Here is a 140,541-nt window from a genome sequence, read left to right as displayed (position 1 = left end):
CAAAGGTCACACACTCGTAGAAATGATCTGCAGCTGGCAAAAGCATGCCCCTGCTAGAGCACGAGGCAAATCATAGTCACCTGCTTTAAGGCAGCCCCATAGCTCCATGCCTTGGATTAGAAATAAAACATATTCCCATAATGTTTCTGTGTTCATTTAGAGAAACTAAAATTCTCACTGCAGAAGCCACTTGAGCACCAGCATTCACCCCTCTCAGCTTCCTGACTGTGGATGTAACCGGCTGCCTCATGCTCCTGACGTCATGCCTTCCCACCATGATAGACTGAACCCTGGTCCTCTGACTCAAACCACCACCATCCCCCCTTAAGTAGCTTTTGTCAGTTACCGTCTCCCAGCAACGGGAAAAGTAAGTAAGCTTGAGCCTTTCTGTTGCTGGAGATGATCATCCTGCTGTTATTCTTTGTTCAAATACCATAATAAACCACAGAGACAGCTCAAGTTCCATTTTATTAGAATCCTTGTTGAAAAGGCAAGTATTTACCAGCCAATTCTAGTATATTTAAGACAGCCCTTTCTTTTCTTAGAAAGACCTTGAGGAACGGGAAAAATACATTGGTTGGTGAGATAACCTGAGTTCAGACACTTGCCCCCCCCCCCCAGCTATCCACATAAAAACTGGACATGGCCTTATGTGTCTAGATCCCAGGCTCTCAGGAGGCAGAGGTAGGAAGGTCTCTGGGGCTTGATGGCCAGAGAACCTAACTAAATCGGCATACTCAGCAAACAGTGAGGGACCCTGTCTTGGAAAATAAGGTGGAGCATGATGAAGGGAAAGACCCAATGTCCACTTCCAGTCTACACACATATATGCACATGTCCTCAAGTGCACACACGTATAGGCAAATGCACTTTAAAAAGACTTTGAATGTGAATCAAGAATTGTATTAACCATGTTATTATTGTTCTTGGAATAAGCACCTATGAACATGAAAAAAAGGTGGGAGATCATCCCAGCTCCTTCCTCCATCCACTCCATCCTTTCTAATGGACCAAATTGCGGGTGTGGCCTTTTGACTTTCTCTGTAAGTCATGTGGCCAGAAGGGCATGGTGCCCTGTGGTCATTCCATGCAACGAGTAGCAAAATATAAAAAAAAAAAAAAAAAAAAAAACCACCTTGAAAGTCTGTTGAGAGCTTGTTTGATTTTCTTTCTTTCTTTCTTTCTTTTTTTCTTCGAGACAGGGTTTCTCTGTGTAGCTCTGGCTGTCTTGGAACTCACTTTGCAGACTAGGCTGGCCTTGAACTCAGAAATCCACCTGCCTCTGCCTCCCAAGTACTGGGATTATAAGGCATGCGCCACCACCGCCCAGCTGCTTGTTTGATTTTTATGTGGCTGCCTCTTCCAGTTCTTTGGAGCCTATGAAGTGGGGCTGCAGAACTTCACCCTTCCTGGCCTGTAAGAAGTCCTATTGTATGATCAGTGACTGCAGGTTTATAATGGAACCCTTCTCTGCAGGAGGGGGGTCACTGAACTGGCACTGACCAGATAAGCCATGGCAGAAGGGCCAGAGTTCAGGGTGGAAAACCAAAGCCAGGCTGGTCTGAAAAACCAGCGAGAGCCACATCAGCCCCCAGAAGGGAAAGGGGGTGTCCTGAGCTATTTGCACTTCAAGGTGGACTGGTATTGAAAGATCCTGACAGAATGTAAAAGGACACAGAAGCCCTGAAATTGGCAAGATAGATGTCAGTGTTAGCAGAACTAGCTTCACTGATTTAGAAAAATAGAGGTGCACAATGCTCTGGCCACTCCTGGAACCTGTGTGTCTGCCAATATTTTGACCGTTCCTTGACCCATGTGTGTGCCCACTGATGAAGCCCTTTGCCAGGTGTTTGTGATATTGGTTGCTAAGAAAGAGTCAGAAAAATCTCCCCAGCAACCACAGCCCGGCCAATCCTGAGTTGCTACACCTGCACCAGACTCTTTCCTTGTACCCCTCCCATACCCATTTCTTGAGAATAGACATTGTTTAGATCTGGAAATCCCCTACTCCCCCCCTTCTCCTTTCTCCCCTGAGGGCCTATAAAAACTGGGACCTCTTTCCTCTCGAGGTCGACTCCTCTACCCCTGCGTGGGATATGAGTCGTCCCCAGAGCTCTGGCTTTCCCCGAATAAAGCCTCATGTGGTTTGCAACAAGCTCGGTCTATCGTGAGTTCTTGGGTGTCCGCTATTGTCCTGAGGCCTGAGCGAGGGGCTCCTCTCGGAGTCTTTCAGTATGTGGAGCAGAGCAGAAGGAGCGCCCCAAGCAAGACAATGACTGGGATGGAGGAGCTCAGAAACCAGCCAAGTGGCTTCCCACTTGATTGCTGGGAGCCCCATGGTCATTGGAGCTTCACTGTTCGAGTCTAGTGGGTACCCAAAGCACAGGTTAAGTTCATACATGCGTATGTGTGTGCACGAGTGTGTGAGTAGTTCTGGTATTTCCACTAGGATAAAATTGGTACCATCCTTTGTTCACCGCCATAGTCAAATACTGCATGGTCCATCAGCACAAGGATCCTCACGAGACTGCCCCTCCAACCTCTTGTCCCTACACCCTGGCAACCACCACCTATAGAATTTTGTCATCTCAGAAATGTCATCTAAAAACTGGTATCATGGCTCACACCTGTAATCCTAGTATTTGGGAAGCTGAGGCAGGAGAATTGCCATGAGTTTGAGGCCATCCTAGGCTAAAGAGTAAGACCTTATTTGAGAGAGTGACAGGTGGAAGAAGAGGAAGAAGAGGAGGAAGAGGAAGAGAAGGAGGAGGACAAGAAAAAGGAGGAGGAGGAGGAAAAGGAGGAGGAGGAGGAGGAGGAGGAGGGGGAGGGGGAGGAGGAGGAGGAGGAGGAGGAGGAGGAGGAGGAGGAAAGGTCCTGTAAGTGAATCATGCTGTGTTAAATCTTTTGAAGTTGGCCCTGTGGAGACCCCTCAGGCTGCTAAGTACTGCTAAATTCACTGCTCTGTTCCTAACACCTTAATACCACCTGGTGCGATGCAGATACTCAGTAAGTATTTGTTAAATGAATGGCTGAGTGGCTGAGTTAGTAGTTCCCCTAGCAAACATTCAACTCCACCGCACCCCAAGAGACAGACATTTCCCTAAAGAGCGGCTGGGAGCTGGGGAAGATAGACCACACACAGTTATCCACTGACATTCCTCTCCCGTTAAGTCCTGATCTATCCTGCCGCTCATGGCTCACCGCATCCTGGTCTCATCAGCCCTGTCTGTTTTCCTCACCCTGCCCATCTCGCCCTGAGTTTACAGTCAGCATGGATGGGGTAGATGGTGGCATGAAGACCACTGGAGTCCTTCTCCACCATCTCTGTCCCTTGGGAATCTCAGCCCTTCAGGCCTGGAAGGTTGGAAATGTCAGCTACAGTGGCCTGAAGGAGATGAGATGAGATCAGAACCTGGGTTTGGGTGGCAGGAGCGGAAGGGAGGTGACAGATGTGACAGTCACTCACCCACTCCTACTTTAAATGTTTGAGGGTAGAGAGGAATGTGAAGCTGTTGCGTCCCCACCCCCATGTTCTCAGTTGCCAAACAGTGGCCAGACCTAATCTCAGGAAAGGGCCCAGTTCTGCAGGGAGGAAACAACATGGGTTTGTTGACCTTATTTAAGATGACAGCTAGAATACCATACTGGTGAGGGAGGCCAGCACATCAGATCCTGTTCTCTCAGTTTCAAAAAAAACCCCTGAAGATGGACGACAGGATATCTGATTTGCCTGGGTCCAGGGTTCTATAATCCTGTTGCATTTCGTACATGCACAGGTCAGGACACTTAGCTAAAAGCTCTCCCTATGCATTCTTCTTTCTCCGAAGGACCACAAAACAATCTCCCTTCTCCTCCGGGACTTCCTGGTTAAGAAGTGTGTGGGTGGGCAAGACGAACAACCAGGAAGTTTGGGGAGAGCAGTATCTCTGGGTTTGTTTACGGCTTTCATCAAGAGCGACTTCCTGGAGCATTCGAAGTCCCGAGTGTCAGGTGCGGGAAAGGCAACAGGTGTCTGTTATGTCTACCACACATTTCCCTAGTATGAGCCCCGTGCTGAGACAAGCTGGATGTGTCACCCGGGTGAATCAACACGGGAGAAACCTTCATGCCTTTGAGCCACGTGTGCAGTGTTGATCTATACTTGGTTCCTCGGGACCAAAGTTACTGGTGCTGGGCTCACAGCTTTGAACAGACGGCTGGTTCAGGTTAAGTCAAAACCGCTTTGACCTCTTCTTACACCGTCTAAAGATCTCTTGGGTGGTTTTTAAGTGTCCAGAATCTTTCCTGTGGCAGATTAGGACACACATGGAAAAGCTTTCAACATCAATACCATCTGAGTGCATCTGATGCCACGTGACAGCAATGAGATACCTTGGGACCTCAATACCTCATTCCCCCCCTCCCCCGGAAGTTGAAACGTATAGCCACTGTCACACAGGGTCATTCCTCTAGGTTGAGTCCCAGACAAGAAGCAGAACATTCTCTTGGCCACAGGATCTAAGTGAGGTGTGCTGCACCGGGCAGGCTAGCCCTGAGGGAGGATCCCTCTTCCTGGTGATTGGAAGAAACATCCAGGATGGGCGGGACTTCCAGAGGCCCTTTGCGGGATCTGCAAAGGGGTCGCTCCTGCAGGTGGAGGCTGCAGCTTGGGACTAGGTAGAGGTTGATGTGAATGCCTGAACAAATCGTGTATAGAGCAAAAGTTCTATAAAGTTCCAAGAAAGAGCCATAGAAAGGGGGAGGAGGTAGATAAAGGAGTGCGTGCGTTCTCTGATTATAAATTCCTATGTGTTCGTTGTAGAAATCCTAGCTAGATTAAAATAAAATGAGAGAGACAACGAGAATCCTAAGACCCAAAGAAAACTAGTGAGAAAGCGTTCTGGTGTGTTTTCTATATAGCTTTTGCTTGGGTGCGGCATCTACAGGCTAGCGATCTATTTATAAACAACATGCCAGCTTAAAAAAAAAAACTTCCATTTTTTGCACATAACAGGTTACTATGCTCTTTTCATGGGTGCATGTTACCCCTCTTTGGGACTTGGCAGCTTGGGTAGTATGTACCATCCTATGCTTTAAGGCATTTCGAATTTCTCCCTGTTGTTACTGATGGATCGGTTTGCATGAATTCTAGAGTCCTCGCCTGATATGCAGATGGCCAGTATTGTTTCCCTTTAAAAACAATGTCCACACAAGATGAATCTGGTCAGCTTTACAGCTTGGATCATGAAGGGAATCATGAGTCTCCAGCCCTAGCTGAAGAGCTATTGACAGGTGACCGCTGCTATGGGAAGGGGACTGGGTTTCCTTTAGGGTGTGGCCCTTGGTACTTGACTATGCTCCTCCAGTGGATAGCCTTATACCCAGAAGCATATGAGCAACACAATCCGGATTCCATGGCCTATAAAAGAGGAGAGGTGAGTGTGGATGGGAGAGAGGGTGGGTCTGGGAGGAGTTAAAGGAAAAGTTTCATATACATAGAATGGTATGTTGATTTGTTTTTTTTTTAAGATTTATTTATTATATCTAAGTACACTGTAGCTGTCTTCAGACACACCAGAAGAGGGTGTCAGATCTCATAGATGGTTGTGAGCCACCATGTGGTTGCTGGGATTTGAACTCAGGACCTCTGGAAGAGCAGCCAGTGCTCTCAACTGCTGAGCCATCTCTCCAGCCCCAATTTTTTTTTTCCCCACAGAGTTTCATTTAGCTCATGCTGGTCTTGAACTCATTGCCGAGGATGACTGTGAACTCCTGATCCTCCTGCTTCCGCCCTCCAAGCACTGAAGTTACAGGCACATGACATCACACTGTACGTGGTGCTGTTGATAGAATCCATGAATGCTAACGGTCACCCTCCCAACTGAGCTACATCTCCTTCTGCCATGTGTGGGCCTTGGGGATTCGAACTCAGGTTGTCAGGCTTGCTGTCGAGTGCCTTTGCCTGCCGAGACATCTCTCCAGACCTCTTTTTATTTTTGTGACTGGCTTTTCAGCATAATGTTTTCAAGGTTTGCGTATTGTTTTTGCGTGAGTCACTATGTCAGTGCTATTGTGGCAGAATATTACTTACTGTATGACCTTATCACACTTCTCTGTGTATCCGTCGGCAAACATTTGGGTGGTTTCCTCATTAAGTTAGCATGAACAAATCTACCCTGTGGACATTCATGCAGAAGTGTGGTTGATTGATAGTGAAGGATAGAGTACCATGACCTCATCTATTCTAAGTATGACCACATACATTCTAGGTATGACCTCATACATTCTAGGTATGACCTCATATGTTCTAGGTGAGTGCTCCACCACCAAGTTGTACCCCAGCACCATGCGCCCGTTTTATGTGGACACATGTCTTCATTTCTCTTGAGTGTATACCAACTATAAACTTAATGGATCACATGAAAATTCTACATTTTAACATTTTTTTGAAGTTCTGCTAGACTTTTTCTTTCTTCTCTCCTTTCTGTCTTTTCTCTTTACTATGAGTCTTAGTCGACATTCTATTGCTGTGAAGAGACACCAGGATTACTAGACAACGCTTAACAGGGGCTGGCTTACAGTTTCCGAGATTTAACCCATTGTTGTCCTGGTGGGAAGCGGCACACGGACAGATGTGGTGCTGGGAAGGTAGCTGAGAGTTCTACATCTGGATCAGCAGGCAGCAAGAACGGAGAGACACTGGGCCTGGCCTGGCTTGAGCATTTGAAACCCCCAAACCCACCCTCTGTGACACACTTCCTCCAACGAGACCACACATTCCAATCCCTGTCAAGTAGAACCACTCCCAGTGACCAGCCACTCAAATCTATGAGCTTATAGGGGCCATTCCTGTTCAAACCACCGTACTATCTAATGGTTTTATTTTAATGTCTAGGGTTTGTGACACAGGGGCTGGAGCTTCTGATTTAGGCTATGATCAATCAATGCTTTATAGAGCAAGTTTATGCCCAATCATCATGGGGTTCTTCGCTAATCCCCAGCAAAGCTACTAGACTATTTCCAAAGTGACTGAGCCACAGTTGTGGCATCAGAGTTCCAACATGCCCACATCCTCCTTGGCTGCTGTTTTAATTTCAGCCTCCTTCATATGTATGAAGCAGCAGCTTGCTGTGGTGGTGAGCCTGAAGTCTCTTGTGGAGAAATGCCTAACTCAAACCTTTTGCCTCTATTTTCTGTGGTATTTATCTTTTGTTATTGAGTCTAAGAAACTTTTGAGGGGGGTTGTGGAGAGGTGGTCTAGTGGTTAAGGTCTTGCTGCCCTTGTAGTATGCAGCATCCACATGGGGTGGGCTGCAACTTCATATAACTCCAATTCCAGGAGATCTGACACCATCTATTAGACTCTGCAGGCACCTGCACACACACACACACACACACACACACACACTTTAAAACGGTAAAAATGGAGCTGGAGAGATGGCTTAGCAGTTGAAAGCACTGGCTGCTCTTCCAGAGGTCCTGAGTTCAATTCCCAGCAACCACATGGTGGCTCACAACCATCTGTAATGGGATCCGATGCCCTCTTCTGGTGTGTCTAAAGACAGCGACAGTGTACTCACATAGATAAAATAAATAAATAAATCTTTTCAAAAAACAGTAAAAATGAATCGTTTTTAAAAAGAGATCTTTACATATTATGACTTAAGGCCCTCATCAGAGGTATGGCTGTCCAATATTTTGCCCTGTTCTATAAGCAGGCTTTTCCTTTCCTTGATAGTGTCCTTCAAAGTACAAAACAAAACAAAGCAAAAACATCAACTTTTTTAGTTTGGCTGAAATGCCTTTATCTATTTCCTTTTTAATCCCATGATATTGGCAGTGAATCTGAGAAGCCGCTGTTTAATCTGTGGGTGTGAGAACTTTCCTTGGTTTTATATTTATAGCCAATTTGCATGGTCAGTGTGAGGCAGAGGGTTTGTGCTCCTCATTAGCATATGGCTCAGTTTGCCACCTTTGGACTTGATAAATCCTGCAGATAGCCCGAGTTACTCTTCTGTTGCTGTGACCATGGCCAAGGCAACCCATAGAGGAAGGGTTTACTTTGGATTTATGGTCCCAGGGGGGTAGAGTCTATCACTGTCACCTGGGGAAGTGTGGCAGCAGGCAGCAGGCAGAGCAGCAGGAACAGCTAAGAGCAACGTCTTGGATGGCAAGCACAGAGCAGAGAGAGCAACTGGGAATGGTGTGAGTGTATAAGCTGTCAGAGCCCAATGGCATACTGCCTCTAGCAACACCTGCTACACCTCCCCATGCAGTGCCACCAACAGGGGACCAAATGCTTCAATGTACAAGCCAGTGGGGGACACTCTTATTCAAATCATCCCTTGGTGGGAAATCTCTCTGTGTGTCCCTCTCTGTCTCTCTCTCTCTTTCTGTCTGTCTGTCTCTCTTTCTATATGTCTCTCTCCTTTCTCTCTGTCTCTCTCCATCTCTCTCTTTTCTGTCTCTCTCTGTTTCTCTGTCTTTCTCCTTTCTGTCTCTCCTTTCTCTTAGTTTATTTCCATCTGTCTCTGTCTTTCTCCTTTCTCTCTCTTTCCTCTGTCTGTCTCTGTCTGTTTCTCTCCCCTCTCTTTCTTCCTATCTCTCTTCCTCTGTGTGTGTGTTTCTCTCTCTGTCTCCCTCTCCCACCCCTCCATTATTTCCTAAAAGTCTTTTTTTTCCCCCTAGCCCAAGTAGGGCCTCAGCTCAAGCCAGAAGACAAGACAAGAGCCATAGTCCCGGGTGGAGATTTAATCACTTCTCTTCCTCACAGGAGCCTGCAGACAGCAGTGTTTATGAGACACCTGCTCAGTGCACACATCTGAGTACATCCAGTGTTTCCCCTATGGAGTCCGTCCACCACATTGTACCATGAGTGCTTGCAGCTGATATCCTGCCCTTTCCAGGAGGCAGGAGAGCCTTAGTGGCTTTGGGAAGGGTGAGGGTCACTTGACATTCTGATTTTGTTCTCACCTGTCATTTGATTAGGACAGATGTGAGGCCCCAAGCCTGGCTCAGGGTTCTTACCCTGACCCTAGGAACTGGTGTGGGAGAGCCAGCATTGTCCACATTGCCAGCACATCCTCTCAGCTAGGGGCAGAGACTACAATTTCTTACGACAATAACAAGGAGAGTGTATGTAGACTGACAAACCAGCTTGTGGCCCACAAGATGCTTTACAGGAAGGAGTGAGGGTCTCTATTGTGGATGGAACAAATCCCACACGCCTGGGTATGGCCTAAAGCAACGAACACTGATTTTCTTGCTGTTCTGGATGTCAGAAGTCCAAAAAATGAGTCCTGTGGTAAAAAAGCAAGGAGGCTTTGGGACACCTTCCTTCTGGAGGCTCTGGAAGAAACTCTCCATAACTCGCCCTCATGCCCTGACTAGTATCCCAACATCACAGTTCAGTCCCTGCTCCCAGGGGCACATTGTTTTCTTCTTCCAGGTCAGATTCTCCTCTGCCTCCCCGTTATGAGTCCACTGGCCTGCTGGGATAATGCAAGATGTATCTCCATCTCTAGATCTTTACTTTGGACACATCTGCAACCTCCCTGTCTGTAGCAGGTCCTGTAGTCACAGGCTGCAGCAGTTAGGACCTAGGTGTCTTTGGGGGAAGGTATCACGTGACCACAAGCACTGACCTCTGGCCTTCTCGGTCTTGATCCACTTTATTCTCTTGAGGCAGGGTCTCTCACGGAACCGACAGCTCTCCATTTTTCAACTAAGCTGCCAGCCAACAAGCCCCAGAGATCCTCCTGTCCCTACCTCCCACCCCGGTGTTGGGGATTACAGGCACACATGTGTGTCCACTCCCGGCTTTTTATGTGGCTGTGAAAAAAGCAAATCTGGGTCCTCAGGCCTGAATTGTCAACACTCTTACCCACTGAGCCAGCTCCCCAGACCCAGCAAATTGTAAAACCAAACATCCGCACACAGTCTGATCCAAAAGATAGACTGACTTGATACAAGCTGATGGAGGAGAGAAGTCTTAAGTCTTTGTTTTCTCCAACTAAATCGTTTTTTCTATAAGAGCAAGAAATGTATATGTATACACACACACATACATACACACAGACACACACACACACATATATATGTATATATATACACACACACACATAAACACTGCAGTACATAGCATACAATGATTTTGAATCTGAGCCAAGGTGTTTGAGGCAGGATTCACAGGTGGCATGTGACAGACACGTGCTGAGAAAAATTTGCCTGGTGTGTGTTCAGAACTGAGGCTGCCGAGGAAATTCTGCCGTGCAACACCAGTGAGACACCAGAAATGCCTCGGGCTTATGACTCTCCAGATTTCGAACTAGTTTTTGGTGACTGAATTTTCTGAAATCATGTATTGTTGGCCAAATTTTTTTCAAGGCTCCTGCGTCCAATTTTATGATCCTACACGGGATCACAACCTGCAGTTTAAGAAGCTGGAGTCTAGACCAGGGCCTGACATACAGGAAGTTCTCAACACAGGAGTGTTGGGTGGACCTATAAAGTCAACGACATTAATCTTCTACCTGCTGTGGCCATCCCTGGCATTCAAGACCCTGAAGATACTGCCTGCTCAGAGCCAGGCACTTCTGAGTAATCTGTGGAGTTTTCCGTTCACTGGTCTCCACCTTGCCTAGGTTAACACACTAGTGTCCTGCCCTGGATCTCTGAAGCAGCCGACCTCAGGTGTTTTCTCCACCAAGAAGTGAGAAGCATCTTAAGGAAGGAGGGGATGTTCCAGCTTGAAATGGACATGTGAGTTTTCAGAAGCGGGATGACCAAGGAGTTGCAGTGGCCACAGATGGAGGTTTTTGAATGTGCTACATTCCCTGAGGTATACCCCCACCCCTGACCCCTGACCTCCCCCAGCCCCCACTCCACTGATCTTCCTGGAAGTTCTGCGCTTGTGTTTCTGTATTCGGTAAGACTCAGGATGTCCCCTGAGAGGACACCTCAGGACACCTAGGAGGGCTGCAGGATTCTCACAGACTTCCTGAAATAGTGTGTGACTTGCCAGATGCACAAGTGTCCCCAAGAAGAGCAGGACCCACAGCAGAGTCTCCACGGAAGCACGTCTGCCCTTGCGCAGCACTGACTTGTGACATATGGCTCAGGAAGGAAAGGCAGAGTCTTCAACGGTGACCTTCTCCCTGTAGCTTCCCTGAGCTCCTGGTGTTGAAGATGCTGAGCCAATGCCAGCTCACCGCCAAAGCTGATCAGGTCCCATGTGTATAAGGTACTATTGCTTGAGGCTGCACTTTTCTTCACCAGTAAAATGGATCATTCCAGTGTCCTTGATTCTGCTGTGATGTGAAAGGACTTTTGTTGTACAAATATTATAGAACTACACAGTGTAGTTAATGATAAGAAAATATAAATTGTTATGTAGGGACACACTGTCTTGTCCTCTTCTCCATCTCTTATCCAACTGTGCATCATTCATCACATTCACCACCTACCCATTCATCATCTATCCATCTGTCCATCATCTATCCATCTGTTCATTATCCATCCATCTGTCCATCATCTATCCATCTGTCCATTATCCATCTATCTGTCCATCATCCATCCATCTGTCCATCATCTATTCATCTGTCCACCATCTATCTATCTATCATCTATCCTCCATCCATCATCTATCTATCCATCCATCATCCATCCATCTATTATGTATCCATCCATCTATTATCCATCCACCACCCATCCCTACATCATCTATCCATCTGTCTATCATCTATATATTCACCTATCATCCATCCATCTGTCCATCATCTATCCATCCATTCACCCTCCAGCCATCATACATCCATACATACAGTTGCCAGAATCATTCACTTTCCCACTGTGAGTATAAAAACTACCATAAGTGTCCCCCCACATGCACACATTGCATATACATATGAAAACCATGCGTAAGCTGGGGTCCAGAATACTCAGCTGCCTGATCCAACACGTATGGGTCATGGTGAAGAGTGCTTGAATTGGGAACTCAATGCTATCACATGCAGGTGACTATCTTTGCCTGTATCTGTCAGAAAACATCCATTACCAGAAAGAGGGGGAGAAAAAAGGTACAGTATACGGGTCTACCATGACAGGCATGAAAACGCCACAGTGTCTGCCATGGTGTTCAGTGCTTGTGTTAGTATCAAAGGACCCCTCCATCTTTAAGTACAAGTGATGCTCTGGGAAGGGGGTGCATCTCAGTGAAGCTCCCTGCCACACTCCCTCCCACGCATCCCATTTAGCCAAGTCAGTTGCTCATCACTTGTGTTTGTGTCTTATCCCAGGACGGGGGTGGGGGGGGGGGGGCGGTTCTGAAGTTCCTAGAGACCAGATCTGAATCTGATCCGTGCTTTATCCTTCCCAAAGCCTAGCTCAGCATGGAGGATCAACAATATGAACTAACCAGTACCCCCCAGAACTGTGTCTCTAGTTGCATATGTAGCAGAGGATGGCCTAGTCGGCCATCAATGGGAGAAGAGGCCCTTGGTCTTGTGAAGATCATATGCCCCAGTACAGGGGAATGCCAGGGCCAGGAAGTGGGAGTGGGTGGGTTGGGGAGCAGGGTGAGGGGAGGTATAGGGGACTTTCAGGATAGCATTTGAAATGTAAATGAAGAAAATATCTAATAAAAATGAGAAAAAGGAAAGGAAAGGAAAGGAAAGGAAAGGAAAGGAAAGGAAAGGAAAGGAAAGGAAAGGAAAGGAAAGGAAAGGAAAGGAAAGGAAAGGAAAGGAAAGGAAAGGAAAGGAAAGGAAAGGAAGAAAGAAAGAAAGAAAGAAAGAAAGAAAGAAAGAAACCACTACAGCAGGTAATGACTTCTTGAAATCCTGCCTGCCCATGCCAGGTGCCACAGGAGATTCAGACCGTTGCCTGTGATCCCTGCTCTTCAGACACTTAGAATGGAGCTGGAGAGACCAAGCTTCCAGTGTCTCCCCATAGAGGAACTCCCCAAGACTCTCCACAGGTCATTTTAAAAGCTTACAACTGTAACAAAGAAAGCAATTCATCAGGCACCCAACAAAAAAAGTTAGCTAAATAGGACAAATTTCATGAAAAGTGGCAACTTGTTCCTCTGGAAGGACGGCATCGTCTTGATTAAAGAGCGCACCTGGGAGCCACAAAGTGCAAATTATCGATGTTGAAACCACCTTTCCCAAGAGGGAGACATTGAAAACAGTCACCTGCCCAGATGCTATCTGCTGAGTTGATTGACTGGACCTGGAAGGGATGTGTTCAGAGCCACGGTGCCCCAGTTAAACCCATGCCCCTGCATGTTTGTCTTTTAGGTTCTGAGTCTCTTGGTTTCCATTTCGTTGCTTGAGTGTGTTTACCAGGCTCTTTACCGAGATCCTGGGAGTGCATGGATGGGCAGAGACAAATGATGGAGCATGGGAGTTTACAAGGGTTTCTGAAACAATAGGATTCAATACCCTGGCTACTCTATGAGTTAGCTGAGGGTCAGTGGTCCTCTGGGACAGTCTTTTAGACTGTGACATGGAATGCCTGATTAGGTGGCAGAAAGGACAGACTGGTCAGTGTGATGGATACTGAGCTCCTTGCATAGGGAGGCACCAGAGGAAGTGGTCATTATAGAGAAACTGAGTTGATGCCCCCTTTATTTAATAAACCCCCAGGGGAAAGGAAAAGAGAGATGTGTGTCCAAACTGCTGCTGCTAATACCATAGGTGTGACTGAGGGTTTTTTTTTTTTTTTTTTTTTTAAGATTTATTTAGCCGGGCGTGGTGGCACATGCCTTTAATCCCAGCACTCGGGAGGCAGAGGCAGGTGGATTTCTTTCTTTTTTTTTTTAATTTATTTATTTATTATATGTAAGTAGACTGTAGCTGTCTTCATCTTCAGACACTCCAGAAGAGGGCATCAGATTTCATTACGGATGGTTGTGAGCCACCATGTGGTTGCTGGGATTTGAACTCGGGACCTTCAGAAGAGCAGTCGGCACTCCTAACCACTGAGCCATCTCGCCAGCCCAGCAGGTGGATTTCTGAGTTCAAGGCCAGCCTGGTCTACAGAGTGAGTTCCAGGACAGCCAGGGCTGCACAGAGAAACCCTGTCTTGAAAAACCAAAAAAAAAAAAAAAAAAAAAAAAAAAAGATTTATTTGTTTTATGTATATGAGTACACTGTGGCTGTACAGATGGTTGTGAGCCTTCATGTAATTGTTGGGAAATGAATTTTAGGACCTCTGCTCACTCTGGTCAGCCCTGCTCGCTCAGGCCCAAAGATTTATTTATTGTTATATGTAAGTACACTGTAGCTGTCTTCAGACACACCAGAAGAGGGCATCGGATCCCATTACAGATGGTTGTGAGGCACCATGTGGTTGCTGGGAATTGAACTCAGGACCTTCGGAAGAGCAGTCAAGGGGAGGCTCTTACCTGCTGAGCCATCTCAACAGCCCATGAGTGCGGGTTTTTGTTTTGTTTTGCTTTGTACGTGTATATGGTGTGCACACTTGCACGTGTGTGGCTGCCGGTGTGCATGCGTCTGAGTATATGTAGAGACCAGAGGTTGATGTTGGAGTTATCCGATATCACTCTTTACCTGGTCCACGAAGGTAGGGTCTTAATATCAAACCCAGAGCTTGCTCACCCGTCTAGTCTTGCTAGCCAGCTTGCTCTGGGCTGCTTAGCCTCTCCCTTTCCAGGCTTGAATTTCAGGCATGCCACCCTGCCCACTTGGCACTCAAGTATGTTCTTGGAATCTAAACTCTTTTCCCCATGCTTGCTTAGCAAGCACGCCTAACCAGTGAGCCCTCTCTTCATCTGTGCCTCGGTGCTTGCAGTTTTCGTTTAGTTTAAATTATTTTAAATTACATATGTGTGTGCCCGGGCACGTGCATGAGTGTGTGCGTGTACTTGCGTGCATGAGCGTGTCTGTGTGGGAGTGAGTGTGTACATGTGTGTGCATGTCTGTGTGGGAGTGAATGTGTACATGTGTGTGCATGTCCGTGTCCGTGTACATGTGTGTGTCTGTACATGCATGCCTGCATGTGTATGTGTAGTACCTGAGAAGGCCAGTAGAGGGTGTCTGATCCTCTGAAACTGGAGTTAAAGGTGGTTATGAGCAATCTGACATGAGGCTGGGAACTAAACTGAGATCTTCTGCAAGAGCAGTATGAGCTCCTAACCACAGAGCGCCTCTTTCCAGCCCTGTGACTGTGCTTTTTAAAGTCACTGTTTACTGGTCACTCACCACAGTGACACATAGTGGCATCCGGATAACTGCAGCTATCCTGCAGGGTGCTGTCACAACTGTACAACAGAGTCTGAGACTGTGAGCCAGGTAAATCATTTTTCATTGTTTGTGTCAAGCATTTCGTCACAGCCACAAGAAAACTAGGTACACAATGTGTGATCAGGGCCAGGTATGTTTGTCAGAGATGCAGGTCCTGGCTATGTGTCAGGCAAGTTCCACAGCAGAACACAGATATGTTCCAGGTATGAACTATGTACATGACAGGCAGTGAGTCTGGTGGGGTCCAACTGAGACAGCTGTTCCCAGCTAGGAGCTTGATGCAGGAGCATGCCCACGGTGGAAAGCTGTAATGTGACAGAGGTAAGACTCCAGAGGAAGAGTTCACAGTACAGCGAGACCAAAAGGAGCTGAGTGGAAGGACTCTGTGAGATGATGCTGGAGACTGTCTGGTCCCGGGGACGGGTACCAGGAAGGGGGACAAATCAGATACATGAGGCCAGCCAGGAGACTCCACTGGTTCCACTCAAAGGTTCAGGAGGCAAGGACCATGAATGATGGTAGAGATGATGTAAAAGAAGGGGCTAGCAAGATGGCTCAGCGGCTAAAGATGCTTGCAGCCAAGCCTGACAGCCTAGTTCACTCTCCAGGAGGAGGAGAGAACCAACTCCCGAATGTTGTCCTGGACTTGTACCCGGGGACTGACAGACTTGTGTTAGAGACAGGATGACTGATGGTGGGGTGGCCCCTGTCTGCTGTGATCCCAGAGGCACACACAAGTCTGAATAAGCAGGCCACATCATTGCCAACTAAATTACTGCTCTCTTGGCATTCCTTCCCCTAGTAGCCAATTAGTTCCTTAGATTTAGCACCGACCCTAATTGCCTACGGTCTCCCACAAGGGTTAGCACTTAGAACTTCGGCTGAATGAACGGGCTGTTCAAGGTGTGAATGGACTTCATATTTAGGTGTATTTGTCTCAGCAGGACTGAGGGAGAGAATAGAAAAGGCACACGTCTGAGGTCGATCACACACCTAAGATGGGGAACCAAAACCCTCTAAAAGAAAGCACAAGAAGATATCATGAGAACACGGCTTCCTCAAGCAGGACATGGAGGAAGCACCTGAGATATGGTGCTTTTCTGAAAACAGTTGAAATTATGTAAATGTCTAAAAGGAAATCAGAGCCGGGCAGTGGTGGCACACACCTTTAATTTCAGCACTTGGAAGGCAGAGGCAGGAGGATCCCTGTGAGTTTGAGGCCAGCCTGGTCTACAGAGTGAGTTCCAGGACAGCCAGGGCTGCACAGAGAGAAAGAGAAACCCTGTATCAAAAAACTACAACAGAAAGAAACAAAGGAAGAAGAAAAGAAGAAGAGAAGAAAAGAGAAGAGAAAACCAGAAGATGGGAGGAAGGAAAGATGGCTCAGTGGTTAAGAACACCGGCTACTCTGGCTGAGGACCCAAGTTTGGTTCCCAGCGTCCATATTGGATGGTTCACAACTACCCATAGCTCCAGGTTCAGGATATCCAGTGCCTCTGGTCTCCATGGGTATCTGTGCTCATGTGCAGAGAGCCACACAGAAACACACATAATTGTAATTTTAAAAAGTGGGGTGTGTGGGCTGGTGAGATGGCTCAGCAGGTAAGAGCACTGACTGCTCTTCCGAAGGTCCTGAGTTCAAATCCCAGAAACCACATAGTGGCTCGCAACCACCCGTAATGAGATCTGATGCCCTCTTCTAGTGAGTCTGAAATCAGCTACAGTGTACTTATGTATAATAATAAATATATCTTTGGGCTGGAGTGAGCAGGGACTGAGCAAGCAGAGTTGACCAGGGCGAGCAGGGCTGACCGGAGCAAGCAGAGGTCTTAATACAATTCTCAACAGCCACATGAAGGCTCACAGCCATCTGTACAGCTACAGTGTGCTCATCTACATAAAAATAAATACATAAATCATTCTTTAAAAAGTGGGGACTGGAGAGATGGCTCAGTGGTTAAGAGCACTGACTGCTCTTCCAGAGGTTCTGAGTTCAATTCCAAACAACCACATAGTGTCTCACAACCATCTGCAATGGGGTCTGATGCCCTCTTCTGCTCTCTGAAGAGAGCAATGGTGAATACATAAAATAATAAAAAAAAAAGTGGGGTATGGTGGCACAGACCTTTAATCTCAATACACAGGAGACAGGGGCAGGTAGATCTTTATAATTTCAAGTCCAGCCTAGGATACATTGAGGGTCTGTCAACCCATAAATAAAGCCATGGGACATGCTAAAGAAGAGACAGAAGGGGTTTTTAAAGGTCTGGTATGGAAAGCAAAAGTATGTGATGGAGATGGGAAACAGAGTTCACCTAGTTCCCGGAATTAGAGTCAAAGAAAGACAAAAGGGAGACTGATGTCAACTTAGCCATGGAGACAGTGCTGGCTTCAGGGGTGGAGAAACTAGAATCCACTAAAAAGTCAAGTAGAGGTTAATAATTCCCAGGCTGGGCGAGATCCTGCCAAAATCAAAGGCAAGGATGGTAGGGGAAATAATAATCATAAGAGGAGTAATACAGCATGCATTGAGGACCTACTGTGTGCCAGACCCTGATGTCAGCCTTCACTAGCACTGTACCTTCACTATTGCCGGGTGAGGAGATGCTCCGATTATCCCAGAGTGATGTGCTATCCACTGTCCTGAGAATTACCAACTTGCCATTTTAATCAGAGCGGCTGTGAGTACCCAGAGGGAAGTTAGAAGGCAGCCCAGTGGCCAGGCATCTGGAGGATTCAAATGAGTTCACAGACTGTTAGACACGTCCAAGCAGCAGGTGAAGTAGGTATACCATGGGAAGGAACACTGATGAATGAACCAGCTCACCACACACCCAGCAACAAGGTAGATGGAAAACTCGCTAAAGAGCAAAATTTTGAGTGCCTTTTATATATCCTTCACATAACTACAAACCAAAGTAAATGTATTGGGTAGAAACTGCCAAGTGAGACGGACGGTGGCGTAAGCCTTTAACCCCAGCACTCAGAAGACAGAGGCAGGTAGATCTCTGAGTTCGAGGCTAGCCTGGTCTACAGAGTGAGTTCCAGGACAGCCAGGAACTACACAGAGAAACTCCATCACAAAAACAGACAGACAAAACTACAAAGAGGTACATGCCTTAACAGGACAAAACCAAGGTTCTAGCAGGGGACCTAGTTTGAAAGACGACACTAAGGTGACCTATGCCTGGAGCTGTAGCAGTCTAAGATTTACAAGGCTCATTTCCAGGTCTTTAAATCACTCTCAATCACCCAGCATCCTCGGAGTGCAGGGGTAGGCGAGGTAGCAGGAGAGGGAGGGGATGTCTGCCAATAACCTAACTTTTTAGGGCACATGCTTTCATGCCAGCGTTTTTTTTTAGGGTCTAGTGACACAAGGATAAATTAACCCTGTGAAGCCTCTCTAACAAATAAGCAGCAAGGACATGATGCACAGGAACATGGGCAGGGGTTAAGTATACAGAAGAAAGATGAGGCAGGGTGAGGGAGCCATCATCTCTGAGCCGTAAGAAGACTGAAGGGGCAAAATGGAACTGTCCTTGGACTTCCTGTCTGAGAGAGAAGATGATACAAACGCCCTGGGGTGGAGGACGACTTAGGGCTGTTTCAGGAAGAGCAAGCCAGCCAGTGTGGCCTAGTGCACACTGAGAGGGAATGTTCAAGGATGTGGTCACACAGGGTATAGGCTATAGATCACTCCAGGCTCTGTATAGCATGAGCTCTGTATAGCATGAGACAGGCTTTCTGGTTTTGTTTGTTTGATTTGGTTGGTTTTCTTCCTAAGTCTGATGGAAAGCCATTGGAGGCTATAGATATCAGAAGTGGTTTTATTTGATGACCTTGTCAGGGAAGAAGGAGTCCCAAGAAGGGCAGAGGGGAGGCAGAAGGGCTAAGTGGTGATGGATGAGATGGTATTTGGTGATGCTGAGAATGGCAGGGGCAGAAAAGTCTGTCTGGGAGTTTGTGGGGTTTACTGGGGAGTTGAGTGAAGGACCCCAGACATAGCTAGGGATACAGGTCAGTGAATAGGGATATAGATCAAATATATTGATGGCCTGTGTGCACAGGATCCTGGGTTCAAGATCCTGGGTTCCATCTCCAGCACAACTACCTTTTAAACTGTGATTTTTTTTTTTTTTTTGCCACCGTGTAAACAAATACTATCAATGAACTACCACATACTAGGGAGGAATTATAATTAGGTGTGAGGGGTCAAAGCAGGGTTTTGTAACTTTAAAAAGCTTTATTTATTTTTATTTTTGAGTTGTTTTTGTCTGTACATCTGTGCACCACGTGCATACAATGCCAAAGGCCTGAAAAGAGCTCTCAGATCCATTAGAGCTGGAGTCACACAGATGATTATGAGCAACCATGTGGGTGCTAAGAATGGAACCCTGGTCCTCTGGAAGAGCAGCCAGTACTCTGACCCATGGAGCCATCTTTTCAATCCTCATGAGTTTATTTTGTGACCTGCATAAGTCGCAGATGGCCATTAGCTATAGCAGTGGAGATGTCAGGCAGGTTACTGAATAAGCCAGTTTGGAGGTCGGTGGGGAATTGTGGGAAACAGCCCCTGAAGTTATCCGGTAGGGTTGGAAAAAATAACTATTATCCCAATTAATATTTATTCATTCAGCAAATCTACAGACAGCATCTAGTGTATGTCAGGGACTGTGCTGGATCCTGGGTGGGAGACAAGGATGGCCTCCACCTCCGTGGAGTTTCAATACAATTTAATTAGCTCCCTGGTTTCTGAGCCACCTCTCTGAGCTCTGTGAAATATATAGAATCAACTCCCGAGCATCATAAACACTGACCTGGTCCCTGACTCAGCAATTTGGGAAGCACTTAGGCTTTTCAGAAAGAGCTATCTATGGATTTGGACAAATGACAGATTTACCCAATAAAATGACTGAAGACAGCCTTAAAATGAATCAGAAGAGACTGTCTCGACCAAACGAGTATTTATAAAGAGACAGCTTTTGAGAGTGGAAAAGCTTACAGGGCTGGAAGGCAGGAACCTGACCTTGGTCCTCTCTACCCTCACTCAGTCTCATGACTGACCTTGATGGAGCCTTTGATGTATCTGAATTTCAATCTTCTCTTCAATAAAGTGAACCCATCCAATCTCAAGAGTTTCCAACTCACGGTTGTTTGTGTTACAGTATTTATTGTCTTGTGCTAACACTTACTTTAAAATAAAAGCCCAAACTCCCAAGGGGATACTTTTCTTGAGAGCTCAGTTTTCAGCACAAGAAAGCCTTCAATATTTTTTTTTTTTTGTAAATGGAAATTGTTCTCTCTTCTCAACTGTAAACATGATACATGGTCAGTGAAGAAATAAAGAAAAGGGAAGTGCGAGACTAAAGACCTACTGAGAAACACATGTCTGTTCTAAGACCCACTGAGAAACCATGTCTGTTCTCAGCATCCCTACACCTGCTGTGATACCAAGTAGCCAAAGATGTAAAAAGTATATCTAGTCACTAACTATTATTAGTACCTTACAAACAACCTTTTTGGTCTGAAAGGGGGAGGGGGGAGGAGAGGGAAAAGGAGAGGAAGAGGGAGAGAGAGGAGGGAGGCTGTGAATTCAGTGTTGTCAACAGAGACTGAAACCGGACAGGCAATATGGGATCTCTCTCAGATGGCCTGTTTCATAATAACTGCTATCTGATACCTATGGAATGCTGGGAAACAATAACATTGAATACACAACTTCAGTGATCAGAACTAATATCAAGGACAGATCGGTTTGAGCAACATCAACAATGGCTGCAAAGCATTCCAAGACACAGCCAGGGCTGCTCTTCTCTGGGGACAGGGAGCTGTTCCTCCAGCCCCCAGGACTCCTCCTACCCCTTAGCACCAAGCTGAATACTGACAACTGAACTCAACTGGATACATTTTACCGTGAGCCTAGCATCAGTGGGATCAACTCCCTCCAAAGGGAGCTGATGGTTTTCTGATGATCTTTGAGATGAGATGAAAGCCAGATCTTGGCTGCAGACCCATGAGATTTTTCTTCCCCGTAAGCGGGATGAGTTGCTACCACTTAACCACATATGGCAATCAGTTGGTGTTGAGGGGATGTGTTTTTCAGCTCAGCATCCTACATCACTCTTCTCTTACCTGATTTGCTAACTAATGCTTGAGGTGGGAGCATCTGCTAGGCATCAGGCAGCCCAGGTACCGCAGATGCATCCAACACCCACCCTTCTTCTGAAGTGCTCACCACCCAGCAGAGGAAGGTGTACCACTAAAGCATGCAATCCAGGAGCTCAGAATGGCCGGGATGGGGAGTTGGCTCAATATTGCAGCAACTTCCCAACACACACAAAGCCTTGAGCTGGATCCCAGCTCCATAATAAATTAATACAACACAGTGTGATGAATATAGCACTTGGCTACCTTGTCCTGGGAGGCAGGACGAGGAGGAGGCTCACAGACAGTCATGTTCGAGCTAAGTTTCAAGGGTGACTCAGAGTTCAGCAAGCACACTGAGTGATGGGGATGACTGGAAACAGTGGAGGTGCTGTTGTGTCCTGTGGCGCAGGTGCACCAGCCAGTAGCCACCTTCCTCCTGACTGATAACGACTGTTAGCCGTCCCTCTCCAAGGGAAACACTGCAAGTTCATCTCTACCAGGAAGAGTCTGCCTGACCTACACTCACTCCCAGGTGCTTCTGTGGAGACAGAGAACCTTCCCATCCTCAGATAACTGGCCAGCACTCTGTTATCAGAGCTGTATATTTCGGAACCTCTGGCATTTGAAGAATAGATCATTATTACAATCAATGAATACGTTTGAATCAAATACCTGTGTTGTGTAAAGCTCTCCTAGTCATATACATCGTGGGGGTGGGGGGAAATTAGGGAGGAGGGGTAAGTGTGCAAGCATCTGAAGACACTGGAGGCTGACATCAGGTGTCTTTCCTCAACCACCTTTCTACATTGTTTTTGAAACAGTGTCCTTAGGACTCTGATTCTCGCTAAACTGGCTGGCCACCAAGTCCCAGGGATGTTCTTGCCCATCTCCCAGGACCTTCTCCGACCCCTGGCAGGATCACAAGTGCATACTGCAGAGCCTGGCTTTTCATGGGTGCCGGATGTAGAGTTCTGGTCCTCATGGTTGCACAGCAAGCACTCTACAGACCACCTCCACACACTCACATCATCCACTTTCGACAACAGCACAACAGAGAGAAAATGCACAAGAACAAAAAAAAAACAACCCAGGAAACATTTATTTAATATTCACACTTAGAATAAAACACCACCCACCAGCCATCCAACCCTAAGTGAGGAGCACTTTGTACCAGGTACTCTGATACCAAGGGCTTGGCACCTGGAAATCGTGCCAGGCCACAATATACATGGAAGTGAGCTAGTCATGTGGATAAAAAAAGCGTCTTACAGAGCAATGTTCAAAACACAGCAACTACTTAAACAAAAGAGTGTTGACTGAGCCCAGAAGCACTATGCGAAAACAGGCCTGCATTATTTTATTATTATATTTTCTCAACAGGCACAAATACAGAGGCTGTATACAACACAGCCCACTACAAGCCTTACTAATTAGTAACTCACAGTTCCTTGTTAGCTCTACTCAGCTCTGCTTTCCCAGACCTTAGTTTTGACACAGCTTACTTTTCTTTTTTTCTTTTTCTTTTTTTTTTGGATGCAGGGGTTGTCTCTTTGGTTTTTCAAGATAGGGTTTCTCTATGTAGCCCCTGGCTGTTCTGGAATTCTCTCGGTGGGCCGGGAACTCACAGAGATCTGCCTGCCTCTGCCTCCCTGGTGCTGGGATTAAAGGCGTGCGTTACCACCTCCTGGTTTAGAGTCTAGATACTTTTATCACTGCAGGTATAGATACTGTGTTTGAAATGGAAACTGGAACTGTCTCGATCTTCTACTAGTAACTTCCTTGCTTTCCCTAGTCTCCTATCCTGAGTACAGTTTATACTCTGATTCCTATCAGTGACGCCAAAGCCTTGCTGCTTCCAGGGTGAAAACCAAGACTTCCCTTGGAACCTTTGGACTACGGGAGGCTGTGCTGACGCACTGAAAAACCCCATCCTGCCTTTACCTTGAATGCTGCCCCAATGTTCTGATCCTTGGTCCTTGTAAGACTTCTCTGTAGCCTCGAGCACCTAATGTTTGCACAAAATGGTAGCTACTTCCTCCACTCCCAAGCACCTTCAGCAACTTCCAGGGACTCAGATGAGGCTCGCCCTGCAGAGTGAGCACACTCAGGGGTGCTTAGTACCATAGCCTTGATCTGCCTCTGTGGGAAGTCCCCACCATCCTTCTGGCCTTCATACCCCCTAGTCTTTCAGACTTTATCTTTCCTAAAAGGTAGGGATGGCAATCATGCAATTAACTGGACCCCCTCTCCTTCCCAATTGTACGCTGGTGCGGGGGCGGAAGGGAGGGCATATACCACGGAGTCCTTTCATCCAGGCCATTATCTAATCTTGGCATCGATCTGCTTTAAAGATCCCGATCTTAGTAGCGTTCGGAACACCTTACCCCTACCGCGGTATTTAAAACCCTTCCATTGCTCCCGGTCCCCAATTGCAAGAGGAAAACACCTTCCTTGCCACAGCCTTGCAAAACTGCTTGTTTCTCTCGCTTCACTCGCGACCTCTTCAGCGAAGGCTTCTGGCGGACTCCGCGCTCTGCCCGGAACTAATGGACGTGAACGTAGCGAGGCGTAACTCCCGCGAAAGGAATAATAAGTCCTCGGTTTCACTCTGCGTCTCATTCCCTTCCACACTGAGAGCACTCGAATCGCCGAGACTCAGAATTGGATACCGCGGAACAGCTAAACCCTTCCGCCCGCACCGAGCACAACCCGTGGGCGCGCCCGGCGCTCGCAGCCCAGCCCTTCGGATTGGCTGCTGAGATGTAGGGCGGGGCGCGGGGGCGTCGCGGAAAGATGACGCAACGGCACAGCTCCTTAAAGGCGCCGTCCGCACGCGCTGCCGATGGCGCAGGCGCGTTGTTGAACTTCCAGCTCTGACTCCAGAGCTTCACTCAGTCCGGACGGGAGGGCGAGCGGACGCGAGGAGTGGCCGACGGGGACGCGCGCGGGATTCGGGCGGGCGGGTCGGGCGGGTGGTGGCGGAGGAGCGGGAGGCGCGATGGCCGAGGGCAGCGCTGTGTCCGACCCTCAGCACGCCGCGCGCCTGCTGCGGGCGCTCAGCTCGTTCCGGGAGGAGGCGCGTTTCTGCGACGCGCATCTGGTCCTCGACGGCGAGGAGATCCCGGTGCAGAAGAACATCCTGGCGGCGGCCAGCCCGTACATCAGGTGAGCGGGCGCCGCCGCCCATCGCCTCCGCATCCCTCCCTCTCTCTCTGGCCTGGCCGCCTGCGGCTCCTGTGGCTCTGCTGCCGCGCCCCTCGGGCGCCCATGGGCCTTTCCCGGAGACTCCTTTCCCCACCGAGATCGCCCCGATCCCGGAGTCCCTGGAGGTCCGCAAAAGCCCCAGACACGGTGTACAGGCCGTCCTGGACCCGCACCCGCGAGCAGGGCGGGGCTGCTCCGGGAAGAGCCGCCCCTTCGCCCCGACAGGCCCCGCCCGGCCCGCGGAGCCCCGCAGAAGTTTTACCTCCCAGACACCGCACAGTGGGCTGGCCAGGTTTTGCGCGGGGAAGCCAAAACAAACACCCGTGGCGTAGGCAGAAGGAGAACCCTGAAAGATGTCGGTGGGAAGCCCCCACCCCCAAGCCCAACTGTCACTTTGCCACTCCCTTGTTACAAACAGGCTAAACTGTTGCGAATTTGAGAAGACCCGCGGTCGTTCTTTGGCTACAGTGACCACCGAGGACCCAGCGATTGTAACCACCAAGAGGGCACTGTAAAACTTAGGCGACGCAAACCTTAGCCTAGTTTACTAGGTTAATGAAAAGGTTGAGACCAAGCTTATAGCATCGGATCAGAATTTGTGAGATGGGCCCTCGTCTTTTCTTTAGCAACTTTCCTTCAGGCAAACTGGGTTGCTCTTTTAATATCGGGGGTGGGTGGTGAGTGGGGGGCACTAAAAGGTTGAGAAAGTGCCCAGTAAGCTGGTTAAATATAGACTAATGATAGACAATGTCACTAGAATTGACAGGTCAGAAAATGGAAAATTATGTGTATGCCGTTTCTTAGAGCTCTGTCCCAGCAGAACTCGACACATACGCTGTTCTTAAATCTTTGCTTTTGGAGACGTTCAAACTCAAGAAGCAATCCAAGTGCCCTTGAAACTTTTGGCTTCTAGCCTAGCCTGGCCTTATAACATTGGGCTCTTTGTGGACTTAGGGGTCAGGTGTCTATAAACAGGAAATTTAGATCACCAATATGACAGCTCAGAGCTGGCAGTTCAGAGGTTAAGGCAATCAATCAAACTGAATTTCCAGGCCAGACCTTTCCCGAAACAGAGTAATCCCAGTTTGGGAAATGCTTAGGAAAACTACAATGGATGCAGTATTGTTACAGATCCTTAAATGGCACCTGGCTCTAAAGTTGCATATCCTGAAACACTGTCTCCATCTCTCTCTGTGATACTTACCACTGCAGTAAACCCTGTATTTTGCTCATCTCCGTGAGTGAGCCACAATGTAAAGTCAGTAGGCCAAGGATTTTTCTTTTGTTTCTTGCTGGGACCTTCCTATAGGGACTGGTGCCTGGTGCCAGAATAAATGTGTTGAATGAGTGATTACCTCGCTTCCCAGTGGACATCAGAGGTTTGGCTCTGTTGTATTGCCGTGTGAACTGGTTAAGAAGAGCGCCGCTCTGGGCGTCTGGAGATCTGCTTCGGTCTCAGCTCTTACCTGCCTCGCTGTGGGTTGTTGGGGATGATTTAGTCTTGACTCCTGCTCATTAAAATGACAAATGAGGGGCACAGTGTGGTTTTGTGCCATTTAATCTCCGAGGCACCTACAAAGAAATGTGTAATGATCTTCAGACCGTCAACAGCTCTCCATGCAAGTCTGTCCAGCAGTTAGGACAGATTTCCTCTGGGCCATGGCTTGTCAGTTTCCAAGTAGAAAAATGGTGTCTCAGAGGATGTTACCAACTTAGATGGCGAGGCTCCTGGTGCTTCGTGGTTGAGCTAGGAGTCCACTCCCAAGTTTACTATGCATAATGTCCTGCTACCACTGTTCCGGATGACAACATCGGTTGTATTTGGATGTACTTGGGATAAAACCAACACTTGATGGCTTATACTATTTTTATCATTTAAATCAGTAGTCTCGTTTTATGGGTTGCGACCCTTGGGGGTCAGATGACCCTTTTCCAGGGGTTACCTAAGACCATAAGAAGATACTGAAATTTACATAGAGATTCATAATGGTAGCACAATTAGAGTTGTGAAGTAGCAACAAAAACTATTTTATGGTTGGGGGAGGGGTCACCACAACGTGAAGGACTGTGTTAAAGAATTGCAGCTTTAGGGAGCTTGCAGACCACTGACTTAAATGCTTGTCAACATGGTCATAGACTGAGCCATTTTGATTTTCATTTTTAACCAGTTTTTGCAACTGGTAGGGAAAGTAATGTTAATATTTTACCAATAAATTGAATTTTCTTTATTAACAGGCTGTGTTAAGTTTGACTACTGAAATGCTAGACCACCCCTGTGATATTTTTAGATTATCAATTTCAATTCCAAAGTAATCTAAATTACTACTTAATAACAAAGCTTAATTTTTTTTGTTCTTATTTATTTTTAGAATATTTTTATTCTTGGATAATTTCATATATGCAATGTATCTTGATAAACTTTTTCAATTATTTCTTTTTATTTTATGTGAATAGGCTTTTTTGCCTGCATGTGTGTCTGTGCACCACATGTGTGAAGTGCCTGCAGATGCCGACGAGGACGTTGACTCCTCTGGAGTTACAGATGATTATAAGCTGCCATATGGGTACTGGGAACTGAACCTGTGTTCCCTGAGCTCATAGCTACCAAGCCATCTCTCCAGTCCCCAGCTTAATAACTTTTGACACCAGTGCTATTGGAATTTTAAAATGTAGCTTTGTTGAAATGGCATTGAAACAGAATGAATTAGGTCTGTGAGGTTTTTTATCTATAAATCTAAAAGTATGGATTTGTTCCATGCCCTTACCCTAGATAGAATAAATGTCACAGGAGGTCTAACGGTGTGTAGTCTAGGACGCCAGCCCAACTTTGTCACTCTAGGAAAGATGGCAACATGGTCGACATATTTTCTACTTACTATTCAAAGGTCTTGTATAACTTACTGGTTTAGTCTTTGTCTTTTCTTTTCTTGTTTGTCCTCTCAATAAATAGCCAATTTCAAGCATGCCATGTTAAAAAAAGATTTTTCAGTAAAAAGGGGAAATGCCAGGAAACTCAGTTTCAGCAATAAATCCCTCATAGCCAGCGGAGGGAGGTCTGAGGTTGAGCCTGTGTGTTCTGAAGTTCGAGTGTCGTGGTGCTCAGGGGAGATGAGCAGATCTTCCCGTGATCTGTGCATCACTTAGCTCTGCAACTGGGAAGCTGCCTTCCCCACAGGCCCGCCCTGCCTGGCATTTGGTTATAGCTTGCTGGGGAAACTAGACCTCACTGCAGCTGTGAGCCTCAGAAATGCAGGACTGTGCTAGCGGCTACAATGCTCGCTGTCTCTCCTTTCTCAGAAACTGTGACACTCCCACCCCCACCCCCACCCCCGAGAATGGCTCCTTGAGTGTGTAAGGAATTGCTTTGGAGTACTGCACAGTTTACCTCACTTTCTGTCTGAGGCTCTTCTGTATCCAGCCCAGTCCTGTTGACCTGATGGGAAGCTCTGCCCTTCCCTCTCAAGCTATTCTTGGGGGTGATGCAGGTGACAGATTTGAAGATCTTTCTGTGCTTGTGAAGTGACATGAAAGTGGCTCTGTTCAGGTTCCTGGTCCTGTGTGCACTTTGCAGAATTTACACATTTCCAGGACCTGTGATGATACTGTGTAGCATTCAGTCCTGGACAGTAAAGAGTTCCCCAAGATTTATTTTTTTCAACCCTTTGATGAGTCAGCTGGCAATGGGAATGGCTTTGTTCGTTTGTTTTCTGGTTGGTCTAGTGAAGGTGCAGTGAGATGCTCATCTTTGCAGTCTGGTTCTGGTCATCTTGAACTTTTTGTAGGACCTGGTTTCCTTATTGGTTGAAGTTGACTGTGCCATATGGTGTTAAAGACCGTGTAATATGTAACCATGAAGGCCTTTCCTTTGCTTTTCATGTGTGTAGTAGAGGGGTTGTCTCTTTCTAGTTCTGTGTATGTCATCATATATGCACTGATGCCAAGAAGCCCCCCCCCCTTGCCTTGCCCTGCAGGACTTTGTTGGGTGTTCTGTATGAATGCAGCCAGGAGCATTGTGTCATAAGGAGCACTTGTTTCACACTGTTAACTTGGGTACATTCCAGGCCTAATTATTGACAATCCTGTTTTGCCATTGAAATCTAAGATTTGACTCATGGGTAGTGTGGAGAAAAATACTGAAGGAGGCTGACATGAGCTCAATTGGAGAGCCAAGTTTCATAGTAGCATAGAAATTGTTAACATCCATTTCAGGGATATCTGAACAATTAGTGTCACTGGGATTTAAGTACTAATCTCTAATGTGGTTCACTATATACAGAGCATGTTGTTAGCTCCCAATGCCCTTTTTCTTGATTCCCTTACACAAGTAACTAAGTAGACTTTAACCTACCTTTTGCATCCTTTATCCTGAAGCTGAGCCACTCCCTCAGGCAGCCACGCCCACTCCGGTCCTTACCATGAACCAAAGGCATTGCCGAGTGATGTTCTGTGAACAGTCTTTTGCTTTCTTTGATATTTTCATCTTTTCCCTGTGCGTTGAGTTTGTAGCAGCTCCTGAGTGGTCTCTGGGAGGGTTCTCAGGAACCAGGATTGCCTCTTGCATTTCTTAGGATTCTTCCAGTACCCTGGGTTCTAAGGCTCTGTCTGAATCTGCACCACTCTTTGAGGCTCTTGGCACCTATCTCTTGTCAGGCCCTTGCAGTGACAGGAAATAAAGTGAGCCTAAATTTTCTAATGGGTCTGGTTCTTGTTTGGTTTTATCTGCCTACTATAAGACTTTCCTAGCAATTGCTTGAAACAGTACAGCTGTCCTGAGGATCTTAGAGTTAAGTCTCTTAAAATGTCCAGCAGGTAAAGGCGCTTGCTGCCAAACCTGGTGACCTGAGTTTCATCTCTGAGACCTACACATGGTAGGACGAGAGACCCCGACTCCTAAAAATTGGAGTCTGATCTTGACACACGTACTCTGCTGTGTGGACAAGAACGTGCACACATTTAAAATGAACACATTTAACTTCTTAAAATGCAATGCTCTTCTTCATCTTATTTGGTTAAACCCCATACATATGTGAGTTTTTCAAAAGGAAAATTCAAATTTCAAAAGGAAAATTCAAAAGGAAAAAGTGGTGCTCGCCTTCGGATCCCTTTCAGATCACCAGCGTGCTGTGGTCTGGTCTTCTGTGGAAACTAAGCCTTCCTGAACTGGTGCCGTCCTTAAGTCTCATTCCTTCAGCTTAAACGTACTTGTTTGTGTACAACAGTGAGTGTCACTGATCAGAGCGCCCTGAGTAGAGAGGAAGGTTTCAAATGCAGAAACAAATCAATACAGTTCTTGTTAGACTGTTGCAGGGACAGAGAGGGATATGTTGTTGTCCTGAGTTCCGATATTGTTGAGAGTCTGGTGATGGAGCTCACTGTAATTGGTGCTGCTCATCTGATTGGCCCATCTCCTTTTCCCTCCCGACTCCTTTGACTTTTATATTTTGGATTTTCCCATCAGTCTCCTTTATCATTTTTACAGTAATTCTCATTTTATAGTTAAGATTCGAGTAAAGTGCTTTTCCACATAGGGACTCTAAGCCTTAGGAGTGAAAACCACATTACCTATTGTGTGGAGTGCTAATCAGTTCATCTCATGCTGCCAAAGAGGGACCTGCAAGCTCTTTATAATCCATAAAGAAAACATAATTAAGACAAATAAGGAGGCATTTGGTTTGAGTAGCAGGCAGCAAGTCTCAGGGAGCTATTTCATCCTTCCCAAGGAGAAAGGCTATCATTTTGTGTACTGAAGCTATAATGTAAATGAATAATTTGCAAGTTAGGATTCTAGGTTAAGGGCGGGGATGTGGGGGTGTGGGTTGTGACAAATGGCAGGCTCCAGTTACAGCCGTGAACTTCAGTGATTCCCATGGCTCTGTGCCTTCTAAGCCCTGGGAAGCCTGAAAGGGAAAAGGATGGAAAACTCAGGTGAACGGGGGCAGGCCTGGCAGTTGATAAAGGCTGCATGTACCCCCCCCCCCCGGGCAGAGCCCTCCACCCTCGTGCTTGCAGAACAGAATTGGGCTGTGACCAGGCCACATGATGATGGGGTGATGTTTGCCTCCCAGCACCCGTGGAAGTCAGTGACAAAAGTCCAACATTGTCACAGAGTGACTGTAGGAAACATACAGGCTAAAAATCTGAAATCTCCAAAGCCTGACCATGGCCTTCTTTCATTTGGATCCGGGTTAAACAGACACAATACAAATATATATGTATATTGTAACTACATGAACTTTAGTTGAAGTCCCATCCCCAAGATATCTCATGTGTATGAAAATGTTGTAAATCTGGAAGGTTAACTTCTGGTCTGAGTGAAGGAAATACACTCTCTCCTCATCTCTCACTCTCCACGCTCCATCTAAGAAAAGAATTCTTGGGTTTCCTCTGGTTAACAACGCTAGAAAAAGAATACATAGGTGAAGTAAGTTTTTTTTTTTTGCCCAGTCAATATAAGACAGTTTAATAAGCCGGGCGTGGTGGTGGCCTTTAATCCCAGCACTTGGGAGGCAGAGGCCGGCAGATTTCTGAGTTCGAGGCCAGCCTGGTCTACAAAGTGAGTTCCAGGACAGCCAGGACTACACAGAGAAACCCTGTCTCAAAAAAACAAAACAAAACAAAGAGACAGTTTAATAAAGCCTTGATGAAAAGATGGAAGGAAAGACAGGCAGACAGACAGACCGTGAGCTAGCAAGCTCCAAGGGCTGGGGAGGTGGTGCAGTGAGTGTGTTTGCTGTGCAAGCCTGGGAACCCAGCTTCAGATTCCCCAGCATCCACATAAAATCTGGGTGTGGCAACACATGTTTGTAACCCCAGTGCTGGAGTTAGTGGAGGCAGGTGGATGCCCAGAGCTGGCTGGCAAGCCACTCTAGCTGAAAAGGTGAACTACAGGTTCAGTGTAAGATGCTCTCTTTCTCTCAGAAACAAAAACCCCAAGGTGAAGACTAATAGAAGCCCTGTAAAGGCAGAGGGAGGCTCGTGCAGTGGGACTCTCCTTCACAGACCCCTACGCACCACAGAGGTGTGCACAGTGTGAACACACACTCAGTTCTACGGAGCCTTGTTGGGCAGTGTGCAGCCTAAGTGGAAGATAGACAGACTGGTGTTTAAATCTCTGCTGAACTAAGAAGCACCGAGGGGAGCCATGTTCTGTTTCTGTTTGGAGCTGCGTGCTGATGGAGGCCAGCTCTCCATCATGCCGTTTATTCTGGTTCTTCTCTACCCAGAAGCATTGCCCTGTCTTTTAGGAACAACTTGAAAGAGGATTCAGTGCTGACAAGCTGATACACCTTGGAATATGTATTTCTAGTCTTGTTAGCATTCATCATAAGTACCTGCTAGTGCCTCTGAAAAACTGAACACTGTCTGTGCTGTGGGGCTCAAGGTATCCCCAAACTTCTGTTGCTTGAATTGTTTGTCAGCCAGTCTCTGTACTGGACCCCAACCTTGAGGACATGAGGTTGGATGTGCCTCTCTTCTGACCCATGAAGAATGACAGATGAGGCCAGAAGTTTTTAACAGTGCAGTTTCAGTGAGAATCCCGAGAGGAGCCGTATCTGATACTCGTATCTGCCCTGTGTTCTGTAGGCTGGGGTCCCGCTTCGTCTTCAGAGACAGAATCTGAGGCTGCAGGAACCCTTGGCTCACTGCATAGGCTTCTTTTTCCTAGTAAAGGGGATGTACGTGCACTCCAGCTTTTCCTTCAGGGGAGCTGGTATAGGACTGTTTGCTGTAGTTTTTAAAGATCCCTCCCTCCATCCTTCCCTCTCTCCCTCCCTCCTTCCCTCCCTCTTTGTGTGTGTGTGTGAGAGAGAGAGAGAATGTGTGTGTGTGTGTGTGTGTGTGTGTGTGTGTGTGTGCGCGCGCGTGCGTGTGCGCCCATGCGCGCGTGCATGCGCACATCTTTTGGAGCCTCTGGAGCTGGATTACAGGTGGTTGTGAGCCACCCAACTTGGTACCGACTTAGAACTGTCCTCTGGAAGAACAGCTAACATTCTCAACAATGAGCCATCTTTCCAGCCCCTGCTTCTCTGCCTTTAGTCAGGACCTCAGCTTTGGAGCCCACAGTAGCCTCAAATTTAGACTCCTTTGGCTGCCATGTCTGGGGTGTCAGGATTACGGTGTGTAGCCACACCCTCCTGGTGTGGCTCTTTGACCTCTGGCAGCACTTTCCAGACTCCTCTTTGGTGTGGCTCATCACCGTGCTCTCCTGCCTCCTCAGCATCTGTGCAGATACCAACGCTGTCCCCTACATAAACCATACAACACACACTATTGGCGTGGAGGTGTAAAGTGCTGTCCCCTCCTGCAGCAGAGCCCAGGAGCGAGGAGACAAATGCTTCCTGCTGTCTCCTTGTGGGAGGAAAGGGTGCCAAGGACAGTGTTCACCACCGTCATGGCCAGAGCATTCTTCTCAAATGTCATCACACGTGTGCCGATGGGCTGTTCCTGCCGGTCACAGTTAGGGAGGGAGGATTGTCTAAAGTGGCCGAAATGCCCTGCGCCCTGGTTATCTGGTACAGTTAATGGGGAGGGGCCTTGGTGGTATCCGTGTCAGTTGTTCAGGACACTGAAGACAGGGCAAGTCGGCCATCAGGAGATCCATCCATCCAGGGGGTAACTCCAAGTCTTAGCAGCTACAGGCTGCTGGTGCCTGGCCTCCCAAGGGCGCCTTCCCGCTATTAGAGTGGATAATCACTGCCTTTCACCAAACAGGGTCAACACTAAGATTGGTTGCTGGAACTCTAGGCTGGCTCTTTATTTCCCTACCTCTGTGGAGCTAGTGAAAAAATAAACACGTATCTAAGATATCAAAACTATTTTGGGTATTCTTTTTTTTTTTTTTTTCATAGTGTGGTCCCAGCATCTAGGAGAGAGGTCAGAGGTCAGGAATGAGGGAGGAAACTTCTGTCTCCTAAGGTAGACACTTCTGAAATCTCACTGTAAGCATTGACCAGTCTCTGTGAGGCCTCCTGCACAGGGAGCACCCGTCCCTAAGTGGCAAGAGAGACTCCGGACTGCTGTGCTGCAATAGGCTTGCTAACCTTTTGTGTTTGTGGGCAGCCCTGCCCTGAGCCAGGCAGGCAGTGTTCTGCCACCTGTGAAGTGTACACTGGGAAGCCGTGGTACACAGTCCCGTAATGGCAGAGAGGAAGGGGGTGGGTGCTTTGAGGACTGCCTCAAGGAACATGTTCTGTTAGAAGAACCTGTGAGGGAGGAGACATCTAAGCCGAAGAGCAGGGGAGAGTGGTGCTGGGTTGGGACCAGCAGTTGGGGCAGGGTGTCTGCAGAGCAGAGCAGAGGCCCACGAGTGTCTGGTCCCAGAGGCGTGCTGGTGCCACAGTGCTCCTAGATTGGGTTGCGCTTTCCCTGTATTAGGAGGTGGAAGAGTAGAGGGAGGGGAGGGGGACAAAAGAGCACATTCCTGATATCACTCAGCTCAGGGTAGAGCCGACAGGTTATGAATGGCACTGGCAGTTTCTTGGAGAGAGAATGTAGAGTCTTGTTTGTGCATTTCTTTTAAGGTCACTTGAGAGCAGGTTGGAGGAGTCTGAGCAGAAGCAGGAGCCCTATGTGAGGCTGTTGTAGTTTTTCTCATGGGAAGTAGGGAGCCTGGTCTAGGGCTGGGCTGTGGATGGAGCAGGGGGCTCAGTTGGTGCTATTGCCATTGTGACCTGGTGGAGAGGAAAAGGAAGCACCAAGATGGTCCCCTACCTCACTGATGATGGCTGCATTTTCACCTATGGAAAGTGCTCACAGCACTGATGCTGGGAATGAGGTTAGGGCCCTATAGGACTTTCCTATAAGGTAGAATCCGCCTGATGTGGAACAAAGGCTGTTTAACCTGCAGGAGGTGTAAGGACTTCCTCCCTGGGGTCACAAGTGAAGAAAGCCATGTGTAAACAAGGTGTGAAGAGAGGGGAGATGGGTCTGTGGAGGTGCTCAGCTAGGACAGGTGTGCGACCATGCAGGACAGGAGACGATGAGCCGACATGTGGCTGGACCCAAGTGCTGTGAGGGTGCATAGGAGGGGAGGGAGGCAGAGTGTTCTAGCAGGCTGGGTCTCATTAGCTTAGGTCCTTATTCAGTCCTAAGCTGCTGTCATTACAGAACATCTCCTGGAATGTGGTAAAGAATTGTCTGCTGTGCGGCCTGGCAAGGGCGAGAATGGAGCCCTCCTCCCATGGCAAGGGTGAGGCCCTGAGCTTAGCTGATGTCAGGGTTGAGGAGAAATCAGCTGGCTCCTGTTTCAGTTCAGGGGTGGGGGGCCTAACCATAAAACTAAGTAAGAGCACAGTTGTTGAGGCCAGGAGATAACCGTCCATCGGAGCCTCGCCCTCCTGTGCATGGGGCTCCCGATCAGCCTTGGGGCTACCCTCTGCCTTTCTGAACTTCTGCTACCTTCAGGCCAGTAAATTCATGTCCATCCTTCAAGACCTGCTTCAGCTGGCTCAGAGAGCAAAGTGCTTCCCACGCAAGCATGAAGACCTGAGTTCAGATCCCAATGCTGGGAAGGCGGAGAGAGATGACTACCAGAGCTCCCTGGCCAGTCGGTCACTGTCACCAAAGGGGTCAGCTCAGGTTCAGTCAGGTACTTCATCCCTCAAAATGAGGCGGAGAGTGACAAAGACCCCATGGGCCTCAGCCCTTCACATGCATGAGCACGTGTATCCATTTGTCCATTTGTCCTTCACTTACGTGCATGTACACACGCACACACATACACACACACACACACACACACACGCCTGCTTCAGATATCCCTCTGTGGACAGTGTTTTCCCAGCACGGCCAAATCATTCCCTCTCACACACAGGCCTCGTTAGCCTGCGGCAGAGTGCTTCAGCCTGCCTTCCATCAGTCCTTTGTCCAGCAGAGGGAACAGACAGTTGGCCTGGCTGTTCTGAAATCCCATCATTCTGTATTTCGAGACCAGAGGTGCTAGAGTCATAAGTGCATCTTGTATGTATGAGAGGGGCTTAGGTGTAACCTGTAAGTACTGATGCTGGCCTTCAAGATGCTGTAGATGAAACCCCGTAAGATGAAACTTTTGGCCAAACATTTTGCTCCGTGGCTGAGTATGTATTAGTGATGGAAGGAGGACAGAGTCGCCATCATACTGCAAAGAGTAACTGATGAGGGGGTCCTGATGTGCTGACTTCAACAACATGGTCAGCTTTGGTACCAAGAGGCCCGGGAGGAGAGGCCAAACTCTGTATTCAGAAACAGTAGCAGCAGTGAGTGAAGCACTGTCCCAGCAGGGCTGGGGACTCAGCAGAGAAGCATTCATTCCCTTGACAACACTGGAAAGCCATGTGCAGCCTCAAGTTGTTTGGAGACGGTTATAGCAGCGGGTTATAAATTAAGGAGCTGCCAGAAGCAAAGAAGTAGCTTGAAGCTGGAGTGTAGCGCTGCTAAATAGAGGCTGATCCTGGAGTCACCTCCAAGTGTGTGAGGTGCTAGTAGCTTCTGTTGATCCTACTCAGGCAGAAAAGCCCGCCCTTAAAGCTCACGGAGCACTCTGAGAGGATGAAATAACCCCTTATGTTTCTTCAGGAGGCTTGCTGTGTTTGAAAAGCCATAAACCCTTCTCCTGTTCCCCTCTTCCTCTTCTTCCTTCTCTTCTTCCTCCTCCTCCCTCTCACTGCTTCATATGGAAAGAGAAAATGGAAAGTGAGAGAAATTTGAACCCGCTGCTGGAATGTGGCGTGTCTGTGGTATTTAGTGCCATTTGTGTACTGTAGCAAAGAAGAAGCTGAGCAGCCCTTTGTTAGTGAGGGAGGGACCCGTTAGCCCACTTCCCTCCCAACCCCCATTCCATTTCTCTGTCTGCTATATAAAGACAAGCATGGAGGATCCAGGAGGAGCCTGGGCAGCCTGGCACCTGTCTTCAGCCTTTTGGCCTTCAAAACTACAAAGTAAATGTCACACACAGTAGCCCGAGCAAAGAGCTACACTTCTGACATAACCTTTTGCATGAGGTCTCAAGGTCGTTGAAGGAGCCACTTTTCAATGACATCTTGAGAAATAATTCCGAAGGAGAAAATCTGGAAGTGTCAGCATGTCTCGTCATGAATGCATCTCTCTTGTGTGTTTTCAGAAGATTGGGGTGTGGCCAGAGCAAGACTCTGGCTTGTTTCATTCTAGAAGAATTTGCTTCAAAAGTTGCTGGGTCACCATTCTGCCTTTGAGCTCATCTTGAAATTTAACTTGCATTTTCCAGCTTTGTCTTTGAAAATGTAAACGTTAGTGACTAGGAAATTACGAAAACCGTACTTAAATTTAGAAAATGTATTTCCCATGCATAAAGAGATGTCATGAGAGTCCATCTCAGCTTATTTCTGATTGTGAGTGGTGAGCCTCTGTGATCCTGGAGTCATGTCTGTGTGCTTACTATTTATGTTCATGCTTGCCCTGGAACTTACTTCACGTCAAATCTTCTGTCAGTAAAAATGCTTTCCAGCAGGGACAGGGACTCAGAAGAGATTAATATGACAAGAAAAGGAGATGTCTTCCTCGAACGTTCTCTTCTGCCTGCCTGCCTCCCTTCCTCCCTCCCTCTCTCCCTCCATCTCTCCTTCCCTCCCCCCTTCTTCCTTTACTTATTTATCTGAGGGGTGTGTGTGTTTGTGAGTGTGTGTGTATGTGTGTGAACATGCAAGTGATGTGCCATGCCAAGGCCAGAGGTTGACTTTGGGTGTCTATTGCTCTCAACCTTATTTTTTTTTTAAGATTTTATTTATTTATTTATTTTATGTATATGGGTGCACTGTAGCTGTACAGATGGTTGTGAGCCTTCATGTGGTTGTTGGGAATTGAATTATTAGGACCTCCGCTCACTCTGATCAGCCCCACTTGCTCTGGTCAATTCTGCTCGCTCAGGTACACTGTAGCTTTCTTCAGACGCGCCAGAAAAGGGCGTCAGTTCTCATTACAGATGGTTGTGAGCCACCACGTGGTTGCTGGGATTTGAACTCAGGACCTTTGGAAGAGCAGTCAGTGCTCTTACCCACTGAGCCATCTCGCCAGCCCTAAAACTTATCTTTTGAAACAGGGTCTCTGACTGAACTGGAGCCCCCCAATTCAGCTAGACTGGCTTCCAGTGAACCCCAGGGATCCTCCTGTCTCTACCTTCCTAGAGCTACGATAGCAGGTACTCATTACCCCAAACTCAAACTCCCATCCTTCGGCTTGTGTGGGAAGTACTCCGCTTCACTGTCACCGGCTGTGGGGGAAACAATAGGTGTCACTGGAGTGAGGAGAGACAGAATGTCAAGAAAGTGATGGGCAGTGATAAACAGGCCAAGGCAGAGAAATGTCTTAGTTTACACTGCATCTGGAGATTATGTGTCACAGCTCTTCAAAAAACAGGTTCAGTGGAGCCATGAAATGCACGTTTAATTGCAGAGTGAAGGCAACAGGGGACTTACACCAGGAGAGCTGTCTCCCCAAGCCTTAGCTAAGAAGTGGAGGTCAGACACTGTCAGAAGGGACTGTTGGACAGCCACTCTGCTTCTCACTGAGCACATGTGAGGGTCAGGCATGGTTTCCAGCAGGACAGGGACTCAGCAGAGATTAAAATGGCAAGAAAAGGAGACAGAACATAGAACGGAAGCTTGAAGAAACAGGTTCCTTGTAAGTGAAGGGGTGGTGGCATCCACCCTGAATGCAGAAGACGGTAAGAATCACCCAAGACAGCCAACAGACAGTGAAGACAAGATCTCTGTCCTCAAACCCTGGGCTTACAGACACACTCCATGTGAGTGGCTCAGGATTTGAACTCAGGTCTTCCTGCCATAAGAACAAATACTCTTACCCACTGAGCCGCCTCCCCAGACCCTTATTTCCCTTCATTTTTTTTTTTAAGATTTATTTATTATTATATCTAAGATGCACCAGAAGAGGGCATCAGATCTCATTATGGATGGTTGTGAGCCATCGTGTGGTTTCTGGGATTTGAACTCAGGACCTTCGGAAGAGCAGTCAGTGCTCTTAACCACTGAGCCATCTCTCCAGCCCCAGTTTTGTTGTTGTTGTTGTTGTTGGTTTGGTTGTTTTCTTTTTTACAAATTTATATATAGAAATAATATTTAGGTGTGTATATGATGGGGTGCTACACATCCCCCAGCAAGGGTGTGGAGGTTGAGACAGTTTTGTGGAGTTGATTCCCTCCTTCTACCTTTATACGGGTTCCAGGGATGGATTCAGGTCATTAGGCTTGCAGGACAAGTACTGTACCCACTGAGCCAGCTTGCTGGCCCCTTCCATTACCTTTAATATACCACAGGCTCCCCAGGAGAGAGCTGAGAGCTGCTGACAAGAGCCCTCCTCCCAGCTTTCCCTCAGCATCTGATCCACGCCAAAGCATCCCTTCTGGCCTCTGCTTTCTGGAGTCTGTCTCCTCCCGGACATACCCTGCCCACTCAACCTCCAGCTCCTATTGGCCCCGAGCTGGGTCGGCCCCTCCACTGGCCCAGCTCCCTCCACCCTGTGGCCGCCAGAGGGAGGTTTCCAGACTAGAATCAGATAACATTTAAAACTCTAAGGTCTTCAGAGACCTAGTTGGCTTGGTGCCAAGGCAGGAAAACTACTCCATAAGCCTCAAGTGCCTTGTGCCAGAAAGTAAGGAGGGACCAAAAAAAAGCCAGCCTCAAAAAATTGTAGTGGCCAGATTACAGCAATTCAAGCAACAAAGGACCCTGCTGAATTATAATCAGAATGAAGTAAACAGCCATTGTGTGTCTTTGAATGAGTGGTTGAGTGAATGAAACGGACAAACATATATCTGCAAATGGGAGAGGAGATGCAGCGTGCCTCTACAGAAGCGTCTCAGTTAACATCTGTAAAGGGAACTGACATAGAAGTCCTTGAAGCTACTCACTCAGGGTGCTGAAACGAGAGTCATGAGTTCAAAGCCAGGCTAGGCAACCTAAAAAGAGACCTCAGTGTGTCTGTTGAGGGGGGAGATGAGAAGGTAGACAGAGACATAGGTGGGGGTAGACATCATCATACCAACGGTGGTGGTCATTGCAGGCAGATCCACTGGTAGGCACTGAGGTCACTAGGCAAGAGTCTGAGAAATCAATGGATCTTTATATTTACCCATATTATCTCCAATGTGTCATTACCTATGAAAGGAAAACTAGTGGTTGCAGTGGAGAGCCCTGTCGGAGCTGTTTGCCCAACTGACCAGTAGGAGATAGGGTCTCCCCATAGATGAAGGTACCTCGGCATTCAGGAGCATCCCTGCCAGACTTCAGCCACAAGGGACCATATAACTTAGCCAACCCTGACTTGAAGGATGCTGTCCATGGTACCTGGCCAGCTCAGCAGAGTCGGAATCAAGAAAGGAAAGGAAAGGGGACTGGAGAGACCCCTCAACTATGAAGAGCACTTATGCAGAAGACCCAGGTTCAGTTCCCAGCACTTAGTGGCCTGCAACTCTGGGTTCAGAGGATCTAACACCCTCTTCTAGCCTCTGTGAAGGGTGCCTGCACTCAGGTGGTGCATGTAAAACCCATGCATGCATGCATGCATGCATGCATGCACACACACATACATTCATGCACGCATACATACATACATACATACAATCACCATGAAAAGATGGAGATCATCACAGATGAGTGTCTGTCTGTAGCGGTTCCTCAGCTTTTCCTATGTGTCATGACTTTGATGCCAGGTGAAAATGCGTCGGTTGCTTCATCCAGTGCCCCTCAGCTTGGGCTGAGGTTAGTCTCCCAACAACAGCCATGGTAGGAGTGTGCCCGCCAGGGTGTTTCAGATCTAAAACCGCATGCCGTCAGTGGGGTCCCGACACTAGCAGACTCCGGTCACAGACATCTCCTGGCCTACGCAGCTTTCTCTTGGTAACCAGGAAGTAGATCTGGGAGTTGATACTTAACCCACTGTCTTGCTGGTTTCAGCATCCACCTACAGGCTGTAACACCTTTCCCCCTGGTATTTATTGGTTTGTCTTTGTACACAATTGGATAGAAAGAGTAGTTTACTAAGAGGAGCATCCGGAAGAGGAGTAGACTCTGAGCAGGCTGGAAAGAAGGCAGTTGTGGACTGTACCATTTGACACAAGGGAGTTACAACACAAACTCCCAGAGTCCACAACACATTTGATCTTGTTGACACTTTGTTTAGAAGTGCTGTTGCCATAGCTGCTGGAGTGGGAAGCACCGGCTGGCTCTCTGAAGTTCTGTCAGTACCTCTCTGGGACAAGGAGGGGCTTAGTTGCATAAGACTAAGCTGAGCAGTGTGTATCGCGGGGGTCACAGGCTCTCTCTCTCTCTCTCTCTCTCTCTCTCTCTCAGTGGGGGTGGCTGTTTCTGCTTGGAGTCATTGTCACTATGAGTCTTCATTCCTATGCTTTCTGTGATGCCAGGGTTGCTGCTGCTTCCTCCCTGTCCCAAACTCCTAGATACACACTAGATGTCCCCCCATTGCATCCTTTTTGTATGTCACACCTGTAGTTTACGTGTGTGTGTGTGTGTGTGTGTGTGCACATGCTTCTAGAGGCTAGGGGGCCTCTTCACACACACCCCCCCCTTTTCAGACAGGCTCTCTCCAGCTGTATTGCCTCCCACAAGGCTCAGGGAACATGGCAGAAGTCCAAAAGCTGGAGGATTTGGAGGAGGACTATGGACAAAACAGACTGGTGCCCTCATGACCTCACAGTGGCTCTGTGAACCTGTATAGGACCAAGCTGTCATCAGTGCCAGAGGAGATGAGAGAGGCTTCACCCAAGCAGAGGAGCTATTGGCAATTGATGTTCATTGGTTGAAGGGGTGCCATGTCTTTCAGGGATGTGACCCCTGGTAGGTTGCCTGGGAGGCAGGCAGCACTGATTGGACTCAGTGGTTAGTGGTTTTTTAGAAAGGTCACGATGGTAGGAGGAGCATGTACTATGGGGTCTAGAGGGATTGGAGGGTGGGTTTGGTCAAGATACATTGTATAGAGGCTCATATAGATATACCTCAGCTGTTGAGACCATGGACCACTCTTCTAAGAGGACGCAGGTTCAGTTTCCAGCACTCACATGGCAGCTCACAACCATCTCTAGTTCCAGGGGATCCTTCACCTTCTTCCGGTCTCTGTGAGAAGTGGGCTGGCAAAACACCAATACACTTCCATACGTTTCCTTTGAGTATTTCATATTTTTAAGACAAAGTCTCTCAGCCCCACCTGTTAGCTGTTTCCACCCTCAGCCCACATCACTGGGGCACAGATGCATGACCACATGTGGCTTCTGCGTAGGTGCTGAGGACCCAGTTCCAGGCCTCATGCTTCCGTGGTAGACGATTTGCCAACAGCCCTTTCCCCAGCCCTCTACTAAGTTGTAATACATGCTGAATTCCCACAGTCTCTTTCCAGAAAAATGTGGCCTCCTTAAGGTAAATTCCTTCTTCCTTCAAGTCACTGGTTCTCAAAGATAACCATGTATCTTCTTGTGTGGCATCAAAGCAAAGCCAGTGCTGTTTCCTTAATCACAGTGGAGACCAGGCTCCTGAGAAAAGGAAAGAGCGCCCTGTGCCTGTGCCAGTATCACAGCCCGGGGAGGATGTGGGGGGTAGGTCACAGCTCTGGCAGGAGCTGCTTCTGAACCTCCGCAGGACCCCGCGGGCCTCACCGTCTTCAGGACAGCGCCTGAACTAAGCCACAGCCCTAGAAACGCTTGGAGTCTGTATTGCATTACAGGTCTCGGCTTCCCGGAAGACCACTGGTGACAGTGACCGTGAGACACTGAAGCACAGAAAGGTGAGGTGTGGCTAGCTAAGCCACAAAGGAGAGAGCTTCCTTCCCAGGCAGCCCTGTCTACAACGCAGCTCCCATGTGAGGGCAGCAGCCCAGTGGCTAGCTGAGTATATTCACCTGCAGTGTGCCTGACCCTCTGTGGGAGGACATCGCCGTCTGAGCACGTGATTGTGAATGTTCTCAGCTGCTCTGCTAGCCACTCTCACCCTGTCCCAACAGCTGTGGTCACTTCATTTCAGTCACTGATTGTGCGGGGTTGGAATCCATGGTTCCCACTCCTGTTGTGTGCTTCAGGTCAGGTGACTCTGTGTGAAATACTGTGAATGGTGGGGTGGGGTGGGGTGGGAAAGTGTGTTAGTTTTCCTGCTGCCGTCATGTAAGTCCCTGGCAAAGCAGCTTAAGGAAAGAAAGGGTTACCCGGGCCCACGGTTTGAAGTCACAGTCAATCATGGCAGGGAAGGCTCAGAGCCTGAGGCAGCTGGTCTTGGGGCATCCTCAGGCAGGAAGCAGAGAGATGCATGCTGGTACTCAGCTAGCCTTCTCCCTTTATTCAGCACGGGACCCCAGGCCATGGGATGGTGCCCCCAGAGGCAGGGTCTTCCACCAAGATGATCCCTCACAGCCACTCTCAGGGGCTAACACAGTCTACTTTTAGATCCTGTGGGGTTGGCTGTATTATCACCACAGGTGAGGTGCGAACAGTCCGTTTTCATGGCAGTTAGCATAAGCAGGTGCAGTTCATTAGGAGAGGAACTGTACCTCACAGTCCTGAGAGGGAAAATAAAAGCAGGGAAGAGCCGGTGAGGGCGGGGCACAGGCCGCCATTGTGGGTGTTGGGCCACAGCTAGCTGGGAAGAAGCAGAGCTGTAGATGTGGGGGAGAGGCCCAAGAAGCATCCTGGGCAGCAGGAACAGGCCAGAGCCAGGGTATGTCTTACACTTATTATGCACTCTAAGGCTGACCTAGTTGGTCTAGGATAAGACCCAGGTATCTGGTTCTCTATAGCTGCTCTCCAGGAGGTTCTGTGAGGTCAGCCCAGGGAACTACTCGTAAAGTCGTTCAAGTTGTGACTCACAGGATGTGTGTGAGAAAAATTTGAAAGTAAATAAACACGATACTCCTTGGGTAAAAAGAATCAGCTGGAGGAGGAGTGGAGGGGGCGGCACACAGACTGTTGGGACACCATCCTTTAAGACACTGCTTGCGAACTGCAGGGCCAGCACAGTGGTTAAGAGCACTCACTGCCCTTACGCAGGACCTGAATTCATGCTCAACACCCATGTCTAGTGACTCACAGCCACCTGCAACTCAGGGCTAGGGGGCCTAACACCCTCTTCTCTACCCCACAGGCACCTACCCATATATACATGCACTTAGCCACACAGATGCGCACATTCGTACGTGTTTTAGAAACGCGACATTCAGAGTCCCACAGCCTGGTGCAGTTTCTTTCCCTCCTTCTCCCCGGACAGGCCCTGTTGTTCATGTTAGGTCTCCTGTTGTGGCTTGGCTACAGCAAACACTCTTAAGATTTCCTGGTTCAGCTAGAAGTGGTGGGGCTGTGCGTGAAGCTGGCCTGGGTCTCTAGTTCCCAGTGCACATCCCTCTTGCTTAAGCTTCCTGCTGAGAGCTCTGTCACTCTCCCATGTCTATGGGAGGAACTGTGAGACTCGCTGCTGTGTTCCTACCAGACACAGTGCCATCAGAGGTCTGTGTTGATGGACATGTTAGCAAAAAAAACTCCACAAAACAGACCTGAGAGCCTGGAAAGATGACTCAGTGGGTAAGAGTGTGTAGTTATATTCCAGAGAACCTGAGGTAAGTTCCCAACTCCCTAGTCAGGCAACCTACAACCTGTAACTCCAGTTCCAAGGAATGTAGGGCCCTCTTCTGGTCTCGGTGGGTACTGCACCAGGTGCACAAAGCACAACTTTAAAAAACTGAGACATAACTTTAGAAAAAAACTTTTTTAGCCAGACCATATGTCTTAGGGCAGTTGTAAGCTCACAACAGGGTTGATAAGGAGGTACAGAGAAGGCCTGAGCCCCAACATGCAGAGCCCCCTCCCCCCATTACCCTCACATTCTCACTAGAGTGGGACATGTGTTACATCTAACAAACATGTGTTGCCACTGCATAGTAACCCAGACAGGGCTCACGGTGGGCTCCCTCTGATGGGTGTGTAATTTTTGCACTTACATAAGTGTTTGAATACACACATTTGCTCATACTGGGTCACACACAGACTCTCACTGCCCTAAACTGTGTGTGTGTGTGTGTGTGTGTGTGTGTGTGTGTGTGTGTGTGTATAGTTTCTGGAAACTCACAAAAACAGAAAAAGGAGTGTGGTGTGTATGTGTGTGTGGGGGGGGTCATCTGTAAAACAAATTCTCCAAAAGAATGAACGACTAGTTTGCCAGTTAGGGTAAAGAGTGCTGGCCCAGGCTGTCTCCGAGCACCTCAGAGGGCCTGCTTCATAGCGCGTAGTCCCAGGTGACGTGGATCATAGACACTGTGGGAGTCAGGCCATGAGTCACCCCAGACTGCAGTGCCTCCACTCTGTAGACATCACCCTCCCCTGTGTTCTGCCTGAGTATGGTTCATTTTTTAGAAATGAGTGTTTACATCAGTGGAGAAGAAAAGCTCTCCATTCTTGCTTGTCACTGCTCCGTGAACCCTCTTCCATAGCTGTTTTATATGTGAGTGCTTTGCTCGCATGTATGTGTGTGCAGCACGTGTGTGCAGAGGTCAGAAGAGGGCATCAGAGGCAGTCATCAGAAAGTCCCCTGTTGGCCTGATGCTCACATAGTTCGGTTGCACGTGAGGTTCACCGGTAGCAGTTTTCTCCTGGCACTCCTTCAGCAGTAACTAACAGCTCAGGATGTTTTCCAAACAGTAGTGGGGCATTGCGTTAGTTACATTTCAATTGCTGAGATGAAATACACCAAAAAATCAGGAGGGAAAGGTGTGCTTGGGCTCGTTCCTTCAGTCCATGGTTGGTTATGTCTGCTGAGGCTGGAGTCAGAGCAAAGCTCAAGAAAGACTCCTTCACCAAACCCATAAAGCTCTGAGTCTACACCCATGAGGTCAGAGCTCTCATGATCCAGTCGTCTCCCAAAGGCCCTGGACACTGGCTGCAATGGGGACTGTCCCTTCAACACCTTGAGTTTTAGGGGGACATTTAAGAGCATCATTTTCTCTTTCCAAACCTGCCATGTTTCCTGGTTGGAAGAATTCTTGCCTTAGGCCTGGGAGCTCAGCAGAGGAGCTAGGATGTGGCTCAGTTAGCAGAGTGTCTGCCTAGCATGCAGGAAGCCCTGGGTGGCAGCACCTCTCAGCCAGGTGTGGTGATGCACACCTGTGATCCCAGCAAGTGGAGGCAGGAGGATCAGAAGACCATGGGTATCTCTGAGTGAGTCTGAGGCCAGCTAGAAATACATAAGACCCTGTCAAGGAAACCAAGACGTAAACCCACTTGTGCAGGCACTTGTCACATAAGTGCTTGAGCGTGTGCACACACGTACACAGACACACGTGCATACACATAGAACACACATGAGTCTGGACCTGACTTGTGTCTGTCATGGGGAAGGGGAAGTTTCGATGTCTTGGTGAGGGTAACAGTGTTACCCATCCCAGGAGGAGTCTCTGCAGATGCTCAGCCATAGGAGGGAGCAATTGAGTGTGCTCAGACAGTGCTGGGTTGGGGGCGCAGGGGTAGGCTAGAAGGACAGGTGAGTTTAAAGCATAATTAATGTTAGTTGTGTTATTTAACCTCCAAATGTGCAGGGTGTATAATTCATTTGCCATGGGTTCTGGATATGACCACATTTAAGACTCCTGACATATTTTAGCTGGTCGGTTTTCTCTCGCCTTAGTCCTCTGTGTCTGAGAAAATGACACAATCGAAAATGGATCCCCTCTTGTTGGGAAAGCATGTAACAGTATAGTCATTTAAAATAAGTTGTATGCTGGGTGGTGGTGGCGCACGCCTTTAATCCCAGCACTTGGGAAGCAGAGGCAGGTGGATTTCTGAGTTCGAGGCCAGCCTGGTCTACAGAGTGAGTTCCAGGCCAGCCAGGGCTACACAGAGAAACCCTGTCTCGAAAAAGAAAAAAAAAAAAAAAACAAATAAGATAAGTTGTAGCTCCCTCACCCTGCTATCTGCAACACACAGCACAACCAGGCCTTCTTGAAACAGTACACTAAGGTGAGAAAATTTCCCCCTAGCTAAGCGAATCTTTATAAGCCTTGTGCTTCTCCATCTAGGTCAGAGAAACCACACAGAAATTTGAACGTGAAAGTTTAGAGTTTTCTTTTTTGTTTTTGTTTTTAAGGTTTATTTAGTTTTATTTTACATATGAATACCTTGCCTTCCTATAGGTGTATGCACTGTATATGTAGCTGTGCCCAAGGAGACCAGAAGGAGGGTATTTACAGAATCCCTAAAGTAGGAGGTAGGAGGGAATTCTGAGCTCGACACAGGCTCAGGAACTGAACCCAGGTACTCTGCCAGAGCAGTAGATGCTTCTAACTGTAGAATCCTCTCTCTCTATATATATATTATGGTGTGGTATTTTGTTTTGAGACAAGGTTCCTCTGTAACCCTGGCTATCCTGGAACGAGCTCTGTAGATCAGGCTAGCCTCAAACTCACAGAGATCTGCTTGCTTCTGCCTCCTGAGGGATTAAAGGTGTGTACTGCAGCTACCACTATTGGGTTTTGACTCTGGTCTTTATTAACTGTTTTCATTTCATTTATTTAGGGATGGGTAGAGGGTGGACGGGTGTTCCCTGGTGGGTGTCCCGCAGCACATGTGGAGATTAGAGGACAGTCTGTGAAGTCATTTCTGTCCGTCCAGCAGCTTTTCAGGCTCCTTTACCTACTGAGCTGTCTCCCGGATCCTGAACAAAGAATTGGTCACTCTAACAGGAGACTGGGGTAGCAGTGGATTGGCTAGTCCAAGAGGAACCTTTAAAATGGAGGAATAATGGATCCGAGCAGCAGCCTTGGCCTCTGCGCTGACCTTGCACAGGGCATGCCTGTATGGCCACACTGGCGAAACTTGCTGGAAATTGATTTTCTGAGGTGCTTGGGAAAGGGGAGGAGGTGACTGAAGGTGGCCTCTGGCTAGCTGGACAGTGCAGGAGCCTGAGCCAGGAGAGACCTTCACTGTGGGAGCCTCCCAGGCAATACCTCAGAACCAGCAAGCTTGGCTGTCTTGTCTTGTAGTTTTCTTTCCTTAGCTGTGTTCCCACTGCCCTCTCCTGATGGGCTTAGCATTCCCTCACTTGAGGGGGAAATGCTTTAAAAGACCTGACCCCATTTGACAGACTGGGCAAAGAGAGTGAATTGGGAGCTGACTGGCCACACCACCAGCACCACGGCTCTGATAGATAGACAGATGTCAGTGGTAAAGGTGGCTGGGAGACAAGCTTGCTCGCACAAGGTGCATTTGGGAAGCTTTGGCATCGCTCATGCTGTCTCCTGACTGAAGCTTGTCTGCCATTTCCTTTTTACTCTCAGGCACATAGATAGACCCCAGGGTGTCACAAGTGGGGGCCCAAGGAGATATTTGCTCAGAAAAAGCTGGAGCTAGTAAGCAGTCAGGAGATTTAAATACCAAGAGGAACAGTGCCATCTGACTGCCCGCTTTACAGATCCTTTGGAGACACCTGCAGGGCCTCCTGTGCTGGCCCCTGGCTGCTGATCCAGGAGTTGCTCTTCACCTTAGCTTCCTCTGCTCTCCCAGGCTGAGGAGCAGTGTCTTCAGCTCACTGGCAGCCATGTCTGCACTGTGTGCTGCCTGTGAGTCTGCACTGTGTCCATCCCTACTTTCTGGGTTTGCCTTGGTCGGCTAGGACACACTTCCCAGCCACATTTGCTGAAAGACTGACAGGTTGTTTGTTGACTATGTAACTGAAAATATTATGTCCTGGATTTTATTTATAAAAAAATTCCTTTTGGGCTATTTGTTTGTTTGTTTGTTGTGTTGTGTTTTGGTGGGTCCTTTTCTTTTGATTGTTTTGAGACAAGGTCTCACTATACTACCCTCCCTGGCCTGGAACTTACAAAGGAATGCTTGCCTCTGCCTACCAAGTACTAGGATTTGAAGTTCGTGCCACCACACCTGGCTTATCCTCACATTTTGAAGCCTTTTCTTTCTCCCAAACACTCTGTCTTTCTATATGTAAAGTAGGCAGCTATCCCGACCTTCATCCCTCCTTTGTGGCCTGGTTTCTTCCTGAGGGCTTGTGAGAATCCATCCCCACACCCAGTATCCTCAAGCAGTATAATGATCTACCTTGGGTTGAGCCTGCCTTCTCCACACACAGGTACTTGTCACGTAGTTTTGTCTGTGACAAAGTGACAGTCCTACTTTAAATCCAACCTCCTAGATTCACCTTCCAATTTTCTTAGGGTATCTCCCCTATTTTCTAACTTTTTTATTTATTTTTCTTTTATGCGTATAAATGTGCCTGTGCACCACATGCATGCAGTGCCCACCTGAGACCAGAAGGGGGTGTCTGATCTCCAGGGAGTGGAGTTACAGGGCTTATGAGCTGCCATGTGGATGGTAGCAATCAAACCTAGGCCCCCAGAAAGAGCAGCCAGTGCCCTTAACAGCAGAGCCATCTCTCCAGCACCTTTTTTTGTTTTTATTTTTGTTTTTTAATTAAAGTCAGTGTCTGTCTCCTTGTGTGGCATCCTTGGCTTACTTCTCTTGCTGAGGACCTCAGTTCCGTTCCTGACACCCACGTCCACTGGCTCGGAACTCCTGTAACAACGGCTCTCGGGGGAAGTGTTATCTCTGGCCTCCGTGAGCACCTGCACACATCAGGACACGCATGCACACAATGAAAAACAAGTCTTTAGAAAAGATGAAGCAGCATCTGTGTCCTGGGACCGATGGCTTTTAGCTAAAGCTGTATATGTTGATCTGAAGCTAAGTCCTCTAAGTGGAAGTATGTTTGCTACACAATATGTGTTGTATGTCTTGAGTGCATATATATTTATCATTGTTCCTGTTGGTTCATAGAAATTTTACATTTTTTTCCCTCTCTTAGGACAAAGTTAAACTATAATCCTCCAAAAGATGACGGATCCACTTACAAGATTGAACTTGAAGGGATATCGGTAATGGTTATGAGAGAGATCCTGGATTACATCTTCAGTGGGCAGGTATGGCGAGACCCAGGGGCAAGACCTGGAAGAGACTTAGAGGTTTCAGAGTGGTACTGCCATGGCATCTGCTGCCATTGGGAGCACCTGTCAGCATCTCCCTGGCGGTGGCCCAGCATACACGCACTTCTGACTCTGTCCCTAAGCAACACAGACCATAGACCAAATCTCAGTTCATGTTCTTCTGAGCCCCACCCTCCAGGCTGAGGTTAGAAGAATGGGTACACCCTTCACCACCAACTCCTTGGCCACCACATCTTGAATCTGGTCTTGCACAACATCCACTCTGTCTGGCCCTTCTCTGTCGTTGTGGAAATAGAAGCATCCCTGTCACTGGGACTTGTTGTATAGAAACAGTTTCTTGTAGGGCATTGCAATGAAAGGCAGCTCCCATTGAAAGCTGCCCTTAGCATAGTGTTCACTGGTGGTCACGGGCTTCACCCCACCCCTGCCGGGTCTTGCTGCTTTTCCTTGATTCTCTGGGCCACCTTTTTTCTGGAGATGTGATAATGCTCAGGCAGGAAATGGTAAGCCACTAGACCGCTTTCTCTTCTTGCCTCCTAGCCCTGGCCTCTTTATGAACTTAGGTTCTAGCATAGGACTCTTAAGACTCTGAACAGGGGTACAGATGGGTCAGTGGCTGAGAGGTCCCCAGCACCCACAGCAGCTGGCTCACAACCACCTGGTACTCCAGTTCCAGGGGATCCTCTGGCCTCCGTGTATGCGCAACACGATCCTTCAAGTGCACACACACACTTATACACAAATAGGAATAAATCTTTAAAAAACAAACAGAAAAGACAAGTCAAGTAAGTATATTGGCCAGAGAGCAGAGTAGTGTGGCCATACGTTTAGGGGTGGGACTGTGTTCTGCCTCATTTTCTCCAAGATTTCACCCTTCGCCCTGCCCACTGGAGCCTTCCTCACTGCTGTTTCCCGCCTCCCCTTTTCAGAAAGGCCTGATTTTCCCACCAGTTGTTAAGTGTTTGGAGTGCATCAACCATCTTTTCTAAATGCATCCATTCTGTCCACACACTCAGGGATTCCAGTCCTGCTGAAGTGTGTAGTGTGATTGCATAGCATTGGGAAAACAGTTTAGGGAAACTCTTCCCCAAATACAAGTCAGAGGGTGTGCACATGTGCGATGGTTAAAATAGATGAAGTTAGAGCCCTTAAAATCCTAGAGACCCTGCGCAGCAGGAGGAACCAGGCCACCTGCCCTCGCAGGCAGGGTGAGGTCAGTGCAGTTGTAAGCACAGCCAGTAGCAGCCAGAGGGCATGCTCTGTGTGGGCTTCGACTGCGGCCCGCCCGCCCGGGACTGTCTGCAGACTGACTGCTGGGATCTCTGTCCCAGCTTAAACTTTAGAACTCAGGTGACAAGGTAGGGATGGCCACCTCCTAAATCAGCTGTCGGGTTTCATCGAGATGTGGTCTAGTGAGTTTTCACAGGTTTTATTTAGATAGTCTGCAGTCGTTCCCTCTCTGATGGCTGAACTTAATATTCCTGGGTCTGGGGGTGTGGCTGAGTGCTAGAGCCCGTCCCAGCATGCTCAAGGCCCCAACCACAAGGTACTGGGACCTCCTGCATCAAACAGTAATTAAGAAAATGCCCTTTAGGGCTGGTGAGATGGCTCAGCGGTTAAGAGTGCTGACTGCTCTTCCTAAGGTCCTGAGTTCAAGTCCCAGCAACCACATGGTGGCTCACAACCATCTGTAATGAGATCTGACTCCCTCTTCTGGAGTGTCTGAAGACAGCTACAGTGTACTTACATATAATAAATAAATAAATAAATATTTTAAAAAAAGAAAGAAAGAAAATGCCCTTTAGGCTTGCCTGCAGCCTGATCTTAGGAAGGCATTTTCTCAATTGATGCTTGCTCCTCGAAGGTGTCTCAAAGATGCCTCTAGCTTTTGTCAATTTGACATAAAACTAGCCAGCACACAGACACACACACACACAATGTAAAAAGAAAAGGTGGGCTGGAGCGCTGGCTCAGTGTTTAAGAGCACTGACTGCTTTCTCAGAGGACCCAAGTTCAGTTCCCAGCACCCACATGGCAGCTCACAACTGTCTGGAACTCCAGTTCCAGGTGATCTGACACCCTCACACAGACATACATATAGGCAAAACACAAATGCACATAAAATAAAACAGAAACTAAAAAAGCAGAAAAAGTTATTTATGTCCTCGGGGCAGGACATTTTTCTTATTGATTTTCCACACTTCTATGCTCAGTTTCTGAGGCAATTAGTGATACCACATTTTGAAGTCTGCAGTATGAAAACGTATAGAGTCTGATAAAATGGTTTTTACTGGACCCTGAACTCCCTTGTTTCTGAAGCAGTGAAGCCTGGGGAGTTGTGTGTGTTGTTGCTTTACAGTTGCATGGAGAAGTGTGAAGCAGGAAGAGAACGAAGCATCAGGCAGGAAACTGGAGAAAATGTATCAGAAGTGAAGAGTCTTAAAGAGAGAAATATGTACATTATGGGTTTGACCCAGAAGGTGGTTTGAGGCCCAAGCATTGAGTGCGGGGCTACTGTGGAGACCCAAGGCTTTCATCCGCCTGGCATTCCACTAGGCAGACAGGAACAGATAACTCCAGTGTCCACTAGTAGCAGAATGTACCTGTCCCTAAATGCTCAGTCAGGTTTTTGTGTGAATTGCAGATGTGAGCACACAGTCCCATCAGCAGTCAATCGTGCTAGCAGGGGAAGGGAAAGCCTGGGCAGCTGGAATGAAAAGCAGACACATCAGCAGGGTGGTGGCAGTGGTGGCAGAGGCAGCGGCACACGCCTTTAATCCCAGCACTCAAGAGATAGGTGGATCTCTGAGTTTGAGGCTAGCTTGCTGTACAGAGAAAGTTCTAGGACAATGCAGGATACCCAGAGAAACCATGTCTCAAAACAAACAAACAAACAAAAAGGTCAGGTATATCTGCTGTAAGATAAGGCCCCTTGCTGGAGAGATGGCTCAGAGGTTAACCAGAGGTCCTGAGTTCAATTCCCAGCAACCATATGGTGGCTCATCTATAATGAGATCTGGTGTCCTCCTCTGGCCTGCAGACATACATGGAGGCAGACTGCTGTATATAAAATAAAAAAAATCTCTTTTTTTTTATGTTTGAAAATAAAGATAAGGCCCCTTGATGCCTCAGACTATTGAAACGTGCAGTGTGTGGTCAGCAGTACTTAGTCATCTTTGACCTACAACCCTGGGGTTGGGGAGCTGCAGAGATGGCTCGGTGGTGAGAAGTGCTTTCTTACTCTTGCAGAGGGCCTGAGTTCAGGTCTTGGCACCTCACAACTGCCTATAACTCTAGCTCAGGGGGGTTCACTGCCTCTGACCTCTGCCGGCGCCTGCATCCATGTGCTCATGCACATAATTAAAACTAAATCTTTCCCTGGCGGTGGGTGACGCATGCCTTTAATCCCAGCACTCGGGAGGCAGAGGCAGAGGCAGAGGCAGGTGGATCTCTGAGTTCGAGGCCAGCTTGGACTACAAAGTGAGTTCCAGGCCAGCCAGGGCTACACAGAGAAACCCTGTCTCGGAAAAACAAAACAAAACAAAGAAACTAAATCTTTAAAAATAAAAGAAATAATTGGGCATTCCTGTGGGCCAGACTACTAGGTTAGTGGTTTGGGGGTTTGGTTTGGTTAGGTTGTTTTGTTTGTCTGGATGCAACTATAAAATGCTTGTGGTAATCTTCACAGATCAGGTTAAATGAAGATACAATCCAGGATGTTGTGCAGGCAGCCGACCTGCTGCTGCTGACGGACCTGAAAACGCTGTGCTGTGAGTTCCTGGAGGGCTGCATAGCAGCAGAGAACTGCATTGGCATCCGGGACTTTGCCCTGCACTACTGCCTGCACCACGTGCATTACCTGGCCACTGAGTACCTGGAGACCCACTTCCGAGACGTCAGCAGCACAGAGGAGTTCCTGGAGCTGAGTCCACAGAAACTCAAAGAAGTGATCTCTCTCGAGAAGCTGAACGTTGGCAATGAGAGATACGTGTTCGAGGCGGTGATTCGGTGGATAGCACACGATGTAGAGATGAGAAAGGTACCGTCCGTCCCCCCAGGACATGGCCCGGGGTATCCTTCTCATGAATGCGTTTATTTACTTCTCGGGATGGGTAGGGATGTGGTCTATTGCTAAAGCTGTCAGTCTCAGACTGTTAGCAGGGGTCCTTCTGGTCTACCCAGATGGCAAGAAGGAACATTCCCAATGCTGGCAATCCCAGGTCCCCAAGTGTCCACGCCTAGGTACAGAACAGACCCAAAGGCTCACACTCCAGCCCTGAGAGCCAGGAGCTTGTAGCTGTAGATGCTCAGGTTGGAGGCCTCTTGCTGGGGCTTTAATTACCAGTGGTCCTGGCATTTGACAGCTGTTAATAATCCTGGACTTCTAGCAGCAGTGGGCAGGCAGCAGGGTTCCTACCTACAGATGTTACAGCTCCTGAGAGCCCTCAGGTGTTGAGACCCTCAGCTCCTACAGGGTTGAATGTTTGTTTCTCAGGCCTAGGATATCTGAGACACTTGGATTTTATATCCTAGCAGCTCTCTGGAACTCCTCCACCTCAGCTCTTCACAGCCTTCCTCACTTCCTACACCCCAGTCAGTCCTGGTCACTCGAGGGACGTCTTCAAGTGTCTTACTGCTGCTGTCACTGCATGGCCACCACCAGTTCATTTTCGTCCATTCTCCTCTGTGTCACAGTTCACATGGGCTAACAGTTAAGATCCAAACTGGGAGTTAGGGCCCCTGAAGGGGAGCCTTATGTGGGGGCCCAGGAGAGCAGCTCCTAGGGGCTGTGAAAAGGTTTCCTCTCTAGCTAGAAAGGAGGGATAGCAATAGTGTTTGGGATAATGACAGCTGTCCTTCAGGACTGTTAGTAAGGTACAGTCCCTCATGTTTGTGTCAGAGAGGAAGGAGATGGCTATAATTGTGCCAGTCACAGCAGACCATCATACCAATGATGTTTGCACTAACCTCAGGCTAGACTCCAGGGACATGCTCCCCCTCTGGCCTGAGGGAAGATGGCTGCTGGAGGTTAGTGAGGCTTGTGATGGACAGAGGTCCAGTGCAGGCTGTCTGAACTGTTTGTGGTGAAGACAGTGCTTGCAGGAGCCAGAGTTTGCTTTTGCAGCAAGCAGCTGTAGTTGCCATGCAGTGCCCTCTCTTTAGCAGAAGTAGCTGTGTTCCCTCCCAAAGGCATCTACAGACTATCTAAAGCAGTGGGCTAGCTAGCTGCTTAGCTGACAGTCCTTTGCTCAAGGAGCCACCTGGTAAGGGTCTAACCATTGTCCAGTGGCCCCAGTCCCTAGCATCTTAGCTGATTTGGAGAAAAAAATTAAAATTTCAAAGGAATGCTTAGCCAGGCACAGGCGGATGCCTTGATCCCAGAAGCAGGTGAATCTCTGAGGTCAAGGACAGCCAGAGTTAGATGAGAGTCTATCTGAAAATTAATAAACAAATAACAAAAACTGGGTGGAGGAGGTCTAGGAGGGACAGCTGGTGGGGGCCTCAGAGAGTGTTAGCCTTTAGTCCCCATTGAAAGCCCACAGGCTGGAGCTTGCCTTCAGTTCTTCTCTCCAGTCACCTGACTGCGCTGCTTTTGGAGAATGGATTTGGGGTGCGTAGTTGCACTGCTCACTGCTCTTGTCGATGCAGACTCGTTTCTTAGGGATTATCTTGTAGTTTGCAAATTCTGTAAGCCTGTGAGGGTGCACGCTCGGAAACCACGCTGTGGTCTGCGCTGCGGTGAGACCACCTAACTGATCACATTAGGTAACTAGGGAAGGTGACACTCACTAGGGCTGCTGGGACCCTGTTCCTCCTCAGCCTGCTGGACCATCCCTTGCCTCAGAGGTTTAGGTGGGCCTGGTCACTAGGGAATGTGACAATTCTTTGTCCTTTGGTTAATCTGACTTCTCAGAGCATGGAAACATGTTTGAAGTTACTCAAGGGTTTCCCCTTACCCACAGAGGCCATACCTGATGGTTAGATGATCTGTGGCCAAGTCACCCAGAGCATGCCCAAGTGTCAGAGATAGCCACCAAGACCAAAGATACCCAAAGCTATGAGATAGATTTGAACCATGATCATTGCAGGAATTACTATAGAGTTCTGGGGATTTTTTTTTTTTAATCTTTGGCTTTGCTGATTTTCTTACAGTATTCATTTCCTCTGTTGCCCAAGTTTACCACATTGGACTTGCTCTCACCATCCTAGGGCACCCGTAAGTGTGGCTCAGTCACACTTTGCCAGGCGTGTGAGACAACAGTGTCGCTCACTTAGCCCACTGAGGCGGGACCTGCAGTGTGAGGAGAGCTCCTGAGACATTCAAACCTTTCTTCCCAGAGTCTGTGGACAATCAAAAAAGTGCAGTGCAGAGTGGCACATGCCTGTCATCCAGGACTCGGAGGCTTGAGGCATGAGGGAGGTGGGCTTTTGAAGGCAGCCTAGATTACAGCCAGACTGTGTCTCAAAGGGGGCTGGAGAGACGCTAAGCAGTTAGGAACATCTGCTGCTTTTGCAGAGGACCCAGCTTGAGTTCCTAGCACCCGCATCGAGCAGCTCACAACAGCCAGTAACTCCGGCTCCAGAAAATCAGACACCCTCTTCTGACCTATAGGTACCCACGCTTGCCCACGCGCACATACAAACACACACACAAATACACACACAGGAGTGTGGAGAGGAGAGGCGGGGGCTGGTATGCATATTCAGACAAGACTGTCAGACACGATGGTATCAGCTAAGAGACTGCTAACAGACGCCATCTGCTGTGAACCAGAGAGTGTGTTTCAGGAGACCTGTGTCATCGCTATCCTGTCCCTCCTCCTCCCGTCTGCAGGTCCACATGAAGGACGTCATGTCAGCACTGTGGGTTTCGGGGCTGGATTCCAGCTACCTGCGGGAGCAGATGCTGAATGAACCCTTGGTGCGAGAAATCGTCAAAGAGTGCAGCAACATCCCGCTCAGCCAGCCGCAGCAGGGGGAGGCCATGCTGGCCAGCTTCAAGCCCAGGGGCTACTCAGAGTGCATAGTGACCATCGGAGGGGAGGAGAGAGTGTGAGTGTGGCTGGGAGAGGGTGGGGGAGGGGGAGCGGGGAGTGACAACAGAAAGTGCGGGATAATTGTCTGTGTTTAAAGTGTGGCAGTAGTTGGCCATTATAAATGTTTAACCATCTGTAGAGTACTGAGATTGACAGTGGTTATCATGAGAGGAACTGTAAAACATCAATTATGTATGTCCTTAGGTCACGGAAACCCACAGCAGCCATGCGATGTATGTGCCCTCTCTACGACCCTAACCGGCAGCTGTGGATTGAACTGGCTCCTCTGAGCATGCCGAGAATTAACCATGGAGTTCTTTCAGCAGGTACTCTCTGCTCGATTTTAGCAGAGCCCTGGCCAAGTCATACATTATTTTAGTGTTGCACAGATAGACTGGTATGATTTTTGCCTGGTGGTGAACAGCTTTAATCTCAGTACTCAGGAGGCACAGGCAGGAGGATCTCTACGAGTTTGAGTCCAGCCTGGTCTGTATAGTGAAGTCAGGCCAGCTAGGGATATGTTTTCCTACTGTCTCAGAAAGAATTGAATGCTAGGGGGTGTAGCTCAGAGGGTTGAGTGGCCTGGGTTTGAGCTCTAGCACCATCCAGTATGGTGGTGACATATGGGTTCTAGGACTCAAACTCAGGCTGTCAGCCCTTACAACAAGCACTCTTACCTGCAGAGCCATATTGCCTGCCTTCCTGTCTTCCTTATCCACTTATTTTCCCATGCTCCTCGGCTCTTGGACATCTCGCCAGGCATGTCAGGCCTTTCTCCACATTCTCTGCTTGTCCTTGTCAGCTCTGTCCTTCTTCCTGGGTGTGGGGGGTTCTCTGTGCAGCCCTGGCTGTTCTGGAGCTCACTCTATGGGCCAGGCTGGCCTTGAACTCACACAGATCCTCCCGCCTCTGCCTCCTGAGAGCTGGGATTAAAGGTGTGTGTCACTCTAGCCCAGCAGCTTCTGTCCCTTTGCCTTCTGTCCTGGGGTTGGTGGTTGCCTTTGACCTGTCCCAGTGACGTTTCTGCTCTTGAGAGCCTGTTAGGCCGCCATGGAATCTAGTCCTGTGTCTCTCTGTCAGTGTCCGGTGTGTGTCACTCAGCACTTGGGTTTCGTAGGGTTGTGGTGACTTTTGCTGCTTTGTCTTTCTGGTCACTCAGTACCTCAGGTCGTTGCAGCTCTGTGTCCGGTGTTTGCTTCTGCTCTTATTCCATAGGAGCAGAGCTCTTGGTGTGCCTAAGAGCTTGGGTGCTCTTACTTGTAGGAATAATTCCTGGACAAGCAGAAGGTTTATATCAGTTGAGCTGGCCATGGTAGGAAAAGGCACTTACCGCCACACCTGACAGCCTGAGTTCAACCCCTGGGATTCAGAGTGTAGAAGGACAGAAACAACTCTGACCTTCATACATGGCCCATGGCATGTGCACATGTGTACACACATGCACACATCTACATTTTTTATTTTAATCTTTTGAGAATGTCATTCATACGTGAGGACATTGCATTTATATTATTCCTATCCCACCCTCTGTTATCTTCACCTCTTCCCATGTGACATGACCCCCCTCTCAATTAGTGACCTAATATGATTTATATATATGTGTGTGTGTGTGTGTGTATGTATACACATATATACCTATATATAAATATAAATATGTAAATGTATTATAAAAGTATACCTATATAGTATATATTGTAAATTATGTTCCTATATATAAATATACAGGTATGTAATAGATAGATATGCATATAAAAGTCTCCTGAGTCGGTTAGTGTTGACTCTATGTACATGTGTCTAGGGTTGACCATTTAGGATTGGGAAACCTGTCAGGGACTCATCCCTGACGAAAACTGATTCTCCTCAGTATCCATTGACCGTCTCTGGTGCTTGGCCTGGAAGCATGTGGAGCCTTGTGTAATTTCCCCCTCCAGGTTGGCATGGGGACTAATTGTGTGGTCAACTGTTGAGAGTCCATGGGTGCAGCTTCCCTGTCACGTTTAAAGGACACTGTCTTGCAGCAGACATCCACCTTCTGACTCATAAAGTCTTCCCCACCCTCTCTTCCATGATGTCCCCTGAGCCTTGGGTGTGGGGCTTGCGTTGTAGATGTTCCAGTGAGGGTCGAACACCCCATGGTCATTTGTTTCCTGCATTTTGGCCAGTTGTGCTCTCTGCGCTCGGCTCCATCTGCAGCAGACAGGAGCTTCTTCGATGAGCCTGAGAGCCACGCTTACCAAGAGAGAGTGCATACAGCGTCAAATGTGATTTTTATTTTTTTTTTTTTATTTATTTTTTTTTTTTTTTGGTTTTTCGAGACAGGGTTTCTCTGTATAGCCCTGGCTGTCCTGGAACTCACTTTGTAGACCAGGCTGGCCTCGAACTCAGAAATCCGCCTGCCTCTGCCTCCCGAGTGCTGGGATTAAAGGCGTGCGCCACCACGCCCGGCTTGTGATTTTTAAAGACGAAGTTGAGCACTGGTTCCAGCTGGCCCCTCACTTACCATTTCCTCATTTGTACAGTGCTGGGGATAGAACTTGGGACCCTGTCTGTGCCCATCGTGTGTCCCTCACTGGCCTCACTTACCCACATCACTACCCCAACGGCAGGCTCAACAGTTAATCTTGCATGCTGTCTACATCTCAAGTGTCCTGTGCCGAGAGAATCCCTGTGACCTTGAGACTAGGTGTGGAGTGTTGGTCTGATGCTGTCGAGACTCAGAACTGGGGGATGAAGTGAGGAGCTGAGGTAGCCCTGAGCTGCCTGGTGACTAAAGTGTGGGATCACCTTTCTCCTCCTCCTGTAGGGTCAGAATCAACTCAAAGACTGTTGAATAAAGCAGAATGGCCAGAGTGACTAACAAGTTTGACTCCAACGTCAAGGAGCAAGAAGACTGCTGGGGTTGGGGAGGGGGGCTCTAAATGCCAGGCCACTGCACCATGACATCTGCTGGAGTGTCCTGTGTGTCCCCTGTGCTTCTTACAGAAGGATTTCTGTTTGTGTTGGGGGGCCAAGATGAAAACAAGCAAACACTGAGCTCGGGAGAGAAGTATGACCCAGACGCTAACATGTGGACTGCGCTCCCACCCATGCATGAGGTATGGTGCAGTTTGTCTCCGAGGTGTGTTTCTTTTCTCTTCTCTCTGGAAGTTTTATTGGATGTGGGTTCCTGTGTCGTCGGGAAAGAAGAGGCAGCCTGGCCTCACCCTACCTGGAGTCCTGTTCTCATGAATCTCCCTGTCCTCTCTGCCTCTTCCTGGCCTCTGCCTAGCACCACCTCTCTGCAGAGACCTGTTCCTCACCTCCCTTACTGCTTGCCCTGGTCTTAGGATGCCTTCCCCCCCACCTTCCACTCTCTCTCTGCTGTGCCCCACCTCTGCACACACTGGCTTTCCATGTTCTATGAGACTCCACAAGCCAGGAGTTTTCTGTTCTGTTTGGGCTGTGGGTAAATGATAAGCACCTCAGGTTCCTAGAATTCCTGACACTCGGGTGTACCCTGTCCTCCCTGCTGCCTCTCCTGGCCACAGGTAGTCCACACGACATGGCTCTTGCCACTTTTCCCAGGCACCTCAGGAATCTGCCTGTCCATAACTGCACAGAAGCAATACCATGGTGCCAGCTGTCCTTGTAGGATCTCTTCTCAACTCTGTAGGTTAAGCACAGCATCTCTGCTGATGAGCCTGCATCTTTTGTCCCTAGTCCTGAGGAGTGACTAGCTGGCTCTGTCTGTTGTGCCGAGGAAGCCACACACAGCGAGGAGACATTCCAAGGAGAAACAGTGTGAATAAGCCTTCTCTTTGCTGGAACACTGGAATAAAATGTGGAATCTCTCCTTTCGCCTACCAAGTTTGCACTGTCTTTCCAGGCAAGACACAACTTTGGGATCGTGGAGATAGATGGAATGCTCTATATCCTCGGAGGGGAGGATGGCGATCGAGAGCTCATTTCCATGGAGTGTTATGATATTTATTCCAAAACCTGGACGAAGCAGCCCGACTTGACCATGGTTAGGAAGGTGAGTGCCTCGGTCTGCTCAGCCGGCTTCTTCACAAGCTGGCATCAGAGTCAGTGTCCCTTTCTGGGCTTGGTTGTTGTGGTGGGAAGGGTCTCTCTCTCTCACACACACACACACACACACACACACACCAGGGCCTCACACAGTACTCTAGTGCTGAGCAGATTCCTCGGCACACAGCCTCATTTCTTAAGTGTGCCTTTGGCACAACAGAAAGTGCTCAGAGGATCCAGGCCTTAGAATTCTGTCTCTGTTGGCAGCTTGCCTTCACGTCAGCAGTCACACATCACAGCAGGAAAGAGCCCCTGTGCTAGGATTTGTCTGGCTCTGAGCAGCGGTGCTGTGTTGTCTGGAGTAGATACTTTTGAATAGCTGGATCTCTCCCCTCTCCTAACTCACTCTACAAGTGAAAGGCTGCAGTGGTTCCCTCCTGTGCGCTGCTCTCATTTGGACTCAGGCAAAGCTGTCTAGCAGTCCTGGCCATGGCTCTGCTTCACCCTTCCTGTCTTCTCTTACTGCGTGCACTTCAGTCTCAGGGTGAAGAGACACCATGAACCCGGCAACTCTTATAAGGGAAACATATCATTGGGGCTGGCTTACAGTTTCAAGGGTTTAGTCCATTATCATCAAGGCAGGAGGCATGGCAGCATCCAGTTAGGTGTGGTGCTGGAGTTCTACATCTGGATCTGAAGGCATCAGGAAGAGACAGTGAGCCACTAGGCCTGGCTTGAGCCTATGAGACCTCAGAGCCCACTCCTCAGTGACACGCTGCCTCCAACAAGGCCATAGCTCCTAGTAGTGCCACTCCCTGTGGGCCTACGGGGCCATGTGATTCAACCCACCACACCATGCAACTAAACAATTGTGGCAGCAGCTGAATAACGTATACTTCCAAAATCCTAACTCCTGGGAATGTAAGCACGGGGGTAAGCAGAGAGATGCTGGACGGCCCTTCCGTCCCCCACGTCACCCAGTGTGGTATGGGTGGAACTCACGGCTTGTGCCGCACCACTGCTGACAGCTTATGGGGACATCAAGATGGCAGTGGGTAAAGGTGCTTACCGCAAGATTTACGATCTCTCTGACCTGATAGGTCAGAGTCCACATGGTGGACGAGGGGAGATAGGTCAAAACGTATATACAGGATTTGGGGCTGAGATCCAGTGTCGTGGAGGAACCCTGGCTGGCCTGGCATGTTTGAGGTTCTGAGTTCTGTGCCCAGCATCACCCCCCAGAAGTAAAGGAAAGTAGAGTTACTGCTTCTGTTGCTGAAGATGGATGAGGACTCCTTTTCTGGAGATTTCCAGTACATGTCACCAGCTCTTTCCATCTCTGGCTCATGTTAGACAGCATCATGGTTTTGCTGTTAGGAGTCAGAGCTTGTTCTACCTATGTGACCCTGCTCTGGGCCAGTTGCTCTCTGTCCATCCAGCTCTAATGACAAATGTTCCCCTTCCCCACCATTGTTCTTTCCTTTTAGATTGGCTGCTATGCAGCTATGAAAAAGAAAATCTATGCCATGGGCGGAGGTTCGTACGGAAAACTGTTTGAGTCTGTGGAGTGTTACGACCCACGGACCCAGCAATGGACTGCCATATGCCCACTGAAAGAGAGGAGGTGAGGCAGAGTGTGTGTGCCCATCAGTATGCTACTGTTGATGTGTGAGTCCCCAGAACCTAGCAGTCCCTAAAACAGAAGGCCCATATGCACATATAGCACAGAGCATTGCAGGTACAACAGATGCTGGGGAAATGGCTCAGGGTTAAAGTGTGTATTGTGCTGCACAAACATGGGGGCCAGCGCTCAGATCCCCAGTATCCAAGTAAATGTCAGGCAGGTGGTCCCAGCACTGGAAAGACAAAGATGAGGGATCCCTAAGAAAGCTGGCTAGCTGGACTGCCCTATCGGCAAACTCTGGGTTCAACTGAGAGACCTTGCATTAATGAATAAGAAATCACTAGTAATATCAACGTTGGGCCTCACATACACAAATGCACACGCGTACAAGTGCACTCAAACACACATATACCTCTATCACAGCCCTTGGAGACTACTGAGGCAAGAGGATTTCTGTGAGTTCAGGGACAGTCCGATGTACATGGTGGGTTCCAGCCTACCCTGAGGTCCTGAGTTCTAAGCCAGCATCTGTGTTCCGTGGTCCTGCAGGTTTGGAGCAGTGGCCTGTGGTGTTGCCATGGAGCTGTATGTGTTTGGAGGCGTCCGAAGTCGAGAGGACATCCAGGGCAGCGAGATGGTCACCTGCAAGTCCGAGTTCTATCATGACGAGTTTAAGAGGTAATCAGTCTAGAGGCTTCCACACCTGCCCTCTCTCCCCATGCAGCAGACAGTCTCCAAGCTTCCCCCTCCTGTCCCTCCCTCCATGCTTCAGGGATGTGTCTCAGCTTTGATTCCCAGTGACATCACTGAGTTCTCTACTTAGGGGGTGTGTCCACTGCATGCTGGGTATTTTCTCAGTGACTTGAGAAGTTGATATCTGAGTTACTCCTCTGTTGCTTTGGTAAGACATGATGACTCAGACAGCTTATAGAAGAGCACGTGACATTGGGCATATGGTGTCAGAGGGTTAGAGTCTGTGAGGCTGGAGCAAAGGCGTAGGAACAGCTGAGGGGTTACATCTTCATTCAAAAGGTGGAGGGAGGGAGGGAGAGAGAGAGGGGGTCAGGGGACTGGTAATGATGAGTCTCTTAAAACCACAAAGCCCACTACCAGTGGCACACCTCCTCCAACAAGTCTACACACACACACACACACACACACACACACACACCCTGCAATCCTTACCAAACAGCTCCACCAACTAGGGACCAAGGATTCAAGTATATGGGTTTATGGGGTTTATTCTCATTCAAACCACCATAGTGACTTAAGGAAACAACACAGAACCTGGAACTTAGCACATATCTGACCTTGTCCTGTTAGTATATATGGCTGCTTTTTGTTGTTGTTGTTGTTTTGTTTTGCATATGGAGTTTCTCTGTGTAATCCAGGCTATCTTGGAACTTGCTACATAGACCAGACTGACACTGAAACTCAGCCATCCACCTACTTCTGCCTCCCAAGTGCTGGGGTTAAAGGCATGTACCACTACACCTGGCCATATGTAAGCCTTTTATGACAGGGCCTGCATCTACTTTTCCTGCCGCTGTCTGCCCAGAGGCTCCACACTGAGCCCTTAGCTACCTCATCTCTAGGCTGCTTCTGCCTGAAATACCCCTCATTGCCCATCTAGTTAACTTGGCTGTTTCCGAAGCTGTCACTCTCCAGAGAAAGCCTTTGCTGTCCTCTTCCATGCTTACACACACTCCTCAGACCCTGATCCCTTAGCTTCTGCACATGTGGCTGGCTTCATAACTGCTGAGTGTATACAAGGCTCGGTCCCACATGGTCCTCCAGTATGAAACCTGACAGGCATCAGATGCTCAATGCATCATGTGTCAATTGAGCTGGTGTCTGAGATATTAAAACACTGACAGGATTCAATTGCCAGGACTGACCCCCAAAAGAGAAAGAAAGCAGAGTCCCACAGCCTGTCCTCTGACCTCCACACAGCTTGTCAGTGCATGCACACAGACACAAACACAACAGAGATACACAGAGACACTGACACACACACACACAGACACACACATATACAGATACACAGAGACACACATATATAGATACACAGGCACAGAGAGAGAGAGAGAGAGACAAGCACACAACACAGACACACACAGTAAATTAATAGATGTAAGAAGAACAACTTTTTTAAAAACGCCTGGCAGGCGGTGGCGTAAGCCTGTGGTAGATACTGCCCCTCCCCTCCTCTCACACAGTGTTCTCACTCCAGTGACCTGTTCAGATCCCCAGGGGAGCCTGCCGCACAGTGTGGCCCTATGCACTTTGTTACCAGATGGGGGTGCCATAAGATAGCGCCTCGTTTCCTGACTTTGAGATCGGGCGAAGACTAAACTGACACAGTGTTAGACATGCCTGTGACTGTTGCCTGGTCTGTCACGTGTTTTCCCTCTCAGACACTTCAGACGAGTCTTTACTTCCCGTCATCAGAGGGAGATTGCCAGGGGAATTCAGTAGACAGAAAATGAGGAGGCAGCTTCGAAGGCATTTGCTGGGGGAGGGAGGGGGATGTCAGGCTTGTTACTTTGAGAAGTCACAGTGGGGGAGTGCTGCCTCCGTAGGAAATAGTGTATTCATCTCCTGCCCAGATGAGCGTGAGACAGTCTGTCCCGCTTGATTAACAAGCAGTAGCAGTGTGTTTGGCTTCTGACAAACTACTTTTTTGTGATGACTGACTCCGTGTGCGTAGCCAGCGTGAGCTGCAACATGTCAGAGTCATTTGCTTACGTTTCTTTTCCCTCTGTCTGCTGCCTTGGGTGGGATCAAGTCTGACTGTAACGCTCCCCAGGCATCCCAGGACGCACTGTATTGTTATTCGTTCCGAGTCCCTTCTGAGTAGGGGACTGCAGCGCTGTGATGGGCAGGAGGGGGATGCTTTGTTTCTTGTTCCTTTTCTTTTTTTAAGATTTATTTATTATTATACATAAGTACACTGTAGCTAACTTCAGACACACCAGAAGAGGGAGTCAGATCTCATTAGGATAGTTGTGAGCCACCATGTGGTTGCTGGGATTTGAACTCAGGACCTTCGGGAGAGCAGTCGGTGCTCTTACCAGCTGAGCCATCTCACCAGCTGTGATTTGTTTCTATGTGTCTACTTTAACTCTTTCTTTTTCTGTTTCTGTTTTGAGGTCTCACTCTGTAGCCCTGACTGGCCTGGAACTCTATATAGTCTGGGCATGTTATGAACTTACAGAGATCTGCCTGCCTGCCTCTGACTCCACCACCATGCCGGACCTTAAATTTATTTTTTTATTACTTATTTATGTATGTGTGCCATATGTGGGGGTGCTCAAGGAGGTCAAAAGAGGGTGTGTGATCCCTAGGAGCTAGAGTTGTGAGCACCAGACATGGGTGCTAGGAACCGAACTTAGGTCCTCTTGAAAAGCAGCCAGCACTTTTTACCACTGCTCAGGTCCCTGGCCCCATCCTTGTATTTAAAGGGGTTGGGGGAGGGGGGCCAGTCAGTAAAGTAAAGTACTTGCTGCTCAAACCTGCGGGTCTTCATTCTGTCCCTAGTACCCACAAGAAAGCCAGGCATGAATGACATCAGCCTAGACCCGTGTGCAAGCACACCATCACACACGAATACATACATAAACACATGTGAATACATACATCATCATACATGAATACATACATAAACACATGTGAATACATACATCATCACACATGAATACATATACAAACACACAAAAAATAAGTAAAGTTCCCAATCTTAAAACCGTTTTTTTCTAGCCGGGCGTGGTGGCGCACGCCTTTAGTCCCAGCACTCGGGAGGCAGAGGCAGGCGGATTTCTGAGTTCGAGGCCAGCCTGGTCTACAAAGTGAGCTCCAGGACAGCCAGAGCTACACAGAGAAACCCTGTCTCGAAAAACCAAAAAACAAACAAACAAAAAAAAAAAAAAAAAAAAAAAAAAAAACCGTTTTTTTCTAATATACTCCATGCATCTCCAGCCTTTGTTTTCCCAGACTCCCCTGTGTAAACAGAGAGCAGCTGCCAGGAGCTCTTGTCAGTGACACACAGGGCACTTGTAAAACACTGAGCATGAGCAAAACCAGATGCTACACAGTCACTGCCTGCCTCATGCGTTCCCCTGCAGCCTACGAGGTTCAGGCACTGCCAGCCTCCAGTCTCACAGTGAGCACGGCACACAGGTGCTGAGTGGTCAGCAGACCTGGAACCCACACTCGGGCTTTGGGGCTGCAGAGTCCCCCTTTGCACCCACCCAGCAGTGGGCAGCGTTCCCTCCTGGGTCTGCACTCTTGCACACTGTGGAAAGTACTGCTGTCAGATGAACAGTCTGGGTTGGATGGGAGGCCACTCAGATTGTATGTAAGCTCTTGTCTTTCCTGTCTTTGTTCCTTATTTTTAGATTAAAATTTTTCTGGAAAAATGCCATATCTTACTATTTTCTATGCTTTCTGAGTTTAAAAAAAAAAAAAAGGAAAAAAAAAGCTGTTAAAAAGAAAAAAGAAGAAAGGCCACAAATTCCTCCCAAGTCATGGTAAAGACACACTGAGAGCAGGGCCTTCCCTCCCTCCTGGAAGTCCCCTGAGCCCCTGTGCTGTTCTCAGCTGTCCCCACAGTCTCTCTGATGACTGCCCGCTCTACCTTTCACACTCAGGCCCCCTCTCTCCTGCCTCTCCCTGCTGTGACTCCAGTCCCAGAGCTGTTGCAGGCACTGCCCCTTCCACTCTTCTGCAAAGTGGAGTAGACACTGAGGTCCTCCCAGCGCCCTGCTCAGGTCCGTGAGCTGTGCTTAGCTCTGCTGAGCGTCTTCCACATCCTGAGTCTGAGGCGGCTCCTGCCACATCTTCCCTTCCTGAGTCCCGTCCTCTTCCTCTGTCTGGTTCCCACTTTGGCACACGATCCCTGTGTTAAGTTGGGCCTTGTGTTGCCCGTGTCACCTTTCCATCTTTGAGTGTACAGTTCCACAGGCACGCCTGACACCTAGATAAAAGCTAGTGACCCAGGAAGGCGAAGTCAGTCCTTGCACACTCCTGTCCTCCAGAGACAAGAAGACCACGGGATCCCAGGGAAGTGACAGCAGACATCAATGTGAGGCGCATCCCTCCACGCAGTTCGCTTAGGAGAAACGTCTGGGCACAGTGGGACGTACCTGTAACCCTAGTACTTAGAAGACTGAAACAGGAGACTTGCTAGTTCAAACCAGCTTCAGTCACACTGAGAACTCAGGAGGCAGCGTCAGCTCAGTCTTGAAAAGCAGTGTGCAGCGCGTCCTCAGCCCTGCGGTGACTAGGCTGCTCGCCATTGCTGTGCAGATGGGGTGTGTCTGTGACAGGCTGTATCTTTGCATCCCAGGCCTGGCTCTGCAGCTGTTGATCTAGCTGACGTCCTCTCTTCATCTTTCCTACTTGCAAGGCTGTGCAGAGGAAGCTTGTCTATCTTAGTCTTACTGGCAGGGCCAGCAGTTAACCTGTGCAGTGTGCTCTCAGGGCTGAGTCGGTCATGTATGAAAGTTGCTCATCCTGACACTCTCAGAGACACCACACTGCCTGGCCTTGCGAATGCCATACCTGTCGGATCTGAGGGTTAGAAGGGAGTTCTTCCGTTGCCTTAGTTAAGACTTGTGAAGCCATGAGTCCCAGGGCGCAAACCCTGCCCTTCACCTCCTCACTTTGGGTCACGGTCCAGCCCGGAGGCAGAAGCCACAGCAGTAACCTAATGAGAAAGTTCAGTGGTTTATGTAAGTACTGAGCAGCCATGATGAGGGATGAAAAGGACCCCGAGGATCGTGGTATCGGACTGAGATATGACTAGCTAGAATACGTGTGTGTATGTGTGTGAGGCCAAGTTCCGTATTTCTAGCCCCAGAAAGCCACCTGATAGGAGGCTGGGCATGTGGCTCAGGAGAGACCATGATGCAGTCCTGGGGCCCATCCTCTGAACCCCAGAACCTGGGCATATTACCCAGCACTCATGGAAGCAGAAGAACAGAGGTTAAAGGTCACCCTTGGCAGCTTAGCCTGGCCCTGTCTTAGAAAGGGAAAGGAAGAGGGAGGGGAAAGACAGGAAGAAGAGAGGGGGAGAAATGTAGTGACTTAGCTTTGTTTTATAATCTTGACCAAGTTATCTTGTTTCCTTGTTTCTTGGAACTTGAAATAAGGAAGCTATGTGTTTCGTGACAGTTGGTGAAGTCTGTTGAAGTGGGTGATGTTCTTTATGAGGTATTTCTGTGTTGGTCGTTGACATCAGAGGCCACTCACCTACCGTGCAGCAGAGTGGAGAGGCCACAGTGTCCACAGAACAGCATGCACCATCCTGGACAGCGGAGCCTCAAGGCTGCTTAGGCAGTGACTGTGATCTGGCATGGCTCTAAGCTGTTAGTGGGAAATGGCTCAGTTTCCTTAGTGAACATTACCACATGGCAAAGCCTAGAATCTATTTATCTCATATGCAGGTCAGAGAACAACCTTTGCAGGAGTTGATTCTATGATGTGGGTCCTAAGGATCAAACTCGGGTCAGCAGGCTACACAGCAAACACCCATACCAACTGAGCTGTATCTGTTTACAGCCATCTTTTTTTATGGGTATTTTGCTTGCATCATATGTGTCCCATGTGTGTGCCTGTGGAGATCGGAAGAGAGCATCAGATCCCTAGAACTGGAGTCTCAGATGCCTGTGAGCTACCGTGTGGGTGCTGGGAACTGAACCTGGATCTTCTGCAAAAGCAACAAGTGCTCTAACCCTCGGCGGAGCCTCCTCTCCAGCCTCTGCAGGAAACTTAGACTTGTAGAAACATTCCCAAAAGCCAAGGTGTCCCCATAAACCATTCAGTAGCTCCTGCTGTTAGCGCCCACCCCCCTTGATCAGAACACACGTGTTAGCTGTGCACATATACTAGCTAAGTACAGCGTGCTTGCAGCATCACCCACTTCCCACCAGCATGGCCCTTGCCTCAGTTCAGCCTGGATTCTAGTTGCCAAGAAATGTTAAGCCTCCTTGCTGCCCATTAGCCTGTGATAGCCCATCTTTCCTGACCTTGATGCTTGAAGATTGGTCAGGTATTTTCTAGAATGCCTTTTTAAGGATTTATCTTATTTTTACTTGTGTGTATGTTTTCTGTTTTTTTTTTTTTAAGATTTATTATGCACAAGCACACTGTAGCTGTCTCCAGACTCACCAGAAGAGAGCATCAGATCGCATTACAGATGGTTGTGAGCCACCATGTGGTTGCTAGGAATCGAACTCAGACCTCTGGAAGAACAGCCAGTGCTCTTAGCCACTGAGGCATCTCTCCAGCCCCCGTGTATGTTTTCTAAAATGAGCAAATTTTGGAATAGATATTTTGCAAAAGAAGGTACATAAAGTGGCCAGTAAGCTCTTGCCAAAATACCCAGCGTAGTTAGACTTTAAGGAAATAAGTCTTCAAAGGACTGATGGTGCCGAGACCTGGTGAGCACAGCAGCTGGAACTCCCAGGCCTTACCAACTAGAAAACAAAGCGGCATTGTGCTTTGGGAAGAGGGCATTTTCTCATCACTTACGTGGCACACGCCTCTTCCCTAAAATCCAGCAGTTCCATCAGTCCACCCCAAACCAGAACCAAACAAGGCTCACCTAAGGTCCCTGAATGTCGTAGTGACAGCAGCCCAAGCCAGGAGGTATCCAGATGAATGCCAGCAAGTGTGGTGGAACTCTAGCAACAAGATGCCTACTCCTGGGCTGTAGAGAGGCTCAGCTAGTGGGAGCAGTTGCTGTACCCACACTAGTGGCTAAGTTACCTGTAACTCCAGCTCCAGGGGTTTTGACCTTGTCTGCTGCCCTCCATGGGCACTGCACTCACACACATATACCTACACACAGACACACACATACATTTACAAATTAAATGAATGAATGAATGAAGCAGTAGACTGTGAGTGACAAAAGCCAAGCATGACTGAGTGCCAGGAGCTGTAGTGTGCAGTGGAGACAGTCGTACTCTGTGAGAAGCACTGTCTGAGCCTCTGCTGTCTGCCCTGACAGTCACTACAGTCAAGGTACCTGTGAGGGAGGGGATCAGGCATCAAGAGAGGCAGGGTGCAGTGTGCTGATGGCTTGCTGAGCTGCGGCATTGTCCGTTTGTCTTCCTAATCGCGTCAGTTGTACTTCTGATTTCCTGAGTTGTGTCTGTTGGCCTTGCTTCCAGGTGGATCTACCTTAACGATCAGAACCTATGCATCCCTGCCAGTTCCTCCTTTGTCTACGGAGCGGTCCCCATAGGAGCCAGTATTTATGTTATCGGAGACCTGGACACAGGTGAGAAAGCTGCAATGCTCTCCCAAGAGCCGCTTGCTGTGGCTTAGGGGCATCCGTCCGCTCAGCTCTGCTCCCTTTGTGGTTTAGGTACCAACTACGACTACGTGCGGGAGTTTAAGAGAAGCACGGGCACCTGGCACCACACAAAGCCACTCCTGCCATCCGACCTTCGGCGCACAGGCTGTGCAGCCCTGCGCATAGCCAACTGCAAGCTCTTCCGCCTGCAGCTGCAACAAGGCTTGTTCCGCATCCGGGTCCATTCCCCTTGAAGAGGAAGAGGATCCAAAAGTGAGATCCTGCCCCAAGTGCATCATGTGGCTGGCCGGCGGCAAGTGCAGTGAAGCAGCCCCATCTCGCTGTGTGCTGGGCTTGAGTATGGTTACTCTCTGGTGGTTTTTTAATGCTTAGGGGCTCAGGCTTCTGCCCTGGTCTGGAGACCGTGTACTGTTGAAAAACTACCTGCGCGGAATCAGTTCCTCCAGCCTGATGCGTCCGTAACCAAGGCTAGTGAATGTCCTAGGAGGAGGGTGTGGGGGTTGGTGTCATGTGAAATATCAAAGTTAAAACCCTAAGGTGCATTTTCCCAGAAGGGAACTCTTACCTGACTGACTGCTGAGTTCCAGTGTGTGTGGCTGTGGTCAACAAACAACAGAATCCATATATGCAAGCCAACATAGCCAGCATACGAGGTTGTCCTTGTACTGCGTGCAGAGGGGTAGAATGCCTGGCCCCCGCCGAGTAATTGAGGTTTGTGCAGTTAGTTCCCACTTATTACTAGTGCTCTGTCTTAAGACTCTTAAAAACTATATTCTGATGAATTGAAACTAAGATAAAACTCCTCTCTGGCAACGGTCTACCTTAGTAAAGATTCAGTCATCCAAGGAGCTCAGGTCCGAAGCCCTTGTGTGAGCTTAAAGGAATTGTTCACCAGAAAAGATCCTGCGCCAGGCCGAACGAGTTCTGGGGTGGTGCTGTGAGATCGGAGGGAGGCATACCATCCCTCTTTCCCACCTGGAGAAGCAGAACTGTTTTCTAAGCTCCAGGCTGCTAGGGCAGAGGAGACTTTAGACAGAGTCGGGCAAAGGAGAGTTCCGCTGCGACTAAAAACAATGAGACATATATTTAAAAACAAAAACAAAAAACAAAAAAACAACAAAAACAAAAACAACTGTCTAGGGATCAAAAGGTCTGCATCTGATCTGTCTGAAAGCACACTTGGTCCTGTTTACTGCTGCTTAGAGCTGCAAGCTTGTCTTTGAATGCAGGTGTGTGTGGAATTGTGTCTTTGGAACAGGCCGCTCCCACAGCATAGGAGTATAGATGAATTCACTCCAGGTAACGTTTGGCTGGTAGAATAAACTACCTCAACTTAATTGTATTCTGTTCCCACTAGTACCCACCCCCCATTCCCCATCTCTCACCACCACCCCCCCTTCACCCTCTGGTCCACTTCCTCTTAGTAAAAAGAATTCCTTAGTTAGTGGGATTTATCTTGTAAGATATTTTTGTTTTCCATTTAGATTATGGCCCCTTGGTGTGAAATGAGGAGCTTGGCACACTCGGTTATTTCATAGTGTGCAATATCAAGTTTCTAGTCAGCTTGATAGAGATTTCCTCATTTCTGTTTTCTTCCGATTTCTTTCTCTTAGAGAATGAGTGTAAGAGGCAACATTGTATCGTAGTGACTGCTAACTGTGTACATGCATCCTCTGCTCATGTTGGAGAACAGGAATCTCTTCTCTAAACTTCCTCCCTGCCTGAGATGTTTATATGCAATTAAAGTGCATGTAAGACAGCAATCCTAGTTTCCTAAAAGGGTGGCCTCTCTGCAGGATTTCCTTATACCTGCTGGGAGTCAACACTAGACATTGCTAAAAGGCAGGGGGCAGGGGGGGTGGGGGTGGTGTAAAAGGGCTGGGACCCGCTTCCTAACTGCTATGGCCAGAAGCAACTTGGCAAGAGAAGGTTTAAGGTTTTATCCCTTGCTGTAGGCCAGGTGTGCCACACGTTCATGCCACCCAGGGAACTCGGTATCAGTCCACACCAGGCTTGGGTTGTGATGGGTTTCAGCCACATTGTTGGCACGTTTCCCATTGGGAAGCTTTCCATCAAAGAAGCTGCTGCAGAGAAGCACGTTCTGCTGCTGCTGAGATGGCTTCAGAGGAGGGAAATTGCCAAAACGGGTGAGTTGACTGTGGTGAGATGTCTGCCCGGGACAGAGCCATGGCCAGCCGGAGCAGAGAGACGCTGATGAGAGCCAGGACAGCCGTGGCAAGGGCTCTGTTTGGGTTGATATTTGTTTGTTTGTTTGTTTGTTTGTTTGTTTGTTTTTAACTCCTGAAATGTAAAAAGCTCTCAGTCTGCTTCAGGCCCCAAGGAGACGACAGTTCCTTGTTTACAGCGACAGGTCATGGCAGTGTCACCAGTGCCTGGTGACTTACTTGGTCAGTTCACTTTAAAAAAACAAACAAACAAACAAACAAAACCCACAAACAAAAAAAAAACAGATTTTCAGTTCAGTTTATTGACACAGTAGCTGCAGAAATTAATATTTTATAAAATAAATCAGCAACTTAATATGGGATGCAATATCAACAAAAGCTGCTAAGTGCCAAACTATTATTTTGTGTGTGTGTGTGTGTGTGTGTGTGTGTGTGTGTAAAACTCTTGTTGAAGAGTAGAGCTGTATTTAATTTTATTTTGATGTTTCAAAGTCAGTCATACCTCTTTATAAGTCCTCTTTCAGCATTGTGAAATAGCTTGGAGCTCCTTTCGTGCAGGCTTGTTTTACCACCCCACTTGTGTCTCAGCGTCTGAGTGGTCCTTCCCTCCTCTGTAAGGCACTTTGACCGGATGCATGCTGTTGCATTTGGCAACTGAGGCTAGATCTTAAAATTTGGAACAAGACATCTTTGGGGGAAGTGCAATTTCTTTTTACTGGAAGGTCATCTCTCAAACTACAGTAGGCAAATCAAGGCGCTCTCCTAAGCTAGGGTCTAAAGTAGGCTTGATACTTGTTTGCTTGCTTGCTTGCTTGCTTGCTTGTTTTTCTATTTTCTGTTTTTTTTGTTTGTTTTGGTTTGGTTTGGTTTTGGTTTTTTGAGACAGGGTTTTTCTGTATAGCCCTGGCTGTCCTGGAACTTACTTTGTAGACCAGGCTGGCCTCAAACTCAGAAATCTGCCTGCTTCTGCCTCTCGGGTGCTGGGATTAAAGGCGTGCGCCACCACGCCTGGCTGCTTGCTTGTTTTTCTAACATATCAAATATAGATGATTTTTCAAAGATTTAAGTGCTTAATTTGAAATGAAGTTTGTTTGTTTGTTTGTTTGTTTGTTTAAATCTCAAGATTGTGCTTGTGTCCTGTGAGAAGAAGAAGTGTGCAGGGCGAGTGAATGTACGTGTGCATGCTGTGCCACGTGACTTGGAAGTCCGTCTGTATGTTTACTTTTGAATTGTAGTCACAAGCTACATGCTCTACTGTTTCCTGGTGCTTCAGATAAGCCCTGAATCCGTCGACTTTCAGTTCCATGGCTGTGTCAAACACACGTGGAGTGTGAATGTGGAACTGTTTTAGACAGTAGCCAGTTTTGCTAGGTTGCATCTGTCTTCCCTAGTAGGATTTTAAAAATGTATTTACCAGCTAGTGGTTGGTTCTGGAAAGGGCTGCTCTAGGGCTGAGCGTGATTGCTCGGAGGAGTCTTGGTTCCACTCCAGTTGGACTTTTTACACGATCGGCAACCAAAAGAACTGAGAGTGGTATCCGAGCCTTGTTTGTGCTGCAGCAAGTGTTCTGTTACGTCGCTCTGAGCACTGCTGCTGAGGTATTCTGATGTCCAGGGCTCGACGGTGTCATTTTATTCTTTGTAAGTGGGCACAGGCCACCCCTAAACAGGAGGGGGTGAAAGCAGAGCTATCCTTGCTGTGGTGCCTCAGGGTCTGAAAGGCTACCAGTCAGATGCCTGGGGAAACAGCTAGCACCTCTTGAGGGGTCCGCTTAGCATCTCCTACCCAGTACACTGCACCAGGGGGCCTGAAGTTCTTCACGGAGTGTGACCAGCCCTGCAGTGCTGTCTTCTACAAGGCTGGATTTCCTGATTGCACAGCTCTCCTGTGGCCAGAAAAGACATTGGATGCTCTGGGAAGGAGGGAGGTGGCTTTCACCGTGTGCACCTAGAGGCCCAGAACTGCCTAGGAAGTACCCACAGAAGGAAGAAGCAGGGCTTCTTTGTGACAATGACTCCCCGTTAGCTGAGGGCACTGAGGAAGCCCGTGACTGAGGAAGCATGACAGTTGCCTGCCCTGTATCACACAGCAAATACTGAGCAACTCCCAAGGGTTGCGCTTGTGTTTCTGGGAACCTCACACAGAAGCAGGTGGGACCCAGCCCTCCCTGCCTGGTTTATGAAGTCACTGGAGTTTGAGTGAGGACCCTGTCTGTGTGAGTTGATTTGGGTTTGCAAGCAGGTACTGAGTCACAGCACCCGAAGCCCAGCCTTCATTGTGGTGCTTTGCACTAGGCAGAGAGTGTTCTCATCCATTTTGCTGGATTTTAAATGAAAAGCTGTGTGTATCAATGGGCCGGCCTATGGAGCAGGAAAACTAGGACAGAGTCAAAAATGCCAAGTGCCTCGTGTACCAAGCACATGCCATGTCTCCAAGTGCTTCCTTCCCTGGGACAGTTGAAGCCCCATGTGCGCACACCTCATAATGCTCATCATTGTTGGCGTTAGGTTGATTTACTGCATCTTATATGAGCTTAGAATCTTTTCCAGGACTTTCTGTTTTGATCGTTTCATGTCTGAGGTGGGTCCGGATGCTCTCCTCCTCCTACGAGGGGCCTTCAGATGTGAGCAGCAGCCAGATGCAGAAGCCAGACCTTTGGCTTCCCAAGGGCAGTCTACCGATTCAGTGGGAACTTGACTTTTTTTCTTGGCACACAGGTGGTTTTATTTTAAAAAAGTATACATCACTGGTAGTATGGGTCCAGCTAGCAGAACCGAGCCTTTCCAGCTGAACAAAACTGGACAGCCTTCGCTTCCCCTGTCAGTTAAGCTGTTGGAAGTCTTAGACTTTCCTGAGTGTCTCTAGAAGCAAGGTGGAGTTTGTGAATAAAGACTAAAACTAACACTTCATTGAATTTGCCCCATGAAGTCAGAGGTGGGGGAAAACTGCCTTGGCAGGCTGAGGGGTCTTTCTGCCTTTTGAATAGTCCTCAAAGACTTCTTACAGCTCCACTAGCTATACACATACGGTTATGGAGTAGACATGAGAGCGAGCCCATTGGCCCGGAGAGGAGAGGAACCTCTACTCAGGAAGATGACTCACCCCTGCCGCCTGTAAAGCCGTGGCCGAGCTGAACTGTAGGCTTGGCTACAGTTTTTGCAGCTATAAGTAGCTCTGCCTTCTGCCTAGCGAATTCTGTCCCTTCTTTGACTTTTAAGCATTTTAGCCCTGACAGTAGATTTAGGGGTTTTTTTCCGTCATTCTTTCTCCCCAGACACGGAGAAGATGCACCTTAGACACTGGTGCTGAACTTGTTTGAATTTCTCCTGGCAGCACCAGGGAAGCCTCTGTTGCCTGCTTTACGGCGTTTCTTGGTTAACTGGATAGGTAGTGCTTACGTCGTTCCCGTTCTTAGTGTCTGCTGTCAGTTACCTCACGACTTATCGATGTAGCTAGCATTGGACTTGGTTCCCTGACAGATGAAAAGAATTCAGTGTTCTGTCCCGTAACAAAAGCCTGGAAACAAGTAGTGAGCAGCCCGAGGCGTTGGGTCCTCAGGGCGTGTTTCCCATCCTCTCCCCCCACCCCCACCCCCTTTTTTTTTTAACTAGGCACTTTAAACCTGGAGGAGCGGTAATTCTTCTGGGGCTACTGCAAGGTGATTACTTGAAACTCAACTTGAACTTGAGACGTTTAAAAGGCTGTGTTTTCCTGTAGCAGAAAAGCGGCATATGCACACAGAATAGAGGGCTTAGTTTCTGTCCTTGTCAGGATCAGAGAGGAGAGCGCGTGTCTGATCTGACACAGTTGGCAACTTAGGCGCCTGAGGCTGCCTGCTGTTGCGGTTCTCCAAAGGTGCTGTTGTTTCTTGGGAGTTTTTCCTTTTACTGGCTCCTCCCTCTGCTCTCTTCCCTCAGCCCTGGTAGACCAGATGTCGGAATGAAGCAGATGTGTTCCAGGTTCAAAACCGAAGTTGACCCAACTACCTTGAATCATGTTCTGCTTAAAATCATGACTGGTGTGATTTGCCTCTCACACACAGGGGTCTCTCCTTCACTTAATCCCTGAATATCAGTTCTCCACACCACCAGTAACAGAGCCTCAGTGGCCCTGCCTCTGGTCTCCCCTGGTCCCCAAGTAAGTTGCTGAGGGAGCTCTGCCATTGGAGACTCTCCCGAGAGTTAGCTCTCGTGGAAGTGGCCACAGCTGGACCTGGCCTACTTAAATGGAAGGCTTGGGTAGTCAATAGTAGTTAGAAGAACCCTGTGATCTCCTCAGAGCCGGACCCTCTCCTCAGCCCTGCGATTCCCTCACAGGCCTCATGCTTAGACTAACTAGAGAACGTCATGCAGTAGACAGTAAATTTGTGTGGTGATGCCTTTCACAGTTGGCCCGGAGACTAGAAAATGGCAAAGCTTTTCCTCGGGTGGCCGTATATGGCAGCATCTGAGCCCAGCTGAGCTCGCAATAGGAGTACCCAAGAGAACATATCTCCCCTTCCTGCTTTGGCCCCTGATCCATGTTGTCAGTTGTTCTAGGAACAGGTCCTGTGGCCAGGAGCGTGGGCTCTGGAGTTGGAGAACCCAGGGTTGCAGACTTGTGTCATCTGTCTTCTAGTCTCAGGGCTCAGTTCAGTTTGTCTTTGGAAGAAGGGCAGTGTGGGCTCTAAAGAAAGGGTGACTGGGTCCTGGGCCGCTGTGTTACCCATCAGTAGCAATGGCACAGTTATTTCTTTGGTCATGTCTACTGTCCATGCAGACAGTGCTGTGAGACGCTGGGCCAGTAGGTACTGGTTGGGAGCTGCGCATTCCTGGCTCTTGTCACCGCCTGACCCAGTGTCTGCCACCTCCTTAGAAAGCAACCAACATCTGTTTGTGCTGAGAAAGTCCTTTCCCTTCTGGACACACACCCCACCTCTCATCTCCAGCATTGGGGTGTCAGAAACACCCCCCAAGACCTGTGCTGGTGTTCAAGAGTGGCAGTGAAAGACGGGTGTGGTGGTGCACTCCTTTAGACCCAGCAAGTGGGTGATAGAGGCAGGTGGAGCTCTGTGAGTTTACAGCCAGTCTGGTCTACATAGCAAGCACCAGGACAACTAGAACTATATAGAGAAACCCTGTCTCCCTCCTTTCAGAGCATGCCTGTCGGAGTCCTCTTAGGATCTTTAAAGTCCATTACCAAGGTGGAACTTATCGTTTTCACCAGAATGTCAAGTTTGTCATCTAGGTTGACCAAGTAAACCTGGTGTTTTCTGTGCTGCTGACCGAGGCTTAGATTTAAGTCTCTTTAACTTGGATGTTGGATGTGAGAACCACTACTCTTTCTGTGTGTCCGAGTGGTGAAGGTCAGGCTTCCAGCCTGGAGGTTCTCGGCAGTGTGCAGCATGAGGCCTGAGCATCCTGGAGACGTCCTGGCAGGTGACCAGACCCTGTAAAGGCCTTTAGGCTCTGGCCTGGTGGTAGGCATAGAAAGGAGCATTTCAGGCCAGTGGGCAGAACTACAGAATTTCATTAGCTTATAAATCTTGTGCATTTTCTTCTTGAATTTTTTTTTTTTTTTTTTTTTTTAGACAAGGTGTTAAGAGCCTTCTGCCTCTGCTCCCATCAGGTGGAATGACATTAGGGTGACAGGGTGCCTCCTGCAGTTCTGACTGATGGTGTCTGCCAGCACTACCAGGGGCCCACTGCGCTCAAGACAGACTGTGTGGTGCTCTGCCCACATCCAGAGCTCTCTCAAGCCAGGAGCTCTGGGAACTGTTTATTTAGTCAAAAGGAGTCATTCCATGGATCCTGTGAGGTAGTCCTGGGTCCTGTCTAGGCTTTGCCTTATGCCCTCCACTGCTCATCATCAAGTTAGTCCCTTGACTGTGACCACTGGCCACCAGCCACCATGGCAGTCCCTTCCCAGGGTGCCTCATGGTCTGGCTTTCCCTAATAGTCCTTAATTCCCAGAGATCTCTTTAGGCCGTGATGCCCACCGGAAGCATCGTGCTCTCTTGGCGCAGGCTTTGTTAGAAGCTCATGGCTGACTACCCTGCTTACAGCTAGGGAACGGCACTCAGCTCTCCCAAGCTGGGCTGGCTGCCCGGGAAGGTGCTTGGCGAGCTCAGCCAACGTCCTCTGGGAGCCGGTGTGGTTCTTGTTACCTCTTGTGGAACATTTCTAGGGAGCCCATTCTTTTGTTCCTATCCCAGTCTCCTCCGGTAAAAGCATGCCAGAGAGCCCCTCAGCCCTCGGGTAAACAGTGAGATGTTCCCTTCACCCCGGTGGTCATGGGAGAACACTTCCCAGATCCCCTCCCCATCCTCAGGGCTCTGGGCTGTCCTCCTGCTGCTGGAACAGGGTCCTTCCCACAGCCCTCTGGAGGGAGGGCTTTGGATCTGGTCATCAGAGCACCCTCGGTAAACTCTGCTGGCTTTCAAGCCCTCGCACCCTTCTCCCCACCTGGCTTCCTAGTTGCTTGAACTGTGTCAAAAAGAAACAAGGAGAGGAGAGCCCGCAAAGAAGCTTAACAGATAAAGCTTGATAACGTGAGTTTGATTCCCAGAACCCATGTGGGAGAAAGAGGAAACTGATTCCCACAAGTTGTCCTCTGGCCTACACACACATTCACACGCACATTAATAAGTAAAAGGAAAATTAACCCAAGTGCTGGTGGCGCATGTCTTTAATCCCAGCATCCTGGGGACAGAACCAGGCAGGTCTCTGAGTTCGAGGCCAGCCTGGTCTACAGAGCCAGGACAGACAGGGCCACACAGAGAAAGTTTGTCCCAAAAAGACAAAAAAAGAAAGAAAACTAGAAAAAGAAGGAGAGAGCTGTAACTCCTGCTCCCTGGACCCAGAGCCCCGGAGCAGCAGCCTATCCAGAATGTGCCTTCTCAGCCCTACCATGCCTCTGTGCTGGCACCTCCCACCAGCCAGCCCTGGCAGTGAGAGGGACACCTGCCTGCCAGTCCCAGCAGCTTCCGGGTCAGCACCCAGCATAGCCAAACACATCTCTAGCCTGGAGCAACTGGAGACTAGAACAGGAGCCTTCCACCTTCCCTGAGGCCACCACAGGCTCTCTCAGAGTCAGGGGCCAGCACCAGGCCACACATACTACCTCAGCATCTAGCATCTGTCAGGGCATTGTGTGGTCGGTCGCAGATTGTCCATCAAGATGTGCTCAGAGCCTGGTCGCCTCACAGAGGCTGGCTGACACCCTGGCCCCGCAAACCGCTATGGGATTCCTTCCTGCATCCCATGGCGTGCTTCAGCGAGCAAGCCAGGCTTCTGTCTCCTCCTGCCTTGTTTAGCTCTGACTTAAATACACCTCGAACCCCCAAACTGTGAGTAGAGTCAGAAATGGGAGTAGCTTGTTTGCAGTGAGAAAGGGACCACTTTTTCATATTTTCATCACAAGGGGTTTTGCTTCAAGCGAAACCCTAGAAACTGTGTATTAGATGCTGATAACCAGGGTGATGAGGGCTGTTGTGATACCTAGAATAATTCACAGAACTTGACTGCAGGCTGTGTGTAAACAACAGTAATAAAGAGTGTAGGGCTGGAAAGATAGCTCAGCCCCCACACGGGGGCTCACAGCTGCCGATAACTCCAGGGGATCTGATCCTCTCCTTCTGACCTCCTCAAGTGCGCACACACAAACACAAGCAGGTAAATAATAATTTGGAGACTGGTACCCAGGGCAAAAAGTACCCTCAAACTTAAAAAAGTTAACTAAGCCTTCACTCTGTCTGTCACATAACAACTTCTTCTAGATGACACGTTAGAGTTCAGCTTCATCATTTAGAGGCCATGGAAATCCTAGGGGCTGAAGAACTGTATGTTGGGAACTATACCAAGTGGGTCTTCATGGAGAAAGAAGTCAGGCACGGTGGTGAACGCCTTTAATCCTAGCACTCGGAAGGGAGAACCAGGCAGATCTCTTAAGTCCGGGCTAGCCTGGTCTACAGAGCAAGTTCTAGGACAGACAGGACCACACAGAGAAACCCTGTCTCGGAAAAAAAAAAAAAAGTAAGAAAGACAAGAAAAGAAAGAAAGAAAAGAAAAGGGAAAAGAGATAACAAATAAATAGAGAAGAAAGCATAAGCCCCTGTTGCTTAGCTGAGTAGCTGGTGACTTCTCCTGCCTGTGGGGTCCTTTGGTTATGAGCCCACTGGAAAGCTAGCTTCTGTCTGTATCCTCCTTCCCGTAAGCTGCCGAGTTCACCATGGCAAGTGGTGAGACTCCCTTTGACCACATTGTCCAACGTCTGTACATTGTGACAGCCATAAACAAAGATGGTGGCTTCATTGGAAGTGCCGATCAAACCTCCCAATGAGTCCCATAGTTCATGCCCAGTCCCACCCCAGCCCAGCCTAGAGATGGCCCCACACTCGCTCCTTGTCAGTATCCAGGCTGCAGACACAGCCCAGGCAGAACTCAGTCTGCAGCAGTCAGAATGAGACCCACCCACAACGCACAATGAACAAGGCGATTTTTGGTTTTCTGTCTCTATAGTGTCTGTCTTCTGCTAGGATAGAAAACTATCAAACCCATTGAAAATAGAATGTAAATTGAGTTAAATAAGACGGTCCATCCCCGGGCTGGGGACCACCCTTGCTGGGGCCCTGCTTCAGTAGAGAGGCCTGAAGTACTCCTGCTGTGTGTATTGTGCTGAGCACATTGAAGGTTTACCCTGGCATGCACCTCCTACCATAAGGAGAACTCCATAAAAACCAGACCAGGTTTCAAAAATACCATACCAAGCCGGGCAATAGTGGCACATGCCTTTAATCCTAGTACCCAGGAGGCAGAGGCAGGAAGATCTCTGAGTAAAAGGCCAACCTAGCCTACAAATCTAGTTCTAGGACAGCCAGGACCTTACAAAGAAACACTTGTCTGGAGGAAAAATAGATAAATAAAATCCATCCTGTCCAAACACAAATATGTCTCACTAACACATCTGTATTTCATGGCATGGTACCTGTGGAATGGCTTTTCATTTCAATCCTGCACTCTCACTCTTTCTACTGAAGTGTCCAGGCAGAAGAGAGCTATGCTCAGGTGAGGCTGAACTGAGTGTGGCAAAGCTAAGCGCCCTTCACACAGCGCTCTCACTGGAAAACTGGTGGTCGCAATGGGCGCACACAAATGGAATGAAAATCATTGTCTAAAAAGTGTAAAATATTTGAGGGGCCAGAGGGTCACAAAGTACAAAACTGTCCAGAGAATTTCCTCCTGCACTGTGCCTGTCTCCTGCCTTGTGGGCCAAATGTATCCGTTGTGGGTGGAGTGACCGATTTTCTATTCCTTTGCTGGTGTCTATAGCAAAGTCAGAAATCTTTTTTTTTTTTTTTAATTTGTAATGTTTCTTACAAAGTTACTTTATGGTTTACAAGCAACACTGATACAGAAGGATATGTCGATTTTCTTAAACTAAGTAGCAGCATTTTGTTTACAGGGCTTGGATATTGTAGATGACGTGGGATCCGGTCCCTCATCCCTAGCACTAGACCTAGGTCCTAGGGAGACACCGCCATTGTGCTGTTCCCTGGTGTACCATGGGTCAGTGAAAGTGTTTTATCTTTTTTACGTCGTTTGTATGGATTGGATTTTATAATGGTAAGAAAACAGAGTGTTGTATTTTGAGCTGAAATTTGTGTATGGTCAAGTAATTCTGTTTTATGTATTGGAAGTCCGTTTACAACTTGAACTATTTTCTAGAAGAGTGTTGGACAAAATGAATTGTCTTCAAGCTGTTTCATTAACTAATAAAGTCATTTGATGGGGAAGACATTTGAATCCCTTTGTGTTTTGTGTGTGTGCATGTGTGTGTGTATGTGTGTGTGTGTGTGTGTATGTGTGTGTATGCAGGTGCGCGCATATATGTATATAGAGGCCAGAAGTAATGGGTCTCTTTTGTTCCTAAACACCTTCTGCCCACCCTGGCCAGTGAACGCCAGAATCTCTGCCATTCTCATGGTGGGATTATAAATTTGTGCCACCACACCTAGCTTTTGTTTGTCTTAATGTGCAACTTGAGGATCAAATGCAGGTCCTCCTTGCAAGGCAAGCACTGTACCAGCTAAGCCAGCACCGCCACAGCGCCTCGCTTTATCTTATATATATGCTTGCATGCATGTACACACATATGCACCATACATGCACTCACTCACACGCACATACACGTGTACACACACATGCACGCACAATAAATGTATGTCACCAAAAAAAAAAAAAATGTAATTGAAGTACAGACCTACAGTGATGTCACAGGACAAAGACCTTAGTCTTTCAGAAAGCCAAGTCAAGTAGATGGGGTTTGTTTACACACAGTCTGCAGACTCACCCTGAGCATGGAAAGTAGAGTCATTTGCCTTTGGTATCACAGAGTTATTTAAGTCTGGACATCTGGCCTAATAGCTCTTTGGTGCTATGGGCACCTCCCTTTATCCTGAGGAAGGTTGCTGTTGAACAGTCTTTGAATGAAATCCTTAAAACCAGTGCTGGAGTCTGGCCATGATGGGGCACACCTTTGAGCCCAACACTCAAGAGGCAGAGGCAGGTGGGTCTCTTGAGTTTGAGACCAGCCTGGCCTACAGAGTGAGTTCCAAGATAGGCAGGACTACCCAGAATGCAGTTGGGGGCTGCTGGAAGCTTCACCTTCAATGCCCAGGTCTCAGACCTTCAGCATCGTGGAGGGATCCCCTCAATGTGTTTGAAACATGAACCGTCCACCGTGTCCTCATCCTGGCTGTGCCCACTGACTGAACAGGAGACTTCCACAGTCATTCAGTCTTCTGTGAGCCTCACAACTCAAGACTCTGTCCTATCCTGGAGGTGTATGCTGTGCTGGAAAAATCTCATCTGAACTTGACATAAGCTAAAGTCACCTGAGAAGAAGGGAATGCCAAAAAATGTTTCTGTGTGATGGGGTGGTAGGCAAGCCTATGAAGTATTGTCTTAATTAGTGATTGACTGAGATGGACCAAGCCCATTGTGGGCTGGCTTGAGTTCTACAAGACAGGAGGCTGTGCAAGCCAGTAAACAGCACCCCACCATGGCCTCTGCATCAGCTCCTGCCTCCAAGTTCCTGCCTTGTGTGAGTTCCTGTCCTGACTTCCTTTGGTGATGAACAGCAATGTGGAAGTGTAAGCCAAATAAACCCTTTCCTCCCCAACTTGCTTTGGTCATGGTGTCTCATCACAGTGATAGAAACCCCTAAGAAGGACACATGTCATCATGTGAACCAGAGCAGTGGCAACCTGTGAGGAACTCCTGGGCCACCTGATAGGCCAGGTTCTGCTATTACACATATGCCAGCTGCCCTATAGAAGAAGCCAGGCCTTGATGGGTATGTTCCGTGTCATGTTTCGTAAGCAAGGAGGGCACACTGCTAGTATGAGCCCAGTAAGCATATGCAGAGTTTGTTGGGCCAGAGGCCACTGTTCTCATTGCTATGATGGCTTCCAACAGGATCTCACACTGTGACAGGGACCTGAGCACCCCACTCTGTCCTCACAGCACCAACAAATCACTTTGTCCAACCCAACACTGAGCTGAGCTCTAAGGTCTCTTCCTGAATCCACAGTCACAACCGTGTCGTGGCACTGCCTATCTCTCTGAAAAGGGACAGACCTTTCTGGGGACTGGGTGGCCAAGGATATGGGACAACAGGCAGGATTGTGGAGCACAAGAGACAAGAAGACTTTCCCAGACAGGAGCCGGGTAAGCTCAGCCACTTTCCACTGAAACAGAACTGAGAATACCAAAATGTTTTTCTCAACTATTGACCAAGTTTCAGTCTCAGTCATTCTGTCTGTCTGTCATCTATGGCATGCCAGTTTCTCTAGAAGCTTCCTCACAGAGGAAACCAGGCCAGAATTACGGGTGGGAACCACAGTGCCCACTGAGTGAGGCTCTTGATTTTGTTTGGAGATAGGATCTCATGTAACCCAAGCTAGCCTCAAACTAGCTGTGTAGCTCAGGATGGCCTTAAACATCTGATCCTCAGGCTTCCACCTCCCGAGTACTGGGCTTGCCCCTGGGCACCACCACACCAGGCTCTAATTATTCCTTCTCTCTTAACTCAACATAGGCCCTTGTCCATGCTGGGCAAAGACTCTACTACTGAGCTACAATCCCAAGCCAAGGTTTTGGTTTTTCTTTTTTTAAGATTTATTTTATTTACATGAGTACACTGTAACTATCTTCAGACGCACCAGAAGAGGGCATCGGATCCCATTACAGATGGCTGTGAGCCACCATGTGGTTGCCGGGAATTGAACTCAGGACCTCTGGGAGAGCAATCAGTGCTCTGCTTTGCTTAGCTCTCTCCTCTCCTCTCCTCTCCTCTCCTCTCCTCTCCTCTCCTCTCCTCTCCTCTCCTCTCCTCTCCTCTCCTCTCCTCTCCTCTCCTCTCCTCTCCTCTCCTCCCCTCTCCTCCCCTCCCCTCTCCTCCCCTCCCCTCTCCTCCCCTCTCCTCTCCTCCCCTCCCCTCCCCTCCCCTCCCCTCCCCTCCCCTCCCCTCCCCTCCCTCCCCTCCCCTCCTCTCCCCCCACCACTTGAGATGGGGGCAAGCAGATCTGTGAATTTGAGGCGTAGTAAATTCCAGGCCAGCCAGAGCTAGAATTCCAGCCAAAGTGAGAGCCTGGCTCAAAAACAAAAATTATAAACCAACAACAATCAAAGAAAAGAAGTCAGCTTCTCTATAAAACATAAAAGCTTAAAAATGTGAACCAGGGGAGGGTGGGCGGGGGGTGGGGTTGGGGGACTGGAGTAATGGCTCAGTGGTTAAGGGCACTGACTGTTCTTCCGGAGATCATGAGTTCAATTCCCAGCAACCACATGGTGGCTCACAACCATCTGTAATGGGATCCGATGCCCTCTTCTGGTGTGTCTGAAGAGAGCTACAGTGTCCTCAAATAAATAAAATAAATAAATCTTTTTTTAAAAAAAGGAAGAAAAGAAAGAAAGAAGGAAGGAAGGAAGGAATGAAGGAAGGAAGGAAGGAAGGAAGGAGAAAGAAAAGGAAGGAAGGGCCAGGCGTGGTGGCACATGCCTTTAGTCCCACCACTCGGGAGGCAGAGGCAGGCGGATTTCTGAGTTCGAGGCCAGCCTGGTCTACAAAGTGAGTTCCAGGACAGCCAGGGTTACACAGAGAAACCTTGTCTCAAAAAAAAAAAAAAAAAAAAAGAAAAGAAAAGAAAAAAGGAAGGAAGAGCAAGCCTAACACTGTTGAAACTAAGCAAAAGTCTAGAGGTCCAATTTCTGACTCCAGCTCTCTCCCATTATGCAGATCATGGGAGTTACTGTTCCTACTTCTGGTTGGTCCTTCCATTCCATAGCAGTGATGTCATGTTAGTCCCTGCCCTAGGCCTGAGTTAGCCTTGTATTTTTTCCTTGGCTTCCTGAAACTCTTAGGCTACCCTTGTGAGGAAACCTGCAGGCTAGACCATGAGAACCTAAGGGTTAGACCGTTTGGGTCACAAGACCCTAGACAGTCCCGAGGTCAGCCACATCAACTATGAACAAGGCCATAGCAACCCCCCAGCCAGGGATGCCAGCCAGTTACGCCTGAGGCCACGGGGGACCTCAAGCCAGAGCAACAACAGCAGAAGCCCTCAGCTGAGCCCAACCCACATGCCACACTGGGAAGAAACAAATGAAGATTCCGGAAACAGAGCTCAGGGGTGCAGGCAGGGGGTGGGGTGGGTGGCCCACACTTAACCCTTGGTATCTCTGTTTACTTGATTGCTATATCTCTTCCCTACCCACCCACCCACTTACACCCACTTGTTCCCTGGAATATCAGCTCCAGCATCCTGTGTCCAGTTGCCAATATTCCAAATGACACCCAGCAGGTACGTGATAAATGGAAAGAATGTCTAAATGGCCAGGTGATAGTGGCTCACACCTTTAATCCCAGCACTTGGGAGGAAGAGGCAGAAGGATCTCTGTGAGTTCTAGGCCAGCTTGGTCTACATAGTGAGTTCTGCCGGGACAGCCAGGGCTATTTAGTGACAGGATATCTCAAAACAAAACAAAACAAACAACAACAATAACAACAAAAGACAAAACAAAAAGCCAACAGTTGTGACGCATGTCTTTAATCCCAGCACTAGGGAGGCAGAGACAAGGGGATATCTAGATTCAACGTTAACTTAATGTACAGAGCCAGTTCCAGGACAGCCAGGGCAACCCAGAGAAACCCTTGTCTTGAAAAAACAAAAAACAAGCAACAGCAAAGAGTCAACCAACGTTCACAGTGCCAGTTCTGTCAAAAGACACCAAGCTATAGGTTAGGGATATGCAAAAAGCTAAAGTTGAGTGCCATACTGGGGTTTCTGGAGCACAACCAGGTCAGAGGTTAGACCCAGTGGCTGCAGTGAGGCCCATGGAATCACCTTCCTGCTTTTACTGTGTGCGTCTGCTTCCATGCCTGCCTATCGATCGAATACAGGGATCCAATTCTGTATTCTTGGGAACTGTGAGTCCTTGTGTAGGCTTGGGCAAAAATGCTTGTTGGTAAGGAGACACTGTTGTCTGCCTTATTCCTATTGGTCCGCACAGCTCTGGGGCTTGAAGAGATGATGTTAGGATCTCAGGCTCTGGGCCTACAAACAGAATCCAAGTGAGTCCCTTCTGAAGGAGGTAGGATTATGTGCCAGACGACCCCTACTACCATCCCCACCATTCCCAACTCTTGCTGCCAGTGATCCAATCATAAATGTTTTAGGAATGAAGTCTGACTCAAGACAGACAGCTGGACCCCTCCAGGGCTGCCCTGGCCACAGCCACTGTTCACACCCAAAGCAACCAGGAAGGTCTCACTCAGCAAACAAGGCAGTGAAGGCCCAAAGCAGCCACTTAGCACGGAGCAGGCCCCAATCCAGGCTTCTGCGTTCCTGGGAGCCTCAACATCCTTCAGTTCTCTGGCCCTTGCTGGAAAACTAGCGACTGAGGTGTGACTAGAAGAATCTGGGTGGGTCTCTTCCTACCCAAGTCGTGAGCAGAGCCCCGGGCAGAGAGAGAGGGAGGACTGTGATGACTTCACATGGATTAGGAACTCTTGGCAAGGACAAAGCATAGCTTTATACCAGCCTGCTGACCTTGCTCTGAGTGGGTGATGCCTATCCTTCCCGCAGAGGAGAGGCCAGAGCCAAACTTACCAAGTGCTTGCTTGCTACTGAGTCAGGCATATAAAAGCACAAAGGATGCTCTAGTAGCCAGCTAAACACTTCCTGACACCTGCTGGGTGCTGTTCCCTCCCCTTAAGAGACCCAGGATGCCAGCCAAGCTGTGATCCAGACTTCCTACCTTCCAATACCAGGATCACCTGGGAAGTCCCCACACTAGGGGACCCCACCTGAGACCAATTAAACCCAACCTCCAGGCTGCCGCCCAAGTTTCCAAAGTGAGAGTCCCGGGCCGGGCATCCTCCACTCACAACTACCAAGCACCATCAATTTTTTTGAGACTTAATCTGTGCCCCAGGTTCTGCAAACGTTGCACATACAAAATATTAGTTTCTTGACTCTTCCCGTGATCCTTCTATGGTTAGCTTTATTATCACAATCTCTGGTTTGTAGTTGAGACGGACCAAGGCACAAGGCTGTGAAGTCAGTCAGCCAGTACTAAGAAGTAGCTACTGAGGACTGAATCCTTGTATTGGAATAGGCTACACAAGCATGGAAAAAGAAAAAGATCTAAAAACCAGAGTAGACTACAAACCAAGGATTATTTTAATAGAAAGGGCATAGGTTTGTTAGAGTTGTCCCAAGGATGCAACTCAGGATGTCAGACTTGTGTGACAAGTGCTTTACCCCTGAGCCATCGTCCCAGCCCAGAGGGACTTGCTTTTAAAAGATGCTACAGAGGAGGCGATGAGTCATCCCAGCCAAGAGCTAGCCCTCTCTGGTGCTGCTCTACCAGTGAGCTACATCCCAAGCCCTAGACTTTTAATTTATGCATAGGAGTGTTTTGCCTGCATGATGTCTGTGTGCCAGGCGTATGCATGGGACCCACAGAGGCCAGAGGAGAGCATTATATGCAGTTATGGGTAGTCGACATGTGGGTGCTGGAAACTGAACCTGGACTCTGTGCAAGAGCAGCCAGTACTCTAACTCCACCTCCCAGGCCCTTGACTCTTTTGTGTTTGAGAGTGTACCAGGGTTTGGGGACACCCTCAGATATTCATTGTTGTTGCTGTTGGTGGTAGTGTTATTCTTGATACAATGTTTCCTCTGGCCCTGAACTTGTTATTCCTTTTTTTTTTTTTTTTTTTTGGTTTTTTTGAGTCAGGGTTTCTCTGTGTAGCCCTGGCTGTCCTGGAACTCACTCTGTAGACCAGGCTGGCCTCGAACTCAGAAATCTGCCTGCCTCTGCCTCCACAGTGCTGGGATTAAAGGCCTGTGCCACCACGCCAGGCTATTGAACTTGTTATTCTTGATACAATGTTTCTCTCTGGCCCTGAACCTGCCAAGCATCTTTGGGTGGCTGCCAACTTGACCAACTTGAGTCCACTGTCTTCGCCTCCACAGCGCTAGGATTCCTAGTGTTGACCATGTGCCTAACTTTTTGTAAAGTGGGTTCTGAAGATGGGACCCAGGCCTTCCTGTTTTCTTTTCTTTTCTTCTTCTTCTTCTTTTTTTTTTTTTAACATTTCATAAATTATTTCTTTTATTTTTAAACGTTTATGTATTTATTTATTTTAAGATTTATTTATTTTATGTATATGGGTGTTGTGGTAAATTTTCAACCCAAATATGCCCTGGCAATGAAAGCATAACTTAATTAATATGAATACACGCTGTGTACCTAGAATGGGCAGATCGACCGCTACACTACCATCTTCCACATCTATGAGACCCCTTAGAACTTGCGGTTTCTCCAGGCCATGTGCTTCTGCTCCACTTTTCCTCTTCCTCCTCTGCATCTTCTCCCTCTTCCATTTTCTCCTTCTTCCCTCTCTCCATCTTCAGCTCCACCTTCTCTTTTATCTGCCCAATCATCAGCTCTCCTTTATTTTACAAATTAAGGTGGGAAGCAGGTTTACAGGAAATCACCTGAGTGCTGACTCATTCTTTGTTCAAAACCACTCACAGGAGAACGGAATTAGCATCAAATATAATTAGCCCCAGAACTATCCACAACATATGGATACACTGTAGCTGTACAGATGGTTGTGAGTCTTCATGTGGTTGTTGGGGATTGAATTTTAGGACCTCTGCTTGCTCTGGTGGCCCCGCTTGCTCTGGCCAACCCCACTCACTCCAGCCCAAAGATTTATTATTATAATTAAGTACACTGTAGCTGTCTTCAGACACACCAGAAGAGGGCATCAGATCTCACTGCGGGTGGTTGTGATCCACCATGTGGTTGCTGGGATTTGAACTCAGGACCTTCAGAAGAGCAATCAGTGCTCTTACCCACTAAGCCATCTCGCCAGCCCCTCCACCTGTTTTCAAGGCAAACATATTAGTAATGGAGCCATCTTCTGAGCTGTGTCTGGCCTTCCTGAGCATACGGCAGACTCCCTTGGTCCCCTTCCATCCCATGTGTCACCTGGTTCATTCCAGGAAACATGGGGGACGTCACCTATGCAAGTGCATCCCATGGAGCTTTTGGGAACTTGGAGTAGGTGTATTAGACCCTCTGCCTTATGCACCAGCCCTTTGTTGGAGCCTGTCACACCAAGCACAACCAGTCTGGGGTGTCTCTGGCAAGTGAAGAAGGCTGCTCTGCACCAGAGCCCACACAGGACTTTTCCTCTGTTTCCAGAAGGCCCCTGAGCACTAGGCAGGGCCTGAGTAGTCAGGGCTCAGTAGAGGACCCACTCAGGAAAATAGACAGACCAACAGCCTCCAAATGTAATGTGGTCAGGCTAAAAGCTCCAAGGACTTGTGGTTACTGCTGTCCTTCAAAATCCCCTGACATCTGAAATGGTAACTGTGGGCTCAGGACACAAGACTTTGTCTCCGGCTGGGAGCTGGCCTCAGTTTTCTTATCTGAATAATGGGCTTGATGATAATCCAGTCCCCGGGATACATTGAAACCCTCACTGAGAGACAGCTGTTGGGTGTTATTCTGTCCATGTAAACAAGATCAAAAGAACCCTTGAGAGCTCTTAGTTTTTATTTGGTTTGAGGCTGAGTCTCCCATAGCCCCGGTTGATTTCAAACTTACTAAGTAGTGGTCTTGACCTTGAACTTATGTTTCTTCTGCACCCACCATCTCAGTGTTGGGCCTCTAGGTGTATGTGCCCACTATAGTCCAGACAGAGCTGCAGATGGAAACTTTCGCATGCAAGGTGAGCCCTCTACCATCTAAGCTACATTCTCAGATCAAGAACAGTACTTTCCCCAAAAAAATACTTTCAATATTATGGGGATTTTGTGGGCTAGGGTGAATCCTTCACATCTTCTCTCCATGACCAGCTTTTCCTTGTCTTTGTTACCATCGGGCTACAAACCCCCAAATACTTTCTCATTCCTGCTTTAGTCCTCTGGCATCCAAGTGCAGTGGTAGAAATGGCCAGCAGAGGGCGTTGAAACCCACGAGGACTCAGGCTCTAGGCTCTCGGGGCGGTAGCCTGGAACCCGGAAGCAGGAAGAGAGCTAGCTGCCTGTCACCTGTGCCCTCCTAGCCAAGTCCAGGACAGAGCCCTAGTACCCTGGGGACTTTGTTGCTGATGCAGAGGCACAACTGGAAGTCCCTGCACCTTTCCCGATCCTGACCCAAAGCGTTTCCCGACTTCTGGAGATCTGATTGGCTCATACCCTGCCTCAGGGTAGCCATGACCACTGTGAAGGAAAATTGCTTGGGAGGGAGCTGCGTCTATAAATATTGATTGATCGATAAGGACTTCTGTGATGGGAGAGGTTGGAATATTGCAGGTCCAGAGCCAGATTATCTTGGACCATCTTTAGCCAGCCTTAGCCATTTATTGCCCTCCTCTGCGTGTGACCTAACATCCTTCTGGTTATCAGTTAAGTTGTTTGGAATGCATAAAGAGACCCCCTCGCTCCTGACAACCCCAAAGCCAAGGATGTGGTCAGATAATATCTGGCGCCTCTTATAGACATGTCTCTGCATTGCTGGGACCCACTTAACCTGGTGTCTCCACCAAAGTATTTGAAACACACTGATCTATGATTCTCCTTGTTCAGTTCCTATTAATAGCTTCATAAAACAGTTACTACACTGGAAAATGGAACTTGGGTACCTTGAATCTGCAGTGCACGGTCACTTAATTTTTTTTTCCCCAGAAACAGTCTTTCATTCCTCTTAAAGTGAAAGCTGAATTTTTTGCATCAACACTACACAGTTAGATGTTCTTTAAAAAAAATTTATTTTATTTTATTTTTATTTTTTATTAGATATTTTCTCTATTTACATTTCAAATGTTCTCCCCTTTCCTGGTTTCTCCTCCTAAAACCCCCTATCCCCTCCCCCTGCTCACCAACCCACGCACTCCTGCTTCCTGGCCCAGGCATTCCCCTATACTGGGGCATAGAACCTTCACAGGACCAAGGGCCTCTCCTCCCATTGATGACCAACTAGGCCATCCTCTGCTACATATGCAGCTGAAGCCATGAGTCCCACCATGTGTGCTCTTTGGTTAGTGGTTTAGTCCCTGGGAGTTCTGGGGGGAACTGGTTAGTTCATATTGTTGTTCCTCCAGATTTATTTATTTATTTTATTTTAAGTATATGAATCTCTGGCTGGAGAGATGGCTCAGCCGTTACGAGCACTGGTTGCTCTTTCCAGATGTCCTTAGTTCGATTCCCAGCAACCACATTCTGGCTTACAACCATCTCTAATGGGTCCCTGAGAGGACTCCACAAAATAAATAAATCTTTAAAAGTGTATATATGGGCACTGCATGGTACTGCACGTGTGAGTTGTACCTGTGGATCCCCTGGAACTGACGTTATCGATGGTTACAAGCTACCATGTAGAGGAATAGACACAGGTCCTCTGTAAGAGCAAGTGCTCTTAATCATGATGTCCCAGCTCCCTCCCCACCTCCGCCTCAGTGAACATTCTTGGCTGGGTCCACTCAGTCAGTATCATCTGGTATCATCCGAGTATGACTTGCAACATCCTCAGGTTTGAATCTGAAGTGGAAACAGAGCAGTAAGACCCGAGAGTCCTGGTGTTATAAGAAGTCCAGACCCAGTGCAGTGGGACCTCTCTGTGGTGGAGCTGGGTGGACAGGTCTGCCATGCTTGCTTCCGCAAGCTCTAGGCAGTGATGATTCTAGAGAGCTTGGTCACTCACGCTCCTGGCAGACGGACTCGGGTAGGTTCAAGCTCAAAGTCTGCTGGCCCATCATCCTTCCTCACCCTCTGGCCCTGGCTTGCAACTCCTCCGCCTGGATTTTTCTTCATTCAGCACTCACATGTCAGCATAGATGGGGTTCTCACGGGACAAAGGTGCCCACTAAGTGTCCGCCTGGAAGGGTGGAATGATTCCAGACCTTCTCTGCTTATCTTATGCCCTGGTTATGTTTCCTACAGCCATGTCCCCATTGTGGCTGGCCTCAGTGGTCTCTCCATTTAACCCTGGCTCAACTCAGTGCAAAACCATTCCCCTGGTCTCCTGACCCAGCAGGTTGCCTTTCTGTTGCAGGCTGAATTCTCCAGTATATAATGTGCCTGCCTAGTCCCATCATTTCAGAAGTGTTGTCACATGATCACGCCGAGAGCTAAATGGAAGATGGGTCACCATAAAATCCCACATAAGACACCAGGTATCCTCCCACACGTGAATCGGAACTCAGACGCTCACCCCCTTTTTGAAGCTCCCCGGGGAGGCAGCCACAGGTGTGCCTTGTGTGTGATTCAGACAGCAAAAGCGGAGAGACCATTGGTGACATCAATTTCCTTAAAAAGGTACATCCAAATTTGCAGAGCCACACTCATTCCCTCCATGTACATGGTGACTGTACTATAAAATGTGATGTCGCTCTTCTGAAGGAGCAGGGAAAGAAAGCCCGTTTGTATAAAAAAAAATGAGGTCGGGTTTTAGGTGAGGCTCCTTTCGAGCCGGACTTGCGCCCACATGAAGGGACAGACGTCATTGTCCTAGAGAACTGTCCTACACAGCCCAGAATGTCTGGCCTTCCTGCCCACTGGTCCCACCAGATGCCAGCAGCTCCCACATCTGTTCAAGGTTGGGATAAATTTTCAGGGCCAATGGGGATGATCTGGCCCCCAGGAAGGGTCGGGCACACTTCCAGCCCACAGCCTTCATGAGGTCTACACACAGTGTTCTCCGTCTCAGTTTCCAGTGGGCAGTTTCCTCTTTCCCTAGGTTTGGTGCATTCTTGTTTCCCACGTCACATAAGTGGACTGCTGGGGACCTGCCAACTGGCCCCGGTTGAGTACCCTGGAGGACAGAGCTGTGCTTGGGCATCTAGCTGGTTCAGTCTCCAGAGGCCACTGTCTGGAAGGCTGGAAGTGAGTCAAGTTTCTGGCCAGGTGCTCATATCCCACCCTGCACCATGGGCTGGCAACATTGTAACTCTTGATGTCCTCCTATCTGGAGAGTTGCTAGGAATTCCCATGTACCAACCCTTGTGTGCAGCACACAAAAGATTAGCATTTGGTTATTGGCCTCAGAACATTTAAGCATGAAGTCTCTAGTTCTTGGGCAAGAACCTGGAAGCAGGAGTTGATACAGAGGTCATGGAGGACCGGTGTTTACTGGCTTACTCAACCTGCTTTCTTATAGAACCCAGGACCACCAACCCAGGGGTAACCCTACCCACAAGGTAGAGACCCTCCCCCATCAATTACAAATTAAGAAAATGCCCTACGACAGGCTGCCTACAGCCCTATTTTATGGAGGCATTCTCTCAGTTGAAGTTCCCTCCTCTCAGATGATTACACCTTGTGTCAAGTTGACATAAAACAAGCCAGCGCAGTTGGAAATTCCTGTCTCAGAATTATTGCTTCATTTTTACCTTTTCATTTATAAAAACCAAGCTATAACATATAGACTATGGTGCCAAGGGGCCAGCTCTGTGAATTTCTCTATGTGTTTGCTTTGAGAATCAAACATTCAGATACAGACAGAGAACTTGATTCCCAAAACTGAGCCTGAAGGCGTGTATCTGTGAAGTAATGGTAGAAGCATCAGGAATTCAAAGCCACCCTCTGCTAAATGACAACCCAAGCTGGGGTTCCATTGAGACTTGTCTCATTAAAAACAGAAGGGGAGCTAGAAGGATCGCTTAGTGGTTAAAGCACTGGCTGTCCTCGCAGAAGTCCCACACAGCAGCTCTCAGTCATCTGTAACTCCAGTTCCATGGGATCTAGGCACCGTCCTCTGGTCTTCCAGGACACTGGGTACAAAATGGTGCACTGACACACTTGCAAGCAAGCACTCATACACGGAAAATAAAAGTCAATAAAACTTTTTGTAAAAGTGTGGGGGTAGGGTGGGTGAATTGGGGAGGGGGGGAGGAATAAAGAGAGATAAAGGAAGGAGTTGGTTTAGCCCACTGTCACCCTGTGCTGGCCAGTGCCTCTGGTCTGACCTCCTTGGACTTCAGGCAAAGGGAATCGCACTACATGTCCCTGAGGTCTGCCATCCTCCCCTTGACAACAAAGCCTCTGTTAAAAACTGTCCGTGCTGAACCAGGCGGTGGTGGTGCATATCTTTAATCCCAGGGAGGAAGAGGCAGGTGGGTCTTTGTGAGTTCGTAGCCAGCCTGGTCGATAGAGCGAGTTCCAGGACAGCCAGGACAGCTACACAAAGAAACCCTGTCTCAAAAACCAAAAATTAACAACAACAACAAAAACTAACAGCAAAAAACAAAAACTGCCCATGCAGATGTATCCATGTCTGTTCAGTTTGATTTTTATTCATTTTGAAATATGGTCATATAAAATAGGCCTAGATGGCCTAAAACTTGAGCCTTTCCTGCCTCAGTTTCCCCAGTGCAATGTTGCAGGCATGTACCATCACAACTGGCTATTTTGCCTATTTATTTATTTATTTATTTATTTATTTATTTATTTATTTGAGACAGGTTTTCTCTGTCTCTCTCCCAACCGCTAGGATTAAAGGCATGCGCTACTGCTGCTGGGCTGCTTTGCTTGTCTATATTGTTGAGGGTGATTACCCATCCATCCCATTGCTTGCATGGCCGTTGATCTAGTCTGTTGCTTCTGCCCATGATAAAAGTGTCTAAGCTACTTCCAACTTGGGGAGAATATGAACAAAGCTACTGTGAGTGTCCTGGTGGGTACCTAGCAGAGATAGTGGAGTCATATGGTACCAGTGATACCCAAATCTCCTAGAGCGACTCAAGCACATTGTCACCAACAAGATGGCAGAGAGCTATGACAATCCTCTCTTCATCTTGCAGGTCAGGAGCCCAAGATCAAGGTGTCAGAGGACCATGAATATTCTCTACTCTCTAAGGTTTTGTTTTTAGGGGGCATGGCCTACTGCTACCAATTCCAGCTGGGTTTCAAGTGTCCCTTACCTTGTGGCTGTAGCACTCCAAGTCTTGGACAGGTTTGCATAGCTTCTCTTTTTTTCCCTAACTTTTTTTTTTATTATTAGATATTTTCTTTATATACATTTCAAATGCTATCCCGAATGTTCCCTATACCCTCCCCCCACCCTGCTCACCTACCCACCCACTCCTGCTTCTTGGCCCTGGCATTCCCCTGTACTGGGGCATATAAAGTTTGCAATACCAAGGGGCCTCTCTTCCCAGTTCTGATACATATGCAGCTAGAGATACGAGCCCTGGGGGTACTGGTTAGTTCATATTGTTGTTCCACCTATAGGGTTGCAGACCCCTTCAGCTCCTTGGGTGCTTTCTCTAGCTTCTCCATTGGGGGCCCTGTGTTCCATCTTATAGATGACTGTGAGCATCCACTTCTGTATTTGCCAGGCACTGGCATAGCCTCATATGAGACAGCTATAACAGGGTCCCTTCAGCAAAATCTTTCTGGCATATGCAATAATGTCTGAGTTTGGTGGCTGATTATGGGATGGATCCCCAGGTAGGGTAGTCTCTGGATAGTCCATCCTTTCGTCTTAGCTCCAAACTTTGTTTCTGTAACTCCTTTCATAGATATTTTGTTCCCTTTTCTAAGGAGGAATGAAGTATCCACCCATTGGCCTTCCCTCTTCTTGATTTTCTTGTGTTTTGCAAATTGTATCTTGGGTGTTCTATGTTTCTGGGCTAATATCCACTTATCAGTGAGTGCATAGCTAATGACTCCTTTTGTGATGAGTTAACTCACTAAGGATGATATCCTCCAGATACATCCATTTGTCCAAGAATTTCATAAATCCATTGTTTTTAATAGCTGAGTAGTACTCCATTGTGTAAATGTACCACATTTTCTGTATCAATTCTTCTGTTGAGGGACATCTGGGTTCTTTCCAGCTTCTGGCTATTATAAATAAGGCTGCTATGAACATAGGTTTTTTGAGACAGGGTTTCTCTGTGTAGCCCTGGCTGTCCTGGAACTCACTCTGTAGACCAGGCTGGCCTCGAACTCAGAAATCTGCCTGCCTCTACCTCCCGAGTGCTGGGAATAAAGGCATGCACTACCACGCCCGGCTTTCCCTATCTTTTTATTTGATGCTTATTTTGTTTTGACTTCTTCCTTCCTTCCTTCCTTCCTTCCTTCCTTCCTTCCTTCCTTCCTTCCTTCCTTTCTTTCTTTCTTTCTTTCTTTCTTTCTTTCTTTCTTTCTTTCTTTCTTTCTTGACAGGGTTTCTCTGTGTAACCCTGGCTGTCCTGGAATTCACTCTGTAGACCAGGCTGGCCTCGAACTCAGAGGTCTGCTTGCCTCTGCCTCCCGAGTGTTGGAATTAAAGGCATCCAAAACATGTCTAGCCTGTGGTAGTAGTTATTTTTACCTTTTAGATGCATTTATTTATCAACAAATGTTTTGGCAGCTTGTCTGTGGAGCACATGTAACTGGCTGCCTGCAGAGATCAAAAGAGGGCATCAGATCCTCTAGAGCTGGAGTTAGAAAGGGTTGGGAGCCATCTTGTGGGGGCTGGGAATTGAACCCAGGTCCTCTGAAAGACTGGCAAGTACTCTACACCACTTTACAATCTCTCCATCTTTTGAGATCCATGGCTGGCCTGAAATTCTCCGTGTAACCAAGGATGACGTCGTACTTCTGATCTACCTGCCTGATTACTGAGCTGAGTACCGGAACTGCAACCATGGGCTTCCGTGCGTGCCTGGTTCATGCAGTGCTGGTAGTCAAGCTAGGGGACTTCCTGTGTGGTAGGCAAACAGTCCATCTACTGAGCCACACCCACAGCCCTCCGGTTGTGTTTCTGAGGACTGCTACAGATCTGGAGCCATGGCCATTAGAGTCGATCCGAACTGTCAATCAAGGATCTTGACCCTTCACATATCCTAGAACTTAGGGGCTCTCTAGTGCTTAGGTTTGGGTCTCCCCTACTGTTTGTGCTCACTAAATAGTTTCTCGTGGAATTAATGGGTGACTCATCTCCTGTTTATCTGTAAATTCTCACTGCTTAACCCCACAGTGGAGGCTGATGGGACAGGTCCAGAATCCCAGCATTTGGGAGGCAAAAGTGGGACCATCTTAAGTTTGAAGCCAGCCTAGGCCAGTTACTGAAACCACGACTCAAAACAAACAACTAAGCAAACGATAACAGAACTATTAAAAAACAAAGGACAAAAACAAACAACAATGAAATTCCAACACATCCTCTTAGCGTTTGGTAGCAAAATGTGAAAAATCTGGAAGTAGCCTGGCAGTGGTGACACACACCTTTAATCCCAGTACTTGGGACATAGAGGCAGGTGGATCTCTGTGAGTTAGAGGCCAGCTTGGTCTACACTGGGAGTTCCAGAACAGCCAGGACAGAAACTCTATCGTGAAAAACAACAACAAACAAACAAACAAAAATTAGAAATAGCTTAAGATGGTTCTTCAGTCTTAGTCCCTCAAAGCACTCACAGCTAGGCTTTAAGACCATAACCCAGGACCCCTTGGTGTCCTCCTCCTGTCCCTGAGCCCAACTGGCTTTGGTCTGGTCTCACACTAGTGCCCTGGGCTCCTGGCCTCTCTAAATGTGCCTGGTTCCCTCTCAATCACGGGGCTCCCCTATCTCAGTGGCTGGCTCGGGGGCTCAGGTGGGAGCGAGCCCCACACAGTTGTCTCTGATGTGTTGGGGCGTGGGACGTTGGACAGCGGATTTGTTTACTCTTCCTGGCTGCTGTTTGTTTCTTGGTGCTGGGCTCTGCACACCTCTCTGCAGATGCACGTTGTTTGGCTGTCAGCTTCTGTCTGGGGCTTTTTTTGTTCCTTTCTGTTGACATGACATGAAAGATGGATCTGAATTCTCTGGTTCTTTATGAAACAGAAAATAGGGAGAGAAAATTGCTATGTCGTGTTCTCTTTGAAGTCTGGTATGTGTGTGTGCATGTGTGTGTGTGTATGTGTGCACATGCTCAAGTGTGCGCGCACTTTATGGAAAACACTGACAAATTGCTTTCTGCCTTTCTGTGCACAGAGAAATCGCATGATGTTTTCACGGGCAGGGGTGGGAGGATGCTGTACACTCGAAGGTAGATAAGGTTTAAGGAACAGTGTCCATGATGGAATTACGGCTCAGCTGGTAAGGTGCTTGTCTAGCATGCAGGAAGAAGTCCTGGGTTCAGTCCTCATCAGCACATAGATGGGTTTTATAATCCCATTACATGGGACGTGGAGGCTGGAGGGTCAGGAGGTTAGCGTCATCCCTAGCTGTGTAGAGAGTTCAAAGCAGCCGGAGCTGTGTAAAACCCAGTCTCAAAGTCCTGCTAACCTCTTCCCCTACAAAAAGAAGAGGAAAGGGAAGGGAAGGGAAGGGAAGGGAAGGGAAGGGAAGGGAAGGGAAGGGAAGGGAAGGGAAGGGAAGGGAAGGGAAGGGAAGGGAAGGGAAGGGAAGGGAAGGGAAGGGAAGGGAAGGGAAGGGAAGGGAAGGGAAGGGAAGGGAAGGGAAGGGAAGGGAAGGGAAGGGAAGGGAAGGGAAGGGAAGGGAAGGGAAGGGAAGGGAAGGGAAGGGAAGGGAAGGGAAGGGAAGGGAAGGGAAGGGAAGGGAAGGGAAGGGAAGGGAAGGGAAGGGAAGGGAAGGGAAGGGAAGGGAAGGGAAGGGAAGGGAAGATGTATTCACTAGAGTTTCTTAGGCTCAATGTTGCAGGTTCTATCCCTACCCAGTAGGTACTAAATATTTGTTGACCGGATGGGTTTTACCTTTCCTGTGAACGTGTGATGCTGGGACTTGAGCCCAGGGACCTTTCACTTATTATTGTTATTTGGGACAAAACTTATACAGCCCAGTCTAGCCTCTAACTCTGTATGAATCCATGACTGACCTTCAACTGGTAGCCCTTCCTCTACAGGGCCTCACCAGGTAGCATTGGCTTTTCTGGTACTTACTATGGGAGACCAGGCTAGCCTAGAACTCATAGATACCCAGCTGCCTCTGGCTCTTGAGTGCTGGGATGACGGATGTCATGCCTGGCCCACAGCAAGTCCCCGTAGCCAGCTTGAAGCTGGCTATCTCTCCATCCCCGTAGGATTATAAAATTTGCATGACCATAATGAGAAATTTTATGATTTACACTTGTTACTATTCTCATCGCTATGACAACTGGCCTGACAGAGACACTTTAGGGAGGAAAAGATTTCTTTTCATTCACAGTGTGGGGCCATGTTGGTGGGAGAGGGCTGACTGTGGGTGCAAGGGAAGCTGCCTCTCACGGCTTGGCTCATCAGGAAGCTGAGAGGAAATAATCAGAAGGGCCAGGATTGCAGGCATGACACACAGCAATCACTGTGCCCTGGACAAGATCTGAACAAGAGCCAGCCAACAAGAACGACCAGCATTCCAGCATGAGGCGCTGAGGAGACTCTGTGGGTCATAAAACAAAACAACCAAAACCAAAACCAAAACCAAAACCAAAACCAAAACCAAAACCAAAACCAAAACCAAAACCAAAACCTGGGTGTGGTGACGAACGCCTTTAATCCCAACACTCAAGAAGCAGAGGTAGACAGATTGATCTCTGTGAGTTCCAGACCAGCCTGGCCTACAAAGTTATACTCTGTCAGAGAGAGAGAGAGAGAGAGAGAGAGAGAGGACCAAGACATGAATGTAGAGGATAGTGGGGATGTCCAGGGAGAGTAAGAGGCAGGGCTGGGGGGTAGATGGAATCAAGATACACTATATACGTATATGAAATTGTCAAAGAGTAAATAAAAGATACTGGAGGGGAAAAAAGAGGAAGAGGAAGGGGGGAGGGAGAAGGTTCAACTCTCAAGGCTGCCCCTGGTGGCCCATGTCTGAGTTTTTCATCCCAGACACCCACAGCCTCCAAATATCATGCCCAGCTAGGGACCAAGTGTTGGAACACATGAGCTTTTAGGGATGTTGAGATTCAAACCACAGGAGAAGGAGAGCCAAGACAGCGCCGTCTGCCACGTTTCTTATGCACCTCAGACACCCCCTCCTCATTTCGTATTTCAATAACTCTGTGCTTGAACGGTTCACACTGTGGTATGACGTCAGTGCTTGGAGGTTGCCGGGTTTGGAGCATTTGGATTTAGCACTGATGCCGCTCATCTTGGGCTACTGCTTGGTGCTTGCAAAACCCAGATGTGATGTGCGGACCTTGGAACTTCAGGTAAGTGCATCCATGGATTTGTCCCTCTTATAAACTGGGAGGCAGAGGCAGGTGGATTTCTGAGTTCGAGGCCAGCCTGGTCTACAAAGCCAGTTCCAGGACAGCCAGGGCTATGCAGAGAAACCTTGTCTCAAAAACAAACAAAAAACAACAGACAACCCCAAAACCAAAACAACAAAAGGATACCAATCTTGTTGTACAAGAGCCCATCACAGTCATTTCAACTTAACTGTCTGCAGAGACCTTACGCCTATACAGCGTTGTGACCACAGAGATTCAGGATAAAGATTACAGTATCGGGCCAGGCAGTGGTGGCACAGACAAGGGGGATGTCCCCAGAAGAGGGCAGTCCCCATGGAGATGACACCCTGCCTTCTGGACCTCAAGTGTGACCATCAAAACAACAAAACATGGCAGCATAAAAAGGCTCCTGGTAGCCGGGCGTGGTGGCACACACTTTAATCCCAGCACTTGGGAGGCAGAGGCAGGCGGATTTCTAAGTTTGAGGCTAGCCTGGTCTACAGAGTGAGTTCCAGGACAGCCAGGGCTACACAGAGAAACCCTGTCCTGAAAAACCAAACCAAACCAAACCAAACCAAACCAAACCAAACCAAACCAAACCAACCAACAAAACAAACAAACAAAACCCAATAATAGCAATAACAATGGAAACAAACAAACAAACAAACAAACAGAAACCAGTCATCAGCCAGTGCTTCCCAACCTGGTTTTCCCAATGTGGACCAGCCAAGATCTCCAAGACCAGCATCTCCTTCTCACCCACTGGCCTTGCCTTATATACGCCATTCTGTCCCTTTCTGCCAGTCTAATGGAGGCCCAGTGCCATGCCCCTGCTTGATCCGTACCCCTGCTCCCCCCAACATTCGTGTCTGCATGCATGACAGTGTGTGCATGTGTGATGTGCACATGTGTGCATACCTGTGCATATCTGGCTATGCACACATGTGAATGTGAGTGCATGTGAGTGACTGAGGTACATCTCCTATGATCTTGTTTCGGCTCTGGGAAATCCCTGGCTAATTTATGTGTCCATTTCACAGATGGAGTTGACAGCCGACCTCATTATCCACCCCAGGTAGATCATGGGTGCTCGCCCACACAGCAGGGTCTTCTGCTGCTCTTTAGCTCGTCTGCCTACTTGTTTGTGGAATCCGGTGAGTCCCAGAGGCTTTTTATGTTTTTTAGCTTGGGCATGGTCAAATGTTTCAAGATGCAAGGCTTATCTCGTGGAAGCTACCCTGTCCTACCCCAAGGTTATGAAAATACTGTCTTATATTCGCAACTAAATATTTTCAAGTTTTGTTTCACACACACTGGCCACGGGCCATCTGGAATTTGTTTGTGTGTGCCATGCCTGAGAAGAATTTTACTTTCCCAACCCCAGGAGCCAGTGGCTGCCCCCCACCCCACTTCACGTTGCCCTTTTCCTATTGGGCAGAACTACCAACAGCCTAATTTCCCAAAGGTTCCCTCTGAGGGTGGGTCAGCCAACACAATAACACCTCTGCTTGCTCCGGTGATGAGTCCAGCTAACCATTGAGGGTATGACCTTCTAGAAGAAGCCAAAGGGGGATGGATGTTAGATTCCTGTGCCTACTGTAATACATTCTACAATCTCTCTCTCTCTCTCTCTCTCTCTCTCTCTCTCTCTCTCTCTCTCTGTGTGTGTGTGTGTGTGTGTGTGTGCGCGTGCTTATCTGGCATTTGTATGTAATGTATATTTGAGTGTGTGTTTGTGTGTGCATACACATGTGCAAACAGTTTGTGTGTAGGACTCTTCCTGGAGTGACAATGTACACACACACACACACACACAAACACAGACACACACGCTATTCACCCCAGTTAAGGAACTCAATTCAAACTAAAGTAACGATCACATCAAAGCCCAAAATGGTGAGCCTATCTGTGGGGATTACCTACAGGACTACGGACAAATCAAAGCTGGCTGCATCTCCAATAGCATGCCCTAACGTCACCAACGAAGATGGAGACCCTGGGGCTCTTTGTGATAGGCAGGCTGCTAACCTCTCTTCTAGGCAACTGCTGGGCAGAGTCTCCCCTCCCAACAGCCGCCGCTTCTCTACCCCAGGGAGGGACTGTAGTGAGTCTCCTGTTTCAGCTTCCCCCTTGTGAAGCCTGCTCACTCCCTAGTCTCGCGATGCCTTCCCCCAGGATGGGATGTCCCTGGGGGACATCCTGGCTTAGCGCAGAGATGCTGAGGATCGGACCTAAGGCCCTCCTGCTGCAGGGCAAGCACTTTACCAACTGGGCAGCTGGGCTGCCTTTGCCAGCTACTACCCCTTTCTGTTTTTGAAATTGGGTCCCTGTCATAGTTAGGATTTTATTGCTGTGAAGAGACACCATGGCCAAGGCAACTCTTATAAAGGATGACATTTAATTGGGGCTGGCTTACAGGTTCATAGGTTCAGTCCATTATCATCATGACGGGAAACATGACGGTATGCAGGCAGACATGGTGCTAGAGGAGCTGAAAGTTCTACATCTTCATCTGAAGTCAGCAGGGAGAGACTGTGTGCCACACTGGGCATAGCTTGAACATAGGAGACCTCAAATCCCCCCTCCACAGTGACGCAGTTCCTCCAACAAGGCCACACCTCCTGATAGTGCCACTCCCCTATGGGCCAAGCATTCACACACATGAGTCTATGGGGCCCATTCTTTTTTTTTTTTTTTTTTTAAGATTTATTTATTTTGTGTATGTGAGTACACCGTCACTGTCTTCAGACACTCCAGAAGAGGGCATCAGATCCCATTACAGATGGTTGTGAGCCACCGTGTGGTTGCTGGGAATTAAACTCCCCCGGACCTCTGAAAGAGCAGTGAATGCTCTTAACCACTGAGCCATCTCTCCAGCCCTATGGGGCCATTCTTATTCAAAATGCCACATGAACACATAGCCCAGGCTGACCTCAAACTTCCCTCGGTGGAGAGGGTGACCTTGAACTCTGTGGGAAGCCATTGCAGAGTGGCAGTTGCAGAGTGGCAGTTGGCTACCGTTGGCCACCACGCATACATAGGCAGTAAAGTTCTTTTGCCAAGATGAGGTTTTGAGAATTAACCAAAATTAACCAATCAGATGAGAGAGAAGTTAACCAATCAGATGAGAGAGAAGTTAACCAATCAGATGAGAGAGAAGTTAACCAATCAGATGTAGGCATGCTAATGAGGTCATAAGCATAACCCAAGCACAACCAATCCAGGTGTGAGACACGCCTCTCCTAGGCCTATATAAGCAGCACCAGTTCTGGGCTTGGGGTGACTTCACCTCTGCAATCAAGCTCTCCCAATAAACGTGTGTGGAAGGATCCTGTTGCAGGTCAGGCGCGTGCAAGAGAATTCCAGATCCTCCCCACTCTCCTTTTCCAGGGCTGGGATTGCAAACATGCATGACCACACCTGGTGACTTGATCCTGAGGACCGAACCCAGGGTTTCATGGATCTAGGAAAGCATCGTTTCCAGACTGCCTGGTACTCGCTGTGTTTGACAGGGTGGCATTATTCTCTCCCAGTTCCTCTCAGTCCTGCAAGTGCTAAGGCACGCCTGTGCTCTATCCACGTACTCTGCTTCTTGATGCCTTAGCTGGGCAATCCCAGCACTCAGGGAGTTGAGGAAAGAGTGCCAACATAAATTCTGGGCTAGCCTCAGCTACATAGTGAGTGCTGGGTCAGCCTCGACTACATAGTACAACCCTGTCTCATGAAGAAAAAAAAAAAAACTTTTTTTCCCTCCCAGTTCAGGAAGCTAAATTGTCAGAATTGAGTGGCTAGAAGGTTGATCCTCTGGGAAGTTCCAGGGGAAATAAATCCTGGATTTCCTCCCTGGCTGACCTGCCACCCAGCTTCCTTGGCTTTCAGAGGCTTGGCTCCCATCTCTGTCCCTGACTTCATTGCATCCCCTGTCACACCATGCCATTGCTCTCTCTCTCTGCTCTTACTCAGGCCTTGACATTGGATTCTCAGATTAGAGAATCTAGGATGACCTCATTTTGAGATCCTGAATTTAGCTGCATTTGCCAAGACCCCCCTTTTCCCAAAGAAGGCCACATTCGTGGGTGTGGAGTCTTCTTAGGGGAAGGTAGAGAGGACACCAGCCCAGGGACCACCTGTGAAAGGATAAGAGGTTTCCAGGGTTAAGGAGAGCATCACGTGTCCCAGACAGTGTGTGCTTCCTGGCCACTTTATCCACCACAGCACCGCACCCACCATTTCTCTTAATCTCTAAGTCTCCAAATCCAGCCATGAGTTATCCCACCCTTAGAAATGTGTCCTAAGGAAGCCATTCATCTCCACAGTGGGGGGGAAAAGCCCTCTCCCTTCATTGATGCTTCATGACTTACATGGAGGGGACCCCCACCCCCAACCACAGGAGAGGAGGCAATTACATAGTTGGGAAATCCTACTGAGAAGCTGGAAGGTGGAAGAAAAGGCAGAAGCTGCTGTTTGCTCCTGGAAGGGGAATATTCAACGCCCACAGTGACCCAAGTCAGGAAGCAGAGATGAGGACTGAAGGAGGAGGGAGATCTCAGCCACGCATAAGCCTGGCAGGCAAGAGTTCCTTCCCATGGCTGTGGACAACAGCTGAGTCCCTGAAACAGGAGACACGGGCACTGACAAGGAGGATGTCTTCAGAAGAGGGCAGTCCCCACGGAGATGACACCCTGCCTTCTGGACCTCAGGTGTGGCCATCAAAACAACAAAACATGGCAGCATAAAAAGGCTCCTAGTAGAGCCAGGTGTAGTGGCACATGCCTTTAATCCCAGCACTTGGGAGGCAGAGGCAGGTGGATTTCTGAGTTTGAGGCCAGCCTGGTCTACAGAGTGAGTTCCAGGACAGCCAGTGCTATACAGAGAAACCCTGTCTCGAAGAACAAAACAACAACAACAACAACAGACTCCCGGTGCCTGGGATGTGGCTCGCTTGGCTTGGTAGAGTGCTTGTCTGGCTCAAGTGAAGCCCTGGGCTCTATCTCCAACATAAAACTGGGCATGGTGCCACATGCCTATAATCCCAGCACTTGGGAAGTGTGGGTAGGAGGATCAGAAGTTCAAGGTCATCTTTTGCTACATAGTAAGTTTGGTGCTAGCTTGGGAGACATGAGACACTGTTTCAAAAAAAAAGTTTCTTTTTTTTCTTTTTCAATTCATTTTTTCCACTTTGTGTGTGTGTGTGTGTGTGTGTGTGTGTGTGGTGTATTTTAGCCCAGGTGTAGAGGTCAGAGGTCAGAGGACAACTTGTGGGAGTCAGTTCTCTTCTTCCATCTCGTGGGTCCCAAGGATTAAATTAAATCCAGGCTATTAGGCTTAGCATCCGGCACCTTTGCGCTCTGACCTTTTTTTCCTGACTCCACAAAAATGAGCGTTTTATAGCAACGTTGGTTATTAGCCAGCCATCCAGGGACCAAGGAGTCAATCTTTGCTGCTTGCTGAGGCCTTTCTGTCCAATTAGTTATCAGAGGGCCCCGGCAGTCCTGAGCATTTATTTGAAGGAAGCCGAGCAGGATTGTTGCCACGAGAACCCAAGCACCAGGGGTACGGTCACAGTAGAGGCAGGACCCCTAGACTTCTGGAGCTCCAGATGGTGAGATCATTAGAGAAAACCTCCAAGTCCAGGTCAAGATGGCAGAACCTCCAACACACCTCATCAGAGAGAGAGAAAGAACGACAGGTGGCCTCCAGGGTCCGAGGCAGATGAGTCAGGACGAGGTGAGCCTCCCCAGGGGACTGTCATCACTGACTCAGAGGACATGCAGACAGGTGAGAAATACACAGGTTGCCGGCATACCCCCGGTGAAACTGGAGGAAAAAACAGGAGTTATGCGGGAGGGTGTTCTGAGTCAGGATGCCAGGCACTCTGAACCTCCCGTTACTACCCTTTACTAGGGAGTGTAGAAGGGATGAACCAGAAACCCCACTGGCGTGGATGTGTTCCCTCCCCAGCCAAGCTAATGTTCCATATCAATGGCTACTCTGAGGGGAAATGAGGCAGCGTGGCTATCGGGATTGAAACGTATCGATGATGTCCGTGATTGATTGGTGATGTCTGCCCCGGCTAACGACTAGGTAAGTCAGCTTCCCCCACCTTAACTAAGACTTGTGGTAGATTTGTCTAATTAGCCTTCGGGTTAGATCTGCTTGAAGTTTTTAGCCAAATGAAAGAGAAAAATGAATAAATATAGGGATAAAGCGGAGCCAGAGAGGTGGCCCGCTGGTTAAAAGCATTTGATGCTCTTGCATAGGACCTAAGGTGGGTTCCCAGCATCCATGTCAGGTGGCTCACAACTGCCCATAACTCCAGCTCCGTGGGAATTCAACGCCCTCTCTTGACCTTTGAGAGCACTACACTCAGATGCACATACACACATGCTTGTACATAGATAACCACACATACACATACTTTTTAAAAAAAACAAATATTAGCCGAGCAGTGGTGGCTCACGCCTTTAATCCCAGCATTTGGGAAGCAGAGGAAGGCAAATTTCTGAGTTCGAGGTCAGCCTGGTCTACAGAGTGAGTGCCAGGACAGCCAGGGCTATACAGAGAAACCCTGTCTCAGAAAAACAAAAAACAAAAAACAAAAACAAGCCGGGCGTGGTGGCGCACGCCTTTAATCCCAGCACTCGGGAGGCAGAGGCAGGCGGATTTCTGAGTTCGAGGCCAGCCTGGTCTACAAAGTGAGTGCCAGGACAGCCAGGGCTACACAGAGAAACCCTGTCTCGAAAAACCAAAAAAAAAAAACAAACAAACAAACAAAAAACAAAACAAAACAAAACAAAAACCCCAAATATTAAAAAAAAAGAAATAAACTAGGGCTGAAGGGATGGCTCAGTGGTTAAGAGTGCTTGATGCTTTCACACGAGGACCTGATTTAGATGCCAGCATCCATGGTGGCTTACAAATGCCACCCAAACTCTAGACCCAAGAGACCTAACAAGTTTTCTGGTCTCTCTCTCTCTCTCTCTCTCTCTCTCTCTCTCTCTCTCTCTCTCTCCCTCCCTTTCTCCTTTCCTCCCTCCCCCCTCTCTCCCTCACTCTTCTTCTCCCTCTATCTCCCTCTTTCCCTTTTCCCCATCACTTCCACAAGTCTTTACTTCTTTAACTACCATATGACTATCTGGTCCAGACCCTAGCTATCTGTCAGCCACTACTGCTGTTTAAATTTATAAGGTCACTATTGCCCAGGCTGAGTGTAATTTATTAGTCCACTGTGAGCTGTTCAGGTTCGATGCCTTTAAAATTGTCCTGTGAACCTAGCAGTGGTGGCACACGCCTTTAAGCCCAGCACTTGAAAGGCAAAGACAGGCAGATCTCTGAGTTCGAAGCCAGCATCATCTACAGAGTGAGTTCCAGCACAGCCAGGGCTACAGAGAGAAACCCTGTCTCAGAAAAGGCACACACAAACAAACAAACTGACCCGTGAAACCAGAGCATGGTGAAGACTACAGTCAGTGGCTGTCCATCGGGATAAACCCTTCTAAAGATTTATTTATTTATTTTATGTATGTAAGTACACTGTACCTGAACAGATGGTTGTGAGCCTTCATGTAGTTGTTGGGAATTGATTTTAGGACCTCTGCTTGTTTCGGTCAACCCCACTCGCTCAGTCCCTGCTTGCTCCGGCCCAAAGATTTATTTATTATTATACATAAGTACACTGTAGCTGACTTCAGATGTGCCAGAAGAGGGTGTCAGATCTCATTACAGGTGGTTGGCCTTCGGAAGAGCAGTCAGTGCTCTCACCCACTGAGCCGTCTTGCCAGCCCAGGATAAACCCTTCTAGTACTGATGGAGAAATTGAGTCACCTTCTTCCTCATGAGTCTAGGAAGTCATGAGTATGTCCAATGAGTGTTCTACAATGAGGCTGAGGAGAGTAAGGAAGACTTGGTCCATGCAGAGAACATCCAGGAGCGAGGTCCCTCAGACTGGGAAATAGCTCAGGGGATTGGGCTCTGCCTCCCACTGAACTGTGCCCATCCCTAGAAGACATAACCCCCAGCACCTCTGAATGTGACCTTATTTGGAAGTGGGTTGCTGTAGATGTCATAAGTCAAGATGAAGTCATGCTGGGTGGGGAAGCATCTTTATAAAAAGGGGAAGCCGGGACACAAGACACCCAGGGAGGATGCCTTGACTGTGGAGGCAGAGATGGGGTGAGGTGTCTGTGTGTGTACCAGCCAAGCCACGCCAAGCATTGGCAGCAGAGGCCTGGAACAGGCCCTTCCAGGGAAGGAATTATGCCAGGCACCTTGATGTCAAGCTTGTAGTCTCTGTAACAAGGGGTTTCTGTCGTGTAGGGTACCCTCACATCCCAGTGCAAAGTTCTCTGTTAGGGGAACAATGAGAAGCTCAGGGGGCAGGGGTTGGCCAGGAGGAGGCTCGGGGGGGGGGGGGGCAGAGACTTGGCCTTCTTTGAGCCAAGTGACCTAAGTCTCAGGGGTCTGAATGGATGGATGTGAGCAGGTGCATCCAGTTTCTTACCCGGATGCCTGGATGTGGGGGACCAGCTTTGTTGGGGTGGGGGGATGGGGGTGGGAGTGGGGGGACGGTGGGGAAGCAGACCTGAGTTTGACCAAAGTAAGCTGTCAGCCCAGACTTGAAGAGAACGGGCAAGGGATAGAGAGAAGATGGGTGTGTGGTCCTGCCCTAGGCAGAATTCTCCCTCAAAGCCTGGAGTTTTGGAATTCTTCTCATTGTATCTATCTCTAAGAATCACATGTGCAGCCCCCACCCCCTCATATCTCCCCACCTCTCCTCTGATGCGGGATCTCACACACCCCAGGATAACTTTGAACTCCTGACCCTTGTGCTTCTGCCTCCTGAATGCGGGATTACAGGCAGGCAGTGCTGGCTGGGGCTTTGTGCATGCAAGGCTACCAGCTAAGCTAGAAGTGCTATGACCTCTTTATTTGTCTCTTGATGCACATTGACCCCAGGTGGTCTCGGTGATCTGAAGCCAAATTATGTGTGGCCAGGCTTCAAGTGAGTAGCCCAGCCTTTTCTTCAATTCCTGGTCTAAATGCAAAAACAAAAACAAAAACAAAAACCCAAGGATGGGCAACAAAATCGAGGGCTTTTTCCATTCTCGGCTGTGAAATGTCAGATCTTAAATTCTTTCACCATCCTCACGATTTAAAAACACAAAACAAAACATTTATTTTAATCATTTTAATTTTTTGAGACAAGGACTCACTGTAGTCCAGGGTGACCTCAATGTCACTATGGAAACCAAGGATGACCCTGAACTCCCGATCATCCTGTCTCTGCCTCCCAAGTGCTAAAATGACAGATGTTGAAGCCTCCCTCCATGCCCTGTTTATTCTGTGCTAGGGACTCAGCCCCAAACCTCACTTGTGCTGCGCAAGCACTCTCCCAACCGAACTGCAGCCCAAGTCAGTCCTTTTGCTCATTTTGAAAAAATTTCATTTCAGGCCTGGAGAGATGGCTCAGCCGTTAAGAGCACACACTGGCTGCTCTTCCAGAAAACCCAGGTTCCATTTCCAGCACCCACAGGAGGGCTCAGAACTTTCTATAATTCAACTTCTAAGTCTTCTGACACCCTCACCCAGATATATGTACAGGCAAAACAGCAATGCACATAAAATAAAAACGAATGATACATTAAAAGAAAATAACTCAGCCGGGCGTGGTGGCGCACGCCTTTAATCCCAGCACTTGGGAGGCAGAGGCAGGTGGATTTCTGAGTTCGAGGCCAGCCTGGTCTACAAAGTGAGTTCCAGGACAGCCAGGGCTACAGAGAAACCCTGTCTCAGAAAAAAAAGAAAAAAAGAAAGAAAATAACTCTTTAATAAAAGAAAACAAATTAGAAGTGAAAGACTGGAGTTAAAATAAAGCAAGCAGATGTGGTCCTTATGAGAATGGGTCTGAAACCAGTTTGGTCCAATTCAAGCTGTTTAGCCTTTTTTTTTTTTGCCTCAGTTTTCTCATCTGTACAATGGTCATACTTTTCATTGAGTTTGTAGGAATTAATTATTTGATTTAATTAATAAGCAAATATATGCAAATCATTTACAGAACTGCCAGGTACACAGTAAGTACTATGCCAGTCTGAGTTAGTTCTACTAACAACATGGCAAAGGTGGCAGCCTACTTCTGCACTTAAGCGATGGAAGAAGATAGACCTTGAGTTTGCTGCCGCCCTGGGGACCCTGTGCACTGGCCACTTTTCCTCTTGCTTCCTGTTGCTGAGACAAAGTAACCAAAGAAGCTTAGGGAGGAGTTGATCGTGGTTCACAGTTGGAGAGGACAGCTGGAGAAGGCAGAGAGGGTGTGGGGACAAAAGTGTGCAGCGCAGCTCACATTGTATCCATGGTCAGAGACTGGGGTGTGGGGGGATGGGCACAGAGACAGAGACAGACACAGAGAGAGACAGAGATACAGAGATACAGAGAGATGCAGAGATACAGAGATTAAGAGAGACAGACAGGGGCTGGAGAGATGGCTTAGTGATTAAGAGCACTGACTGCTCTTCCAGAGGTCCTGAGTTCAAATCCCAGCAACCACATGGTGACTCACAACCATCTGTAATGAGATCTGATGCCCTCTTCTGGGATGTCTGAAGATAGCTACAGTGTACTTACATATAACAATAAATAAATCTTTAATAAAAGACACACACACACACACACACACAGCAAGAGAGCTCACTCTCAGCTTACTTTTTCCCTTTTATTCAGATCAGCATCTTAGCCCACGGGATGGTGCTCCCACATTAAGGGCATATCATCCCAGCGTAGTTAACTGAATCTAGAAACCCCCTCACAGACATGCTGAGAGATCTACCTCCTAGATGATTCTAGATGCTCCAAGTTGGCAATCAAGATTAACCGTCACACACACACACACACACACACAGAGAGAGAGAGAGAGAGAGAGAGAGAGAGAGAGAGAGAGAGAGAGAGAGGGTTGGGAATGTATTCTAAACCCCCCTCCCCGCCCGGGTCTCTGTCCTTGTCAGCAATTTTATTGGTCTGTTCTCATGATGTCATAGCTCATGTAGGGAAAGCCAGATGTGGGGATGGTTCTCATGGTAGAATACCAGCCTAGCATGGGCAAGGCCCTGTGTTTAGTCCCCAGCATTACAAAATTAAGAAAGCTAACAAAGGAATAAAATAAAAGCATGTACTAGACTGGATTGCAAGGAGGAAGAAGCAGCTACTATATGTATTAGTATACCTCTCTGGGGGGACTCGGGGGTCCATTCTACCCAGATCACGGTGACTCACCTCCAGGGGACAGTCACCACCAACCATACTTGCACAAGGCAGCTCAGACACTGGCTGGAGTGGACATTTGTTCCAAGCTGGGCCAAGCAAACCCTTTCCTTGGAACTGAGCCAAAAGTACCCTAGGTCAGTTTGAACTCCTCTGTAGAATGCCAAGGCCACACTGCAGGGAAGGCCAGTCTGACAGGGAGACAGAAGGAAGGCCCCTGGATCTGTGTGGTTCTGGCCACTGAGGCTCTGTGTGACACCTCGGGCTGTGTAAGCCACGCCCTCCCTTTGTTAAAACTGCTCTGATTGGTTTCTGTTGTACCACGTGTCTCCATCTCTTGGTCTTGCCTTCTCTGTGGCTCTGGACATCCCCCTGCATCTAGAGGCAAGGCTCCTCGGAACTACAAGAAAACATTCCCTCTTTCCCCCCTCTTTTCCCCCTTGCTGAGGACGTGGGCACACGTTCATGAAGGTGAAGGACAGAAGGGCTTGAGACTCCACGTACTTCGCACATTTATTAAGACCGACTAACCCTAAGCCTGTCTTGAGCTCCTGAACACTTTGTCTCTTCTCACAAGAGCCTGGTTTCAGGGACATGGAAAGACGTGTTGGTTCTATCCAGCTAAGGAGCAGAGAGAGAACTTCACTTCCTTCTGAAAGGTCTTGCTGTCTCCTGGATGGATTTCCTCTACTCTCTTGAATACCTAAGCTTCCTTTTTTCTAACATAGCCCAGGCTGGCCTCAAACTTCCTACGTAGCTGAGGTTGTTGGGTGTTTGTTGTTCAGATGATGCGGTTGAACAACTCATGCATCTATGTTCAGTTCCTGAGCTCTTAGACGGTAGACATGCGCTTCTATGCCAGGTTGACAAAATACTTGGAATCAAATCTACAGCTTCCTGTATGGTGGGCAATCTCCAGACCTTGTCTCAGCTGCTGCTTTGACTTCCTCTTCCTCTTCTTCTTTTCTTCTTCCTTTTCTCCTCCTCCTCTTTATTATTATTATTAATTTGTTTTGTTTTTCGTTTATTTGTTTGTTTTTCCAGAGACAGGGTTTCTCTGTGTAGCCTTGGCTGTTATGGAACTCACTCTGTAGACCAGGCTGGCCTCAAATTCAGAGATTCACCTCCCTCTGCCTCGCTCCAGTGCTGGGATTTAAAGGTGACTGCCAGGTGCTTCAGCTTCTTAATACACAAAATGAGTTAGCACTGTTACCCTTGCTCAGCGACGGACTGTGTAGAGGGGTCGGTGAAGGAGTGGGGGGTGAGTCTGGAAGAACAGCACACTGGAAACACCTTCACACCTTTCTTTCCTTACCTCTCAACAACTGACTCAGGGTGGATGGAGATGGAGGGGAAAGGAGGTCATGTGTGCATTGGTCAGTGTGAGCAGCATCCACAGAGAAGGCTGAGGGAGAGGGAGAGAGAGAGGCCATTAATGTGAGATATGTAGAGATTTTTCTTCAAAAAATAATTAAAAATGAATAAATATAAGTAAAATAAAGTAAAAAAATAATAAAATAATTAAAGGTGGTGGCACACCTTTAATCACGGCACTTGGGAGGCAGAGGCAGGCAGATCTCTGTGAGTTTAAACCCAGTTTCATCTACAAAACAGAGTTCCAAGATAGTCAAGGCTAAGCCGGGCGTGGTGGCACACGCTTTTAATCCCAGCACTTGGGAGGCAGAGGCAGGCAGATTTCCGAGTTCGAGGCCAGCCTGGTCTACAGAGTAAGTTCCAGGACAGCCAGAGCTATACAGAGAAACCCTGTCTCAAAAAAAACAAAAAAAACAAAACAAACAAACAAAAAAGATAACCAAGGCTACACAGTGAAACCCTGTCTTGAAAAACTGATAGATAGATAGATAGATAGATAGATAGATAGATAGATAGATAGACAAATGTTGCATATGTTGAGGAGGCTGAGTGGTGGTGGAGGAAGCTAGAGAAAGGCAGATCTCTGAGTTCGAGGCCAGCCTGGTCTACAGAACAAGTTCCAAGACAGCCAGAGCTACACAGAGAAACCCTATGTCAGAGAATGTATTTTGTGTTCAAGAAATACCTGAAGAGTTAAAACAGGGAAAGGAGGGAAAGAAGAAATGAGAGAAGGAAGGAAAGGAAAGGGAGGGAGAGCAAGAGATGAGAAATGGAAGGAGGGAGGGAAAGAGAGAGAGGGGGAGAGAGCGTCTACACATAGACTCCCTGGTATCCAGAAGGACAGACTACACAGGAGCCAGAAAGCTCTGCCTCAGTTACTGTTCTGAGACAAAGTCAGAGCCCAAACGCATGTATGTTTGAACCTGTCGGTTCTTCCTGTAGTACATCTGGGAAACTGGTGATTCCAACCGTAATGATGGAAGGTAGATCAGGAACTGCTTGTGCCAGGAAGGGGTGGTTGGGGTCAGCTGTGCAGAGAAACTTCCCTGGGGTGTGGGGTGCTCCATATCTGTATCTCAACTGAGGTCATGGTCACATGGCTGAGGCGTCACCCAACTTCACCTGCTCTTCCAAGTGAGTGTGGTTTAGTCCATGTGAAATTGGGCTTCAAGGGCTGTGGGTGTATACAGTCCTGGGTTCACTCCCCTAGTACCAAGAGCAAAAGAAGCAAACAAAACACTTCAGTAGGGCTGGTGAGATGGCTCAGTGGGTAAGAGCACCCGACTGCTCTTCTGAAGGTCCAGAGTTCAAATCCCAGCAACCACATGGTGGCTCACAACCATCCGTAAGGAGATCTGATGCCCTCTTCTGGGGTGTCTGAAGATAGCTACAGTGTACTTACATATAAAATATAAATAAGTAAATCTTTAAAAAACAAACACTTCAGTAACATTTATATTCCTACTGTTTCTTTTTATTATTTTGTTTTTAATTGTACGTACGCGTGCATGTGCGCGTGTGTGCGTGCACATTATTCAGGTGCCCTTAGAGTTGACAGGTATCAGATCTTCTTGGGGCTGAATTTGCAGGCAGGTGTGAGCCACTGATGTGGGTCCTGAGATTTGAACTCAGGTCTTCTGCAAGAGCATACGTGCTCCTGACCCCTGAACCATCTCTCCAGCCATCCTATTTTCTAGTTTATTCCTTTGTTTGGGAATACAATCTCACTATGCAGCCCAAACTAGCCTTGTCCCTGAAATTCTCCTTCCTCAGCCTCCAGAGGTTTGGGACTTATAGTAATGTGTGACCAGGTCTGGCCGAATAACACTGAAAGCAAAAAGGAAAAAAAATCAACACAACGTCTTTTAGCTGGCTAGAGTGTCACATGCCTGTAATCCCAGCATTGAGGAAGCTGAGGCAGGAGAATTACTGATATACTGAATTTGAAGACATCCTAGGGTACAAAGTGAGTTCAAGGACAGCCTTGGTTATATAGAGAGACCATGTTTCAAATCAACCATTAGAGCCAAACAAAGAGATGAGTTTGCCTCTGTGTGTGTGTGTGTGTGTGTGTGTGAATCAGTCAATCTATTGATTGTGAGCAATGTGAATTCCAAAGCCAAGACATAATCTTTTGTATTGTTTTTTTATTTAAGTCCTCAGACGTCACTATGTAGGGAAGGGATGGATGGTACACCATGTTCTCTCCTTGGCCTCTTAGTCCCTGAAACCTGAGAAGATGGGGAGGGACACAGTGGAGTCAACATCCCGTTCACAGTCCCAGACCCAGGTCGATACATATGAAATCATGCTCCCACCCCTTCCTGTCCAGTCTGTCCACTGATGTCACCTTGAAAAATGACATGAACCTCCCAGCAGCCCAGGAGAAACAAGGAGGAGGAGATCCAGGCCCCTGGAAGCAAGTGGACCTCCTCCGATATACTGAGAGAGCAAATAGGCGCGCTTTATTATCTGATAAGTAGATTAAATGCCATGGACACAGAGTGTATGTTCTGTTAAGTGGGTGTCCGATGCTTGTGAGAAACGAGGCTCTGGAACGCTCTGCAGGCTGATGCAATTTCAGCGAGAAAGTTTTCAGACAAGGCTTTCAGAGAATTCCACCAAACCCAGAGCACCGCCGGTGCCTAGAAACTGGCACCACGTTGGAACACCCATCTCATTGCCTGCATTCAGTGTCTGATCTTTTTTATGCACATGGCCTGCTGCGGTTAAACAGGCACCCAAAACATGGCCTCATTCTTGCTGTCTGCTATAACGTCCTGTGGTCCCCACATTCGTCGACACCGAGATGAATTTGGCTGTGAAGGCATTTGCTCCCAGCTCCTCTCTGTGTGGCTTCCTCTATGAGGAACTTACCAGAGTGTGAGTATGAATCCCTCAGCCTGTGGACCCACAGAATGGCTGAACAGAGAAGGTGGCTGGCACAAGGGCAGCCACCACAAGGAGCCACCGAGAGCAACGGGAACGTCTGGACATCCTTTTGTTTGTCACAGCTTGGGGGATGCTGGTAACATTTAAGAGGAAGAGGCTATGAATGGAGTAAGGCAGAGAGCAGTTGCCTGCCCGTCACAAAGAAGGATCTGTCCGGAACGTTCAGAACGATCAGAATCTGTACCAGGTCTACGGAGATGCTGTGTCTAGAGAGTCCACACCCCAGGTGAAGGAGATCGATGGGATTCAGGAAATGGGGTTTGATGACAAGGATCGTCTAATACGGCTTCTAAAACACAAGCAGGGCCGGGAGGGGTGGTGGTTCCGTCAGATGACTAAACTGAGTATAGGGACATGCCACCACCGCTTGATGGCTTCCATTTGGTCCCCAGAACCCACATGGTAGCATCCATATGTCCATATGCAGACATATACAAGTAAACAAGTGGAAAAAAAATAAACCAGACCGCCATGGGAGAACGAGAAAAGGCTAGTTCCTCTTGGAAATGCCAATGAACTCGACATGGGGTCCCATGGCGTTTCTGTAACCCAGGACAAAGGTGCTGTGACCTCCCCACTTTTTGGTTCATCTACCAAAGACATGCACAGCAGGAGCCAAGGAGAGGCATGGATATGTTGTCTTCTTCGAAGGCTCTTTCCAAGGAATGGTGCTTTGGGTCTAGTTCCCCCAGATAAAGATGAATTTGATGGGGACAGTGTAATGAGTTGCATCTATGGTATCTGGCAAAGTCCTCGGTATTCAAGCGATCACTAAGAAATGGGTGTCTAGGGGTTGGCATACAGCAGAGGCAGTATGGTGCTCGCTCAGCATTTGTGAAGCCTTAGGTTTGATTCCTAGCATCCTGGAAGCTAGCATGGAGGTACACACCTGTCATCGCAGCACGTGGGAGGTGGAGAATGGGCTAGGAGCTCCGTGTCATCCTCCACTACATGGTACCTTTCAGGCCAGACTAGGAAATGAGACCTTCTCTCAAAAAGCGACAGCCAACAAAAATAGGAATCGAACGAGATCAAACGAATGAACGAACGAATGAATGAATGAGATCAACCTAACACTTGCTTTAGGCCAAGCCCTGAAAACGTATGCAACCACGTGCAAGGCTGACCTCATGGGGCCATGAGGGTTTACTATTAATACCGCAGACACTTTACAAGCAGGCTGTCAAACAGCTATTTAAAAAGATCACGTTGGGGACTGGAGAGAGAGGGATCCACAGTTAAGAACACTTACAATTCCTCCCGAGGACCCGAGTTCGATTCCCAGTGTCCATATGGGATCTCACATCTGCCTGTAACTACTCTCAAAGGATTGCATACCTTCCTTCATAGACACGATGTGCATATGGTGCACACACACATGCCTGAGAAACATCCATACACACACTAAATACAGAACTAAATTATATATATATACATATATATGTGTGTGTGTATACACATATACATATACATTTATATATATACATATATATACATGTATATATGAATGATTATGTTGGGGTTACCAAGATGGCTCAGTGCTTGCTGGTGAACCTGATAACCCAAGTTCATTTTCCAGAATCTACATGACAAGGAGAGAGATGTCTCCCACAACTTATTCTTTGACTTCTACAAGTGTACCATGGCGCACGCACGCGCACACACACACACACACACTTCACATACATACACCCCATACAAAATACAAATAATCGATTATGATCTATAAATCAATAATAAATGTTATATTCTTTTTTAGATGTTTTTTTTTTAATTATGTCTAGCTGGGCACGCCTTTAATCCCAGCACTTGGGAGGCAGAGGCAGGTGGATTTCTGAGTTTGAGGCTAGCCTGGTCTACAGAGTGAGTTCCAGCACAGCCAGAACTATACAGAGAAACTCTGTCTCGGAAAACCAAACCAAACCAAACCAAACCAAACCAAACCAAACCAAACCAAACCAAACCAAACCAAACCAAACCAAACCAAAAAGAGCCTGTCAATCCTTCCCTCCAGCCCCAAATGTTATGTTCTTTTTGCTGGTTTGTTTGGAAGAAGGTTTCTCTATGTAGTCTTGGCTGCTGGAACTTGCTATGTAGACCAGGCTGGACTTGAACTCACAAAGATCTTCCTACCCCTGTCTCCTGAGGGCTAGGGTTAAAGAAGTGTGCCTTGTTATAATCTTTGTTCGTTTCTGATTCCGATGACTGAATTCATCTTGAATTATGTGTGCCTGTTATAGAGTTTACCAAGCTTTCTCTGTAGAATGTCCAGAAGGGAAATATTCCAGATGTGGTAGTCCAGATGCTGGCCTTGGCATGTTTGACTGAGCCATGGTCCACTGTATACAATAGAATAGGGCACATCTCTATTCATTGCTTTCATTGTGGTATTGGGGATTATGTGTGCCATGCGAACGTTCTACCATGGACCTACACCCCCAGGTCTCTTTACTTTGAAACAGGGCTATGAGACACAGTCCAGGCAAGCCTTGAACTCTTGGTGTTGTCCACATAGGTCTCAAACTCCCAGTCTTCCCGACTCTGCCTCTCTCTCAGCTGAGATTACAGACCTGTACCATCACGCCTGGCTTGTGGCGTGCATCTCTTCTGAACTTCCTGTTCAGCAATGAACTCAGTAGCTCCTAATGAGTCTCAGTGGGAGTATTTACACCAGGGGAGTCGGCAAGCTGTGAAACAGGGCTTTCTTTTATTTTAGCAAGCTGGCTTGTTTGCTTGTACCCCTGGATGCAAAGCTAAGCCTCTCCAGAAGGAACCCTGCCTGCCTGGTCTGCGTCAAGATTTGCATGTCATTTCATGAGCTATGCAAAAGAGATTGCCACTGGACATGGCACTGAACTTCATGTGCCCTTCCCTAGCAGGGATATTACCACTTCATCAAAGTCACTTCACCAAAGAGCAGAGGACTCACATTCTCCTGTTTCTTTTGTTATCTGTATAGCTCTAAAACTTGGTGTGGAAAGGGAAATTCTTTTGGGGTGTCTATCCCATGTAAGGGGACTCTGGATCCTTTTCATTTTTATTTTTATTTTTTATTTTTTTGGTTTTTGAGACAGGGTTTCTCTGTATAGCCCTGGCTGTTCTGGAACTCACTTTGTAGACCAGGCTGGCCTAGAACTCAGAAATCTGCCTGCCTCTGCCTCCCGAGTGCTGGGACCAAAGGTGTGAGCCACCACGCCCATCTTTATTTTTATTTTTTTGTTTTTGTTGAGACAGGGCTTCTTTTTGTAATAGCTCTGGCTGTTCTGGAACTCACCCTGTAGACCAGGCTGTCCTAGAACTCACAGAGATCTGCCTGCCTCTGCCTCTCGAGTGCTGGGACCAAAGGTGTGAGCCATCACACCCGGCCTTTTTTTTTTTTTTTTAGGTTTTTCGAGACAGGGTTTCTCTGTATAGCCCTGGCTGTCCTGGAACTCACTTTGTAGACCAGGCTGGCCTAGAACTCAGAAATCCGCCTGCCTCTGCCTCCCGAGTGCTGGGATTAAAGGCGTGCACCACCACGCCCGGCCCGGCCTTTTTAAAATTACTGTTGAGACAAGGTCTCCTGTAATTCAAGCCATACAAGAGCTTACTATATAGCCAAGGATGACTAGAAGTCAAGAGGATCCTCCTGGTTCTGCCTCCTAAGATCCCAAGAGCTAGGATCACGGGCAGACACTACCATGTTTGGCTCTCTTGCAATGCTGTGAGCCTCTGCTTTGCTGACTCTAAACGAAAGCCAATCGGTAGTATTACCTAAAGATGACAGAGCGAGGATTCAGAGTTTTCTGAGCCCTGTCTCAGGGAAACATAACAGGTATCTGTGATGGCTCCCAGCATTCCCAGGGGAATGAGGAGCAACGCAGAAGTGCAGAGCAAGTCAATCTTGTGTTAGGTTTTGCTTTTTATTTTTCTCTTAATACGTTTTATTTTATGTATGCGGGTGTTTTGCCTGCATATATGTCTGTGCACTACATATGTGTCTGGAGTCCTTGGAGGCCAGAAGGGGAACTCCTCCAGTTATGAACTACAGACGGTTGTGAGCTTTCAAGTGAGTGATGGGAACCGAAACCTACGTTCTCTGAATATGCTGAGCCATCTTTCTCACATGGCCCAATCTGGCCTTGAACTTCTGATCCTCCAGCCTCCACTTCTCCTGTGCAGGGAGTACAGACATCTACCACCACACGTAGTTTGTGTGGTGCTGGGGACGGGACCCAGGGCCTCATGTAAGCCAGGGAAACCCTCCCATCTGAGCTATAGCTCCAGTGTTCAGTTTTAGGTTTGAATCTTGGCTGGCTCTCTCGAGTTCATCAGCTGACTCACCGTGAGCCTTAACTTCCTCTCTCTAAAGATGATGGCTTTCTGGGCTGGCAGGGAGAACAAACCGAAACCAACAGAATGTCTAATTACGGGACCTGCTGCTGAGCACTGGTTGCTGCTGTCATGACACTTCTGTTTAATGTTTAAGGTATCAACCCAGTGACTGCACTGAGCATGTCCGAGCTAAATTCGGCTTAGTCATCTTTCTGCTGGAGCCTGGACCCTGGATCAGGAGAGGATGGCTACAGCTGTCCCAGACACAAAGAGCAGATCTGTTGACACAGACTCATCCACCCAGTGATTTGGACTCGGACCATCTTGCTTTCCCACCAGAGTGCCCTTGACAGGCGCATTGCTGGCTTCCTCAGGGCCAGGTTATGTGGCTGCTACCCTCGGTCACACCATGCTATAGCCAATGGCCTTGTGAAAATGCCACGTGCAAGTCACTCTGCGCCCTACCCCATGGGATCACTCTCTATTACTCCCGTTTCTGGGCTTGCATTTCAGGGCACTGGCCACACACCTCACAGGCCTCTGCATCCAGACAAAGGTCTATAGTTTTCTGGATGAGCCAAACAGCCTTCTAACCTGTCACCTTTTTATGGGCAATTTACCTTCCCTGCAGCTTCTGTCCCCTTACCCGATCCCTCCACACACACACCCCCTCCACACACACACCTTCCTTTTTAAGAAAATGTATTATTTTCAATGATGTGGGTGTGCGTCTGTGTTTATGCAGTGCATGTGAGTGCAGATACTCTTCGAGTCCAGTAGAGGGCACTGGATCACCCAAGGCCAGAGTGACACGTGGTTTTGAGCTGCCTTCTCTGGGTTCAGGGTCTTAAACTTAGGCCTTCTGCAAGAACAGAAAGTATTCTTTCTTTGTTTTGTTGTTTTGTTTTTCAAGGCAAGTTTTCTCTGTGTAGTCTTGGCGGTCCTGGAACTTGCTCTGTAGACCAGGCTAGCTACAAACTCACAGAGATCTGCCTGCTTGTGCCTCCTGATGGTTGGAAGTAGAGGTGTGCGGCATCATCGGCTGGTCAGAAAGCACTCTTAACTACTGAGCACCTCTGAGTCTCTTCATCTGATTTCTAAAGCCCTCTTAGAGCTGGGACACATGCCCAGTGTCATGCTTACTCGATCTACCTGGGTTAGGTGCCCCTCTTTCATCTAACCCCAAGTACAATGTGGCCACTGTCTGATTTTTGCACGGCTTCTGGGCTCTGAGCCCATCCTGACTAGCTGGGGGCCTGGACAGGCCATTTGATCGCTCTGTGTCCTTATCTGCAAGAATGCACGCTGAGAGCATCCTTGCGGATCTCAAGAGGTTAGGGGCCACTGTGACTGACAATAACAGCTACTAATAACCCATTACCCTGCTTAGGCTCACAGATAGCAAGAACTCAACAAAGGTTTGTGTGGACCTGACCCCATGTCTAAAAAGGCTGGAGGATGGTTCTTGATCACCACCACCCCTCTACACTCATCTTCATATCAGGGGGCTTGGGGATAGGGCTTTCTCTCATTGGTCAATGGTTTCTACAAGCCTGTTGAAGTTTGGCACTTGAATAAGCTGTCAGTGAATTATGGGCAGGTAATGAATCTCCAGTTTCTAGCCTAATAGTGTCTCCCTGGGGGCACAGAGACAACTTTTGCCCATCTCCAGCACAGACAGAATGGGAACTCTCCCCGCACTCCTCAAGACATGCAGCACACAGAGAAACCTCGTCTCGAAAAACAAAACAAAACAACAAAACATGAAACATGTAGCTTAGGCTGGCTGCTAACTCATGCTCCTCCAGCCTCAGCCTTCCTAAAGGCTGGGCTTACACACTTGTGCTACCACAACTGGCTAAGTGTTTTACTTAGTAAGGGAGGCAAGCTGAAACCTGTCTCCTCCTCTTCCTAACCCCTGATGGCTGTTCTTAGTGTGCCTTCAAGAGCTGGCATAAGTAAATAGTCCCATCTCAGGGACGCTAAGAACTTTCTGTGTCACTCACTATATAGTGAAACCTAGGTCAAGGCTCGCATTCACTACTGGGGCATTCGGTACTCATAGGAGGCAGAGAGAGCTTGTGTGTGTGCATGGTGTATGTGTGTGCACATTCACGAGTGAATGCAGACATGCACATGTCACAGCACTTGTGTAGCGGTCAGAGGTCAATCTTGGGTGTTTTTGTTTTCCACCTTGTTTGACACAGGGTCTCCTGTACTGCCACCATGGATGCCACACTAGCTGGCCCATGGTCTTATGGGGGATTTTTCTTTTCTCTGTTCCCATTTTGTAGTAGGAACACTGGGATTATAGTCACCTGGGACCAAGTCAGTGTCTGTGAATTCTGGGGATTTGAACTTGTGTTCGAAGCAATTTCACCATCTCTCGAGACCAGCTGCAGGTGTTAGAGGTTTGACTTGCCGAGGACTGGAGATGAGGAAGGGTGTGGAAAAGTTCTTCCCCAGCAATGACAGAAGGGGACTTTTTTTTTTTATTGTCTCCAAGTTGTCACATTGGCCCATTTGATGCCTGTCCTAGTGTGGGAACTGAAGACCAGGGTTGACCAGGTTTAGTCTGAGACTCTGGAGTGGTCTGTGGTGTGGGTGGAACCCAAGGCTGCTAGATCACTCTGGGGGAGATTTGTTTCCTGAGACCCTTGGAGGGGCTCTCCTCAGGACCCTGAGGGTTGGTGTCCTCTCCCAGTACTGCCTCCCAAAGCAAAGGCCAGGAAGCATCAAAGACCAGAGAAGAATCAAAGACCAGAGAAGAGGCCTTCTGTGGGGGCTATTTCAGAAAAGGGAGGGGGCATTTCCTTAAAATTTCCTTTTCTCTTCTCCTCTCCTCTCCTCTCCTCTCCTCTCCTCTCCTCTCCTCTCCTCTCCTCTCCTCTCCTCTCCTCTCCTCTCCTCTCCTCTCCTCTCCTCACTTCTCTTCTTTTCAGAGACATATACTACAAGTTGGCTTCGAAGCACAGCCAAAGATGACCTTGAATTCAAGTGCTTGCTTCCAACTTCCTCAGAGCTAGGATTGTATGCACAAGCCATCTTGTGCGGTTAGGTAGTGATGTAGTGCCGGAGAACCAATCTAGGGTTTTGTGCATGCTAGATAAACACTCTCCTGACAACTGAGGAACACCCCCAGTCCTATTTATTTATTTATTTATTTATCTTATTTTGTTTTTAAAAACAGGGCCTTCTGTCTGGACTGGCCTGAAATTTACTATGTAGCTCAAACTGGCCCTCGCACCCACAGCAATCCTCCTGTCTCAGCCCCCCCACCCCCTACTGAGCTTGTAGTGGTGAGCGACTATGCATAGCTCTGTGGAGGGGGAACAGTTTCAATCCCAAGAAACTGTTTTATGGACCCATCTGGCCATCCCTGGGGAAAGCAGCTTGTGTTGGAGAGGCGGTGTCAGGGGTGCAGAAGCGGGCAGAACCCCAGCTTTCGGCCCAGCCTTGGACTAGGAAGGGGAAGTACTGGTCGGCATCTTCTTGGTCATGGGGCTGACTTTATTTCCCAAGCCCGGCCCAGGATGGTGTGGTGGTTAGGGGCGCAGGGCTAGGGCTCAGCTGTGCACCCTCGGGGGCGCGGCCCGCGTGACGTCCCCTCGAACACTACCCACATTCCGGGGCGCGGCGCGGGGACTGTCGACGCTTGCCCAACCCCGGCCCCCTCCCCAGAGGCCGCCCCTCCCGTCGGGCCGCGCCCGCCTCCACCAAGTCCCCGCCCGGGGCCCGGCCCATCCCGGACTCCGCCCGCCCCGGGGAGGCCGAAGCCGCTGTTGCCGCCATTGACGTCAGAGGGCGGGCACATGACCCCGCGGGGACCAATCGCGCGCGCCAGCCTCCCGCAATCTCCCCGGCAGCCGGCGCGGCCCCCGCCCGCAGCACACACTCGCGGACGGACGCGGACACACGCACCGCACAGCGCGCCCGCGCGAGGCCGAGACACGCCCGCGCCCGCCGTCCCCGGCGCCGCCCCCGCCCCCCGAGGACCCGATCCTCTCTGCGCCCGGCGATCGCCCGCCGCCCTCGCCGCAGTCGCCAACCCGTTCGCGCCGGCATGCGCCCCAGCAGCTAGAAGGAAGCAGCCCAGGAAGCGCCCCGCGCGCCCCCGCCCGCCCCCGCGCGCTCCCGTTCGTCCCCGCGGGGCGCCCCCAGCCCACGCCCCCCCACCTTCCCGGCGGTGGGGGGGTGCGGGCCCTCCGCGGGGGCCCCGCCGGCCCGGCCCCACGCCAGCCGCGATCGCGCGCGCGGCCCCCGCCCCGGCGCGGCCATGGATGTGACGAGCAGCTCGGGCGGCGGCGACCCCCGGCAGATCGAGGAGACCAAGCCGCTGCTTGGGAGCGACGTGTCTGGCCCCGAGGGCACCAAGGTGATGGGCGCCGTGCCTTGCCGCCGGGCCCTGCTGCTTTGCAACGGGATGAGGTACAAGCTGCTGCAGGAGGGCGACATTCAGGTCTGTGTCATCCGGCACCCTCGGACCTTTCTCAGCAAGATCCTCACCTCCAAATTCCTGAGGCGCTGGGAGCCGCACCACCTAACGCTGGCCGACAACAGCTTAGCATCCGCCACGGTGAGTGGCCCTGCGTGGCCGTGGGGCTTCCCAAGCTGGGGTCCCCCGGGACCGAGGCGCCCCGCTGGTTGTTTCCGAGCGCGCGGCCCCCTAGTCCCGGCCTGCGCACGGAGCTGGGCTGGAACCTCTAGACTTGATCCTCCAAGGCAGGCTATGGGAATCCTCTTTCGTGTCCTGGACACTTAGCCCACCCGGGCTGAGCGCTTGGGGACTTTTGCCTAAACGCTTGCGTTTCTGATGTCTGGGACCCTAGACTGGGCCCTGAGGATAGTGGTGTGTTGTTCCTTTTCTGAACTCGTTGCCCATCTGGATCTGAGCTACCGGAGAAAACAAAACGCAACCCTCTCCTCCATAAAAACCGTAACCCCCCAGCGCCAACAATTTCCAGAAAACAACTCCTGCGTTTGCTTTAGCCTGCCTTTATCCTTTTTTTTCTTCCCTGCCGGGCCTGGCAAAAAACCGGGTGCCTGCCCTTTCTAAAAATCTCCTTCGTACGTTAGGAGGTTGGAGGGTGGGGGGCAGGGGGCCGAGGTCCTGGACCCGCTCAGACCCTGGGATAGTCGAGTTCTCTGGGTAGAAGCAGCTGGGCTGCCCAGCTTGCCCTTGCGTTGTCTGTGGAGCGTGTGTAAGCATGTTTTGTGGCTGCGTCCTGTTTTGTTACAGTTTTTTTTTTTTTTTTTTTTTTTTTTTTTTTTTGCTGTGTGGCCAGGGCCAGGTCAGCTGGATGAGATGGAGAAAGGAGGCTCTTACTAGTTGCTTTCGGAAATCGAATCTGCAAATGGTGGCCTTCTTCCTCCTGGGGACAGACAGCTGTGGTGGGGTCGAGGAGGGGGAGTGGGGGCGGTGGGCAGGGCCTATACAGGATGCTTTGTGTTTTCCAACAAGGGCAGTTTCAAATACAGGCTCTGGCTGGGCCTTAGCCTGGCGCTTGGGGACTTATCTTTGTAGGGGCCCCCTACTTGTCTAGAACGGACCGTACCCCCGTGGCAGGCTCCGTGGTGTTTACTAAACATCATGGGAGGGGGCAGAGTGTACCGCCTCGCTCACACCTGTGCCAAGAAAGCCCAGCCAGGAAACAGGGTGTTGCTTACATGCATGCCACAAATGTGTAGCGTGTGTAGACATTGCCTCGGCATCCATGTTCCCTTGGTGGTGTGTCACAAACTGTGACACATGCTCCGAGGAATGGGGAGTGGGGAAAAGTTAGCCTAGACACCCTGCTCCCTGAGTCTGCTTCCCCTACCCCTTTGTGGTACTTGAGGACATTTATTCTGAATTTTGGCTCTGATATACTCAAAACCACCAATTTTTTTTTTCCCCCTAGGCTGTGGGCATGTTGGTGCAGTAACTGCAGACTTTGTCCCCAGGAGGATTGAGGGTTGCCGGGAGGTGGCCCGGTCTTCTCCTAGGCTGGTGTGTGTTCTTAAACCTGCCTTGAGTCATAGGCTTCGGCCTTGATCTCCATTTGATTGGCTAGTGCCGAGGGTTTCAGGTCTCAGAGGTGCCTGGTAACCTTCCCTGGGCTCTGGAGACCCCAAGTTTGGCTTTAGCTTTAGTACCTGGTTGAGTTGGGGGTGGGGGTGTCTTTTTAGGCTCTCTTCTTTTCCCTGCCATCCCTCAAAATGCCAAGGAGTTGTCAGCGAAGGCCAGTAGTTGAGAGGAACGGTGACCCGCTATAGGAAGGACAGGACATTCCCTGGTCCTCCTGGGGCACAGTCACTGTATGGCTAGCTGATCTTTGACTACCTCAGGCTAGAGGCCCCCTACTTTCCCTGGCTGCTCAAGAGGTCTGTCTGTTGGAAGAGAGCAGTAAGGAATCAGACCGGAGAGTCCCCAGCAGCCAGGTTCCCCGGCCCACTCATGCCAGCTGAGGTGTGTGTGTGTGTGGTGGGGGGCTACCTCGGAGGAACACCTGAGTCCTGTGTGTGGCCCCGGGTTGTCTGAGGCACAAGTCTGGTCTTGGTGGAGTGGTGTTGTGTGTCAGAAAATGGGGAAAAAGGAACTGGAAACATGGCCCAGGCTGGTATAATCCTGCCCTTCTAATTCTTCACCTGGCATGAGGGAATTCCATCCATGTAGCTCGGGCTTTGTGGGGGCGTCAACGAGGGTGGGGGCTCCAGTGGAGGCCTCTAGTGGAGGTGTGTGACTCCCCCACCCTCCTAGGGCCTGTGTGGATGGAGGTGTGGCCACCAGGGCCTGTAGCGTTGGTCTCCAGGCCAGAGGTGGGGCTGGGGTTTGCTACTAGGGATCTTGTCCCATGTCGAGATATTTGCTTTGTGTCCGAGATATTTGCTTTGTGTCCGTTCCCTAGGAAGTGGAGGAGCCTCCTTGGGGTTCCCTTAGGCCTGGGCATTATGTAACCTGTCTGCATTTTATAGTGCGGCCCAACCACTGTATTGAGAAATGTTTGCTCAAATGAAACAAAGGTGAATTTGAGTGCAGTTCATTCCCAGAACACCACTGGTAGCCCCTGGCCCAGCCTTGAGTTGCCCGTGTCGGAGTGTGTCTCCCACAGGGGTGAGACGTATGTGGCCTGTAAGAAGCTTAGTTGAGAATTGTTTGTGTGTGTGTGGGGTTATCCAGTTAATTGGGTGGACTTCAGGAACTGAACCCACAGTGACTGATCAGGCTTTAAATCTGTCAACAAACAATTCACTCCTTTGCCCAAACCATCCACTGAGTCCGCTGTCTATACCTGAACTGCGAGGGACAGAGAGGCTTCCTGGACCCCAGCTTGCCCCATGCTGGGGTGCAAGCCAAGTTTCTGGGTGTGTGTGGGGTCTCTCAGTCCCTTCGGGTCTGGCTTTCCAGCTGGTGACACACTTATTGTGGAAATCTTTTAGTTCCCTAGGTCAGGAGACCTAAAAGGGAGATTGGTGCCACCAGACCTGACTCCCCTCCCCTGACCTGGCTGTAAACTTTGCCCTCCGTGGGGTCAGGTCAGAGCTTGCCCTGTGCTGTCTACTGCTCTGGTTACTGATTAAACCCCAGCAGAAGCAAGGCCAGGTTTGATGAACTTGGGAGACTTTGGATCCTTTGGAACCGGAATGCTTGTCAACAAAGGGGAGGAGGTCTCTAGCATCTGGAGGAGGGATCGTGGGGGGTCACTGAAGGACAGAGGCTGGACCTTCTTGAGGAAAGGCCGATCTGCCCAGGCACTGTCTCAGTCCTCACGTGTACTTGCCTATCCCTGGGTCTTCCTGGGCTCAGCGGTGGCTGCCTACCTTGTTATAGGTTGGAACCTACAACGAGCCCAGATTTTTGTAGAGGTGTCCTCGTTGGAGAGGACAGGCATCCATCTTGCCTGCCGTTGGTTGCTTGGCTAAATTTGATCACCTGCTAGACGTGTTTGTCTTTTGTCTCTACCCTTTGTTTCCACTGCACCAAAGAACTACAAAAAAAAAAAAAAAAAAAAGCACTCCTACCTTTCATTTCATCTCACGGTTGAAAACAAACCAGAACAAAACAAAAACCAAACAATCGGTTTCAGAATGGCGGGTCTGATCTGCAAAGCCCTTTCTTTCTTCCTTTGCTTGCTGAACGGGGATTCGGACACAAGGGACAGGAGGAGTCTTTATTCTCCAGCCGCGTTCCTCCAGGGCTGCCGTTCACATTGTCTGCACTGCTGCTCTGACTCCCAACGTCTCTGGGATTCTGGTTGTTCCTGTCCATGCCTCTTTTTCCCCCTCCGGGGCTTGTCTGAGCATCCATCCTATGAACTTGGATTTAGTTTCAGCAGAATGCTCTGAGATCTACTGCTTGGCCCTTCCCTCCAAATGCTGGGATTTTTTTTTTTTTCCTCTTGAGAATGAAACCCTCCAGTCCCCAGAGATCCCATCTATGAACACACGAATGCTCAAATATGAGCTAACTTTTTTTTTTTTTTTTTTTTTTTCTATTTTGCCACGTAGGTCCCTCCTCTGTCCGCTCCATCCTTTCCTCCCTCCGTTCATGACTCTGCCATTTAGTAAGCGCTTTATTTATTTATTTTATTTTATGAATGTCACGAGTAGATATCGGAGAACATCCGATTTGTTTCCTAGGTAGTTGTGTGTTCAGAGAACCCTGTTCTCTGTGGTTGGGCGGGATGGCCTGCCTTCCACCCGCTGTAGGAAGACAGTGCGTTTTAAGGAGAGCTGCCCAATCAGACCACCGGTGCTCTTCCTGGTAGAAGGTGTTTTGCTGGGTGCTCTCCTACTGGGACCACAAGGAAGCCTTGTGCTTTTGGGACCCCGGGTGGCTTAGGACTTTCTGGGCATTTTGTGGGGAGCACAGGAGCTGAATTATTCCAAAGGCAAAGTGCCCTAGGGGACCCACCGCCGTCCACTTTCCCTCCCTCACCACCTCTCTCTAAGGGGACCAGCCTGGCATTTCATTGGAATGGATATTTGAGATGGTCTAGTTACGCCCTTGATTAAAGGATTAAAGGAGCTATAGCAGCGCCCCCACCGTGGGGCAGAACAAACTTCGGTTTTACCGTAGTCACGTGGAGCACGGCTGGAGCCCGAGGTGGCAGCTTCCTGGCTGTGGAACTTTGGGCACCTTGCTTTCCCTGAGGGGGCCTTTATTTGTCTTCATGTGCAGGGTGACAGTTTACCTCGTTTATTATGGTGATAATTGAGGTGTTGACTCCGGTTCTGGTAGTGGGACAGCCAGCACACAGTCAGGAAGAGTTTTCATGGTGAGACAGAGCTTCCTGAATGAGCTCCGTGGAAAAGGAAGGGTTATGGCAGTCAAGATGGCTCAGCACTTAAAAGTCGGTTGCACCAAGTCCCTACTACCTGAGTATGATCCTTGGGACCAGGAGGTGGAAGGAGAGACTCCTGCAAGTTGTCCTGACCTCCACACACACAAACTTGTCTCCTCCGCCTACCCCGCCCCTCGGCACCAAAAAGAATCTTTTTTTTTTTTTAAAGTAAAAATCTTTGCTATTTAAAGAGGGGCAGTCACTTGAGGTACACAGAATCCTTGGGAAAGTTAGAGATGACTGACTGCAGAGCTCCTGGGTTGAGGCTGTAAGCTTGTTTCAGGCAGTCTAGAAGAGTTTCCCCAGGGGTACTTTAAAAAATATCATCTATGTGATTAAAAAATACATATATATGTCTATGTGTCTATGTACATATGTTTGTGTGTGAGTGTATGTGTGTGTGTGTGTAATTGAATCAGTGTGCACATTACCAAATGCATCCAAAGTACAGGGACAGGATGTAGCTTCACCTCATGCGTCTAAGAGTCCTTGGTGGTCATCGTTAAGGCAGTCCTGTTGTCTGTTTCCTTGGTTTTCCTTGCTGGGCACTCTGGACACGAGCACACAATTCTGCATTGTTACTAGACTCTGTGTTTGGAGTTCGCTATACATCCCCACACGTGTGACTGTCCTCTCCTCCCTGCTATGTAATTTTCCCATCTTGAAGTGTACTGTACTAATGTCGTAGGCAGACTAGTTCCCCCGTTGTTGGGCATTTAGCTTCCTCTCAGTTGTTGGCAACTCCCCATTTTTATCAGCGGAATTTGTATCTGTTTTAACAGTTTAAATGTTTGCGTACTTTCTTGGGTGTGTGTGTGTGTGGGGGGGGCATGCTTCAGTCTGACAGAATGTCACCAGGAAGTGAGTTCTCACGGGGTCTGTCTGCCAGCCCTGCCACCAGGAGCAGAGGGAAGATGCTATGAGAGTAATCTGCAACTTCACTCTGAGGACCATGGTCTGGGTTGCTCACACTGAGAGCCTCATTTTCTTCTGCCTTCTGCCTTCCTGTTTTCCTCAGAATGAGAGCCAGGTGGCCAAGCCCCATAACAAGAGAAGGGGGGGGGGGTGGCGAGAATTTCCCTTCCTTTCTCCTCTCTCTGGTGAACAGGTAGTTAGTATATCCCTAGGTGGTCTGGGGGTGGGCACATCTTTGAAAAGGCCACTTCACTGTCTCCCTGTAGAGCCCCAACCAGAGGGGCTGTGGTGGGTGTTAGAGGTGCCTGCTCTGTTGTGTGTGTGTGTGTTGTGTGTATCTCCAGACCGAGGCGGGTGGCAAGTTGTTCCTGTCTAAAGGATCCACCTTCTCACCTCTGCCATGTGTAAGATAGGCTGTGCATGGTAAGTGAGCACTAGGAGATGAGATGCTGTGTATGACACAGACTTGACATCAGACAGGTGACCTGGAGTCCAGCCTCAGCAGCTTCCCAGATGGCTGCCTTATCTGCTGAGGGAGGATTGTGAGGACTTCCTTTCAGCCTTGATGTTGAGGTTAAGGGAGGCAAGGTATTCATTTAACAGATAAAAGCCACTGTTCTGGGGACTTGGGAGAGAGACAGCAAACAGCAGGCTACTAAGGCCAGTAAGCTGGTGGCTTAAGGGAGTCTGTATGTCAAGAGGTGTGGCATCGCTGTTTGGGGGAAGGGCTTTTCAGAGGGACTGGACAAATGCAAAAGGCTCTTAGGCCAGGGGGAATTTAGAAATCACCCGGCTGGCATTTAATAATTGCTTGTGTTCACTTTCCCCTGTTCCCCTGGGGCCTGTTGTTTGTTTGTTTGTTTTTTTCGAGACAGGGTTTCTCTGTGTAGCCCTGGCTGTCCTGGAACTCACTCTGTAGACCAGGCTGGCCTCAAACTCAGAAATCCACCTGCCTCTGCCTCCTCAGTGCTGGGATTAAAGGCCTGTGCACCTTGCCCAACTGTTGCTTATTTTATTTTTTTAAGATCTGTATATTTATTTTATGTGAGTCCACTGTTGCTCTCTTCAGACACACCAGAAGAGGGCATCAGAGCCCATTAGTGGTTGTGAGCCACTATGTGGGTGCTGGGAATTGAACTCAGGACCTCTGGAAGAGCGAGCAGTCAGTGCTCTCAACAGCTGAGCCATCTCCCCAGCCCGTTTTTTTTTTTTTTTTAATTATATGTAAGTACACTGTAGCTGTCTTTAGACACTCCAGAAGACGGCATCAGATTTCGTTACGGGTGGTTGTGAGCCACCATGTGGTTGCTGAGATTTGAACTCAGGACCTTTGGAGAGCAGTCGGCGCTCTTAACCGCTGAGCCATCTCACCAGCCCCCCCCCACCCCCCCAGCCTGTATTTTAAACCTTGTAATTTTAGCACTCGAAAGGTTGAGGGCAGGAGGATTGACACCAGTTTTGAGGTTAACCTGGGTTAAATAGTGAGTCCCTGGTTTTTCTGTTTTTGTTTGTTTCAGCAAGCATCTAGAACATTCTAGGGTATGGGCTGCTTGCTGCTGCTCGCAGGAAGTTTCAGAGTAGATTTTTCTCTCTCCTTTTCTCCCTCCCCTCTTCCCTGTTTCCTCTTTGAAAAGAGAGCTCCTTCCCAATAAAGAGTGAAGAACGGCTTTGTAGTATTTGTGTTGAAAGGGTCTTAAATTACTCAGCCTGTAGAATGCTTTTTTTTTTTTTTTTTTTTTTAAGATTTATTTTATGTATGTGAGTACACTGTCACTGTCTTCAGACACACCAGAAGAGGGCTGTGAACCACCATATGGTTGGCTGGGAATTGAACTCAGGACCTCTGGAAGAGCAGCCAGTGCTCTTAACCCCTGAGCCATCTCGCCAGCCCTCTGGGGGAATGCTTGTAAAGCCAACTCTTGGTGAATAACCAGCTTCCAATGATTCCCAGGTTCTAGAATCCTCTGTTTCACCGCTGGCTTTGCAGGTGGGGAGGGGCTGATGGGAAGTGTGCTGGCCCAAAGACCCTTGGGCATGATTCAGGAATGAGGGTGGCCCCCACAGTTGCTTCCTACCCTGGCCTCGATCCCCATTGTTTCCCAGGCTGTTATCAGCTGTGAGAATTAGGTTGTGGACCGAGGCAGGTGAGCTGGCTCCTCGGGTCTGCTGGTGGGCGGGCCTATGGGAATCCGGCCTATGGGAAAGCAGGTGCTCGCCTGTTGGGGCTGGGCTTGCTGGGTCCAGCTCAGGAGAGGTCACCCGTGGGGAACAAACACCTGGACTTCTGTTGGTTTTCTTGGGTGTCCTGAGGCTGTCCTGGACTCTTGAAGACAGCAGGCCTGAATTCTCTGCTTCTCAGTCTAGCTTCCTGGCTAGGTTGAATGAATAAATTTATTTGTTCCAGGCCCAGCTGGAGGATCTGTCAGCCAAGGCTGACTAGCTGTGTAACAAACAGCCCCCACTCCCAACCAGAGGCCCACTGGCTTCAGGCAATGGTTGTGTTTTTTTTTTTTTTTCTCTCATCACGGTTCCAGAGGTATCTTTGTTGGGCCCTGCCCCATTTATCTCTTAGGTACCTGGTCTCCTTTGTATTCTGTTCCAACTTGGGCCTCCTCTAGGTTCGTCCATGTGGGGATGGAGGAGCAAGAGTCAAGGACCACACCTGAGCCCAGGTGAGGCTGGGAAATGTGAGTTAGAGATGTGTCTTGGAGCTGCTGTGGTGGAGTACACCGGGAGTCTCAGCCCTTGGAAGTCTGAGGCAGGAGGATCATCGGTTTGAGGCTAGCCTGGGCTGCACTGGAAGGGGGGTAGGCTAGCCTGAGCCACAGAAAGATCTAAGTCAGATTAACAAATTAAACTAAGCCGTGCATGGTGGCGCACACCTTTGATCCCAGCACGTGGGAGGCAGAGGCAGGCAGATTTCTGAGTTCGAGGCCAGCCTGGTCTATAAAGTGAGTTCCAGCACAGCCAGGGCTATACAGAGAAACCCTGTCCTGAAAAACCAAAAAAAAAAAAAAAAAAAAAAAAAAAAACAAAACCCAAAAAACAACCAACCAAATTAAACTAAAATAGATGACACTCAGGAAGAGGGGGCCCTGGAGGAGCTGTGTGGCTCACCCACCTCGGCATGCAGCGGTGGCCTTGAGGTCCCCAAGGCACTAACTAGCACAGCCACTTAGAATGGAAAGGGTACTGATCCCTCAGGAGGCTGCTGGCAGGCTTGGAATTTGCTCTTCTTTGGGAAGGAACAGTGGAGGGGAAGAAGCCTGCTCAGGGAGGAGGGGGACAGTTGTCATTTCCCTAGTGCTTGCAGGCACCGTGCTCCCCTGGTTTTCTGAATGATCCTGTGGAGGTGGGGATCCTCAGAGATGGGAAGTCGGGCAGAGGCAAGAGGCAAATTCAGGTGTGATTTCAACTGATTGCCGGGTACTGGGTATTGTATTCAGCGTGAGTACTTGAGACACTCACTTGGGAGTGGGTGTCCCAGGGACCATGCTCTAAGGGAGGAGGTACCCCAAGTATGGTGCTGGCGGTGAGTATGCCAGGGAAGACCCTCATAGTCTCCTCTCCAGAGGGCTGCATGCACCTTAAGCTACAGTGCATGGTCTTAGGTTTGTGCGTCCTCTTGCTGTTTGGGGATAGTGTTGCTGTCCTGCAAGTTTTTGTTTTTGTTTTTTTTTCAAGACAGGGTTTCTCTGTGTAGCCCTGGCTGTCCTGGAACTTACTTTATAGACCAGGCTGGACTCGAACTCAGAAATCCACCTGCCTCTTCCTCCCGAGTGCTGGGATTAAAGGCGTGTGACCCTATCACTTGGCTCTGAAATTTAGCCATAATGATGATAGTGTCTGCCTGCGAGTGTGTGTGTGTGTGTGTGTGTGTGTGTGTGTGCGCGTGTGCGTGCGCGTGCGCGCGTGCGCGTGTGTGCATGTGTGACAACCTTTTTTTTTTTTCCCGGTTGTTTTGCTTCTTTACTTGTTTCTGAGGCAGGGTCTGCACACTCAGGGTGGTGGCTGACTGGCCTGCAAGCTTCCACGCAGTTCTTCTGGGATCATAGATGCGTGCCGCCGGCTGCATCCAGCTTTCTTTATGCAGATTCTGGGGCTCAAACTGAGGTTGTCAGGCTTATGAGCCTAGCGATTTTCCACCTTGCCAGCCGTTAGGAAGGCCTTTGTGGTGGGATTAGAAATGGTAGGGAAAGGATGGTGGGGTTATGGGTGCGAGCAGACAGACAGAAGGACAGGCGAGTCAAGGGTGAAGGTTGGACGAGCAGTGGTACATTTTAGGAGGCTGTGTGGTTGTGGGTACTACCGTATCACCCTGAGTACAAATGTGAGAGAGATGGACAGATCGATAGACGGACGGATGAATGGATGTAATGTGGTCTGGGCTAAGTCCACCAGGGCAGGTATTCTGTGCCTGTGTCAGAGCAGGGAGGCCCTGATGACCGCTCTCTGGGGCATGGCAGGGTTTCACCAAAGAGAGATTGAGAACTTTGAGCATGTCTGAGTCACCAGGGTCAGGAAGTTAGTCACAGTAGTGACAGGGCAGAGGCCACCCAACATGGCCAGTCCTTAATGACCCTCACAGCTTTGTCAGTTACAGTTGCCCGCTCACCCTCCCCATATTACAGCCAGGGAGACTGAAGCAGCACTTCCCAGCTGACTTCCTTCCTATGCATGGGTGAATGGAGGAGTTGCTGGGTGGGATGTGTGGATGGATGGGTGAATGAATGAATGAATGAATGAGTGAATGAATGAGGCTGTATACTCCCGAGCCGGGAGTCCTCTCCTGTTGAAAGAGGGTGGGCACACACAGAGGAGTGTGTTTGCACATCTTGCTTTCCTAGCAGGGCTCGTGCCTCTGTGGCCCTACAGGAAGTAGCTGCACAGATCTGCTGGAGATCACAGCCTACTACCTAAAGTGGGCTTGAAGAGCCCCTGTCGCTGTGTGAGGCACTATTCCTGCCCTTCTTGCAGTCCTGGAGGTAGGGGAGGCCCAGGCCAGCCCTGCTGGGCTGTCTCCATAGCCAGAGAATGGACGGGCATTTTGCAGGTGACTCAGGGTGCCTCTGCTTTGGGTCTGCAGTGGAGGAAGTTCCAAGGGGTGGCTGGGGGTGGGGGGCAGGGCTTCCTGTTACAAAGGGGAACAAGGACTTGTTTTTGCTCCAGTTCATCAGGATTCACCAGGGAGGCTCTCTTCAGGGGTGGGCAAATTGTAATTGGCAGCTGGGTTGGTGGATCCAGAAAGCCAGGCAGATCTATGAGCCCAAGAGCACCGGCAAGATACCAGTGACCTAGGTATGGATACTTCCTCTAGCTACACTGTGTCTCTTGGTCCTGTTGGAACATCTCATTTTGCGTCAGTCCCAAAGGCAGTAGGAGGGGCGGTGGGGACTTCAGTGAGTGCTTCTGGTATTGTGCTTACAGCTTGCATCTTAGCTCTTGGGACAGCTACTCAGCCTTGGAGCCTCAGTTTACTGCCTGAATTGGTCAGTTGCCCCAATCACACCTGATCCTGACATATCTTAGCCACTCACAACGAGCATGAAGTCCAGTGGCCATGGAGTGGTACTCTACCCACCCGGCTGCTTTCTTTCTTTACCCTCAGGAATTCCCATGGTTCTAAGCTTTGGCATTTCTGCTGGACACGTTTGTCGGCCTCTCTGATAGCCTTTAAGGGTCACCTTGCCTGTTTGCAGTAGGGCTGGCTCCAGTGTATGTGACTCTTACCTTGTGGGTGGTCTGGGGGAAACCTCTCCCAATTCTCCCTCTCTATCAGCTAGTCGCTAACTTATAATAATAACACATAGTTGAGGATAGTTGTATGAAATAAAGGAAGACAGTCCTTCCCGTCAACCCTAATCACCCTGAGGGAAGCCATGACACTCTGTTGGGGGCACCACCTCTGCTCTGTGCAACAAAGAATCCCATTTTCTCCTTTCCGCATGCATCCACTTGACCAGCAGCAATACAGAGCACAGTCCTGGTCCCTGTGTGTCTTGGTGACTTGTCTCTAAGATAAAGCTCCCTTGAGAGCTTACTGTCTGCTTAGCAGTGGTCACACACCAGCTTAAGGAGTTGATCACTTGGCCACTCTTTTGGTGGAACCCAGTGACTTGTCATGGGTGTAAGACCCGTCCTGTGTACAGTACTGAGTTGAGCCTTGAGTCTGGCCTTGATCAACCAAATGCCACCATGCTTGTCAGACTAGAGTTCCCTCAGTCAGTGGGCCACAGTGCCCCTGATTGAGAACTGTTCAGTTTATACCCAACTCACCATAAACTCCATCTGTATGAGCCCCCAGATTCTAGAGAAGTAGCTGCTCATGGCAGAGTTGGGCACTGATCTTCCTCACAGTCACCAGGCTTCTTCAGTATTGTCTCCAAGGGGTCAAGGGAGGTGTGGGTACAGGAGAGGCAGCCCCCTTTGTCACAGTTCATATAATATGGAGCCAAGAGCCCCAGATGGAATCCAGGTTGGCCAGGGTGTTAGCAAGCAACCCCTACCTTGGCTGATGACTTAAGACGACTCTTTTTAGAGATGGATAGTTGGAAAAAGAGAGTTGGATCACAGCCAATAAAAAGGTGACTGGGAAGAATTAGCATTAGAGGGCCTGGAGGGATGGTTCAGTGGTTAGCAACACTCGCTGCTCTTCCAGAAGACCTGGGTTTGATTCCGGGCATAAACACAGTGGTTCGAAACTATCTGTCACTCCTGGGGAATCTGCTACTCTCTTCTGGGCTCCACAGGCACCCGGCGTATATGTGGTGCCTAGACATATATGTAGGCAAAACACCCATGCACATAATTTTTTTTTAAAAAAAATAACATGAGAAAGTTTAATAGAAGGAAAATGTCTTGATCTGCTTCTTGCCTTCTGAATCAGATTAATGTGTGTGTGTTCTATGTATGTGTGTGCTGTGTGTGTTTTGTGTGTTCTGTGTATACCAATGGGAGCTGGGGGGTGGTCCTGGAGTAAGGGAGTATCCAGAGCTGGTAGCCTAGCTTCTCTCCTTCTCCAAAAGCATCTTAAGTCAGAATGTGATGGTGTGCTACTCTTCCGAGCTCCTCTAGAGGCTGGGGCAGGAGAGTGTAAAGTTCAAGGCTACCCCTACAACTCAATAGAACAGTGCAAAACAAAGGCTAGGGCTGGAGCTCGGTTGGGCTCCTCCTCAGCACCCTGTAAACAGCGGGAGCTGTGATTTATAGCCACAATTCCCTACTTTGGAAGGCAGAGGCTTGAGGCTCAGGAGTTAAGGTCATTTATTCATTCTCTACTACATAGCAAGCTGGAGGGAGGTTATCCTGGTTGGAGGAGACTTGCTTCAGCAAAAGGAGTAGCAGTCAGGGAGGGAGGCCCAGTGATGGGGCACTTGCCTAGCATGTTGGAGGCCCTGGGTTGAATCCTTTTTTTTTTTGTTGTTTGTTTGTTTTGTTGTTTGTTTGTTTGTTGTTTGTTTTTTGAGACAGGGTTTCTCTGTGTAGCCCTGACTGTCCTGGAACTCACTCTGTAGACTGTCCTCAAACTCAGAGATCCACCTGCTTCTGCCTCCCAAGTGCTGGGATTAAAGGTGTGGACCACCGCTGCCTGGCCCTGGGTTGTATCCTTAATACAGCTGTTTGATCTAAGTCCCACCAAGGTGGTAGAGGGTTGCCGCATCTTTGAAGGATACTTGAACCACGTGGAGAAAAGACAGCAAAAGGAAGATGCTGGAGTTGTAGGAAGGTTCTGGCAGCAGGCTCCATGCAGAATGAGGGCTCTTAGTCCAGGGGAGCAATGCTAGAACCCTTTCAGTGTAGTCTTCTGGGCTACCGCAACTCTCAGGACGTATCTAGGAGAACTACCATCCACCTCTGCTTGCTTATTGCCACTGGGTAGGGCCCTTCCTGCCCTGTCAGAGCAGCCTTGCATGAAGATATCTGTGGACCTCTGTCCTTTGGCCCTTCCCGTCTTATCAGGGAAAGTGTGGTTACCTGAGGGAGACTGGTAAGATTTGCTTATTAGCATTCCCCTATGGAGGGAGTTGGGGGATGCCATCATCCCTCTTGTGGGAGCCACCACTCCCCTGTCCCCTGACTGTACAGGGTCTCTGGAGGTTGTAGAATGTATAGCCTGTGGGACATTAACTGTAAGAAGACTCCATCTACACGGCCTTGCAAAAGTTATCCATACTGGTATGGGGCTTTATGGTGATGGAGCTGTTTTATTTTGGGGGGTGGGGTGGGGTGGGGTGGGGTGAGGTGGCGGTCACCTGTAGCACCTCAAAGGAAGGACAGTAGACTCATTGTCTCATCAAGCTAGACTTGGAAGGTCTCGTTCCTTTGGTCAGCCCACTGGGAGCCTAACCTGAGGAGCATTGACATTGATGCATATCTGCCTAACAGCCACACTCTCTTCTGACTGTGTGGTCCAGGAACCCAGAACACTCCGGGAAGTGTTGGACATGCGGTCGACTCAAGCTAGGCTGGGGGAAGGGTTTAGTGCTTTTAGTTATCTTCCCGACTTTGCACCGATAGCTCATCTCACTGTAGAAGAACTAGTTCTGATTTCCCTCACCCCCTTTCGCGGAGGAGGGTGGTGTCACCTCCCAGGATTGGGAGAGTAAGGGCCTGTGGTCAGTGCTGGGACCCCAGGCTCCTAGAATCTGGTCTGAGTGCCCCTGTTCCAGGTTCTGACCTCTCCCCGCCAAGTCTCCAGCTGGAGCAGCGTGTGGCCGGAGCCTTCAGACATCTCCGTGGCTTTCACCTTGGCTTTCAGCGGCTGTGCTTGGTAAATAAGATTTTGATCTCAGAAAATAGGATTTAAAAAGCAGAATTGAAAGTTGTTTTTATTTTCTAAATGGTATTGCTTGTGACACCTGTGTTGGATCAGAGCAGTGGCCTCAGTCGGAGCATATGAGCTGGAGAAAGCTGCCCAGGGCCCCATCAGGCACCCACCTGGGTCTCGCTGCCAACCACAGGGCAGGCACTGT

The 140,541-nt window shown here is 48.7% G+C and overlaps 2 protein-coding genes across 2 annotated transcripts in view; both read left to right on the top strand.

Moving 5' to 3' along the window:
* The first annotated feature begins 24,186 nt into the window (after positions 1-24,186).
* Positions 24,187-72,382, top strand: Gan (gigaxonin). Its single transcript, XM_021170549.3, has 11 exons — positions 24,187-24,560; positions 49,427-49,541; positions 53,254-53,604; positions 56,401-56,618; positions 56,807-56,928; positions 59,585-59,697; positions 60,468-60,617; positions 62,098-62,234; positions 62,784-62,912; positions 70,412-70,521; positions 70,609-72,382. Exons 1-11 carry the CDS (start codon positions 24,394-24,396, stop codon positions 70,788-70,790), a joined length of 1,794 nt encoding a protein of 597 aa, XP_021026208.1. The 5' UTR covers positions 24,187-24,393; the 3' UTR covers positions 70,791-72,382.
* Positions 72,383-125,540: 53,158 nt separating this feature from the next.
* The window catches only part of Cmip (c-Maf inducing protein), a 207,695-nt gene continuing 192,694 nt past the window's right edge, over positions 125,541-140,541 (top strand). The window contains exon 1 of the mRNA XM_021169931.3: positions 125,541-125,907. Coding sequence (XP_021025590.1) covers positions 125,608-125,907 — 300 coding nt within the window. The 5' untranslated portion in view covers positions 125,541-125,607. The remainder of the gene's footprint in view (positions 125,908-140,541) is intronic.

The sequence above is a fragment of the Mus caroli genome, unplaced genomic scaffold (genome assembly GCF_978045245.1).
Source record: "Mus caroli unplaced genomic scaffold, Mus_caroli_1 scaffold_10, whole genome shotgun sequence".
NCBI lineage: Eukaryota > Metazoa > Chordata > Mammalia > Rodentia > Muridae > Mus > Mus caroli.
Note: the sequence above shows the minus strand (reverse complement) of the source record. Positions and strands in the feature narration are given on the sequence as shown.

Bases quoted from the DNA above. Each gene is read 5' to 3' on its own strand.
- Gan (XM_021170549.3), top strand. From the start codon at position 24,394: ATGGCCGAGGGCAGCGCTGTGTCCGACCCTCAGCACGCCGCGCGCCTG. The intron at 53,605-56,400 runs GTACCGTCCGTC...TCCCGTCTGCAG, and splicing joins ACGATGTAGAGATGAGAAAG to GTCCACATGAAGGACGTCAT. The intron at 56,929-59,584 runs GTACTCTCTGCT...TGCTTCTTACAG, and splicing joins CCATGGAGTTCTTTCAGCAG to AAGGATTTCTGTTTGTGTTG.